Genomic DNA, 144179 nt, shown 5'->3' with positions numbered 1-144179 from the left:
TCTGAGTCTGGGGAGGCTCCTCCAACAGACAGCAGCACCTGGGTTTTAATAGAATCCCTTAACTTGACTTCCCTAATTGTTTTCCTAGGCCTAGAATTAAGTGATGGTGGGGGATGGGCTCTAAAGCCAAGTATTAGCGAGTCCATCTCTGTGGGTAGTGGAGGGTTTTAAACTACTTCCCCAACCTTGGAACACCTGTGCCCCATAAAGATGCGTGGAATCTGTTTCCCCACCTCCAGCACACACACGGAGATGTGCTCAGGTATCCTGATTGTGGGGAGGCTCCTCCAAATGACAGCAGCGCCTGGGTTCTAAAAGAATCCCTTAGCTTGTCTTCCCTGACGGCATGCCTAGGCTGGAGAGTGGGGGAAAGTGGGGGTTGGGCTCTAAACCAAATATTAGCGAGAGCCTATCCATGGGATGTGGGTTTTTAACCTACAACCCACAACCATGGAATAAATGTGCCCCCTGAAAGATGCTTTGACTGTTTCCCTACATCCAGCACACACACGAAGATGTGTTCTGGTATTCTGAGTGTGGGGAAGTTCCTCAAACTGACAGCAGCACCTGGATTCTATTAGTATCCCTTAGCTTCTGTTCCCTGAGTGTTCCTTTAGGCCAGGCCATGAGGGAAAGCTGGGGGTTGGGCTTGGAGGCCACGTAGCAGTGAGTGCCCCCTGATCCATTGAGGAAGTACTTAGAGGACTTCTCCCTAAACGGAACACCTTTTCCTCCATTCATCTGGGTGCAGTGGGGCTGCACATCTCTCCCACACCAAAGAATGTCTTCTGGAATTCTGAGTGCAGGGAAGTTCCTCCAACTGACAGCAGCGCCTGGGTTCTAATTGAATCCCTTTGCTTGTCTTCCCTGATGGAAAGCCTAGGCGGGAGTGCGGGGAATGTGTAGTTTGGGCTCTGAAACCAAGTATTTGCGATGACCTCTCTATGGTTTGTGGAGGTGTTTAAACTACATCCCTAACCTGGGAACACCTGTGCCCCCATAAAGATCCGTGGAGTCTGTTTCCACACCTCCAGCACACACACGAACACTTGCACAGTTATCCTGAGAGTGGGCAGCCTCCTCCAACTGAGAGCAGGGCCTTGGTTCTTATAAAATCGCTTAACTTGTCTACACTGTTTGGTTTCCTGATACGGAGTGCTGGAGAAAGGGTGGGTTGGGGTCTAAATCCAAGTATTAGCGAGTGCTTCTCCATGGGATTTGGAAGTTATTTACCAAAACCCCACAACTTGGGAATACCTGTGCTCCTTGAAAAAAGCATGGATTTTGTATCCCCAGCACCAGAACACACATGAAGAAGTTTTCTGCTATCCTGAGTGTGGGCTGGCAATTTCAGGTGACAGAAGCGGCTGGGTTCTAATAGAATCCCTTAGCTGTAATCCCTGAGTGTTTCCCTAGGACTGACTCTGAGAGAAACCTGGGGGTTGGGCTTTGAGGCCAAATAGTAGCGAGTGTCCCCGATGGACTGAGGAAGTATTTAGATGAATTCTCCATAAAGGGAAACACCTGAGCACCCATTCATCTGCGTGGAGTGGGGCTTCAAATCTCCCCACCACACAAGGTTGGGTTCCAGTGTCCTGAGGGTGGGGTAGTTCCTCCAACTGACATCAGCGTCTTGGTTTTAATAGAATCCCTTTGCTTGTCTTCCCTGATGGTTTGCCTAGGCCAGTGTGTGGTTGAAAGTGGGATTTGGGATCTAAAACTAAGTATTAGCGTGTGCCTCTCCATGGGTAGTGGAGATGTTTAAACTACAACCCACAACTTGGGAATTAATGTGACCCCTGGAAAATGCGTGTGATGTTTCCCCACGTCCAGCACACACAGGAAGAAGTGTTCTGGGGTTCTGAGTGTGGGGAGGTTCCTCCAACAGACAGCAGCACCTGGGTTGTAATAGAATTCCTTAGCTTGACTTCCCTAAGTGTTTTCCTAGGCCTAGAAGTAAGCGATGGTGTGGGATTGGCTCTAAAGCCAAGTATTAGCGAGTGCATCTCTGTGGGTAGTGGAGGGCTTTAAACTACTTCCCCAACCTTGGAACACCTGTGATCCATAAAGATGCGTGGAATCTGTTTCCCCACCTCCAGCACACACACGGAGACGTGCTCAGGAGTCCTGATTGTGGGGATGCTCCTCCAAATGACAGCAGCGCCTGGGTTCTAAAAGAATCCCTTAGCTTGTCTTCCCTGATGGCATGCCTAGGCTTGAGAGTGGGGGAAAGTTGGGGTTGGGCTCTAAACCAAGTAATAGCGAGAGCCTATCCATGGGATGTGGTTTTTTAGCTTACAACCCACAACCATGGAATAAATGTGCCCCCTGAAAGATGCTTTGACTGTTTCCCTACATCCAGCACACACGCGAAGATGTGTTCTGGTATTCTGAGTGTGGGGAAGTTCCTCAAACTGACAGCAGCACCTGGATTCTATTAGTATCCCTTAGCTTCTGTTCCCTGGGTGTTATTTTAGGCCAGGCCATGAGGGAAAGCTGGGGGTTGGGCTTGGAGGCCACGTAGGAGTGAGTGCCACCTGATACACTGAGGAAGTACTTAGAGGACTTCTCCCTAAACGGAACACCTTTTCCTCCATTCTTCTGGGTGCAGTGGGGCTGCACATCTCTCCCACACCTAAGAATGTGTCCTGGAATTCTGAGTGCAGGGAAGTTCCTCCAACTGACAGCAGCGCCTGGGTTCTAATTGAATCCCTTTGCTTGTCTTCCCTGATGGAAAGCCTAGGCGGGAGTGCGGGGGACAGTGTGGTTTGAGCTCCGAAACCAAGTATTTGCGATGACCTCTCTATGGTTTGTGGAGGTGTTTAAACTACATCCCTAACCTGGGAACACCTGTGCCCCCATAAAGATCCGTGGAGTCTGTTTCCACACCTCCAGCACACACACGAACACTTGCACAGTTATCCTGAGAGTGGGCAGCCTCCTCCAACTGAGAGCAGGGCCTTGGTTCTATTAAAATCGCTTAACTTGCCTACCCGGTTTGCTTGCCTGATACGGAGTGCTGGGGAAAGGGTGGGTTGGGCTCTAAATCCAAGTATTAGCGAGTGCTTCTCCATGGGATTTGGAGGTTATTAACCAAAATCCCACAACATGGGAATACCTGTGCTCCTTGAAAAAAGCGTGGACTCTGTATCCCCACCACCAGAACACACATGAAGAAGTTTTCTGCTATCCTGAGTTTGGGCTGGCAATTTCAGGTGACAGAAGCAGCTGGGTTCTAATAGAATCCCTTAGCTTGTAATCCCTGAGTGTTTCCCTAGGACTGACTCTGTGAGAACCCTGGGGGTTGGGCTTTGAGGCCAAATAGTAGCGAGTGTCCCCGATGGACTGAGGAAGTATTTAGATGAATTCTCCATAAAGGGAAACACCTGAGCACCCATTCATCTGCGTGGAGTGGGGCTTCAAATCTCCCCACCACACAAGGTTGGGTTCCAGTATCCTGACGGTGGGGTAGTTCCTCCAACTGACATCAGCGTCTTGGTTTTAATAGAATCCCTTTGCTTGTCTTCCCTGATGGTTTGCCTAGGCCAGTGTGTGGTTGAAAGTGGGATTTGGGATCTCAAACTAAGTATTAGCGTGTGCCTCTCCATGCGTAGTGGAGATGTTTATACTACAACCGACAACTTGGGAATTACTGTGACCCCTGAAAAATGCGTGTGCTATGTTTCCCCACGTCCAGCACACCAAGGAAGAAGTGTTCTGGGGTTCTGAGTCTGGGGAGGCTCCTCCAACAGACAGCAGCACCTGGGTTTTAATAGAATCCCTTAACTTGACTTCCCTAATTGTTTTCCTAGGCCTAGAATTAAGTGATGGTGGGGGATGGGCTCTAAAGCCAAGTATTAGCGAGTCCATCTCTGTGGGTAGTGGAGGGTTTTAAACTACTTCCCCAACCTTGGAACACCTGTGCCCCATAAAGATGCGTGGAATCTGTTTCCCCACCTCCAGCACACACACGGAGATGTGCTCAGGTATCCTGATTGTGGGGAGGCTCCTCCAAATGACAGCAGCGCCTGGGTTCTAAAAGAATCCCTTAGCTTGTCTTCCCTGACGGCATGCCTAGGCTGGAGAGTGGGGGAAAGTGGGGGTTGGGCTCTAAACCAAATATTAGCGAGAGCCTATCCATGGGATGTGGGTTTTTAACCTACAACCCACAACCATGGAATAAATGTGCCCCCTGAAAGATGCTTTGACTGTTTCCCTACATCCAGCACACACACGAAGATGTGTTCTGGTATTCTGAGTGTGGGGAAGTTCCTCAAACTGACAGCAGCACCTGGATTCTATTAGTATCCCTTAGCTTCTGTTCCCTGAGTGTTCCTTTAGGCCAGGCCATGAGGGAAAGCTGGGGGTTGGGCTTGGAGGCCACGTAGCAGTGAGTGCCCCCTGATCCATTGAGGAAGTACTTAGAGGACTTCTCCCTAAACGGAACACCTTTTCCTCCATTCATCTGGGTGCAGTGGGGCTGCACATCTCTCCCACACCAAAGAATGTCTTCTGGAATTCTGAGTGCAGGGAAGTTCCTCCAACTGACAGCAGCGCCTGGGTTCTAATTGAATCCCTTTGCTTGTCTTCCCTGATGGAAAGCCTAGGCGGGAGTGCGGGGAATGTGTAGTTTGGGCTCTGAAACCAAGTATTTGCGATGACCTCTCTATGGTTTGTGGAGGTGTTTAAACTACATCCCTAACCTGGGAACACCTGTGCCCCCATAAAGATCCGTGGAGTCTGTTTCCACACCTCCAGCACACACACGAACACTTGCACAGTTATCCTGAGAGTGGGCAGCCTCCTCCAACTGAGAGCAGGGCCTTGGTTCTTATAAAATCGCTTAACTTGTCTACACTGTTTGGTTTCCTGATACGGAGTGCTGGAGAAAGGGTGGGTTGGGGTCTAAATCCAAGTATTAGCGAGTGCTTCTCCATGGGATTTGGAAGTTATTTACCAAAACCCCACAACTTGGGAATACCTGTGCTCCTTGAAAAAAGCATGGATTTTGTATCCCCAGCACCAGAACACACATGAAGAAGTTTTCTGCTATCCTGAGTGTGGGCTGGCAATTTCAGGTGACAGAAGCGGCTGGGTTCTAATAGAATCCCTTAGCTGTAATCCCTGAGTGTTTCCCTAGGACTGACTCTGAGAGAAACCTGGGGGTTGGGCTTTGAGTCCAAATAGTAGCGAGTGTCCCCGATGGACTGAGGAAGTATTTAGATGAATTCTCCATAAAGGGAAACACCTGAGCACCCATTCATCTGCGTGGAGTGGGGCTTCAAATCTCCCCACCACACAAGGTTGGGTTCCAGTGTCCTGAGGGTGGGGTAGTTCCTCCAACTGACATCAGCGTCTTGGTTTTAATAGAATCCCTTTGCTTGTCTTCCCTGATGGTTTGCCTAGGCCAGTGTGTGGTTGAAAGTGGGATTTGGGATCTAAAACTAAGTATTAGCGTGTGCCTCTCCATGGGTAGTGGAGATGTTTAAACTACAACCCACAACTTGGGAATTAATGTGACCCCTGGAAAATGCGTGTGATGTTTCCCCACGTCCAGCACACACAGGAAGAAGTGTTCTGGGGTTCTGAGTGTGGGGAGGTTCCTCCAACACACAGCAGCACCTGGCTTTTAATAGAATCCCTTAGCTTGACTTCCCTAAGTGTTTCCCTAGGCCTAGCAGTAAGTGATGGGGGGGATGGGCTCTAAAGCCAAGTATTAGCGAGTGCATCTCTGTGGGTAGTGGAGGGTTTTAAACTACTTCCCCAACCTTGGAACACCTGTGCCACATAAAGATGCGTGGAATCTGTTTCCCCACCTCCAGCACACACACGGATACGTGCTCAGGTATCCTGATTGTGGGGAGGCTCTTCGAAATGACAGCAGCGCCAGGGTTCTTATAGAATCCCTTAGCTTGTCTTCCCTGATGGCATGCCTAGGCTGGAGAGTGGGGGAAAGTGGGGGTTGGGCTCTAAACCAAGTATTAGCGAGAGCCTATCCATGGGATGTGGGTTTTTAAACTACAGCCCACAACCATGGTATAAATGTGCCCCCTGAAAGATGCTTTGACTGTTTCCCTACATCCAGCACACACGCGAAGAAGTGTTCTGGTATTCTGAGTGTGGGGAGGTTCCTCAAACTGACAACAGCACCTGGGTTCTACTAGTATACCTTAGCTTCTGTTCCCTGAGTGTTCCTTTAGGCCAGGCCATGAGGGACAGCTGGTGGTCGGGCTTCGAGGCCAGGTAGCAGTGAGTGCCCCCTGATCCACTGAGGAAGTACTTAGAGGACTTCTCCCTAAACGGAACACCTTTTCCTGCATTCATCTGGGTGCAGTGGGGCTGCACAACTCTCCCACACCTAAGAATGTGTTCTGGAATTCTGAGTGCAGGAAAGTTCCTCCAACTGACAGCAGCGCCTGGGTTCTAATTGAATCCCTTTGCTTGACTTCCCTAAGTGTTTTCCTAGGCCTAGCAGTAAGCGATGGTGGGGGATGGGCTCTAAAGCCAAGTATTAGCGAGTGCATATCTGTGGGTAGTGGAGGGTTTTAAACTAATTCCCCAACCTTGGAACACCTGTGCCACATAAAGATGCATGGAATCGGTTTCCCCACCTCAAGCACACACACGGATACGAGCTCAGGTATCCTGATTGTGGGGAGGCTCTTCCAAATGACAGCAGCGCCAGGGTTCTTATAGAATCCCTTAGCTTGTCTTCCCTGATGGCATGCCTAGACTGGAGAGTGGGGGAAAGTGGGGGTTGGGCTCTAAACCAAGTATAAGCGAGAGCCTATCCATGGGATGTGGGTTTTTAACCTACAACCCACAACCATGGAATAAATGTGCCCCCTGAAAGATGCTTTGACTGTTTCCCTACATCCAGCACACACGCGAAGATGTGTTCTGGTATTCTGAGTGTGGGGAAGTTCCTCAAACTGACAGCAGCACCTGGATTCTATTAGTATCCCTTAGCTTCTGTTCCCTGGGTGTTATTTTAGGCCAGGCCATGAGGGAAAGCTGGGGGTTGGGCTTGGAGGCCACGTAGGAGTGAGTGCCACCTGATACACTGAGGAAGTACTTAGAGGACTTCTCCCTAAACGGAACACCTTTTCCTCCATTCTTCTGGGTGCAGTGGGGCTGCACATCTCTCCCACACCTAAGAATGTGTCCTGGAATTCTGAGTGCAGGGAAGTTCCTCCAACTGACAGCAGCGCCTGGGTTCTAATTGAATCCCTTTGCTTGTCTTCCCTGATGGAAAGCCTAGGCGGGAGTGCGGGGGACAGTGTGGTTTGAGCTCCGAAACCAAGTATTTGCGATGACCACTCTATGGTTTGTGGAGGTGTTTAAACTACATCCCTAACCTGGGAACACCTGTGCCCCCATAAAGATCCGTGGAGTCTGTTTCCACACCTCCAGCACACACACGAACACTTGCACAGTTATCCTGAGAGTGGGCAGCCTCCTCCAACTGAGAGCAGGGCCTTGGTTCTATTAAAATCGCTTAACTTGCCTACCCGGTTTGGTTGCCTGATACGGAGTGCTGGGGAAAGGGTGGGTTGGGCTCTAAATCCAAGTATTAGCGAGTGCTTCTCCATGGGATTTGGAGGTTATTAACCAAAACCCCACAACATGGGAATACCTGTGCTCCTTGAAAAAAGCGTGGACTCTGTATCCCCACCACCAGAACACACATGAAGAAGTTTTCTGCTATCCTGAGTTTGGGCTGGCAATTTCAGGTGACAGAAGCAGCTGGGTTCTAATAGAATCCCTTAGCTTGTAATCCCTGAGTGTTTCCCTAGGACTGACTCTGTGAGAAACCTGGGGGTTGGGCTTTGAGGCCAAATAGTAGCGAGTGTCCCCGATGGACTGAGGAAGTATTTAGATGAATTCTCCATAAAGGGAAACACCTGAGCACCCATTCATCTGCGTGGAGTGGGGCTTCAAATCTCCCCACCACACAAGGTTGGGTTCCAGTATCCTGACGGTGGGGTAGTTCCTCCAACTGACAGCAGCGTCTTGGTTTTAATAGAATCCCTTTGCTTGTCTTCCCTGATGGTTTGCCTAGGCCAGTGTGTGGTTGAAAGTGGGATTTGGGATCTCAAACTAAGTATTAGCGTGTGCCTCTCCATGCGTAGTGGAGATGTTTAAACTACAACCCACAACTTGGGAATTACTGTGACCCCTGAAAAATGCGTGTGCTATGTTTCCCCACGTCCAGCACACCAAGGAAGAAGTGTTCTGGGGTTCTGAGTCTGGGGAGGCTCCTCCAACAGACAGCAGCACCTGGGTTTTAATAGAATCCCTTAACTTGACTTCCCTAATTGTTTTCCTAGGCCTAGAATTAAGTGATGGTGGGGGATGGGCTCTAAAGCCAAGTATTAACGAGTCCATCTCTGTGGGTAGTGGAGGGTTTTAAACTACTTCCCCAACCTTGGAACACCTGTGCCCCATAAAGATGCGTGGAATCTGTTTCCCCACCTCCAGCACACACACGGAGATGTGCTCAGGTATCCTGATTGTGGGGAGGCTCCTCCAAATGACAGCAGCGCCTGGGTTCTAAAAGAATCCCTTAGCTTGTCTTCCCTGACGGCATGCCTAGGCTGGAGAGTGGGGGAAAGTGGGGGTTGGGCTCTAAACCAAATATTAGCGAGAGCCTATCCATGGGATGTGGGTTTTTAACCTACAACCCACAACCATGGAATAAATGTGCCCCCTGAAAGATGCTTTGACTGTTTCCCTACATCCAGCACACACACGAAGATGTGTTCTGGTATTCTGAGTGTGGGGAAGTTCCTCAAACTGACAGCAGCACCTGGATTCTATTAGTATCCCTTAGCTTCTGTTCCCTGAGTGTTCCTTTAGGCCAGGCCATGAGGGAAAGCTGGGGGTTGGGCTTGGAGGCCACGTAGCAGTGAGTGCCCCCTGATCCATTGAGGAAGTACTTAGAGGACTTCTCCCTAAACGGAACACCTTTTCCTCCATTCATCTGGGTGCAGTGGGGCTGCACATCTCTCCCACACCAAAGAATGTCTTCTGGAATTCTGAGTGCAGGGAAGTTCCTCCAACTGACAGCAGCGCCTGGGTTCTAATTGAATCCCTTTGCTTGTCTTCCCTGATGGAAAGCCTAGGCGGGAGTGCGGGGAATGTGTAGTTTGGGCTCTGAAACCAAGTATTTGCGATGACCTCTCTATGGTTTGTGGAGGTGTTTAAACTACATCCCTAACCTGGGAACACCTGTGCCCCCATAAAGATCCGTGGAGTCTGTTTCCACACCTCCAGCACACACACGAACACTTGCACAGTTATCCTGAGAGTGGGCAGCCTCCTCCAACTGAGAGCAGGGCCTTGGTTCTTATAAAATCGCTTAACTTGTCTACACTGTTTGGTTTCCTGATACGGAGTGCTGGAGAAAGGGTGGGTTGGGGTCTAAATCCAAGTATTAGCGAGTGCTTCTCCATGGGATTTGGAAGTTATTTACCAAAACCCCACAACTTGGGAATACCTGTGCTCCTTGAAAAAAGCATGGATTTTGTATCCCCAGCACCAGAACACACATGAAGAAGTTTTCTGCTATCCTGAGTGTGGGCTGGCAATTTCAGGTGACAGAAGCGGCTGGGTTCTAATAGAATCCCTTAGCTGTAATCCCTGAGTGTTTCCCTAGGACTGACTCTGAGAGAAACCTGGGGGTTGGGCTTTGAGGCCAAATAGTAGCGAGTGTCCCCGATGGACTGAGGAAGTATTTAGATGAATTCTCCATAAAGGGAAACACCTGAGCACCCATTCATCTGCGTGGAGTGGGGCTTCAAATCTCCCCACCACACAAGGTTGGGTTCCAGTGTCCTGAGGGTGGGGTAGTTCCTCCAACTGACATCAGCGTCTTGGTTTTAATAGAATCCCTTTGCTTGTCTTCCCTGATGGTTTGCCTAGGCCAGTGTGTGGTTGAAAGTGGGATTTGGGATCTAAAACTAAGTATTAGCGTGTGCCTCTCCATGGGTAGTGGAGATGTTTAAACTACAACCCACAACTTGGGAATTAATGTGACCCCTGGAAAATGCGTGTGATGTTTCCCCACGTCCAGCACACACAGGAAGAAGTGTTCTGGGGTTCTGAGTGTGGGGAGGTTCCTCCAACACACAGCAGCACCTGGCTTTTAATAGAATCCCTTAGCTTGACTTCCCTAAGTGTTTTCCTAGGCCTAGCAGTAAGTGATGGGGGGGATGGGCTCTAAAGCCAAGTATTAGCGAGTCCATCTCTGTGGGTAGTGGAGGGTTTTAAACTACTTCCCCAACCTTGGAACACCTGTGCCACATAAAGATGCGTGGAATCTGTTTCCCCACCTCCAGCACACACACGGATACGTGCTCAGGTATCCTGATTGTGGGGAGGCTCTTCGAAATGACAGCAGCGCCAGGGTTCTTATAGAATCCCTTAGCTTGTCTTCCCTGATGGCATGCCTAGGCTGGAGAGTGGGGGAAAGTGGGGGTTGGGCTCTAAACCAAGTATTAGCGAGAGCCTATCCATGGGATGTGGGTTTTTAAACTACAGCCCACAACCATGGTATAAATGTGCCCCCTGAAAGATGCTTTGACTGTTTCCCTACATCCAGCACACACGCGAAGAAGTGTTCTGGTATTCTGAGTGTGGGGAGGTTCCTCAAACTGACAACAGCACCTGGGTTCTACTAGTATACCTTAGCTTCTGTTCCCTGAGTGTTCCTTTAGGCCAGGCCATGAGGGACAGCTGGTGGTCGGGCTTCGAGGCCAGGTAGCAGTGAGTGCCCCCTGATCCACTGAGGAAGTACTTAGAGGACTTCTCCCTAAAGGGAACACCTTTTCCTGCATTCATCTGGGTGCAGTGGGGCTGCACAACTCTCCCACACTTAAGAATGTGTTCTGGAATTCTGAGTGCAGGAAAGTTCCTCCAACTGACAGCAGCGCCTGGGTTCTAATTGAATCCCTTTGCTTGACTTCCCTAAGTGTTTTCCTAGGCCTAGCAGTAAGCGATGGTGGGGGATGGGCTCTAAAGCCAAGTATTAGCGAGTGCATATCTGTGGGTAGTGGAGGGTTTTAAACTACTTCCCCAACCTTGGAACACCTGTGCCACATAAAGATGCATGGAATCGGTTTCCCCACCTCCAGCACACACACGGATACGAGCTCAGGTATCCTGATTGTGGGGAGGCTCTTCCAAATGACAGCAGCGCCAGGGTTCTTATAGAATCCCTTAGCTTGTCTTCCCTGATGGCATGCCTAGTCTGGAGAGTGGGGGAAAGTGGGGGTTGGGCTCTAAACCAAGTATAAGCGAGAGCCTATCTATGGGATGTGGGTTTTTAACCTACAACCCACAACCATGGAATAAATGTGCCCCCTGAAAGGTGCTTTGACTGTTTCCCTACATCCAGCACACACGCGAGAAGTGTTCTGGTATTCTGAGTGTGGGGAGATTCCTCAAACTGACAGCAGCACCTGGGTTCTACTAGTATACCTTAGCATCTGTTCCCTGAGTGTTCCTTTAGGCCAGGCCATGAGGGAAAGCTGGGGGTTGGACTTCGAGGCCAGGTAGCAGTGAGTGCCCCCTGATCCAGTCAGGAAGTACTTAGAGGACTTCTCCCTTAACGGAACAAATTTTCCTCCATTCATCTGAGTGGAGTGGGGCTGCACACCTCTCCCACACCTAAGAATGTGTCCTGGAATTCTGAGTGCAGGGAAGTTCCTCCAACTGACAGCAGCGCCTGGGTTCTAATTGAATCCCTTTGCTTGTCTTCCCTGATGGAAATCCTCGGCGGGAGTGCGGGGGACAGTGTGGTTTGGGCTCCGAAACCAAGTATTTGCGATGACCTCTCTATGGTTTGTGGAGGTGTTTAAACTACATCCCTAACCTGGGAACACCTGTGCCCCCATAAAGATCCGTGGAGTCTGTTTCCACACCTCCAGCACACACACGAACACTTGCACAGTTATCCTGAGAGTGGGCAGCCTCCTCCAACTGAGAGCAGGGCCTTGGTTCTTATAAAATCGGTTAACTTGCCTACCCGGGTTGGTTGCCTGATACGGAGTGCTGGGGAAAGGGTGGGTTGGGCTCTAAATCCAAGTATTAGCGAGTGCTTCTCCATGGGATTTGGAGGTTAGTAACCAAAAGCCCCAACATGGGAATACCTGTGCTCCTTGAAAAAAGCGTGGACTCTGTAACCCTCCACCAGAACACACATGAAGATGTTTTCTGCTATCCTGAGTGTGGGCTGGCAATTTCAGGTGACAGAAGCAGCTGGGTTCAAATAGAATCCCTTAGCTTGTAATCCCTGAGTGTTTCCCAGGAGTGACTCTGTGAGAAACCTGGGGGTTGGGCTTTGATTCCAAACAGTAGCGAGTGTCCCCGATGGACTGAGGAAGTATGTAGATGAATTCTCCATAAAGGGAAACACCTGAGCACCCATTCATCTGCGTGGAGTGGGGCTTCAAATCTCCCCACCACACAAGGTTGGGTTCCAGTATCCTGACGGTGGGGTAGTTCCTCCAACTGACATCAGCGTCTTGGTTTGAATAGAATCCCTTTGCTTGTCTTCCCTGATGGTTTGCCTAGGCCAGTGTGTGGTTGAAAGTGGGATTTGGGATCTAAAACTAAGTATTAGCGTGTGCCTCTCCATGGGTAGTGTAGATGTTCAAACTACAACCCACAACTTGGGAATTACTGTGACCCCTGAAAAATGCGTGTGCTATGTTTCCCCACGTCCAGTACACACAGGAAGAAGTGTTCTGGGGTTCTGAGTGTGGGGAGGTTCCTCCAACAGACAGCAGCACCTGTGTTTTAATAGTATCCCTTAGCTTGACTTCCCTAAGTGTTTTCCTAGGCCTAGAATTAAGTGATGGTGGGGGATGGGCTCTAAAGCCAAGTATTAGCGAGTGCATCTCTGTGGGTAGTGGAGGGTTTTAAACAACATCCCCAACCTTGGAACACCTGTGCCCCATAAAGATGCGTGGAATCTGTTTCCCCACCTCCAGCACACACACGGAGATGTGCTCAGGTATCCTGATTGTGGGGAGGCTCCTCCAAATGACAGCAGCGCCTGGGTTCTAAAAGAATCCCTTAGCTTGTCTTCCCTGACGGCATGCCTAGGCTGGAAAGTGGGGGAAAGTGGGGGTTGGGCTCTAAACCAAGTATTAGCGAGAGCCTATCCATGGGATGTGGGTTTTTAACCTACAACCCACAACCATGGAATAAATGTGCCCCCTGAATTGTGCTTTGACTGTTTCCCTACATCCAGCACACACACGATGATGTGTTCTGGTATTCTGAGTGTGGGGAAGTTCCTCAAACTGACAGCAGCACCTGGATTCTATTAGTATCCCTTAGCTTCTGTTCCCTGAGTGTTCCTTTAGGCCAGGCCATGAGGGAAAGCTGGGGGTTGGGCTTGGAGGCCACGTAGCAGTGAGTGCCCCCTGATCCATTGAGGAAGTACTTAGAGGACTTCTCCCTAAACGGAACACCTTTTCCTCCATTCATCTGGGTGCAGTGGGGCTGCACATCTCTCCCACACCTAAGAATGTGTTCTGGAATTCTGAGTGCAGGGAAGTTCCTCCAACTGACAGCAGCGCCTGGGTTCTAATTGAATCCCTTTGCTTGTCTTCCCTGATGGAAAGCCTCGGCGGGAGTGCGGGGGACAGTGTGGTTTGGGCTCCGAAACCAAGTATTTGCGATGACCTCTCTATGGTTTGTGGAGGTGTTTAAACTACATCCCTAACCTGGGAACACCTGTGCCCCCATAAAGATCCGTGGAGTCTGTTTCCACACCTCCAGCACACACACGAACACTTGTACAGTTATCCTGAGAGTGGGCAGCCTCCTCCAACTGAGAGCAGGGCCTTGGTTCTTATAAAATCGGTTAACTTGCCTACCCGGTTTGGTTGCCTGATACGGAGTGCTGGGGAAAGGGTGGGTTGGGCTCTAAATCCAAGTATTAGCGAGTGCTTCTCCATGGGATTTGGAGGTTATTAACCAAAACCCCACAACATGGGAATACCTGTGCTCCTTGAAAAAAGCGTGGACTCTGTATCCCCACCACCAGAACACACATGAAGATGTTTTCTCTTTTCCTGAGTTTGGGCTGGCAATTTCAGGTGACAGAAGCAGCTGGGTTCTAATAGAATCCCTTAGTTTGTAATCCCTGAGTGTTTCCCTAGGACTGATTCTGAGAGAAACCTGGGGGTTGGGCTTTGAGGCCAAATATTAGCGAGTGTCCTCGATGGACTGAGGAAGTATTTAGATGAATTCTCCATAAAGGGAAACACCTGAGCACCCATTCATCTGCGTGGAGTGGGGCTTCAAATCTCCCCACCACACAAGGTTGGGTTCCAGTATCCTGACGGTGGGGTAGTTCCTCCAACTGACATCAGCGTCTTGGTTTTAATAGAATCCCTTTGCTTGTCTTCCCTGATGGTTTGCCTAGGCCAGTGTGTGGTTGAAAGTGGGATTTGGGATCTAAAACTAAGTATTAGCGTGTGCCTCTCCATGGGTAGTGTAGATGTTCAAACTACAACCCACAACTTGGGAATTACTGTGACCCCTGAAAAATGCGTGTGCTATGTTTCCCCACGTCCAGCACACACAGGAAGAAGTGTTCTGGGGTTCTGAGTGTGGGGAGGTTCCTCCAACAGACAGCAGCACCTGGGTTGTAATAGAATCCCTTCGCTTGACTTCCCTAAGTTTTTTCCTAGGCCTAGCAGTAAGCGATGGTGGGGGATGGGCTCTAAAGCCAAGTATTAGCGAGTGCATCTCTGTGGGTAGTGGAGGGTTTTAAAATACTTCCCCAACCTTGGAACACCTGTGCCCCATAAAGATGCGTGGAATCTGTTTCCCCACCTCCAGCACACACACGGAGACGTGCTCAGGTATCCTGATTGTGGGGAGGCTCCTCCAAATGACAGCAGCGCCTGGGTTCTAAAAGAATCCCTTAGCTTGTCTTCCCTGATGGCATGCCTAGGCTGGAGAGTGGGGGAAAGTGGGGGTTGGGCTCTAAACCAAGTATGAGCGAGAGCCTATCCATGGGATGTGGGTTTTTAACCTACAACCCACAACCATGGTATAAATGTGCCCCCTGAAAGATGCTTTGACTGTTTCCCTACATCCAGCACACACACGAAGAAGTGTTCTGGTATTCTGAGTGTGGGGAAGTTCCTCAAACTGACAGCAGCACCTGGATTCTATTAGTATCCCTTAGCTTCTGTTCCCTGAGTGTTCTTTCAGGCCAGGCCATGAGGGAAAGCTGGGGGTTGGGCTTGGAGGCCACGTAGCAGTGAGTGCCCCCTGATCCATTGAGGAAGTACTTAGAGGACTTCTCCCTAAAGGGAACACCTTTTCCTGCATTCATCTGGGTGCAGTGGGGCTGCACATCTCTCCCACACCTAAGAATGTGTTCTGGAATTCTGAGTGCAGGGAAGTTCCTCCAGCTGACAGCAGCGCCTGGGTTCTAATTGAATCCCTTTGCTTGTCTTCCCTGATGGAAAGCCTAGGCGGGAGTGCGGGGGAAAGTGTGGTTTGGGCTCCAAAACCAAGTATTGGCGATGACCTCTCTATGGTTTGTGGAGGTGTTTAAACTACATCCCTAACCTGGGAACACCTGTGCCCCCATAAAGATCCGTGGAGTCTGTTTCCACACCTCCAGCACTTGCACAGTTATCCTGAGAGTGGGCAGCCTCCTCCAACTGAGAGCAGGGCCTTGGTTCTTATAAAATCGCTTAACTTGTCTACCCTCTTTGGTTGCCTGATACGGAGTGCTGGGGAAAGGGTGGGTTGGGCTCTAAATCCAAGAATTAGCGAGTGCTTCTCCATGGGATTTGGAGGTTATTAACCAAAAGCCCACAACATGGGAATACCTGTGCTCCTTGAAAAAAGCGTGGACTCTGTATCCCCACCACCAGAACACACATGAAGAAGTTTTCTGCTATCCTGAGTGTGGGCTGGCAATTTCAGGTGACAGAAGCGGCTGGGTTCTAATAGAATCCCTTAGCTTGTAATCCCTGAGTGTTTCCCTAGGACTGACTCTGAGAGAAACCTGGGGGTTGGGCTTTGAGGCCAAATAGTAGCGAGTGTCCCCGATGGACTGAGGAAGTATTTAGATGAATTCTCCATAAAGGGAAACACCTGAGCACCCATTCATCTGCGTGGAGTGGGGCTTCAAATCTCCCCACCACACAAGGTTGGGTTCCAGTATCCTGAGGGTGGGGTAGTTCCTCCAACTGACATCAGCGTCTTGGTTTGAATAGAATCCCTTTGCTTGTCTTCCCTGATGGTTTGCCTAGGCCAGTGTGTGGTTGAAAGTGGGATTTGGGATCTAAAACTAAGTATTAGCGTGTGCCTCTCCATGGGTAGTGGAGATGTTTAAACTACAACCCACAACTTGGGAATTACTGTGACCCCTGAAAAATGCGTGTGCTATGTTTCCCCACGTCCAGCACACACAGGAAGAAGTGTTCTGGGGTTGTGAGTGTGGGGAGGTTCCTCCAACAGACAGCAGCACCTGGGTTGTAATAGAATCCCTTCGCTTGACTTCCCTAAGTGTTTTCCTAGGCCTAGCAGTAAGCGATGGTGGGGGATGGGCTCTAAAGCCAAGTATTAGCGAGTGCATCTCTGTGGGTAGTGGAGGGTTTTAAACTACTTCCCCAACCTTGGAACACCTGTGCCCCATAAAGATGCGTGGAATCTGTTTCCCCACCTCCAGCACACACACGGAGATGTGCTCAGGTATCCTGATTGTGGGGAGGCTCCTCCAAATGACAGCAGCGCCTGGGTTCTAAAAGAATCCCTTAGCTTGTCTTCCCTGATGGCATGCCTAGGCTGGAGAGTGGGGGAAATTGGGGGTTGGGCTCTAAACCAAGGATAAGCGAGAGCCTATCAATGGGATGTGGGTTTTAAACCTACAACCCACAACCATGGAATAAATGTGGCCCTGAAAGATGCTTTGACTGTTTCCCTACATCCAGCACACACACGAAGATGTGTTCTTGTATTCTGAGTGTGGGGAAGTTCCTCAAACTGACAGCAGCACCTGGATTATATTAGTATCCCTTAGCTTCTGTTCCCTGAGTGTTCTTTTAGGCCAGGCCATGAGGGAAAGCTGGGGGTTGGTCTTGGAGGCCACGTAGCAGTGAGTGCCCCCTGATCCATTGAGGAAGTACTTAGAGGACTTCTCCCTAAAGGGAACACCTTTTCCTGCATTCATCTGGGTGCAGTGGGGCTGCACATCTCTCCCACACCTAAGAATGTGTTCTGGAATTCTGAGTGCAGGGAAGTTCCTCCAACTGACAGCAGCGCCTGGGTTCTAATTGAATCCCTTTGCTTGTCTTCCCTGATGGAAAGCCTAGGCGGGAGTGCGGGGGAAAGTGTGGTTTGGGCTCCAAAACCAAGTATTGGCGATGACATCTCTATGGTTTGTGGAGGTGTTTAAACTACATCCCTAACCTGGGAACACCTGTGCCCCCATAAAGATCCGTGGAGTCTGTTTCCACACCTCCAGCACACACACGAACACTTGCACAGTTATCCTGACACTGGGCAGCCTCCTCCAACTGAGAGCAGGGCCTTGGTTCTTATAAAATCGCTTAACTTGTCTACCCTGTTTGGTTGCCTGATACGGAGTGCTGGGGCAAGGGTGGGTTGGGCTCTAAATCCAAGTATTAGCGAGTGCTTCTCCATGGGATTTGGAGGTTATTAACCAAAAGCCCACAACATGGGAATATCTGTGCTCCTTGAAAAAAGCGTGGACTCTGTATCCCCACCACCAGAACACACATGAAGAAGTTTTCTGCTATCCTGAGTGTGGGCTGGCAATTTCAGGTGACAGAAGCGGCTGGGTTCTAATAGAATCCCTTAGCTTGTAATCCCTGAGTGTTTCCCTAGGACTGACTCTGAGAGAAACCTGGGGGTTGGGCTTTGAGGCCAAATAGTAGCGAGTGTCCCCGATGGACTGAGGAAGTATTTAGATGAATTCTCCATAAAGGGAAACACCTGAGCACCCATTCATCTGCGTGGAGTGGGGCTTCAAATCTCCCCACCACACAAGGTTGGGTTCCAGTATCCTGAGGGTTGGGTAGTTCCTCCAACTGACATCAGCGTCTTGGTTTGAATAGAATCCCTTTGCTTGTCTTCCCTGATGGTTTGCCTAGGCCAGTGTGTGGTTGAAAGTGGGATTTGGGATCTAAAACTAAGTATTAGCATGTGCATCTCCATGGGTAGTGGAGATGTTTAAACTACAACCCACAACTTGGGAATTACTGTGACCCCTGAAAAATGCGTGTGCTATGTTTCCCCACGTCCAGCACACACAGGAAGAAGTGTTCTGGGGTTCTGAGAGTGGGGAGGTTCCTCCAACAGACAGCAGCACCTGGGTTGTAATAGAATCCCTTCGCTTGACTTCCCTAAGTGTTTTCCTAGGCCTAGCAGTAAGCGATGGTGGGGGATGGGCTCTAAAGCCAAGTATTAGCTAGTGCATCTCTGTGGGTAGTGGAGGGTTTTAAACTACTTCCCCAACCTTGGAACACCTGTGCCCCATAAAGATGCGTGGAATCTGTTTCCCCACCTCCAGCACACACACGGAGACGTGCTCAGGTATCCTGATTGTGGGGAGGCTCCTCCAAATGACAGCAGCGCCTGGGTTCTAAAAGAATCCCTTAGCTTGTCTTCCCTGATTGCATGCCTAGGCTGGAGAGTGGGGGAAAGTAGGGGTTGGGCTCTAAACCAATGATAAGCGAGAGCCTATCCATGGGATGTGGGTTTTAAACCTACAACCCACAACCATGGAATAAATGTGCCCCCTGAAAGATGCTTTGACTGTTTCCCTACATCCAGCACACACACGAAGATGTGTTCTTGTATTCTGAGTGTGGGGAAGTTCCTCAAACTGACAGCAGCACCTGGATTCTATTAGTATCCCTTAGCTTCTGTTCCCTGAGTGTTCTTTTAGGCCAGGCCATGAGGGAAAGCTGGGGGTTGGGCTTGGAGGCCACGTAGCAGTGAGTGCCCCCTGATCCATTGAGGAAGTACTTAGAGGACTTCTCCATAAACGGAACACCTTTTCCTGCATTCATCTGGGTGCAGTGGGGCTGCACATCTCTCCCACACCTAAGAATGTGTTCTGGAATTCTGAGTGCAGGGAAGTTCCTCCAACTGACAGCAGCGCCTGGGTTCTAATTGAATCCCTTTGCTTGTCTTCCCTGATGGAAAGCCTAGGCGGGAGTGCGGGGGAAAGTGTGGTTTGGGCTCCAAAACCAAGTATTGGCGATGACCTCTCTATGGTTTGTGGAGGTGTTTAAACTACATCCCTAACCTGGGAACACCTGTGCCCCCATAAAGATCCGTGGAGTCTGTTTCCACACCTCCAGCACACACACGAACACTTGCACAGTTATCCTGAGAGTGGGCAGCCTCCTCCAACTGAGAGCAGGGCCTTGGTTCTTATAAAATCGCTTAACTTGTCTACCCTGTTTGGTTGCCTGATACGGAGTGCTGGGGAAAGGGTGGGTTGGGCTCTAAATCCAAGTATTAGCGAGTGCTTCTCCATGGGATTTGGAGGTTATTAACCAAAAGCCCACAACATGGGAATACCTGTGCTCCTTGAAAAAAGCGTGGACTCTGTATCCCCACCACCAGAACACACATGAAGAAGTTTTCTGCTATCCTGAGTGTGGGCTGGCAATTTCAGGTGACAGAAGCGGCTGGGTTCTAATAGAATCCCTTAGCTTGTAATCCCTGAGTGTTTCCCTAGGACTGACTCTGAGAGAAACCTGGGGGTTGGGCTTTGAGGCCAAATAGTAGCGAGTGTCCCCGATGGACTGAGGAAGTATTTAGATGAATTCTCCATAAAGGGAAACACCTGAGCACCCATTCATCTGCGTGGAGTGGGGCTTCAAATCTCCCCACCACACAAGGTTGGGTTCCAGTATCCTGAGGGTGGGGTAGTTCCTCCAACTGACATCAGCGTCTTGGTTTGAATAGAAACCCTTTGATTGTCTTCCCTGATGGTTTGCCTAGGCCAGTGTGTGGTTGAAAGTGGGATTTGGGATCTCAAACTAAGTATTAGCGTGTGCCTCTCCATGCGTAGTGGAGATGTTTAAACTACAACCCACAACTTGGGAATTACTGTGACCCCTGAAAAATGCGTGTGCTATGTTTCCCCACGTCCAGCACACCAAGGAAGAAGTGTTCTGGGGTTCTGAGTCTGGGGAGGCTCCTCCAACAGACAGCAGCACCTGGGTTTTAATAGAATCCCTTAACTTGACTTCCCTAAGTGTTTTCCTAGGCCTAGCAGTAAGCGATGGTGGGGGATGGGCTCTAAAGCCAAGTATTAGCGAGTGCATCTCTGTGGGTAGTGGAGGGTTTTAAACTACTTCCCCAACCTTGGAACACCTGTGCCCCATAAAGATGCGTGGAATCTGTTTCCCCACCTCCAGCACACACACGGAGACGTGCTCAGGTATCCTGATTGTGGGGAGGCTCCTCCAAATGACAGCAGCGCCTGGGTTCTAAAAGAATCCCTTAGCTTGTCTTCCCTGATGGCATGCCTAGGCTGGAGAGTGGGGGAAAGTGGGGGTTGGGCTCTAAACCAAGTATTAGCGAGAGCCTATCCATGGGATGTGGGTTTTTAACTTACAACCCACAGCCATGGTATAAATGTGCCCCTGAAAGATGCTTTGACTCTTTCCCTACATCCAGCACACACACGAAGATTTTTTCTGGTATTCTGAGTGTGGGGAATTTCCTCAAACTGACAGCAGCACCTGGATTATATTAGTATCCCTTAGCTTCTGTTCCCTGAGTGTTCTTTTAGGCCAGGCCATGAGGGAAAGCTGGGGGTTGGGCTTGGAGGCCACGTAGCAGTGAGTGCCCCCTGATCCATTGAGGAAGTACTTAGAGGACTTCTCCCTAAAGGGAACACCTTTTCCTGCATTCATCTGGGTGCAGTGGGGCTGCACATCTCTCCCACACCTAAGAATGTGTTCTGGAATTCTGAGTGCAGGGAAGTTCCTCCAACTGACAGCAGCGCCTGGGTTCTAATTGAATCCCTTTGCTTGTCTTCCCTGATGGAAAGCCTAGGCGGGAGTGCGGGGGAAAGTGTGGTTTGGGCTCCAAAACCAAGTATTGGCGATGACCTCTCTATGGTTTGTGGAGGTGTTTAAACTACATCCCTAACCTGGGAACACCTGTGCCCCCATAAAGATCCGTGGAGTCTGTTTCCACACCTCCAGCACACACACGAACACTTGCACAGTTATCCTGAGAGTGGGCAGCCTCCTCCAACTGAGAGCAGGGCCTTGGTTCTTACAAAATCGCTTAACTTGTCTACCCTGTTTGGTTGCCTGATACGGAGTGCTGGGGAAAGGGTGGGTTGGGCTCTAAATCCAAGTATTAGCGAGTGCTTCTCCATGGGTAGTGGAGATGTTTAAACTACAACCCACAACTTGGGAATTACTGTGAACCCTGAAAAATGCGTGTTCTTTGTTTCCCCACCTCCAGCACACACACGAAGTTTTCTGGTATCCTGAGTGTGGGAAGGCTCCTGCAACTGATAATAGCACCTGGGATCTAATTGGATCCATTAGATTGACTTCCCTGAGTATTTTACTTGGCCAGGTTTTGAGCGAAGTTATGGGTTCTGCTCTAAAACCAGGTATTAGCGAGCTCCTCTCTTTTGGTAGTGGAGGTGGTTAAAGTATATCCCCAACCTGGGAACACCTGTGCCCCCATAAAGATGTGTGGACTCAGTTTCCCTCCTCCAGCACACACACGATATCTGGTTCAGATGTTTTGTGTGTGTGGAGGTACCTCCAACTAACAGCAGCACCTGGGTTCTAATACAATACATTTACTTCTCTTCAATGATGGCTTGCCAAGGGCGGAGTGCGGGGGAAATTGGTGGTTGGGCTGTAAATCCAAGTACTAGCGAGTGCTTCTCCATGGGAAGAGGAAATTATTCACCAAAATCCCACAACCTGATAATACCTGTGCTCCTTGAAAAATGCGTGGAATCTGTTTCCCCACCTCCAGCACACACATGAAGAATTGTTCTGGTATCCTGAGTGTGGGGAGGCACCTCCCACTGACAGCAGCATCTGGGATCTAATAGGATCCCTTAGGTTATCTTCCCTGAGTGTTTTCCAAGGACGGGATGGGAGCGAAGGTGGGGGTTGGGCTCTAAAGCCAAGTTATAGCGAGTGCCTCTCTATGGGCAGTGGAGGTGTTTAAAGTACATTCCCTCCCTGGGAACACCTGTGCCCCCTAAAAGTTGCGTGGACTATGTATCTCCAACAAAAGCACACACACAAAGACTTGTTCAGGTATCCAGAGTGTGGGGAGCCTCCTCCAACTGACAGCAGCGCCTGGGTTCTAATAGAATCCCTTAGCTTGTCTTACCTGATGGCATGCCTAGGCTGGAGAGTGGGGGAAAGTGGGGGTTGGGTTTGAAGTCCAAGTATCAACGAGTGCCCCCCGATTTACTAAGGAAGTACTAAGAGGATTTCACGCTATTGTGGAACACCTGTGCCCCCATTCATCTGTGTGGACTGGGTATCCACACCTCCCCCACACAAGGCTGGGATCCGGAATCCTGAGTGTGTGGAAGTTCCTCCAACTGACAGCAGCGCCTGCGTTCTAATAGAATAACTCAGCTTGACTTCCCTAAGTTTTTTCCTAGACCTAGCAGTGAGCGATAGTGGGGAATGGGCTCTAAAGCCAAAAATAAGCGAGTGCATCTTTGTGGGCAGTGGAGGATTTGAAACTTCTTCCCCAAACTTGGAACACCTGTGCCCCCATGAAGATGCGTGGACTCTGATTCCCCACCTCCAGCACACACACGGAGACGTGCTCAGGTATCCTGATTGTGGGGAGGCTCCTCCAAATGACAGCAGCGCCTGGGTTCTAATAGATTCAATTAGTATTTATTCCTTGAGTGTGTCCCTATGCCGGGCTGGGAGCGAAATCTGGGAGTTTGGCTTGGAGGCCAAGTAGCAGCAACGGCCCCCCGATTGAATATGGAATTATTTAGAGGACTTCTCCCTAATGGGAAACAAGTGTGACCCCATTCATCTACTTGGATTGTGGCTCCACATCTCCCCGCCACATAAGGTTGGCTTCCGGAATTCTGAGAGTGGGAAAGTTCCTCCAACTGAGAGCAGTGCCAGTGTTCTAGTAGAATCCTTAAGCTTCTGTTCCCTGATGGATTGCATAAGCTGGAGTGCGGTTCAAAGTGGGATTTGGGCTCTAAATCCAAGTATTAGTGAGTGCCTCTCCATGGGAAGTTGAGGTGATTATCCAACAACCCCCAAAAAGGGAATACCTTTGCCCCCTAGAATATGCGTGGACACTGTTTCTCCACCAACAGCACACACACGAAGAAGTTTTCTGGAATCCTGAGCATGGGGAGGCTACTCCAAATGACAGCAGCACCTGGGTTCTATTAGAATCCCTTAGCTTGTGTTCCCTGAGTGTTTACATAGGCCAGGCTTTGATCTAATGTGGGGTTTGGTCTCTATAGCTAGGTTTTAGCGAGTGCCTCTCTATGGGCATGGAGGTTTTTAAAACTACAGCCCTAACCTTTAAACACCTGCCCCCCATATAAATGCGTGGTCTCTCTTTCCCCACCTCCAGCACACCCACGAAGAATAGTTCTGGTATACTGAGTGTCGGTAGGCACCTCCAGATGACATCAGCAACTGGGAACTTATAATATGATTTGGCTTGCTTTCCCTGAGTGTTTCCATTGGCAAGGCTGTGAGCGAAGTTGTGTGTTGGGCACTAAAGACTAGTAATAGCGAGTGCCTCTCTCTGGGCAGTGGAGGTGTTTAAAATACATCCCCAAACTTGGAACAACTGTGCCCCCCAAGAAATGCGTCGACTCTGTTTCCCCAACTCCAGCACACACACGAAGACGGGTTCAGGTTTCCTGAGTGTGGGGAGGCACCTACAACTGACAGCAGGGCCTGGGTTCTAATACAATCCATTAACTTGTCTTCACTGATGGCTAGCCTAGGCGGGAGTGCGGGGGAATGTGAGGGTTGGGCTCTAAAACCAAGTATTATTGAGGGCCTCTCCACGGGATTTGAAGTGATTTAACCTATAACCAAATATTTGGGAATACCTGGGCCCCCTGAAAGTTGCAAGGACACAGTTTCCCCACCTTCAGCACACACACGATGTGGTGTTCTGGTATCTTGAGTGTGGGGAGACTCCTCCAACTGACAGCAGCACCTGGGATCTAATATAATCCCTATGTTTGTCATGCTTCAGTGTTTTCTTAGGCCGGGCTCTGAGCCTAGTTGGGGGTTGGGCTTTAAAGCCAAGTATTAGCGTGTGCCTCTCTATGTTCCGTGGAGGTGTTTAAACTACATCCAAACCTGGGAACACCTGTGACCTCATGAAGATGCGTGGACACTCTTTCACCACCTCCAGCACACACACGAAAAAGTGTTCAGGTATCCTGAGAGTGGGGAAGATCTTCCAAATGACAGCAGTGCCTGGGTTCCAATAAAACCCCTTAGCTTGTATTTCCTGTGTGTTTCCCTACGCTGGACTGCGAGGGAAAGCTGGGGGTTGGGATTGGAGGCCAAGTAGCATCGAGTGCCTCCAATGGACTGAGGAAATATTTTGAGGAATTCTCCCTAACGTGGAACACCTGTGCCCCCATTCTTCTGCGTGGGTGGGTCTCCACACATCCCCCACACTAAAGGCTGGATTCCGGATCCTGAGTGTGGGGAAGATTCTCCAACTGACAACAGTGACTGGGTTCTTATACAATCCCTAAATTTGCCTTCCCTGATGACTTGTCTATGCCAGAGTGCGGGGGAATGTGGGGTTCATCCTCGACAAACAATAACAATCGAGTGCCTCTCCACGGGATGTGGAGGTCTTTAAACTGCAATCCACAACCTGTGAATACCTGTGCCCCTTGCAAGATGTGTAGATCTGTTTCCCCAACTCCAGCACACACACGAAGAACTATTCGGCTATCCTAAGTGTGGGGAGGCTCTTCAAACTGACGGCAGCACCTGGGATCTAATAGAATCTCTTGGATTGACATCCCTGATTGTTTCCTTTGGCCGTGATGTGAGTTAAGGTGGGATTGGGCACTAAACCAAAGTAATAGCGAGTGCCTCTCTATGAGCAGTGGAAGTGATTACGTACATCCCCACCCTGGGAATACCTGTGATCCAATAAATAAACGTGGACTTTGTTTCCCCACCTCCAGGACACACATGAAGAACTTTTCTGGTATTCTGAGTGTGGGGAGGCTCCTCCAACTGACAGCAGCACCTGGGATCTAATAGAATCACTTGGCTTGACTTCCCTGAGTGTTTCCATAGGCCGGGCTGTGAGCGAAGGTGTGGTTGGACACTAAACCAAAGTAATAGCGAGTGCCTCTCTATGAGATGTGGAAGTGTTTAACTACATCCCCAACCTGGGAACACCTGTGCCCCCAGAAAAATGCGTGGACTCTGTTTCCCTCCTCCAGCACACACATGGCATTGGGTTCAAATGTCTTGAGTGTGGGGAGGTTCTTCCCACTAACAGCAGCGCCTGGGTTCTAATACAATACCTTAACATGTCTTCCATGATGGATTGAAAAGGCCGGTGTGCAGGGGAAAGTTGGGATTTGGCTCTAAACCAAGTATTAGCGAGAGCCTATCCATGGGATGTGGGTGTTTGACCTACAACCCACAACCTTGGAATAACTGTGCCCCCTGAAAAATGCGTGTGCTATGTTTCCCCACCTCCAGCACACACAGGAAGAACTGTTCTGGGGTTCTGAGTGTGGGGAGGTTCCTCCAACAGACAGCAGCACCTGGCTTTTCATAGAATCCCTTATCTTGACTTCCCTAAGTGTTTTCCTAGGCCTAGCATTAAGCGATGGTGGGGGATGGGCTCTAAAGCCAAGTATTAGCGAGTGCATCTCTGTGGGCAGTGGAGGGTTTTAATCTACTTCCCCAACCTTGGAACACCTGTGCCCCATAAAGATGCGTGGAATCTGTTTCCCCACCTCCAGCACACACACGACGTTTTCTGGTATCCTGAGTGTGGGGAGGCTCCTGCAACTGACAATAGCACCTGGGATCCAATTGGATCCATTAGATTGACTTCCCTGAGTATTTTCCTTGGCCGGGTTTTGAGCGAAGTTATGGGTTGTGCTCTAAAACCAAGTAATAGCGAGTGCCTCTCTATGGGCAGTGGAGGTGTTTAAAGTAAATTCCCTCCCTGGGAACACCTGTGCCCCGATAAAGATGTGTGGACTCAGTTTCCCTCCTCCAGCACACACACGATATCAGGCTCAGTTGTTTTGAGTGTGGGGAGATTCCTCCAACTAACAGCAGCGCCTGGGTTCTAATACAATACATTTACTTGTCTTCAATGATGGCTTGCCAATGGCGGTGTGCGGGGGAAATTGCGGGTTGGGCTGTAAATCCAAGTATTAGCGAGTGCTTCTCCATGGGATGAGGAAATTATTCACCAAAATCCCACAACCTGGGAATACCTGTGCTCCTTGAAATATGTGTGGACTCTGTTTCCCCACCTCCAGCACACACATGAAGAATTGTTCTACTATCCTGAGTGTGGGGAGGCACCTCCCAATGACAGCAGCATCTGGGATCTAATAGGATCCCTTAGGTTACCTTCCCTGAGTGTTTTCCAAGGACGGGATGGGAGCGAAGGTGGGGGTTGGTCTCTAAAGCCAAGTAATAGCGAGTGCCTCTCTATGGGCAGTGGAGGTGTTTAAAGTACATTCCCTCCCTGGGAACACCTGTGCCCCCATAAAGTTGCGTGGACTATGTATCTCCAACAACAGCACACACACAAAGTCTTGTTCAGGTATCCTGAGAATGGGGAGTCTCCTCCAACTGACAGCAGCGCCTGGGTTCTAATAGAATACCTTAGCTTTTCTTACCTGATGGCATGCCTAGTCTGGAGAGTGGGGGAAAGTGTGGGTTGGGTTTGAAGTCCAAGTATCAACGAGTGCCCCCCGATTTACTGAGGAAGTACTTAGAGGATTTCACGCTAATGTGGAACACCTGTGACCACATTCATCTGTGTGGACTGGGTATCCACACCTCCCCCACACACAAGGCTGGGATCCGGAATCCTGAGTGTGTGGAAGATCCTCCAACTGACAGCAGCGCCTGCGTTCTAATAGAATAACTCAAATTGACTTCCCTAAGTTTTTTCCTAGACCTAGCAGTGAGCGATGGTGGGGAATGGGCTCTAAAGCCAAGAATAAGCGAGTGCATCTCTGTGGGCAGTGGAGGATTTGAAACTTCTTCCCCAACCTTGGAACACCTGTGCCCCCATAAACATGCGTGGACTCTGATTCCCCACCTCCAGCACACACACGGAGACGTGCTCAAGTATCCTGATTGTGGGGAGGCTCCTCCAAATGACAGCAGCGCCTGGGTTCTAATAGAATCCCTTAGCTTGTATTCCTTGAGTGTTTCCCTATGCCAGGCTAAGAGGGAAATCTGGGAGTTTGGCTTGGAGGCCAAGTAGCAGCAACTGCCCCCTGATAGAATATGGAATTATTTAGAGGACTTCTCCCTAATGGGAAACAAGTGTGACCCCATTCATCTACTTGGATTGTGGCTCCACATCTCCCCGCCACATAAGGGTTGGCTTCCGGAATTCTGAGAGTGGGAAAGTTCCTCCAACTGTGAGCAGTGCCAGTGTTCTAGTAGAATCCTTAAGCTTCTCTTCCCTGATGGATTGCATAAGCTGGAGTGCGGTTCAAAGTGGGATTTGGGCTCTAAATCCAAGTATTAGTGAGTGCCTCTCCATGGGAAGTTGAGGTGATTATCCAACAACCCCCAAAAAGGGAATACCTTTGCCCCCTAGAATATGCGTGGACACTGTTTCTCCACCAACAGCACACACACGAAGACGTTTTCTGGAATCCTGAGCATGGGGAGGCTACTCCAAATGACAGCAGCACCTGGGTTCTATTTGAATCCCTTAGCTTGTGTTCCCTGAGTGTTTACATAGGCCAGGCTTTGATCTAATGTGGGGTTTGGTCTCTATAGCTAGGTTTTAGCGAGTGCCTCTCTATGGGCATGGAGGTTTTTAAAACTACAGCCCTAACCTTTAAACACCTGCCCCCCATATAAATGTGTGGTCTCTCTTTCCCCACCTCCAGCACACCCACGAAGAATAGTTCTGGTATACTGAGTGTGGGTAGGCACCTCCAAATGACAGCAGCAACTGGGAACTTATAATATGATTTGGCTTGCTTTCCCTGAGTGTTTCCATTGGCCAGGTTGTGAGCGAAGTTGGGTGTTGGGCACTAAAGACTAGTAATAGCGAGTGCCTCTCTATGTGCAGTGGAGGTGTTTAAAATACATCCCCAAACTTGGAAAAACTGTGCCCCCCAAAATATGTGTCGACCCATTTTCCCCAACTCCAGCACACACACGAAGACGGGTTGAGGTTTCCTGAGTGTGGGGAGGCACCTACAACTGACAGCAGGGCCTGGGTTCTAATCGAATCCATTAACTTGTCTTCACTGATGGCTAGCCTAGGCGGGAGTGCGGGGAAATGTGAGGGTTGGGCTCTAAAACCAAGTATTATTGAGTGCCTCTCCACGGGATTTGAAGTGGTTTAACCTACAACCAAATATTTGGGAATACCTGTGCCCCCTGAAAGTTGCAAGGACACTGTATCCCCACCTTCAGCACACACACGATGTGGTGTTCTGGTATCCTGAGTGTGGGGAGACTCCTCCAACTGACAGCAGCACTTGGGATCTAATATAATCCCTATGTTTGACATCCTTCAGTGTTTCCCTAGGCCGGGCTCTGAGCCTAGGTGGGGGTTGGGCTCTAAAGCCAAGTATTAGCGTGTGCCTCTCTATGTTCAGTGGAGGTGTTTAAACTACATCCAAACCTGGGAACACCTGTGCCCTCATGAAGATGCGTGGACACTCTTTCACCACCTCCAGCACACACACGAAAAAGTGTTCAGGTATCCTGAGAGTGGGGAATATCTTCCCAATGACAGCAGTGCCTGGGTTCCAATAAAACCCCTTAGCTTGTATTTCCTGTGTGTTTCCCTACACCGGACTGCGAGGGAAAGCTGGGGGTTGGGACTGGAGGCCAAGTAGCATCGAGTGCTACCAAAGGACTGAGGAAATATTTTGAGGAATTCTCCCTAACGTGGAACACCTGTGCCCCCATTCTTCTGCGTGGGTGGGACTCCACACATCCCCCACACTAAAGGCTGGATTCCGGATCCTGAGTGTGGGGAAGATTCTCCAACTGACAACAGCGACTGGGTTCTTATACAATCCCTAAGTTTGCCTTCCCTGATGACTTGTCTATGCCAGAGTGCGGGGGAATATTGGGTTCAGCCTCGACAAACAAGTACAATCGAGAGCGTCTCCACGGGATGTGGAGGCCTTTAAACTGCAATCCACAACCTGTGAATACCTGTGCCCCTTGCAAGATGTGTAGATCTGTTTCCCCAACTTCAGCACACACACGAAGAACTATTCGGCTATCCTAAGTGTGGGGAGGCTCTTCAAACTGACGGCAGCACCTGGGATCTAATAGAATCTCTTGGATTGACATCCCTGATTGATTCCTTTGGCCGTGATGTGAGTTAAGGTGGGATTGGGCACTAAACCAAAGTAATAGCGAGTGCCTCTCTATGAGCAGTGGAAGTGTTTAAATACATCCCCAACCTGGGAACACCTGTGCCCCCAGAAAGATGCGTGGACTCTGTTTCCCTCCTCCAGCACACACACGGCATTTGGTTCAGATGTCTTGAGTGTGCGGAGGTTCTTCCCACTAACAGCAGCACCTGGGTTCTAATACAATACCTTTAATTGTCTTCCATGATGGATTGAAAAGGCCGGTGTGCAGGGGAAAGTTGGGATTTGGCTCTAAACCAAGTATTAGCGAGAGCCTATCCATGGGATGTGGGTGTTTGACCTACAACCCTCAAACGTGGAATAACTGTGCCCCCTGAAAAATGCGTGTGCTATGTTTCCCCACCTCCAGCACACACAGGAAGAACTGTTCTGGGGTTCTGAGTGTGGGGAGGTTCCTCCAACAGACAGCAGCACCTGGCTTTTCATAGAATCCCTTAGCTTGACTTCCCTAAGTGTTTTCCTAGGCCTAGCAGTAAGCGATGGTGGGGGATGGGCTCTAAAGCCAAGTATTAGCGAGTGCATCTCTGTGGGCAGAGGAGGATTTTAAACTACTTCCCCAACCTTGGAACACCTGTGCCCCATAAAGATGCGTGGAATCTGTTTCCCCACCTCCAGCACACACACGATGTTTTCTGGTATCCTGAGTGTGGGGAGGCTCCTGCAACTGACAATAGCACCTGGGATCTAATTGGATCCATTAGATTGACTTCCCTGAGTATTTTCCTTGGCCGGGTTTTGAGCGAAGTTATGGGTTGTGCTCTAAAACCAAGTATTAGCGAGTTCCTATCTTTTGGCAGTGGAGGTGGTTAAAGTATATCCCCGACCTGGGAACACCTGTGCCCCCATAAAGATGTGTGGACTCAGTTTCCCTCCTCCAGCACACACACGATATCAGGCTGAGATGTTTTGAGTGTGGGGAGGTTCCTCCAACTAAGAGCAGCGCCTGGGTTCTAATACAATACATTTACTTGTCTTCAATGATGGCTTGCCAAGGGCGGTGTGCGGGGGAAGTTGGGGGTTGGGCTGTAAATCCAAGTATTAGCGAGTGCTTCTCCATGGGATTTGGAGGTTATTAACCAAAACCCCACAACCTGGGAATACCTGTGCTCCTTGAAAAATGCGTGGACTCTGTTTCCCCACCTCCAGCATACACATGAAGAATTGTTCTGGTATCCTGAGTGTGGGGAGGCACCTGCACTGACAGCAGCATCTGGGATCTAATAGGATCCCTTAGGTTATCTTCCTTGAGTGTCTTCCAAGGACGGTATGGGAGCGAAGGTGGGGGTTGGGCTCTAAAGCCAAGTAATAGCGAGTGCCTCTCTATGGGCAGTGGAGGTTTTTAAAGTACATTCCCTCCCTGGGAACACCCGGGCCCCCATAAAGATGTGTGGACTCAGTTTCCCTCCTCCAGCACACACACGATATCAGGCTCAGTTGTTTTGAGTGTGGGGAGATTCCTCCAACTAAGAGCAGCGCCTGGGTTCTAATACAATACATTTACTTGTCTTCAATGATGGCTTGCCAATGGCGGTGTGCGGGGGAAATTGCGGGTTGGGCTGTAAATCCAAGTATTAGCGAGTGCTTCTCCATGGGAAGAGGAAATTATTCACCAAAATCCCACAACCTGGGAATACCTGTGCTCCTTGAAATATGTGTGGACTCTGTTTCCCCACCTCCAGCACACACATGAAAAATTGTTCTGGTATCCTGAGTGTGGGGAGGCACCTCCCACTGACAGCAGCATCTGGGATCTAATAGGATCCCTTAGGTTATCTTCCCTGAATGTTTTCCAAGGACGGGATGGGAGCGAAGGTGGGGGTTTGTCTCTAAAGCCAAGTAATAGCGAGTGACTCTCTATGGGCAGTGGAGGTATTTAAAGTACATTCCCTCCCTGGGAACACCTGTGCCCCCATAAAGTTGCGTGGACTATGTATCTCCAACAACAGCACACACACAAAGTCTTGTTCAGGTATCCTGAGAATGGGGAGTCTCCTCCAACTGACAGCAGCACCTGGGTTCTAATAGAATCCCTTTGCTTGTCTTACCTGATGGCATGCCTAGTCTGGAGAGTGGGGGAAAGTGTGGGTTGGGTTTGAAGTCCAAGTATCAACGAGTGCCCCCCGATTTACTGAGGAAGTACTTAGAGGATTTCACGCTAATGTGGAACACCTGTGACCCCATTCATCTGTGTGGACTGGGTATCCACACCTCCCCCACACACAAGGCTGGGATCCGGAATCCTGAGTGTGTGGAAGATCCTCCAACTGACAGCAGCGCCTGCGTTCTAATAGAATAACTCAGCTTGACTTCCCTAAGTTTTTTCCTAGACCTAGCAGTGAGCGATGGTGGGGAATGGGCTCTAAAGCCAAGAATAAGCGAGTGCATCTCTGTGGGCAGTGGAGTATTTGAAACTTCTTCCCCAACCTTGGAACACCTGTGCCCCCATGAATATGCGTGGACTCTGATTCCCCACCTCCAGCACACACACGGAGACGTGCTCAGGTATCCTGATTGTGGGGAGGCTCCTCCAAATGACAGCAGCGCCTGGGTTCTAATAGAATCCCTTAGCTTGTATTCCTTGAGTGTTTCCCTATGCCAGGCTGAGAGGGAAATCTGGGAGTTTGGCTTGGAGGCCAAGTAGCAGCAACTGCCCCCTGATAGAATATGGAATTATTTAGAGGACTTCTCCCTAATGGGAAACAAGTGTGACCCCATTCATCTACTTGGATTGTGGCTCCACATCTCCCCGCCACATAAGGTTGGCTTCCGGAATTCTGAGAGTGGGAAAGTTCCTCCAACTGAGAGCAGTGCCAGTGTTCTAGTAGAATCCTTAAGCTTCTCTTCCCTGATGAATTGCATAAGCTGGAGTGCTGTTCAAAGTGGGATTTGGGCTCTAAATCCAAGTATTAGTGAGTGCCTCTCCATGGGAAGTTGAGGTGTTTAACCAACAACCCCCAACAAGGGAATACCTTTGCCCCGTGGAATACGCGTGGACACTGTTTCTCCACCAACAGCACACACACGAAGACGTTTTCTGGAATCCTGAGCATGGGGAGGCTACTCCAAATGACAGCAGCACCTGGGTTCTATTAGAATCCCTTAGCTTGTGTTCCCTGAGTGTTTACATAGGCCAGGCTTTGATCTAATGTGGGGTTTGGTCTCTATAGCTAGGTTTTAGCGAGTGCCTCTCTATGGGATTGGAGGTTTTTAAAACTAAATCCCTAACCTTTAAACATCTGCCCCCCATATAAATGCGTGGTCTCTCTTTCCCCACCTCCAGCACACTCACGAAGAATAATTCTGGTATACTGAGTGTGGGTAGGCACCTCCAAATGACAGCAGCAACTGGGAACTTATAATATCATTTGGCTTGCTTTCACTGAGTGTTTCCATTGGCCAGGCTGTGAGCGAAGTTGGGTGTTGGGCACTAAAAACTAGTAATAGCGAGTGCCTCTCTCTGGGCAGTGGAGGTGTTTAAAATACATCCCCAAACTTGGAACAACTGTGCCCCCCAAAAAATGCGTCAACTCTGTTTCCCCAACTCCAGCACACACACGAAGACGGGTTGAGGTTTCCTGAGTGTGGGGAGACACCTACAACTGACAGCAGGGCCTGGGTTCTAATACAATCCATTAAATTGTCTTCACTGATGGCTAGCCTAGGCGGGAGTGCGGGGGAATGTGAGGGTTGGGCTCTAAATCCAAGTATTATTGAGTGCCTCTCCACGGGATTTGAGGTGGATTAACCTACAACCAAATATTTGGGTATACCTGTGCCACCTGAAAGTTGCAAGGACACTGTTTCCCCACCTTCAGCACACACACGATGTGGTGTTCTGGTATCCTGAGTGTGGGGAGACTCCTCCAACTGACAGCAGCACCTGGGATCTAATATAATCCCTATGTTTGACATCCTTCAGTGTTTCCCTAGGCCGGGCCCTGAACCCAGGTGGGGTTATGTCTCTAAAGCCAAGTATTAGAGTGTGCCTCTCTATGTTCAGTGGAGGTGTTTAAACTACATCCAAACCTGGGAACACCTGTGTCCTCATCAAGATGCGTGCACACACTTTCAACACTTCCAGCACACACACGAAAGTGTGTTCAGGTATCCTGAGAGTGGGGAAGATCTTCCAAATGACAGTAGTGCCTGGGTTCCAATAAAACCCCTTAGCTTGTATTTCCTGTGTGTTTCCCTACGCCGGACTGCGAGGGAAAGCTGGGGGTTGGGATTGGAGGCCAAGTAGCATCGAGTGCCTCCAATGGACTGAGGAAATATTTTGAGGAATTCTCCCTAACGTGGAACACCTGTGCCCCCATTCTTCTGCGTGGGTGGGTCTCCACACATCCCCCACACTAAAGGCTGGATTCCGGATCCTGAGTGTGGGGAAGATTCTCCAACTGACAACAGCGACTGGGTTCTTATACAATCCCTAAGTTTGCCTTCCCTGATGACTTGTCTATGCCAGAGTGCGGGGGAATGTGGGGTTCAGCCTTGACAAACAAGTACAATCGAGTGCCTCTCCAAGGGATGTGGAGGTCTTTAAACTGCAATCCACAACCTGTGAATACCTGTGCCCCTTGCAAGATGTGTAGATCTGTTTCCCCAACTCCAGCACACACACGAAGAACTATTCGGCTATCCTAAATGTGGGGAGGCTCCTCAAACTGATGGCAGCACCTGGGATCTAATAGAATCTCTTGGATTGACATCCCTGATTGTTTCCTTTGGCCGCGATGTGAATTAAGGTGGGGTTGGGCACTAAACCAAAGTAATAGCGAGTGCCTCTCTATGAGCAGTGGAAGTTTTTACCTACATCCCCAACCTGGGAACACCTGTGATCCAATAAATAAACGTGGACTTTCTTTCCCCACCTCCAGGACACACATGAAGAACTTTTCTGGTATCCTGAGTGTGGGGTGGCTCCTCCAACTGACAGCAGCACCTGGGATCTAATAGAATCACTTGACTTGACTTCCCTGAGTGTTTCCATAGGCCGGGCTGTGAGCGAAGGTGTGGTTGGACACTAAACCAAAGTAATAGCGAGTGCCTCTCTATGAGCAGTGGAAGTGTTTATCTACATCCCCAACCTGGGAACACCTGTGCCCCCAGAAAGATGCCTGGACTCTGTTTCCCTCCTCCAGCACACACACGGCATTGGGTTCAGATGTCTTGAGTGTCGGGAGGTTCTTCCCACTAACAGCAGCGCCTGGGTTCTAATACAATACCTTAACTTGTTTTCCATGATGGATTGAAAAGGCCGGTGTGCAGGGGAAAGTTGGGATTTGGCTCTAAACCAAGTATTAGCGAGAGCCTTTCCATGGGATGTGGGTGTTTGACCTACAACCCTCAACCGTGGAATAACTGTGCCCCCTGAAAAATGCGTGTGCTATGTTTCCCCACCTCCAGCACACACAGGAAGAAGTGTTCTGGGGTTCTGAGTGTGGGGAGGTTCCTCCAACAGACAGCAGCACCTGGGTTGTAATAGAATCCCTTAGCTTGACTTCCCTAAGTGTTTTCCTAGGCCTAGCAGTAAGCGATGGTGGGGGATGGGCTCTAAAGCCAAGTATTAGCGAGTGCATGTCTGTGGGTAGTGGAGGGTTTTAAACTACTTCCCCAACCTTGGAACACCTGTGCCCCATAAATATGCGTGGAATCTGTTTCCCCAACTCCAGCACACACACGGACACTTGCTCAGGTATCCTGATTGTGGGGAGGCTCCTCCATATGACAGCAGCTCCTGGGTTTTAATAGAATCCCTTAGCTTGTCTTCCCTGATGGCATGCCTAGGCTGGAGAGAGGGTGAAAGAGGGGGTTGGGCTCTAAACCAAGTATTAGCGAGAGCCTATCCATGGGATGTGGGTTTTTGACATACAACCCACAACCATGGAATAATTGTGCCCCCTGAAAAATGCTTTGACTCTTTCCCTACATCCAGCACACACACGAAGATGTGTTCTGGTATTCTGAGTGTGGGGAAGTTCCTCAAACTGACAGCAGCACCTGGGTTCTATTAGTATCCCTTAGCTTCTGTTCCCTGAGTGTTCCTTTAGGCCAGGCCATGAGGGAAAGCTGGGGGTTGGGCTTGGAGGCCACGTAGCAGTGAGTGCCCCCTGATCCATTGAGGAAGTACTTAGAGGACTTCTCCCTAAACGGAACACCTTTTCCTCCATTCATTTGGGTGGAGTAGGGCTGCACATCTCTCCCACACCTAAGAATGTGTTCTGGAATTCTGAGTGCAGGGATGTTCCTCCAACTGACAGCAGCGCCTGGGTTCTAATTGAATCCCTTTGCTTGTCTTCCCTGATGGAAAGCCTAGGCGGGAGTGCGGGGGAAAGTGTGGTTTGGGCTCCGAAACCAAGTATTTGCGATGACCTCTCTATGGTTTGTGGAGGTGTTTAAACTACATCCCTAACCTGGGAACACCTGTGCCCCCATAAAGATCCGTGGAGTCTGTTTCCACACCTCCAGCACACACACGAACACTTGCACAGTTATCCTGAGAGTGGGCAGCCTCCTCCAACTGAGAGCAGGGCCTTGGTTCTTATAAAATCGCTTAACTTGTCTACCCTGTTTGGTTGCCTGATACGGAGTGCTGGGGAAAGGGTGGGTTGGGCTCTAAATCCAAGTATTAGCGAGTGCTTCTCCATGGGATTTGGAGGTTATTTACCAAAACCCCACAACATGGGAATACCTGTGCTCCTTGAAAAGTGCGTGGACTCTGTATCCCCACCACCAGAACACACATGCAGAAGTGTTCTGGTATCCTGACTGTGGGCTGGCAATTTCAGGTGACAGAAGCGGCTGGGTTCTAATAGAATCCCTTAGCTTGTAATCCCTGAGTGTTTCCCTAGGACTGACTCTGAGAGAAACCTGGGGGTTGGGCTTTGAGGTCAAATAGTAGCGAGTGCCCCCCGATGGACTGAGGAAGTATTTAGATGAATTCTCCATAAAGGGAAACACCTGAGCACCCATTCATCTGCGTGGAGTGGGGCTTCAAACCTCCCCACCACACAAGGTTTGTTTCCAGTATCCTGAGGGTGGGGTAGTTCCTCCAACTGGCATCAGCGTCTTGGTTTTAATAGAATCCCTTTGCTTGTCTTCCCTGATGGATTGCCTAGGCCAGTGTGTGGTTGATAGTGGGATTTGGGCTCTAAAACTAAGTATCAGCGTGTGCCTCCATGGGTAGTGGAGATGTTTAAACTACAAGCCACAACTTGGAAATTACTGTGACCCCTGAAAAATGCGTGTTCTTTGTTTCCCCACCTCCAGCACACACACGAAATTGGGTTCAGATATCTTGAGTGTGGGGAGGTTCCTCCCACTAACAGCAGCGCCTGGGTTCTAATACAATACCTTAACTTGTCTTCCATGATGGCTTGCCAAAGCCGATGTGCGGGGCAAAGTTGGGATTGGGCTCTTAACCAAGTATTAGCGAGAGCCTATCCATAGGATGTGGGTGTTTAACCTACAACCGACAACCATGGTATAACTGTGCCCCCAAAAGAAGCTTTGACTCTCTTTTCCTACATGCAGCACACACACGAAGAAGTGTTCTGGTGTTCTGCGTATGGGGAGGTACCTCCAACTGACAGCAGCACCTGGGTTCTAATAGAATCCCTCAGCTTGACTTCCGTAAGTGTTTTCCTAGGCCTAGCAGTGAGCGATGGTGGGGGATGGACACTAAAGCCAAGCATTAGCGAGTGCATCTCTGTGGGCATTGGAGGGTTTTAAACTACTTCCCCGACCTTGGAACACCTGTGCCCCCATATAGATGCGTGGACTCTGTTTCCCCACCTAAAGCACACACACGGAGACGTGCTCAGATATCCTGATTGTGGGGAGGCTCCTCCAAATGACAGCAGCGCCTGGGTTCTAAAATGGTCCATTAATTTGTATCCGCTGAGCGTATCCCTTGGCTGGGATGCGAGGGAAGCTGGGTATTACACTTGTAGTTCAATTATCAGCGAGTGCTCACAAATGGACTGGGGAAGTGCTTAAAAAGCTTCTACCTAATGGGGAAGAGCTGTGCCCCCATTCATCTGTGTGGTGTGGGGACCCACACCTCCCACACACAAAGTTGGGTTCTGGAATCCTGATTGGGGGAATTCCTCCAAATGAGAGCATTCCGTGAGTTCTAAAAGAATCCCTTAGCTTGACTTCTCTGATGGTGTGCCTAGGCCTGAGTGTGGAGGAAAGTGATGTTTGGGCCTTAAAATCAAGTATTAGCGAGTTCCTCTCCATGTGCTATGCAGGTGTTTTACCTACAACCCCCAATCTGTGAGTTCCTGTGCCCAATTATTTATGCGTGGACTATGTTTTCCCACCTCCAGCACACTGATGAAGAAGTGTTCTCGGGTCTTGAGTGTGGGGAGGATCCTCCAACTTACAGCAGCACCTGGGATATTAAAGTATCCCTCAGCTTGACTTCCCTGAGTGTCTTCCTAGGCTGCGCTTTGAGCAACCGTGGGGGTTGGGCTCTAAAACCAAGTATTATCGAGTGCATCTCTATGGGCATTATAGGTGTTAAATAACATCCCTAACCTATTAACAACTCTGCCCCCATAATTATGCGTGGACTCTATTTCCCCACATCCAGTACAACACACAGACTTTTTAAGGTATCCTGATTGAGGGGAGGCTCTTCCAAATGACAGCAGCGCCTGGGTTCTAATAGTATCCCTTACCTTGTCTTCCCTGATGGCATGCCTAGGCCGGAGTGCGGGAGAAAGTGGGGTTTGGGCTCTAAATCCAAGTATTATGGAGTGCTTCTCCATGAGATGTGGAGTCGTTTACCTACAACCCCCAACCTGGGAATACCTAAGCCCCCTGAAATATGTGTGGACTCTGCTTCCCCACATCCAGCACACACATGAAGAAGAGTTCTGATATTCTCAGTGTTGGGTGGCTCTTCCAAGTGACAGCAGCACCTGGGATCTAGTAGAATCCCTTTGCTTGACTTCCTTGAGTGTTTTCCATGCCGGGCTGTGAGCGAAGGTGGGGGTTGGGCTCTAAATCCAAGTATTAGCGAGTGCCGCTCTATGGGCAATGAGGTGTTTAAACAACATCCCAAACCTGCAAAAACCTGTGACCCAAAAAAGATCTGTGGACTCTGTTTCCCCACCTCCAGCACACACACGAAGACATGTTCAGGTATCCGGAGAGAGGGGAGGCTCTTCCAACTGACAGCAGCCCCTGTGTTCTAAAAGAATCACTTAGTTTGCATTCCAGGAGTGTTAACCTATGCCTGGATGCGTGCGAAAGCTGGGGGGTGGGCTTGGAAGTCAAGTAGAAGCGAGTGCCCCCTGATGGACTGAGGAAATATTTAGAGGACTTCTCCCTATCAGGGAACACCTGTGCCCCCATTCATCCGCGTGGCTTAGCGCTCCACAACTCCCCCACACAGAAGGCAGGTTTCCAGAATCCTGAGTGTAAGGAAGATCCTCCAACTGACATCAGCGCATGGGCTGTAATACAATCCCTTATCTTATCTTCCCTGATGGTTTGCCTAGGCCGGAGTGCGAAGGAAAGTGGGTTTGGGCTCTAAAACCAAGTATTAACGAGTTCCACTCCATGGGAATAGGAGGTGTTTTTCCTGCAACCACCAACCTGAGAATATCTGTGCGCCCTGAAAGCTGCGTTGGCTCTCTTTCCCCTCCTCCAGCACACACACGAAGAACTGTTCTTGTTTTCTGAGTGTCGGTGTTTCCTCCAACTGACGGCAGCATCTGGTATCAAATTGGAGCCCAAATGTTGACATCCCTGTGTGTTATCATATGCCGGTCTTTGAGCAAAGGTGGAGGTCGTGCTCTAAAGGCAATTATTAGCGAGAGCTTCTCTATGGTCTGTGAAGATGTTTAAACTGCTTCCCCTACCTGGGAACACCTGGCCCCCATAAAGATTCATGGACACTCTTTCCCCAAATCTAGGACATACACGAAGGCCTGTTCAGTTATCCTGAGTGTGGGGAGGCTGCTGCAACTGACAGCAGTGCCTGGGTTCTAATAGAATACCTTAGCTTGTATTCACTGTGTTTCCCTAGGCCTGGCTGCGAGGGAAAGCTGGGGGCTGGGCTTGGAGGCCAAGTAGCAGCGAGCGTCCCCTGATTGACTGAAGAGGTACCAAGAGGACTTCTCCCTAATGGGGAACACCTGTGCCCACATAAATCTGCGTGGTGTGGGGCCCCACATATCCCCCCCACTCAAGGCTTAGTTCCGAAATCCTGAGTGTGGGGAAGTTCCTCCAAATGAAAACAGCGCCTGGGTTCTAGTAGAATCCTTTAGCTAGACTTCCCTGATGGTTAGCCTAAGCCAGAGTGCAGGGTGAAGTGGGATTTGAGCTCTAAAACCAAGTATTATCTAGTGCCTCTCCATGGGAACTGGTGGTGTTTAACCGGCAACCACCAAACTGGGAATACCTGTGCCCCCAGAAAGATGCGTGGACTCTGTTTCCCCACCACTAGCACACACACGAAGAAGTCTTCTGGTATCCTGAGTGTGGGAAGGCTCCTCTAACTGACAGCAGAACCTGGGAACAACTAGGATCCCTTAGCTTAAAATTTTGAGGGTTTCCCTAGGCCTGGCTGCGAGCGAAATCTTGGGGTTTGGCTTGGAGGCCAAGTAGAAACTTTTGCCAACCGATTGACTGAGGAAGTATTTAGGGAACTCCCCTACCGGGGAACACCTTTGTCACCATTCATCTGCGTGGATTGGGGCTGAACACCTCCCCCACACACAAGAGTGTCTCCGGAGTCCTTAGTGTTGGGAAGATCCTCCAAGTGACAGCAGCACCTGGGTTCAAACAATCCCTTAGCTTGTCTTCCCTGATGGCTTGCCCTGCCAGGAGTGCAGGGGAATTTGGAGGTTGGGCTCTAAAACGAAGTATTAGCGAGTGCCTATCCATGGGATGTGGAGTTGTTTAACCCACATCCTACAACCTAGGAATATCTGTGCCCCAAGTAAAATGCGTGGACTCTGTTTCCACACCTCCAGCACACGTGCGAAGAAGTTTTCTGGTTTCCTGAGGGTTGGGAAGCTCCTCCATCTAACAGCAGCACCAGGGATCTAATAGAATTCCTTCGCTTGAATTACATGAGCGTTCTTCTAGGCTGGGCTTTGAGCGAAGGTGGGGGTTGGGCTCTAAGCCAAGTAATAGCCAGTTCCTCTCTATGGGCAGTGAACGTGTTTAAACTACATCATCTACCTGGGAATAACTGTGCCCCATAAAGATGCATGGACTGTGTTTCCCCACTAACAACACACACACGAAGAAATGTTCAGGTATCCTGAGTGTGGGCCGGCACTTTCAAAGGACAGCAGCTCCTGGGTCCTAATAGAATCCGTTAGATTGTAATCCCTGAGTGTTTCCCTAGGCCTGGCTCTGAGGGAAAGCTGGGGGTTGGGCTTTGAGGTCAAATAGTAGCGAGTGCCCCAAAATGGACTCAGGAACTATTTAGATGAATTCTCCCTTAATGGGAACACATGTGCCCACATCCAACTACGTGGAGTGGGGATATACAAATCCCACCCCCACAAGACTGGCTCCCAGAATCCTGAGTGTGGGAAAGTTCCTCCAACTGACAGCAGTGCCATTGTTCTAGTAGAATCATTAAGCTTCTTTTCCCTGATGGATTGCATAAGCCGGAGTATGGTTCAAAGTTGGATTTGGGCTCTAAAACCGAGTATTAGCGAGTGCCTCTCCATGGGAACTGGTGGTGTTTAACCGGCAACCAGCAACCTGGGTATACCTGTGCCCCCAGAAAGATGCGTGGACTCTGTTTCCCCACCATTAGCACACACACGAAGAAGTCTTCTGGTATCCTGAGTGTGGAAAAGCTCCTCTAACTGACAGCAGCACCTGGGAACTACTAGGATCCGTTAGCTTGAAAATTTTGAGTGTTTTCTTAGGCCGGGTTGTGAGCAAAAGTGGGGTTTGGGCATAAAGCCAAGTAATAGCAAGTGCCTCTCTATGGGCAGTGGAGGTATTTAAACTACAGTCCCAACCCGGGAAAACTGTGCCCCCATAAAGTTGCGTGGACTCATTTTCCCCAACTCCAGCAAACACACGAAGACGTGTTCAGGTATCCTGAGTGAGGAGAAGCTCCTCCAACTGACAGCAGCCCCTGGGTCCTAATAGAATCCCTTAGCTTGTATTCCCTGAGTGTTTCCCTAACCTGGGCTGCATGGGAAAGCTTGGGGTTGGGTTTAGGGAGTCAAGTAGATGCGAGTGCCCCCGATGGACTGAGGAAGTATTTAGAGGACTTCACCCTAATGGGGAACACCTGTTCCCCCATTCATCTGCGTGGATTGGGGCTCCACAACTCCCCCACACAGAATTCTTGTTTCCGGAATCCTGAGTGTACGGAAGACCCTGCAACTAACAGCAGCACCTGGGCTGTAATAGAATTCCTTAGATTGTCTTCCCTGACTGTTTGCCTAGGCCACAGTGCAGGGGAAAGTGTGGTATGGGCTCTAAAACCAAGAAATTACGAGTGCCTCTCCATGGGATTTGGAGGTGTTTATTGTAGAACTCCCAACCTGGGAATACCTGTGCCCCCTGAAAGATGCGTGGACTCTGTTTCCCCACCTCCAACAAACACACGAAGAATTCCTCTGGTATCCTGAATGTGGGTAGGCTCCTCCAACTGACAGCAGCACCTCGGAGCTAATAGAATCCCTTAGCTTGTATTTCCTGAGTGTACACCCAGGCCAGGCTGTGAGGAAAAGGTGGGGGTTGGGCTTGATGGCCAATTAGCATGGAGTGCCCACTGACAGACTGAAGAAATACTTAGAGGAAATCTCCCAAATGGAGAACACTTTTGCCCCCATTCATCTGCGTGGATTGGGGCTCCACACTTCCTCCACACACAAGGTTTTGTTCCGGAATCCGGAGTGTGTGGAAGTTCCTCCAACTGACAGCAGCGCCTGGGTTCTAATTAAATGTTTTAACTTGTATTGAATTACTGTTTCCCTAGGCCTGGTGGCAAGGGAAAGATAGGGGTTGGGCTTTCAGGTCAAGTAGCAGCAAGTGCCCCCTGAAGGACTGACGAAGAACTTAGAGGACTTGTCCCTAACCGGGAACACCTGTGCCCCCATTCATCTGGGTGGACTGGGCTCCACTACTTTCCCACTCACAAGGCTGTGATACGGAATCCTGAGAGTGGGGAAGTTCTTCCAACTGACAGCAGCGCCTGAATTAAAATAGAATCCCTTAGCATGTCTTCCCTGATGGTTTGCCTAGGCCAGAGTGCGGGGGAAAGTAGGGGTTGGGCTCTAAACCCGAGTATTAGCGAGTGCCTCTGCATGGGAACTGGAGGTGTTTAACCAACAACCCCCAAACTGGGAATACCAGTGGCCCCTGAAATATGCCTGAACTCTGTTTCCCCACTTCCAGCAGACACACGGAAAAGTGTTCTGTTATCTTGAGTGTGGGGAGGATCCTCCAAATCACAGCAGAAACTGGGATCTAATAGGATCCCTTAGGTTGAAATCTTTGAGTGTTTTCCAAGGACGGGTTGTGAGCAAATGTGGGGTTTGGGCATAAAGCCAAGTAATAGCAAGTGCCTCTCTATGGGCAGTGGCGGTTTTTAAACTGCAACCCCAATCCGGGAAAACTGTGCCCCCATAGAAATGCGTGGACTCATTTTCCCCAAATCCAGCAAACACAAGGAAACTTGTTCAGGTATCATGAGTGGGGGAGGCTCCTCCAACTGACAGCAGCCCCTGGGTCCTAGTAGAATCCCTTAGATTGTATTCCCTGAGTGTTTCCCTAACCCGGACTGCATGGGAATGCTGGGGGTTGGGTTTAGGAAGTCAAGTAGATGCGAGTGCCCCCCGATGGACTGAGGAACTATTTAGAGGTATTCTCCCTAACGGGGAACACCTGGTCCCCCATTCATCTGCGTGGATTGGGGCTCTACAACTCCCCCACACAGAATTCTTGTTTCCAGAATTCTGAGTGCACAGAAGAACCTGCAACAAACAGCAGCGCCTGGCTGTAATAGAATTCCTAAGCTTGTCTTGCCTGATTGTTTGCCTAGGCCGCAGTGCCGGGGGAAGTGTGGTATGGGCTCTAAAACCAAGAAATGACGAGTGCCTCTCCATGGGAATTGGAGGTGTTTATCCTACAACTCCCAACCTGGGAATACCTGTGCCCACTGAAAGATGCTTGGACACTGTTTCCCCACATCCAGCAAACACACGAAGAATTCCTCTGGTATCCTGAATGTGGGTAGGCTCCTCCAACTAACAGCAGCACCTCGGAGCTAATAGAATCCCTTAGCTTGTATTCCCTGAGTGTTTACATAGGCCAGGCTTTGAGGAAAATGAGGGGGTTGGGCTTGATTTCCAATTAGCATGGAGTGCCCCTGACAGACTGAAGAAATACTTAGAGGAAATCTCCCAAATGGAGAACACCTGTGCCCCCATTCATCTGTGTGGATTGGGGCTCCACACTTCCCCCACACACAAGGTTGTGTTCCGGAAACCGGAGTGTATGCACGTTCCTCCAACTGACAGCAGCTACTGGCCTCAAATGGAATCCATTAGTTTGGTTTCACTGAAGCTTTGCCTAGAACGGAGTGCGGGACAACGAGGGGTTTGGGCTCTTAAGCCAAGTATTAGCGATTGCCTCTCCATTTGATGTGGAAATTTTAAACCTACATACCACAACCTAGGAGTATCTTTGCCCCCTGTATTATGCGAGGACAATATTTCCCCAACCTCAGCACACACACGGAGAGGTGTTCTGCTATCCTAAATGTGGGGAGGCTCCTCCAACTGACAGCAGTGCCTGGCTTCTAATAGAATTCCTTAGCTGGTTTTCCCTGATGGCTTGCCTTGGCCGGGGTCCGGGGGATAGTGGGGGTGGCCTCTAAAACCCAATATTAGCGATTGCCTCTCAATGGGATGTGGAAAAGTGTAACATACAACTCCCAACCGGGTAATACCTGTGCCCGCTGAAAGATGCGTGGACTCTATTTCCCCACCTCCAGCACAGTCACGAAGAAGTGTTATGTTATCCTGAGTGTGGGGAGGCTCCTGCAACTGACAGCAGTGCCTGGGTTCTAAAAGGATCCTTTAACTTGTATCCCCTGAGCGTATCCCTAGGCCGGGATGCGAGGGAAGCTGGGGGTTACTCTTGGAGGTCAATTAGCAGCGAGTGCTCACAAATGGACTGAGGAAGTGCTTAAAGGGCTTCTCCCTACCGGGGAAGAGCTGTGCCCCCATTCATCTTGGGTGGGTTGGGGATCCACACCTCCCACACACAAATTTGGGTTCTGGAATCCTGAATGGGGGAAGTTCCTCCAACTGAGAGCATTCCGTGCGTTCTAATAGAATCTTTTGTTTGACTTCACTGATGGTTTGCCTAGGCCTGAGGGCGGGCGAAAGTGAGGTTTGGGCTCTTAAACCAAGTATTAGCGAGTTACTCTCCATGTGCTATGCAGGTGTTTTACCTACAACCCCCAATCTGCGAATACCTGTGACCAATGAAATATGCGTGGACTCTGTTTTCCAACCTCCAGCAGACTGACGAAGAATTGTTCTCGTGTCTTGAGTGTGGGGAGGCTCCTCCAACTGAAAGAAGCTCCTGGGTTCTAATTAAATGCTTTAACTTGTATTGAGTTTCTGTTTCCCTTGGCCGGGTGGCAACGGAAAGATAGGGGTTGGGCTTTGAGGCCAATTAGCAGCGAGTGCCCCCCTGAAGGACTGACGAAGAACTTAGAGGACTTGTCCCTAACCAGGAACACCTGTGCCCCCATTCATCTGCATGGACTAAGGCTCCCTACTTCCCCACAGACAAGGCTTTGTTCCGGAATCCTGAGAGTGGGAAAGTTCCTCCAACTAACAGCAGCGCCTGGGTTCTAATAGAATTCCTTAGCTTGTCTTCCCTGATGTTTTACCAAGAACGGGGTGAGGAGGAGAGTGGGCGTTGGGCTCTTCAACCAAGTATTAGTGAGTGCCTCTCTATGGGAAATAGACGTCTTTAAACTACAACCCCCATCCTGGGAATACCTGTGCTCCCAGAAAATTGCGTGGACTCTGTTTCCTAACCTAGAGCACACACACGAAGAATAGTTCTGATATCCTGAGTGTGGGGAGGAATCTCCAACTGACAGCAGCAACTGGGATCTAATAGCATCCCTTAGGTTGACTTCCCTGACTGATTCCCTTGGGTGGGCTTTGAGCGAAAGTGGGGGTTTTGCTCTAAAACCAAATATTAGCGAGTGCCTTTGTATGGGCTGTGGAGTTGTTTATCCTACATCCCCAACCTGGGAACACCTGTGCCCCCATAAAGATGCGTGTAGTCTCTTTCCCCACCTCCAGCACACACACGAAGACGTGTTCTGGCTTCCTGAGTGTGGGGAGGATCCTCCAAATGACAGCAGCGCCTGGGTTTGAATAGAATCCCTTAGCTTGTATTCCCTGAGTGTTTCCCTAGGCCGGGCAGCGAGGGAGAGTTACAGGTTGGGCTTGGAGGGCAAGTAGCAGCGAGTGCCCCCTGATGGACTGAAGTAGAACAAAGAGGAGTTCCCCCTACGGGTAACACCTGCACCCCTATTCATCTGCGTGGAGTGGGGCTCCAAAACCCCCCCAAAAAAGGCTGCATTCAGAATTCCTGAGATTGTGGAAGATCCTCCAACTGACAGCAGCTACTGGCCTCAAATTGAACCCATTAGCTTGGTGTCCCTTTTGCTTTGCCTAGAACGGATTGCGGGGAAATTTGGGGTTTGGGCTCTTAAGCCAAGTATTAGCGAGTGCCTATCCATTTGATGAGGAGATCTTTATCCTACATGCCACAACCTGGGAAGACCTTTGCCCCCTGTATGATGCGAGGACAATTTTACCCCAACTTCAACACACACACGGAGAGGTGTTCTGCTATCCTTACTGTGGGGAGGCTCCTCCAACTGACAGCAGCGCCTGGGTTCGAATTAAATGCTTTAACTTGTATTGACTTTCTTTTTCCCTAGGCCGGATGGCAAGGGAAAGATAGGGGTTAGGCTTTGAGGCCAAGTAGCAGCGAGTGCCCCCTGAAGGACTGACGAAGAACTTAGAAGACTTGTCCCTAACCGGGAACAAATGTGCCCCCATTCATCTGCGTGGACTGGGGCTCCACTACTTCCCCACACACAAGGCTATGTTCCGGAATCCTGAGAGTGGGGAAGTTCTTCAAACTGACAGCAGCGCCTGGATTAAAATAGAATCCCTTAGCATGTCTTCCCTGATGGTTTGCCTAGGCCAGAGTGCGGGGGAAAGTAGGGGTTGGGCTCTAAAACCGAGTATTAGCGAGTGCCTCTGCATGGGAAGTGGAGGAGTTTAAACAACAACCCCCAAATTGGGAATACCAGTGGCCCCTGAAATATGCCTGAACTCTGTTTCCCAACTTCCAGCAGACACACGGAAAAGTGTTCTGTTCTCTTGAGTGTGGAGAGTTTCCCCCTAATCACAGCAGAACCTGGGGTCTAATAGGATCCCTTAGGTTGAAATCTTTGAGTGTTTTCCTAGGTTGGGTTGTGAGCAAATGTGGGCTTTTGGCATAAAGCCAAGAAATAGCAAGTGCCTCTCTATGGGCAGTGGAGGTATTTAAACTACAGCCCAAACCCGGGAAAACTGTGCCGCCATAAAGATGCGTGGACTCAGTTTCCCCAACTGCAGCAAACACACGAAGACGTGTTCAGGTATCCTGACTGAGGGGAGGCTCCTCCAACTGACAGCAACCCCTGGGTCCTAATAGAATCCCTTAGCTTGTATTCCCTGAGTGTTTCCCAAACCCGGGCTGCGTGGGAAAGCTGGGGGTTAGTTTAAGGAAGTCAAGTATATGCAAGTGCAACCCGATGGACTGAGGAAGTATTTAGAGGACTTCTTCCTAATGGGGAACACCTGTTTCCCCATTCAACTGCGTGGATTGGGGCTGCAAAACTCCCCCACACAGAATAATTTTTTCCGGAATCCTGAGTGTACGGAAGTCCCTGCGACTAACAGCAGCGACTGCACTGTAGTAGAATCCCTTAGCTTGTCTTGCCTGATTGTTTGCCTAGGCCACAGTGTGGGGGAAAGTGTGGTATGCGCTCTAAAACCAAGAATTATCGAGTGCCTCTCCATGGGAATTGGATCTTTTTATCCTACAACTCCCAACCTGGGAATAACTGTGCCCCCTGAAAGATGCTTGGACTCTGATTCCCCACCTCCAGCAAACAAACGAGGAATTCTTCTGGTATCCTGAATGTGGGTAGGCTCCTCCAACTGACAGCAGCACCTGGGATATAATAGAATCCCTTAATTTGTATTCCCTGCGTGTTTACATAGGCCAGGCTGTGAAGAAAAGGTGGAGGTTGGGCTTGATGGCCAATTAGCATGGAGTGCCCTCTGACAGACTGAAGAAATACTTAGAGGAAATCTCCCAAACGGAGAACACCTGTGCCCCTAATCATCTGCGTGGTTTGGGGCGCACACTTCCCCCACACAAAACGTTGTGTTCCGGAATCTGGAGTGTGTGGAAGTTCTTCCAACTGACAGCAGCCCCTGGGTTCTAATAGAACCCCTTAGCTTGTCTTCCCTGATGGTTTGCCAAGAACGGAGTGCGGAGGAGAGTGGGCGTTGGGCTCTTCAACCAAGTATTAGTGAGTGCCTCTCTATGGGAAATAGACGTCTTTAAACTACAACCCCCATCCTGGGAATACCTGTGCTCCCAGAAAAATGCGTGGACTCTGTTTCCTAAACTAGAGCACACACACGAAGAATTGTTCTGGTATCCTGAGTGTGGGGAGGATCCTCCAACTGACAGCAGCGCCTGGGTTCTAATTAAATGCTTTATCTTGTTTTGAATTACTGTTTCCCAAGGCCTGGTGGCAAGGGAAAGATAGGGGTTGGGCTTTGAGGCCAAGTCGCAGCGAGTGCCCCCTGAAGGACTGACGAAGAACTTAGAGGACTTGTCCCTAACCGGGAACACCTGTGCCCCCAATCATCTGCATGGACTAAGGCTCCCTACTTCCCCACACACAAGGCTTTGTTCCGGAATCCTGAGAGTGGGGAAGTTCTTCCAACTGACAGCAGCGCCTGGATTAAAATAGAATCCCTTAGCATGTCTTCAATGATGGTTTGCCTAGGCCAGAGAGCGTGGAAAAGTAGCGGTTGGGCTCTAAAACCGAGTATTAGCGAGTGCCTCTGCATGGGAAATGGAGTTGTTTAACCAACAACCACCATATTGGGAATACCAGTGGGCTCTGAAATTTGCCTGATCTCTGTTTCCCCCCTTCCAGCAGACACACGGAAAAGCGTTCTGTTATCTTGCGTGTGGGGAGGCTCCTCCAAATCACAGCAGAAACTGGGAGCTACTAAGATCCCTTAGGATGACTTACTTGAGAGTTTGCCCAAGCCGGGCAGTGAGCGAACGTGGAGATTGGGCTCTAAAGCCAAGTGTTAGCGAGGGCCACTCTATGGGATGTGGAGGTGTTTAAACTACATCCTCAACTTGGGAACACCTGTGCCCACATAAAGGTGAGTAGAATCAGTATGCCCACCTCCAACACACACAAGAAGACATGTTCATGTATCCTGAATGTGGGGAAACAACTCCAACAGCCAGCAGCGCCTGGGATCTAATACAATCCTTTAGCTTGTATTCAGTGTATTTTTCCCTAGGCCAATCTATAAGGAATAGCTGAGGGTTGGGCATGGAATCCAAGTAGAATCAAATGCCCCCCGATGTACTGTGGATGTACTTAGAGGACTTCTCCCTAACGGGGAACACCTGTGCCACTATTCAACTGCGTGAAGTGGGGCTCCACATTTCCTCCACACACAAGGATGGTTTCCGGAACCCTGAGTGTGTGGAAGTTCCTACATCTGACAGCAGCGCCTGCGTTCTAATAGAATAATTCAGCTTGTATTCCATAAGAGTTTCCCTAGGCCAGGCTGCGAGCAAAACTGGGGGTTGGGCTTGGAACCAAGTAGCAGCTTGTGCCCACCGATTGACTGAGGAAGTACTTATGGAACTCCCCTACCGGGGAACACCTCTGTCACAATTCATCTGCGTGGATTGGGGCTGCACACCTCCCCCACACACATGAGTTTCTCCGGAGTCCTCAGTGTTGGGTAGTTCCTCCAAGTGACAGCAGCACCTGGTTTCAATACAATCCCTTAGCTTGTCTTCCCTGATGGCTTGCCCTGCCAGGAGTGCAGGGGAATTTGGAGTTTGGGCTCTAAAACGAAGTATTAGTGAGTGCCTATCCATGGGATATGGAGGTGTTTAATCTACATCCTCGAACCTAGGAATACCTGTGCCCAAACAAATATGTGTGGACTCCGTTTCCACACATCCAGCCCACGTGCTAAGAAGTGTTCTTGTTTCCTGAGTGTGGGTAGGCTCCTCTAACTAACAGAAACACCAGGGATCTAATAGAATTCCTTAGCTTCTCTTCCCTGAATGTTCTTTTAGGCCGGGCTTTGAGCGAAGGTGGGGGTTGGGCTCTAAAGACAAGGATTAGCGAGTGCCCCTTTATGGGAAGTGGAGGTGTTTAAAACAAATCCCCAACTTTGGAACAACTGTGCCCGCATAAAGATGCGTGGAATGTCTTTCCCAGCTCCAGAACACACACGAAGGTTTTCAGATATCCTTAGTGTGGGGCGTCTCCTCAAAATGACAGCAGCGCCTGGGGTCTAGTAGAATGCCTTCTCTTGTAATACAAGTGTTTCCCTCGTCCAGGATGTGAGGGAAACCTGGGGGTTGGTCTTGGAGGACAAGTAGCAGTGAGTGCCCCCTGATGGATTGAGGAAGTACTTAGAGGACTTCTCCCTAAAGGGAACAATTTGCCTCCATACATGTGGGTGGAGTGGGGCTGCACAACTCCCCCACACACAAGAATGTGTTCTGGAATCCTGAGTGCAGGGAAGTTCCTCCAACTGACAGCAGCGCCTGGGTTCTAATTGAATCCCTTTGTTTGTCTTCCCTGATGGTATGCCTAGGCGGGAGTGCGGGGAAAAGTGTGGTTTGGGCTCCAAAACCAAGTATTTGCGAGTACCTCTCTATGGTTAGTGGAGGTGTTTAAACTACATCCCTAATCTGGGAACACCTGTGCCCCCATAAAAATCCGTGGAGTCTGTTTCCACCCTCCAGCACACACACGAACACTTGCACAGTTTTCCTGATAGTGGGCAGCCTCCTCCAACTGACAGGAGGGCCTGGGTTCTAATAAAATATCTTAACTTGTCTTCCCTCTTTGGTTGCCAGATACGGAGTGCGGGGGAAAGTGAGGGTTGGGCTCTAAAACCAAGTATTAGCGAGTGCATCTCTGTGGCCGGCGGAGGGTTTGAAACTACTTCCCCAACCTTGGAACACCTGTGCCCCCATAAAGATGCGTGGACTCTGTTTCCCCACCACCAGCACACACACGGAGACGTACTCAGGTATCCTGATTGTGGGGAGGCTCCTCCAAATGACAGCAGTGCCTGGGTTCTAATAGAATCCCTTAGCTTGTATTCCTTGAGTGTTTCCCTAGGCCGGGCTGAGAGGGAAAGCTGGGAGTTTGGCTTGGAGGCCAAGTAGCAGCAACTGCCCCCCGATGGAATGTGGAAGTATTTAGAGGACTTCTCCCTAATGGGGAACAAGTGTGACCCCATTCATCTACTTGGATTGAGGCTCCACATCTCTCCGCCACACAAGTTTGGGTTCCAGAATCCTGAGTGTGGGGAAGTTCCTCCAACTGTCAGCAGCGCTTGTGTTCTACTTGAATCCCTTAACTTGCCTTCCCTGATGGTTTGCCTAGGCTGGAGTGCAGGGGAATGTGGGGTTTCGGCCCTAATTCCAAGTATTAGCCAATGCATCTACATGGGAAGTTGAGGAATTTTACCTACAACCAGCAACGTGGGAATACATGTGCCACCTGAAAGTTGCCTGGACTCGGTTTCCCCACCTCCAGCACACAAATGAGGAAGTGTTCTTCTATCCTGAATGTGGGGAGTTTCCTCCAAATGACAGCAGCACCTGGGGTCTAAGAGAATCCATTAGCTTGACTTCCTTGAGTGTTTACCTAGGCCGGGCTGTGAGCGAATGTGGGAGTTGGGCTCTAAAGACAAGGATTAGCGAGTGCCCCTCTATGGGCAGTGGAGGTGTTTAAACCAAATCCCCACTTTGGAACACCTGTGCCCCCATAAACATGCGTGGAATGTCTTTCCCAGCTCCAGAACACACACGAAGACTTTCAGATATCCTTAGTGTGGGGGGGCTCCTCAAAATGACAGCAGCGCCTGAGTTCTAATAGAATCCCTTAGCTTGTAAAACGAGTGTTTCCATGATCCGGGATATGAGGGAAAGCTGGGGGTTGTGCTTGGAGGCCAAGTAGCAGTGGGTGCCCCCTGATCGATTGAGGAAATACTTAGAGGACTTCTCATTAAAGGGAACACCTGTGTCACCATTCATCTGGGTGGAGTGGGGCTGCACACCTCCCCCACACACAAGAATGTGTTCCGGAATCCTGAGTGCAGGGAAGTTCCTCCAACTGACTGCAGCGCCTGGGTTCTAATTGAATCCCTTTGCTTGTCTTACCTGACGGTATGCCTAGGCGGGAGTGCGGGGGAATGTGTGGTTTGGGCTCCAAAACCAAGTATTTTCGAGTACCTCTCTATGGTTAGTGGAGGTTTTTAAACTACATCCCTAACCTGGGAACACCTGTGGCTCCATAAAGATCCGTGGAGTCTGTTTCCAGACCTCCAGCACACACACGAACACTTGCACAGTATCCTGATTGTGGGCAACCTCCTCCAACTGACAGGAGGGCCTGGGTTCTAATAAAATCGCTTAACTTGTCTTCCCTGTTTGTTTGCCTGATACGGAGTGCGGGGGAAAGTGGGGGTTGGGCTCTAAAACCTAGTATTAGCGAGTGCTTCTCCATGGGAAGTGGAGGTTATTAACCAAAAACCCACAACCTGGGTCTACCTGTGCTCCTTGAAAAATGCGTGGACTCTGTTTCCCCACATCCAGCACACACATGAAGATGTGTTCTGGTATCCTGAGTGTGGGGAGGCACCTCCAACTGACAGCAGCATCTGAGATCTAATATGATCCCTTAGGTTGACTTCCCTGTTTTCCAAGGACGGGCTGGGAGCGAAGGTGGGGGTTTGGCTCTAAAGCCAAGTAATAGCGAGTGCCTCTCTATAGGCAGTGGAGGTGTTTAAAGTACATTCCCTCCCAGGGAACTCCTGTTCCCCCAGAAAGATGCGTGGTCTCATTTTCCCCACATCCAGCATCCACACGAAGAAATTTTCTTGTATCCTGAGTGTGAGAATGTTCCTCCAACTGACAGCAGCACCTGGGATCTAACATAATTCCTAAGATATAATTCCCTCAGTGTTTCCCTAGGCTGGGCTGCGAGGGAAAGCTGGGGTTGGGCTTGGAGGCCAAGTACCATTGAGTGCCCCCCGATGGAATGAGGAATTACTAAGAGGACTTCTCCCTAATTGGGAACACCTTGGCCCCATTCATCTGCGTGGAGTCGGACTCCAAATCTCCCCCCTACACAAGGATGGGTTTCGGAATTCTAAGTGTGGGGAAGCTCCTCCACTGACAGAAGTGGCTTGGTTCCAATAGAATCCCTTAGCTTGTCTTCCCTGATGGTTTTCCTAGGCAGGAGTGTGGGGGAAAGTGGGGTTTGGGCTCAAAAATCAAGTATTAGCTACTGCCACTCCATGGGAATTTAAGGGATTTATCATTCAACCCACATCCTGGGAATACCTGTGCCCCCTGAAAGATGCAAGGACTCTACTTCCCCACCTCCAGCACACACATGAAGTGTTCTGATATCCTTAGTGTGTGGAAGCTCCTCCAACTGACAGCAAAACCGGGGATCTAATAATACACCTTATGTTGACTTCCCGGAGTGATTTCCTTGGCAGGGCTTTGAGCGAAGGTGGGGGTTCGGCTCTTAAGTATTTGCAAGAGCCTTCCGATGGGCTGTGGACATGTTTAAACTACATCACCAACCTGGGAACACCTGTGCCCCATATAGATTCGTAGACTCTGTTTCCCCACGTCCAGCACACACACGAAGAGTATTCAGTTATCTTGAGTTTGGGGAGACTACTCAAAATGACAGCAGCGACTGGGTTCTAATAGAATCCATTAGCTTGTATTCCCTGAGTGTTTCCATAGGCCGGGCTGCGAGGGAAAGCTGGAGGTTGGGCTTGGAATGAAATTAGCAGCGAATGTCGCTCGATGGAGAGAGGAAATACTTAAAGTAGTTCTCCCTAATGGGGAACACCTGTGCCCCATATATCTGCGTGAAGTGGGGCTCCACAGTTCACCCCGCACAAGCCTCGCTTCCGGAATCCTGAGTGTGGGAAAGTTCCTCCAAATGAGAGCAGCACCTGTGTTCTAATACAATCCCTTAGCATATCTTCCCTGATGGTTTGTCTTGGCCGAAGTACGGGGAAAGTGGGGTTTGGGCTCTGAATCAAAGTAGTAGCGGGTGCCTCCACATGGGACGAGGAGGTGTTTAACTTATAGGCCCCAACTTGGCAATAACTGTGCACCTTGAAAGATACGTGGACTCAGTTTCCCCACCCACAGCACACACACGAAAATTTGTTCTGGTATCCTGAGTGTGGGGAGGCTTCTCCAACAGACAGCACCACCTGGGATAAAACAGTATCCCTTAGCTTCACATCCTTGAGTGTTTTCCTAGACCGGGATGTGAGCGAATGAGGAGGTTAGGCTCTAAAGCCAACTGTTAGCGAGAGCATCTCTATGGGCTGTGGATGGGTTTAAACTACTTCTGCAACCTGGGAACATCTGTGCCCCAATAAAGATGTGTGGATTCTGTTTCCCCACCTCCAGCAAGCACACGAAAATATGTTCAGGTATCCAGACTGTGGCAATTCTCCTCTAAATGACAGCAGCGCATGGGTTCTAAAAGAATCCTTTAACTTGTATCCACTGAGCGTAGCCCTAGGCCGGGATGCGAGGGAAGCTGGGGGTTACTGTTGGAGTTCAATTAGAAGCGAGTGCTCACTAATGGAATGAGGAAGTGCTTAGAGGACTTTTCCCTAACGGGGAACAGCTGTGCCCCATTCTTCTGCGTGGGGTTGGGATCCACACACAAAGTTGGCTTCTGGAATCCTGCGTGAGGGGAAGTTCCTCCAAATGACAGCAGTCCGTGGTTTCTAATAGAATCCCTTAGCTTGACTTCCTTGATGGTTTTCCTAGGCCTGAGGTCAGGGGAAAGTGAGGTTTGGGCTCTAAAACCAAGTATTAGAGAGTTCCTCACCATGTGCTATGCAGGTGTGTTACCTACAACCCCCAAACTGCGAATACCTGTGCCCCATTGAATATGCGTGGACCCTGTTTTCCCACCTCCAGCACACACACGAAGAAGTGTTCTCGTGTCTTGAGTGAGGGGAGGATCCTCCAACTTAGAGCAGCACCTGGGATATTACAGTATCCCTCAGCTTGACTTCCCTGCGTGTTTTCCTAGGCCGCGCTGTGAGCAAAGGTGGGGGTTGGGCTCTAAAACCAAGTATTATCGAGTGCATCTCTATGGGCATTGGAGGTGTTTAAATAACATCCCCAACCTGTGAACAACTCTGCCCCCATAAATATGCGTGGACTCTGTTTCCCCACATCCAGTAGAACACACAGACTATTTAAGGTATCCTGATTGATGGTAGGCTCCTCTAAATGAAAGCAGCGCCTGGGTTCTAATAGTGTCCCTTACCTTGTCTTCCCTGATGGCATGACAAGGCCGGATGCGGGTGAAAGTGGGGTTTGAGCTCTAAATCCAAGTATTATTGAGTGCTTCTCCATGGGATATGGAGTCGTTTACCTACAACCCCCAACCTGGGAATACCTAGGCCCCCTGAAATATGCGTGGACTCTGTTTCCCCACCTCCAGCACACACATGAAGAAGTGTTCTGGTATTCTCATTGTTGGGTGGTTCCTCCAAGTGACAGCAGCACCTGGGATCTAATCGAATCCCTTTGCTTGACTTCCTTGAGTGTTTTTCTATGCCGGGCTGTGAGCGAAGGTCGGGGTTGGGCTCTAAATCCAAGTATTAGCCAGTGCCTCTCTATGGGCAATGGAAGTGTTTAAACAACATCCCAAACCTGGAAGCACCTGTGCTCCCATAAAGTTGCGTGGAATCTTTCCCCACCTCCAGCACACACAAGAAGACGTGTTCAGGTATCCTGAGTGTGGGGAGGCTCCTCCAACTGTCAGCCGTGCCTGGCATCTAATTGTATCAATTAGCTGGTTTTCCCTGATGGCTTTCCTTGGCCGGAGTCTGGAGGATAGTAGGGGTTGGCCTCTAAAAGCAAGTACTAGCGAGTGCCTCACCATGGGATGTCGAGTTGTTTAACCTACTACCCCCAACCGGCTAATTCCTGTTCCCCCTGAAAGATACGTGGACTCTGTTTCCCCACCACCAGCACATACACGATGTTGTGTTTAGTTATCCTGAGTGTGGGGAGGCTCCTCAAACTGACAGCAGCGTTTTGGTTCTAAGTGAATGCTTTAACTTGTATTGCCTTAGTGTTTCCCTAGGCCGGGTTGAGACGGAAAGATGGGGGTTAGGCTTGGAGGCCTAGTAGTTGCGAGTGCCCCCTGACGGCCTGACGAAAGACTTAGAGGACTTCTCCCTTACCGGGAACACCTGTGCCCCCATTCATCTGCGTGGACTGGGGCTCCACTACTTCCCCACACACAAGGCTGTGTTCCAGTGTCCTGAGAGTGGGGAAGTTCTTCCAACTGACAGCAGCGCCTGGATTAAAATAGAATCCCTTAGCATGTCTTCCCTGATGGTTTGCCTAGGCCAGAGTGAGGGGGAAAGTAGGGGTTGGGCTCTAAATCCGAGTATTAGCGAGTGCCTCTGCATGGGAAGTGGAGCTGTTTAACCAACAACCCCCAACCTGGGAATACCAGTGGCCCCTGAAAAATGCCTGAACTCAGTTTCCCCACCTCCAGCAGACACACGAAAAAGTGTTCTGTTATCTTGATTGTGGGGAGGCCCTTCCAAATCACAGCAGAACCTGGGATCTAATGGGATCCCTTAGGTTGACTTCCCTGAGTGTTTCTCTAGGCTGGGCTGTGAGCGAATTTGGGGGTTGGTCTCTAAAGCCAAGTATAATCGAGTGCCTCTCTATGGGCAGTGGATATGTTTAAACTACATCTCCAAACTGGGAACACCTGTGCCCCCATTTATTTTCATGTACTCTTTTTCCCAAACTCTAGAACACACACGAAAACGTGTTCAGGTTTATTGAGTGTTGGAAGGCTCCTCCAACTTACAACATTGCCTGGGTACTATTACAATCCCTTAGCTAATATTCCCTGAGTGTTTCCCTGCCGGGCTTCGAGGGAAAGCTGTAGGTTGGGCTTGGAATGAAATTAGCATCGAGTGCCCCCCGGTTGACTGAGGAATTACGTAGAGGATTTCTCCCTAACGGATAAAACCTGTGCCCCCATTCATCTGCGTGGTTTATGGCTTCACCTCTTCCTCCAACACTAGGCTATATTCCGGAATCCTGAGTGTGGGGAAGTTCCTCGTACTGACAGCAGCACCTGTGTTCTAATTGAATCTATAAGCTTTCTTGCTGATGGTTTGCCTATGCCGGTGTTCGGGGGATAGTGTAGATTGTGCTCTGATACCAAGTATTAGCGAGTGCCTCTCATAGGACGTGGAGGTTTTTAACCTAAAACCACCAGCCTGGGAATAACTGTGCGCCCTGAAAGATGCGTGGACTCAGTTTCCCCACCTTCAGCAAACACACGAAGTGGTGTTCTGGTATCCTGAAAATGGGTAGGCTCCTCTAACTTACAGCAGCACCTGAGGTCTAATATTATCCCTTTGTTTCTATTCACTGTATGTTTCCATATGCCAGGCTGCAAGGAAAACCTGGGAGTTGGGCTTGTAGTCCATGTAGCAATGACTGGCCCCCGATGGATTGAGGAAGTACTCAGAAGACATCTCCCATACGGGGAACACCTGTGCCCCCATTCATCTGCGTGAATTGGGGCTCTTCAACTCCCCCACACACAAGTCTGGGTTCCCGAATCCTGAGTGTGGGGAAGTTCCTCCAAATGACAGCAGCGCCTGGATTCAAGTAGAATCCCTTAGCTTGTCTTTCCTGATGCTTTGCCTAGGCACTGTGTGAGGGAAAGTGTGGTTTGGGCTCTAAAACCAAGTATTAGCGAGTGCACCTCCATGGGAAATGGAGGTGATTTAATTACAACCCTCAACCTGGGAATACCTATGCCCCCTGGAAGATGAGTGGACTCTGTTTCCCCACATCCAGCACACAAACGAAGTTCAGGTATCCTAACTGAGGGGAGGCTCCTCCAACTGACAGCAGCGCCTGGGTTCGAATAGAATCCCATAGCTTCTCTTTCCTGAAGTTTTGACTTGGACGGTTTGCGGGAGATGTGTGGGTTGGGCTCTAAAACTAAGCTTTTGTGATTGCCTCTCTATGGTCAGTGGAGGAGTTTGAACTACATCCCCAAGCTGGAAACAGCTGTGCACCCATAAAGATACGTGGAATTTGTTTCCCCACCTGTAGCACACACACGAAGAAGTGTTCTGGTATTCTCAGTGTTCCGTGACTCCTTCAAGTGACACCAGTACCTGGGATCTTATAGAATCCCCTTGCTTGACTTCCTTGAGTGTCTTCCTAGGCCAGGATGTGAGCGAATGTGGGGGTTGGTTTTGGAGGCCAAGTAGAAGCGAGTGCCCCCCGATGGAATGAGGAAGTACTTAGAGGACATCTCCCTAACGGGGAACACCTGTGCCCCCATTCATGCGCGTGGTGAGGGGCTCCACAAATCCCACCCACACAAAGTTTTCTTCCAGAATCCTGAGTGTGGGGAACTTCCAAAAACTGGGAGCACGAATACGTGTTCAGTTATCCTGAGTGTTTGGAGGCTCCTCCAACAGAGAGCAGCGCCTGATTTCTAATAGAATCCCTTAGCTTGCCTTCCCTGATGGCTCTTCTAGGTCGGAGTGCGGGGTAAAGTGTGGTTTAGGCTCTATAGACAAGTATTAGGGAGCGCCTCTCCATGGGAAGTGGAGGTCTTTAAGCTACAACCCCCACCCTGGGAATACCTGTGCTGCCTGAAAAATGCGTGGACTTAGTTTCCCCACCCCCAGCACACACACGAAGAAGTGTTCTGGTATCCTGAGTGTGGGGAGTTTCCTCCAAATGATGCAGCACCTGGTATCTAATAGAATCCCTTAACTTGAGTTCCTTGAGAGTTTCCTTAGGCCGGGCTGTGAGCGAAGGTGGGGTTGGGCTCTAAAGCCAAGTATTAGCGAGTGCCCCTCTATGGGCTGTGGAGGCGTTTAAACTACATCCCCAACCTGGGAACAACTGTGCCCTCACAAAGATGCGTGGACTCTGTTTCCCCACCTCCAGCACACACACGACGAAGTGTTCTGGTTTCCTGAGTGTGGGGAAGCACCTCCAACTGACAGCAGCCCCTGGGTTCTAATAGAATCCCTTGGCTTGTATTCCCTGATGGTTTACCTAGGCCAGAGTGCGGGGGAAAGTGTGGTTAGGGCTCAAAAACCAAGTGTTTGCGAGTGCCTCTCCATGAGAGGTGTAGGTGTTTAAACTACAAACCCCAACCTGGGAATACCTTTGCCCCCTGAAAGATCCATGGACTCTGTTTCCCCACCACCATCACACACACAAAGACGTGTTCAGATATCCTGAGTGTGAGGAGGCTCCTGCAACTGCCAGCAGCACCTGGAATCTAATAGAATAACTTAGCTTGACTTCCTTAAGTGTTTTCCTAGGCCGGGCTGTCAGCGAAGGTGGGGTTTGGGGTCTAAATCCAAGTAATAGCGTGTGCCTCTCTATGGTCAGTGGAGGTGCTTAAACTACATCCCCAACCTGGGAACACCTGTGCCCCCATAATGATGCGTGGATTATTTTTCCCCACCTCCAGCACACTCATGAAGATATGTTCAGGTATCCTGAGTGTGGAGAGGCTCCTCCAACTAACAGCAGCAATTGGATCCTAACAGAATCCCTTAGCTTGTATTCCCTGAGTGTTTACCAATCCCGGGCTGCGAGGGAATGCTGGGGGTTGGGATTGGAATTCAAGAAGCAGCGAGTGCCCCCCCGATGGACTGAGGAACTATTTAGAGGACTTCTCCTTTACAGGGAACACCTGTGATCCTATTCATCTGCGTGGAGTGAGTCTCCACAGCTCCCCGCCGCACAAGGCTTGGTTCCGGTGTCCTAAGTATGGGGAAGTTCCTCCAACTGACAGCAGCGGCTGGGTTCAAATTGTATCATTTAGCTTGTCTTCCCTGATGGTTTGCCTATGCCAGAATGCGGGGGAAAGTGAGGGTATGGCTCTAAATCCAAGTATCTGTGAGTGCGTCTCCATGGGACGTGGAGGGGTTGAACCTACAATCCCGAACCTCGGAATACCTGTGCCCCCTAAATGATACGTTGTCTATGTTTCCCCACCTCCAGCACACACACGAATAAGTGTTCTGTTTTCCTGACTTTGGAGAGGCTTCTCCAACTGAGAGCAGCACCTGGGATCTAAAGAATCCCTTAGTTTCTTTTCCCTGAGTGTTTTCCTTGTCCGGGCTGTGAGCGAAGGTGGGGTTTGCGCTCTAATGCCAAGTATTAGCGAGTGCCTCTCTATGGGCAGTGGAGGAGTTTAAACTACATCTCCCACCTGGGAATACCTGTTCCCCCATAAAATGCGTGGACGCTCTTTCCCCACCTCAAGAACACACACGAAAATGTGTTCTGGTATCCTGACTGTGGAGTGGCTTCTCCAACAGAGAGCAGACCCTGGTTTCTAATAGGATCCCTTAGCTTGTCTTCCCTGAGTGTTTTCCCAGGCCGGGCTGTGAGGGAAAGTGGGGGTTGGGCTCTAAAGCCAAGTAGTAGCCTGTGCCTCTCCATGGGTAGTGGAGCTGTTTAACCTACATCCCCCATCCTGGGAAAACCTGTTTCCACTGAAAGTTGCGTGGGCTCTGTTTCCCCACATATAGCACACACATGAAGTCTTGTTCTGGTATCCTGACTGTGGAGAGGCTCCTCCAACTGACAGCAGCAACTGGGATCTAATAGTATCCCTTAACTTGACTTCCCTGAGTGTTTCCCTAGGCTGGGCTGTTAGCAACGGTGGAGGTTGTGCTCTAAACCAAGTACTAGCGAGTGCCTCTCTATGGGCAGTGGAGGTGTTTAAAAAACATCCCCAACCTGGGTACATCTGTGCCAACAGAAAGATGCGTGGACTATGTTTCCCCATCTCCAGCACACACACGAAGACTTGTTCTGGTATCCTGAGTGTGGGGAGGCTCCTGCAAATGACAGCAGCGCCTGGGTTCTAATAGAATCCCTTAGCTTGTATTCACTGAGTGTTTCCCTAAGCCGGGCTGCGAGGGAATATGGGTTTTGGTCTTGGAGTCCAAGAAACATCGAATGCCCCCTGATGGACTGAGGAATTACTTAGAGGAGTTCTCCCTAACGGGGAACAACTGTGTCCCCATTCATCTGCCAGGAATGGAGCTCCATAACTCCCCCCAACACAAGGCTTGGTTCCGGAATCCTGGATTTGAGGATATTCCTCCAACTGATAGCGGCGCCTGGCTTCTAATAGAATCCCTTAGCTTGTCTTCCCTGAGTGTTTTCCTAGGCCGGTCTTACAGGGAATGTGGGGGTTGGGCTCTAAGCCAAGTATTGGCGTGTGCCTCTCTATGGGCAGCGGAGGTTTTTAGCCAATATCCCCCAGCCTGGGAACACATGTGCCCCCAGAAAATGTGTGGAATCTGTTTCCCCACCTCCAGCACACACACGAAGTCAAATACGGTGGAATGACTGCTGTTATTTTAGGTTCTACAAACTCTTAAATGGATTGATTTCTATCTCCATTATACAAGCACTCCTGGGTAACCTTTATATTCATGTGAGGATCAAAAGAGTACTCATTAATACTATTACCATACTTCTACTGAATTAACTCTTCTGTAACAGTATAATGGCCACACTTCTTAACAACTGCCTCTTAAGTGTCTTGTAAGTCACAAATATTTATTATAAAGAAATTACATAAAAAATAATAACAATTACAACAACTATGTTGTTTATAACGATGATAGTGTTAGCATCTCCCTCTCATATTAAACAATACCCATCACTGGATTCCTTAGGAAGCAACGCCAATGCATTTTTGGACTCTTCTAAGTCTTCACCCAATGAAGCCTTTTTACTCACGCTGGTCCACCACAGCCAGAATTGCTGTTACTTTCATGGTTGACTGCCACGCTGTGATGTTCTGGGCTTTTTCTGGCACCATGCATCTATAATTTGTAGTCAAGTTTCCACGTACCGAGTCTGATTTCCAATATATTGTTCTCCAGAGCCAACAGAGGGGCCACTGGAAAGAGGCCACAAATAATCTGGTGAACCCAAACTGAATACCTGTTTAAGGAATGGACACATAACATGGAGTGGTAGACGGATGGAAGGACAACATCAATTCCTTTACTCCTGTAAAGAGAGAGGGGCAAATGGTGAACTAAATCCCAAAGAGAAAACATATTCACGGTAATAATAATGTTTAACAGTGAAAGAATCCAAACAAAAGGCAAATATAATATCTCTGGGAAGAAGACTTATTTCAAACTGTTTCTTTCACGTATATACCCTTAGTAGGAATAACATACTTAAAAATCTTCAACCAACCATAGTTATTTGCTCATAATAAACTTGGGAATCTTGAAGCATATTATTCACTCTCAGTGTTGAAATAATGCAATCTTGGAAGATGATTTGTAATTGAGGATTAAAAAAAGAATATTGTGGATTTATCTAACAATTTAAATAGAAATAAGAAATGTACCTTTGGGAAAGCTCTGCATAGAGAATGCTGGAGGAAATGCACTGAAAATAGGCAAGTGAGCAAGCTCCCTTGAGTCTGGGAAGGTGAGTACAGCACATTCAGAAAGTCTATGAAGTTATTACAAGTCACAGAAAGGTATGCAATTAAAGTGTCTTCCTAAGAAAAATATTCTTATTCAGGAATTTTTATCTTGATATTTCTATGGTCTGTGTGGTCACAGGAAGTCAAAGTTGTGGTGGTGGCTTAGAAGTTCTTTTCTCTCTGTCTGTAATTTACAGGGCATTGCTACAGATGGGGCAGCAGAGATCTGTGGTAAGCTATTCCATGGGGTGGGGGAGCAGTTAGAAATGATAAGGCCAGAAATCTAAAAGACTTTTAGACCCTCCCCTCCTAACTGGCAGACCTTTAAAGTAAACTAGCACAGGTATGTAACTAAGCCAGAAGATGAGAGGCAAATTTAAAGTCCATTTACTGTTACTGATCAGTCAAGGGGTAGGGACCACTCTGGCCAGGAACGGCAAGACCGTGGATGGGGTGGATGTGTAGGAGGAGCTGACATTTGCTTGTGACCTGAGAGGCAGGGGTGTGTTGCATAAAAGCCGACAGTGCTGGAAAGATGCAGTAGGTCCACAGCCCAAAAGGAGCTGTCATATTCAGGGAGGTCAGAGAGCAAGAACCAGAGTTAGTGATGCCACAGAGTCAGCAGTGTGGCAGCAGTGATATCAGTATCTGTGTCCATAACCCACCTAACCCTACATGAACTCATCTGCCTACAGGGGGCAGGTAAGTAGCAGAAATGTGTGGAGTGGGTGCAGCCACTGGCAAATTGGCAAGTGGACATCCTAAGGTAACACACTGCTCACAGTCACCATATTGGAAAGAGTGCCCCACACTGTCAGATCTCCTTCTCATTGCCAGAAATTAGGAGTTTATTAGCAATCAACCCAGTTAAAAACCCAGAAAAGATATCATTATAATGACAACAAAGGCACAGACTATTCAGAAATAAATTAATTAAAAATGTTAAGATGATTCTGATAAATGACTTAAAAAAAAGAAAAAAATATGATGATTGAATGAGCAGTAGAATGCACCATACTCTTCATTGGGCAGACTCAAGCTTGGGGGACATAGAACATTATTTCTCCAAAGTAAATTTAGAATCTGAATGCAAATTTAGTTAATAATCCAAAATGGATTTAAGAAAAATATCTGAAGGGTGATCGTATTGTTCTTCCAGAAATATACACAAATATACAAATAAAATAATGAGGAGGGAAGTTTGAACTTGCAGTGTTAGGGATATTCTGGAAAAAGATTAAATAGGACCAACTCTAGGAGGCATTAATCTATGGTCGTGGAAAAAGTATAGAAATAGTGCACTGAGAGTATGAATGTAATACAATGCATTTCAAGAATAGACGTGGATATATTTGAGATTTTAGTAATATTATAAAACTGACACTTCAAATCAGTGGATTCAAGTACTGGAGTAATTAGCTAAATCATTGGAAGACCTGGCACAGTGTCCTCACTTTTGTTATTAAAATAAATTCCAGATAATTTATTAATTAAAAAATAAAATACCAGAAATAACCCAACATGATTTAATCTGTTCAGATATTCAAACGAGAAGAACTTTCTAAAAAGCTTTTGGAACAAAGACCAATAACAGCAAAGGCCTAGGAACTCATCAAGGCCAGAAACGCCCACTGTAAAACAAAACTAACCCTCGCCCAACCCTCTCTCACGGCCCTGTGTTGCTCTCTGATACTTTCTACTCTTTCTTCTTCCCTTTAAAGTCCAGTCTCTTGGAGAAGTGCCTGCGCTGATGACTCCTCCAGGGCTCGGAGCCCTGCATCCCCCACGGCCCTCACCGCGGCACTGAGACAGGAGTTGCACTGCCGGTGGCTGCGTGTTTCAAACCAGTGGGCATTCTCAGCTCCTGTTTATTTGATTACCAGGTAGCTTTTGCCATGGACAAATATTTTCCTCTCAGTGGAGTGTTTTCCCCCCTTAATTTTTGTTTTACTTAAATAAATTTAAAAAGCCCAGGCAGAAAAGTGTGTGTGCACATATGCACACACACAGATACACACAGATCTGTTTTTTAAAGGCTACCTTAGTCCTCCTCCTCCCTTTCCCCAGTCTCGGCAATTAAAGGTGGGAATTAGCCCTTGCTTTTTTGCCCCACAAACCCCCCGTTTCTCACTATGCTCCCTTTAGTCAGTGTTCAAATCCCTCTTAAGCCAGGTTACAGCCTTCTCTGTGTTGCCTCAACTAGCTTTCTCCCAACTGCTCTGCTATTCTTCTCTCTCTTGGTGGATTTCTCGTCTCCCATTTGCCATGTTCATGGCCCTTTTCCCCAGGGCCTCGTCTTCAGTCCTCCGCCTGGCAGGACTGAATCGCCCCCACGGCCTCACCCACAGCTCCTCTGAGCTCCTGACTGGTGAATCCAGCTTAACAACAGACATCACCCCTCAGATGTCCCATAGACACTTTGCACTCAAACTGCCACACACAGAACCATCTTGAAATCAGCTCTTCCCCTTACACTGCCCCTGCAGATCCTCTTTCAAGATGGGTCACTGGAAAGTCACCTCAGCAGCTCTGCGGCCCGCCGCCCCAGCCCTGCAGTCCCTACTGCAGCAGTCATCACTTCTGCCTCCCATGTCCCTCTCCCTCTGCCCAGGGCCTCTCTGCAGGCGTGTGACACTTGTTGTCTGGGTTACCTGGGTTGTTCCCAAAACATCATTTCCCCCCAAAGTATGGGCCTCTCCCAAAAATAGTATCTTCCATTCTGCTGCTAGAATAACCAGATATTCTTCAACATAAATATTATGCAATTCTCTTACTTACAAATATTCCAATATATACCTGTTTCATTAAGGATACATTCAAGTCTAAGCACACAAGGCCCATCGTGACAGAGGCCATGTGCACCTGATATTCCCACCTATGGATCCTTTGTTCTAGCCCTACTTGTTGTTCTTCAGTCTAGCCAAGCCAGTTCATGCCGTGTACACTTATGTCTCTACCTCTCTGCATGAAGTGTCCACTCCCTCTACCACACATTAGAGAGCTAACTTTCACCTTTCAAAATTCAGTTCAAATATTTCTAGCTCTAGGAAGTCCAATTTGTGTTCACCTGGTTAGCAATCCATCAACTACTCGCCAAATCTCGCCTGGCCTGGGGAGTGCAGACACCAAGTCTTATCTGTCTTGGTCTCCCCAGCAGCTGATACAGTGTTTGGCATAGCAGGTGCTCAGTGTTTTTTGGATAGATAAACGAATGAATCGGTAAAGAGATGAGAGGTCTACAATCCCCCCCAGTTACTCAGCTGCCATTTTGGGAAGTTCATTCTGCAGAGTTAAGGAAATGTCAGTGCAGGTGGTGGGCAGACAGAACAGAGGTGAGGGCGTGGGGGAGACAGGCCTGGTCCTGGAGAGCGCAGGAGAGGCGTGGGTGGGATAGCACTGGAGAGAGAGGGAATGGACGGTTCGGGTGCAAGGAGATGTTGAAGAACAACTGATATTAACTGCAATAAATTAAATGGAGAACATAATATATGAAGGGAAGATCAAGTTAACACAGCAAGGGTGGAAAAGGCAGTACCAGAGACAAAGAGCTCTCACTTCATCCCTCACAGCATTTCACTTATGGCGCCCGCCCTCTGGGAAGGCAGCGTCAAATTTTTGAGAGACTGGTGTTTGTGCTGTGGGTGCTCTAAGTGCAAAACGGTATCTTATGGCTTCCAGATTTTAAGACTGATAGATAATTTCTCTTATGTCCCATATCTGAGTTCTCAGACAGCAGGATCTTTCGCTGGTGTGGGGAGAGCTATTGTGGTTAAAAACTCAGGGTTACTCTAATAATCTCAAAGGACAGTGGGGAATTCACTAAAACAAATAAAAGAGAAATTTCACTCAGAAAAAGCCATATGCCATATAGAACCTTGTGGGGGCCTTGGGGGCAATATTACCGCCAACTCATCTAACAGTTTTATGTGAGTGTGCTGAAACTCCAAGCTCAAGTCACTTAAACACATATGAGGCCCAGGGTCCAGGCTGTGGTGCTCCAGACAATGACGGGAGGATGAAAAGCCTGACTACAGCCTCCGACAGGATCAGTCCAACCACGAAGCACAATGGACACGGACACGATCATGCACCATCAAGACAAGAATCAAGTGCAATTCATGCCTAGACAGGAGAGCAGATAATCTCTAAAAAGTGGAGGGGTCCCTGCCAAGGCTTGGCAAGAGTCCTTCCAGGCAGAAAAGCAGAGAAAGATACTTCAGGCGAAGGAGACTAGGGTTGGTGGCTGGGTGCGAGGCCTAACGAAGCACAGGTGGAGGACTCCAGGGTCATCTGTCAGTAGCTGTTCCCCTTCAGCAGCTAAGAGGCATAACTAAAAAGGCAGGTGGGGTGACATTAATGATCATGGGAAAAACTGGGAGGAGGAAACTGAGGTCAGGAGATCACCACCAAAGGCAATTTATTTTAGAGGAACAAAAATAATTCAAAAAGCACTTGGAAATTCTACCTCCCATGAATGAAAAGAACACAATATAAGTTTCACTCCAGCGTTGAATACAGAAAAACAGACTGCCTACTCTCAGAAATGGATTCAATTTTCTAATTCGTCAGGGATTATTTAGATAATAGGAAAACAAATAAATCTGAACAATCTCTCTAGACTAGCTGTTACTCCATCCTGTTATGTAGGGAGAATGTAATTTAGGAAAAAGTAAACTCCCTCTATCTGTAGACTTATAAACAGGAAGCACAAAGGGGTGCCTTTGCAGACATGAACCCGCATGCATAAATGCAAAGCCTATTGACCCAAATACTTTCTTGTCTCCTAAGCTTAAAAAAAAAAAAAAACTACTTCAAGGCAGTGGTGAGCTGAAAGGGCTCAGATACAAAACGTGCACTTCATCAGCCTTCTAGTAGATAAAAGTGCGCCATGCATAATAGAAAAGATAACGTTTCCTATGGAAATCTATTTTGAGATGCAACAATTTAAAGGCAAATGAGAGCTCAAAACCAAGTTCAACCAAAGAGAAACCAAGCCCAAACAAATGTACAGAAATGGACAAAGACATTGGAGAAGGAGGGGATGTGTGCTCTACCGATACTCCAGATCAACAAATTCATCTTGAATTCAAGCCAGTGATGTGCCATGAGGTCACTCAAGGAATCAGGCAGAAACCATATCAAAGGCAGGTGTGAGATGTGGAAGGGGTGACCCTGTGAACCTTGCTGCAATGAGGCAGGATGCCCTTGCGGGCTTTCTGCACAGGCCGGCTGGCTCACATGACTCTGTTTAGAAGGATATCAGCCAGCAGCTGTGCCACACGGGCTACAGCCCGAGCTGAGTCACATCTAGTAACGGTTCTGAGTTCATCTTCAAACGACATGACCAGAAGGATCTGAGAATCAATGGTGGAGACGTATCTGAATGAGTATTCCATTTCATTCCTTGGCAGTAAACATTCAGCTTTGTACAACATAAATATTGACAAAGATACACACAGGCACCCTATTTGAAAGCCTGACTGCATAATTGCATCTAATGGAGAAAAGCGGGCTCCGTGTCGGTATGCTAGGTCATTGTTTGGCTCGGTAACCGATGCTTCTGAGACCCAAAGCATATTCTAGTATAACCGACAGCACAGAAATCTCCACTGATGACTTACTCATTTCAGGGTATTCATAAAATAACCCCAGTTTGCCCATGGGATACAGACGGTTGTCCCATTCCCATCGTGGGGTGGTCTGTTCTGCTTCTGGAACTGTGGCACCATTAGATTAATGACCCAGCTGTCAAACAGATCAAATTATAAGGCAGGATATTATCAGACCAAGGTCATAAAAGTATTACTGACATTTCAAGCTGAACACATCATCTTCCCAAGAATTTAATTTCTTGTTTTCAGGATAAATTTCTTTTTATTGCTGCCTCCCTACCCTCAAAAATTGTGAAAACTAGTCCTGACCACGTACCTTGGGTTTACCAAAATTGTAACGACTACTGCTACTTTATCTCCTACCTCCTTTTCAGGTGGGCATTTTAGGTTTTAGAAGATGCCTTCCCTCATTTGTCTTTTTTACCCCCATTTCTCTGCTATTATCCACCATGGCCTTTCCAGTCTGAAAATCTCACAGAAAATAAGTAAAAGACAGAAATACAGGGTCTGTGAGCCGGTGATAAGTGCTGCGGAGGAAAATAAAGGAGGGTGAGGAATGTGTGCTAGGGAGGAGTGGGGATGGGGCAGTGACCTTTGAATAAGGCAAAGACAGAGGCAAAGGGGTGAGCAGAGGAGGGACAGAGGGAACAGTGATCACAGGCCTGGAGGTCCCTCACGCTGGAAAGACAGCATGGAGACTGGTGTGGGCCACAGTGAATAGGAAATAAGTGGTGGTTTTGGGGGTGGAGCCTTAGAGGCTGCCATGAGGATGTGGGCATTTTTCCCTCTGAAGGAATTGCGGAGCCATGGAGGGTCACCGAGCAAAAAAGTGATACTCTAACATTGGATAGAACAGGTCCAAGACCCTAATTTAAGCTGAACAAATCAAGGGCCAGAGAAGTGGCATGCCACCTCAAATTCAGTGCAGAGCTTGAAAGAAACACAGCCTCGACTCGCAGCCCAGTGCTCTGCCCCCTTCTGGATGCTGTCCCACAGAGCTGACTATAACGTTATGTTTTTTCCTCACTCAGAGGCTTGTGGGCCAACTGAATGCTTTCCCCTTTTTCAAATGGCAATTTTTCCTGAAAGGAAATCAGAGTTGGCAGTGAAACAAGGCATGGACCTGTAGCCTACAGAGCTGTTGTCCCTGAAAGCAACAGCTGGCGCGTGGTTTACTCGTGGAGTTCAGCAGAAGAGACAGAGCAACAACAGACAACTTAGCGTCTGGCTGAGCTTCGACTGACTGCACTGCACGTTTGGATGGATTTCAAATTTGGACAGTGAGGCGGCTTCACATGAAAGGCAGGTGTATACATCATACATGCCCACACGTCTGTATGCATACACACGTAGACACACACAGAGCATATGATGTGACTTGTAAAGAGCTGCCTCTTCTTGGTTTCCCACGGCCTCTAATCTCAGCATTAAGCTTTCACTGGCCATGCTCCCAGGTTTGCTACGAGATTTCTTTGCAATGGAACATGCCCTTCGCTTCACAAACTTTCCCCACTTCTTTCAATGACATTAGGGGAAGAGCAGGGAGCACTGGGAAGTGCTGGGGATATGGACTCGAGATACTCCTGAATCTGAATCCACACTTCATGGCTTATTTTTTATTTAACTTTATTTACATTCAAAATGCAACTGTTGCAGATCTCAGAAGATGATTTACACTCACTGCTATGGCAGAATGTTGCGGTTAGTAGACCCACCACTGGATCCTCTTATTCAACACATTCTTCCAATAATTCAGATATTACTGTATCACAAATGCCCATTTCTATATTTTGATATCTGCTTTCCAGTATAATTATCTTCCTTCTTTATTCTCTAAATCTTATGATTTTAAAACATATTTCTGAGAAGTGTTCCACAGGCACTTTGCATATGGTAATTTGATAAAGAGATCCTGGAGATCAAAACCACATTTAAATCCTGAGATAAACTCAACTGTGTCATATACATGTCTAGGTTTAGTCTGCTTACTTTGTTACTTTGTTTAGTAATTTTTGTTTCAAACAACAAGATCCTTCTGTATAGCACAGGGAACTACACTCAATAACTTTTAATAGCCTATAGTGGAAAAGTATATGACAAGGAATATATATATATATATATATATATGAATCACTATGCTGTACAGCAAGAATTAACACAATATTGTAAACCAACTATACTTTCAACAAAAAAAGTTGAAATAAAATTGAGAGATGAAACTTCAACTGCCCAGGCTGCTGTCAGGATGAAATGATTCAAAGCAGGCCAGGTATTAGCAACCCCCCTGACACATCAAAACCCCATGGGGGATCTTCCTTTTGAGCAGCACTGGCTAACCGGCTGTGGTCACCTGTAAATAGGGTTAAAGTCACTTAGACCCTTGGCTTGGGATCACCGTGGCCACAGGGTTGGGGGTCACTGCAGCACCTACGAGAATGATGGGGCCAGCCTGCTGCTGAAGCCGCTCCCCAGGCCGCAACCCAGAGCACTGCAGGCAGGTCTGAGGTCCGGCCGGGGGCGCGCAGCTCCACAGCCACTCGGAGCCCTGCGGTGGGGGTGGCGCTGGGACCACGCTCGTCCATCACCCTCCCTATCACCCAGACTCGGGATTCTCCTGCGGGAATTTTTCTCTGCCTCATACTTCCTGTCTCAGCCTCTTGTGGAATCCGGTCCATGCCACAGGGAAGCAGGGCTTTAACCCTCCGGGACCTAAATCAATCACGGTATGGATCCAGGGTGAAACTTCCATGTTAAATCACCTGGCGCTCCCTTCTTGTGCTGAAATGCCCTCCCCTGTCGATGGCATTAGGTCGTATTAGAAGTCCCGACTTGCTTGTCCTTAGCTAAGACTCTGAGCTTCTTGCTCAGTCTTCCTGAGTGGAACCACTCATCTGTGGCAGAAAAGCTTGGGCTCTCGTCTACCTATCATTGTCCACGGTCTTTTGGGTTTTCTGTTGGTTTAAGGTTCTCGTGCAGGGATATCAATTTGCACATGAGAAGCACCTGTAGACATTTAAAAAAATACAGACACTGGATCCTCCCCCCTCTCCAGCCAAGGCTGGAAGCTTTCTTCCTCTAGCAGGGGTTACACAATCATTTCCTTGGGAATTGACCACACATATTGGCATAATCATAGTAAATTGTCCTTTACACTGTGCTTGCCACGTGGCATTTTCTACTTCATGTTGTCTTTTTACCTTCATTATCACATTTAATCCCTGAATTATAGATTATCACCATTTCTGTTGAGGACACTCCTACTTGCTAATCTTGAATACAAGTATCTTTGATTCTCTTAATCTATTTCATTCCTGAGTTTCCTGTTCCTGAATTTAAAGAGTGAATTATGGACACATGTATTTAAGATTCTCTTATTATATTTCTCTGACTCATCCTCTAACCAAATCATATCTGGAGAAGAGAGATTTTCTCTTTTAAACATTTGCTTTTTCTTATTATATAGTAGTGCATACACACAGTGGAAAATGTAGAAAACATATAAAGTAAGAAAATTACAGCCATACATTATCTAAACACCAAAGGACAATGCTATGTCATTTTGGGCATTTAATTATTTTTCTTAATATTTTATCATAAAATTTCCCTAGGAAAGTTGCTTAACCCTGGAATTGTACTAGCCTTTTGTCCAGTACAGAATAACATTCCCAGAAATGACCCCAACATCAAAATAGTATGTGAGGCTGGGAAGGCCACAGGGCACTCAGCTTATTCTCTGAGTCCTACAAAGAATGCTGTTAATTCACTGATGTTACGCATTCGATGCCTGTGAGTCACTCACTCACTCAGCTGGCTTGGACTGAGACCTACGTTATACCAGGTGCCAATCCAAGTGCTGGGGAGACCCCAGAGGGAGCCTGGATCACGGCATCACTCTCCTTCTTCATTTACTCCCAGATTCCTACTCAAGAAACCCACATGGGATTGGGGGGGTGGAGGCAGGTGAGATATAGTGAAATTCATTTCATTATGTTCCTTTAGACATATTTGAATAGCATGAAAATAGTCGCTAATTTTGATAAGTTTTCTTTTCCCTTCCTATGTATTTTTGAGGATGGGTATAGCTTTGGTGCAGCAAGAGTAATTGATAGATCTTTGGTATGCTAAGATTTTATATGAAAAATTAAGAATGAAACTGCACTTAAACAAAGAGAAGAGGCAGTGAGGAAAACACAAGCCACCCTCGAACTTGGCTACAATTCAGAATTCCTGGTTTTCAAAAAAGGGAATCATAATTCAAAATAAATTCCCTAAATATTTTAGCCCATAGTAGAAATACATGGAGGCAAAGTTCAGCTCACTGGAACCTAGAAAAATGTGCTTACTTAAGCGAAGGTATAAACAGACCACAGATACTATAATGCATCCTTTAATTTAAACTAGTTCATGTGAGCAAGTTTCATTTCACATGAATTGCTCAGTACCAGTTTAGGAAATATATCCTTCTTGATTGGTAAAAATAGCTCACGGATAACCAGATTCAACAAAATTTAGTGTTCAATAATTTACTTATTTCCTTCAGGAAATGCTTTTGAGTAATCTGAGTTAAGTATTTCCTCTATCTGATCTATTTCTTTTCACAGAGAAAAGTAGTATTATTTGCACATGACCTACTTTTACTCCTCTGGAAATATCTGACTGTGAGCTCAGGGTAAGTGTTGTCTACTGCACAGTAGGGAAAAAAAAGATTCATTTCACAGTGAAGATCAGAATCTTTTTTTGAGGGGCGTAGTGAGCTGGGGGACAAGGGAAATGCCTTTGGTTTCGAGACAGACCCCAGGAATCCATACTGAAGCTGAAAGATGAAGCCCTTGTGAAGAAATGTGGAAGGACACACTGACACCCAAAGGTGTTCACTCTGTAAAAACACAAAGAAAGAAAGAAAAAATAATTTAACTGCCCTATAAAGAGAATGGACAGAAACTTGGTAATAAGGGAGAGAGAAGGAAGGTTAGGGAAGGGAGGAGAAACAATGAAAGGGAACTTGGATGCGGTGGGCAGAATAGCAGGTTTCTGGAGCCTACAATGAAGGATGATAAGAAAAAAAGTAAAGTTTAAAAAAGTTACAAAGTTTAAAATAGTTTAAAAATTAAAAAACGAAGTTAAAAAATAAATTTTTTTATAGTGGCATGGAAGATTTTAAAATCATGGAGGTTTTTTATTTCAAAATTCAAGTTGTTTGAGTTTCTCCCCCATTCTCCAAACAACAGTAAGACCTGCTTGTGTAAGTGGTTTTGGGGGACACCACAGAGAGGGGCGAGCTCAGCAGTTAGGTTGGCCAGGAGCAGAATGCTGGTGTGGAAGGCAAGACAGAAGAGAGTTCAACAGTTTCATGAAAACAGAAACTCAAAGCCAGAAATTATCTTAAAAAGGTTAGTGTGGTAGGCAGAAAAATGTCCCCCCCCCCAAATATGTCTATGTCCTTATCCCCAGAACATAGGAAGAGGTCAGATTCCCTGGCAAAGGGTACCTATGGTTGCAGATGTGGTTAAGGTTGCTAACCAGTCGACCCTAAGAGAGACCAGCTGGATTATAGATGTGGGCCCAGTGTAATCACCAGAGTCGTTAAAGGAGGAAGAAGGAGGCAAAAGAGGGGAGAGAGGAGAGGAGATCTGACCACAGGATCAGAGTCAGAGGCACACAAACATGCTGACCTTGAGATTGAGAAAAGAGGTCACTGGCCAAGAGATGGAGGTGGCCTCTGGAAGCCAGAAAAGTCAAAGATACAGGTTCCCCTGAGACCTTCAGAAACAGCCGTGCCAACACTTTGACTTCAGCAGGCTTCTGCGTTCAAGAAAACTACAAGTTTAAATTTGTGTTGTTTAGTGGAGACTTTTTCTTTTTTCTTCCTACTACCATGACGTTTGGGGATACTAGTTACAACAGCAACAAAAAGCGAATACAGTAAGCTCCTTGAAATGTTTAGAAATTGCAGATAACACTGGACTGTCCACTTTGATGTGGGATTGTGCTTATGTGAAAATCAAAAGGACAGTGTGACCTTGGCTAACATCTGCTTTTCTCATTTTTAGGAAGAGAACAATAAGTCAAAATCTCTGTAGTTATTATTTTAGACAAGTGTTTCTTAAAACGTTATGTAACCCTGTGCCTTAGGAACCCAAGAGAGTCTCTGTTCTTAGACGAACATGGATTCAGAGAGATAGGGTTTTACATCTGAGTCCCACAGTGGTCTCTTATTGGCAATGAGAGCTTGGGCAAATCAGTTACCCTCTTTAAGCCACAGGATCTTCATTTGCAAAAGGAAGATAAGAATAAGGATTGTTTGGGTGATTAAATTGTACACACACACACACACGCACACATACATATATGTACAACATTTAATACAGTGACTAGCACATACTAGGCACTCAACAAATTCCTGTTATGGATTTTTAAATGCATATATAAAAGGAGGAGAAATTTGCAGGAAGTTGTGGGAAAACTTAGTTCATGGCCCCAAAAAGGGCCATCTCTCAATGGGCTCTGATCCGTCAGTCCCCAGTGGTGGGCTAATAAGCAGAGACTATAGCACTTGAGGATTTATGTTAAACATAAAAAGGAAGGCATTTAAACATAATTATTAAACAGCAGGTACGTTTATACTGTTGGCTGTATCATCCTATCTGGAGAGCTTTAATAAGCAGAGAGTCTCCCCTGTTCTAGAGATGGCCAAGCAGGAAAATGACGTGGGTCGGTGGGCCGTTCTCACCCCAAGAACACATGACTGAGTACTCACGGAAGCAACACCTCTTGTATGTTATTCCAGATGGACTGTCCTCCCATGATTATTGTCAGCTGTGTCATCAGTTCAAGGATACAGCCACTTGGGTCACACTGGAATATTAGAAAGAAAATCTCATTTAAATTTTAGATAGCTCTAATATGAAATAAAGTCATTATTTTATGCCTAAAAAAATCAAAGGAACAGAGAGTAAAGACACTCTTCATTGGGCAACTAAGAGAAAACCTGAAACAGATTAGACTGTCAGAACACAAAGCTGTATTCACACCTCTTCATTTCTGTATTTTTACAGGGAATACATCAGATCTCATGGATAAGTCACAAATCTGCCCTTAAAGAATGTGATGTAGAAACACGAGGAGTAGTAGTTGACAAAATGGAACAAGAGCACCTTCATGGCTGGGTTTTTCTCATAGTCAGTCTGGTCCTCGGGAGCTCTGCAGCTAGAATAAAGAAAAGGTAAGTCTGTAAAACTGTGAACGGCTTTGAGACCCTAATCAAAGCCATGGACACATGAGTTAACACAATAAATATGTATGTATGTATGTATGTATATATATATATATATATATATATATATTACGCAATTCACACTGTTTTCATATCAGCTGTTTTGAATTTCTTAACATATCCACTATGTTAATTCCAACTGTACACAGTGTTGTAAGAGTTTCTCCCACTAAGAACGCAATATCCCACAAGGCAAAAAAAAAAAAGTCATCCATTCCTTAAAATTTATAAGCACAACAGTATCCAATGGGCAAGAACTGTCCTCTGTCAGGTGTAATTTGAAAGAAAGCTACTTCTAAACATCCTGCTAAATAATATTCTCTTGTCTCCCTGAACGGCAGTAAGGTAGGACTATTGAAGAAGACAAACAAAACACGGGGCAACTTGCTAGAAGCATTTGGGGAACAGAAAACGGGTCATCCTCCTAGTTCAGAATTTGAATTGGTCTTAGTATTTTCAGAAGATGACCACTGAGCAGACCACTGGGAGAACCACCCAGCCACATGCAATGTGTGGGAAGCACTTAACTTAGGCCGCTAAGCCGCTGGGTGGGATACAAGCCAGAGAGAAGAAACATTTATTATAGAAGCCGCAGCTGATGAGAATGGAGCTACACTAACAGGAACAGCATGGGGGGAAGACACATAAAACTGTGATTATCTGTCCTCTCCGTAACGCACAAGCAAATCTCCCACTGGAACCACGACACTCTTCCACTTATTTGCAATACAGAGACTATTTACTTTCAACAGTAGGGTACATTATCTAATGTAATTGAAATTATTATTAAACACTGACATATTTACACAGAGCTTGGACATTCTAAAGCGTCCTTTGTCCCTTTTACTAATGCAAAAATGGAGCTAATTCACTTCTCATATAGGCTAGAGGAAATACGTTTACACTTGAAGTTAACTAAAGACTGTAATGTACTGCAATTGAAGTGCCTAAAAGATAGTCTCTGTTTTGACCTGGTTCTAAAACTTGTGTAGAAATTATCTCAGCTGCAGGAGGAGCTTACCAGAGTCAGTCATCATGACTGCCACTTTCTCATATATGGCGTTCAGGGTCATGAAGATGATAAAACTGATGAGGGAAGCAGTGATGGGCGTGGCCCACCTGCACAGTCAGGTACTTTTGGATTGGGTCTGTTCCACTCAGGTTCTTGGGAAGTTTTGCAGGAAATACAGTGAACAGTGAAAGTCCGTAGACAATGATCCCAATAACTGAAGCAATGGTCAACAGGACCTGACAACCCAAAAACCCAGCAGCATGAGACTCACTAATGATCGTATTTTTACACAGAAAACTTGCCCCCAACCCAGCTTAAACAGAAAACATGCATGTGTTGTAAACCTCACATAAACGTGAGATGTGATATAAATCACACGTAAATGCATAAGAGACGTGAATATCAGGCATGTTAAATTTTAGGGGAGGAGGAATGCAAGATGTCAAAAAGAATGAGTGCATCCACTAATGTAATACGCTGACAGCAGGAGCCTCTGTGTGCAGGGCGTAGGGAATATATGGGAACGCCAATTTCTGTGAATTTTTCTGTAAACCTAAAACTGCACTAAAGAAGGAAGCCTGTTAAGTATATTTTAATGGGTGAAAATGGGGTAACTATTGGCATGTTTTTTTGGAGGGAAGTCTGTGATAGCAGAACCAATGAAAGTATCCCTTCTACATCTGTAGAATTACTTAGGTTATGAACTAGTTGTAACCCATGAAGGGGATATTCTTCCTTTCAAGGGAGAACCTATCACCGATTCAGGGGTCAGCAGGTACTAGCTGACGTCTTCATTCTGAATAGGACCAGTGAAGCTGTGGGCATGCCCTGAGGGAAACAGTGGAAGTGACAGCAGGTCTCTGCTGATGAAAGCTTCACATGCTTTTCATACTCATTGAGATCTTAAAGTGGCAGTTATTCCTACTCCCTGCATTTGCACAAGATTCATGTCCCTGATCCACTGTAGATCTGACTGCGTGGACCCAAGGGCAGCGGGGGTGTCTGAAGCATAACTTGCACGTGGCTGATAGGGTTTCAGTTCCTCACTAGGCAGGTTTTTTTCTGGCCACTGAAGAATGCACATTAAAGATCCCATTTTTAAACTGTTTTCCTTCCATCTACCTTCTTGGTCATAGTCCAGAAGCATGTACTCAGTGCCCCTGGCTGCTCCTGATGGCAGCCCCAGAGAGAAAGCTACAAAGAATGTGAATTTCAGGACTAAGTGAACCACATCATGTTATTTATAGTAACAGTGGGCCGCTGGCTTGCACCTGCAGGGGAGAGCAGTGGGAGTGTTTACAAGCACCTCCCGGAGCCACACTCCTGCATCTGGATCCCAGCTCCGAAGCTAGCTGTGGGGCCTTGTGTAAATTTCTTAACCTCAAGGGGCTTCAATCTCCTCACCCATATAATGGGGGAATAACAATAGCACTTTATAGGACTATTGTGATGAATCAATTATTTACTAATTGTGAAAAAATTTGGAACATTAACCACAGGCATGTGAAAAACTCTACCTAAGTATTAGCTACAAATATGGTGACCAAAGTCTTAAAAAGGTGGTTTTCTTAGTTTTTAAGCCATCAGCTTGTAGAGAAAGCATTTTATTTTCTCCTCTACTCTCTTTCATCATCCTTTTCTTCACAGTTAAATCTTCATGCTTGTGAAAGGAATAACTTTTTGGTGTGTGTGTGATTAAATGTGAAAATTAGTTAAGGCTGAGAAAAATGTATTATAGAAGGTATATTAAGCCTTCCTCTCTTGTACAGCACATAAAGGCCATTTAAATAGTATGCATTTTTTAAAAGTCTGCATAATAATTTTTTAATTATGTATTAAGTAAACATAATAGTTAAGATTCCTTAAATGCTTACTATTGCTTCAGCACACATCTATTTTTCAAAATCCTCACAATCACCCTGTGGGGAAGGTAATATTATATCTCTTTTACAGATGAGGAAATAGAGCCACCTGGAGATGATGCAATTTGCCCCAAATGAAGCAACTTTAAGTGAAAGTACTGAAATACTCAGAGAACCCAAAGACACACTAACTGTATAGCACTGTCTCCTACATGGTCTGTAAAATCAATTCTAATTCATTTCAGAACTTTTACAAACTTGACACATTTCCATTATTCTTTGAAACACTTAATGGGTTCAATATTTCTTAAGAAACAGGAAAGCTTTCCATTCTCCTTCCTCAAGTTTCTTCTTATTTATCATCTTTTCTGATCATAAATTTAACATTTGCTCATTAAAGAAAATTTGAAAGTACTCAGTAGTGGACAGAATTGCTGTCCTGGATCTGTCCCCAGTCTTAGAAGAGGACCCAGAACTTGCTTTAGGATAAGTAACCTCCATTTTGTTTCTAGTCCTGTGATTTAAGCTCGATTGACCCACTCTTTCTGAAGCACCAGAAGTAGATCTCAGTTGGTTTAAGACAAATAATACCCCTCATTCTATTGGCCTCGCACATGATTGGAGAATTGGCAAATAACCCAGGAAGAGCCACTATTATGTGAGGAGATACGTGCTGGTGCCCATGTGAATCATAAGCTTCCTCTATCAAGAGAGGAAGCTGCCAAAAGAGACCTGTCTTGGTTTGGATGGATGATCTGGGATACTGAGTGCCCAGAAGCATCATGCTGAGATATCTTTAGATACAGAATGAAGACAGGACAAAAGCAGACCTTGACATCATCTGGGCTAGAGTATCTCTCCTTGACTGAAGCCAGACCTCAGACCTGAGGTTTTCATTTACAGGAACCAATAAATCCCACGCATCCCCATTTTTTGGTTGTTGTTTAAACACATTGGAGATTGATTTTGTCACCTACAATCAAAAGACTCCAACTCTGAAAATGAATAAAAAATAATAATGAATAATGCTTCTACCTATAGACATAATTCCTTCAGAACGGTGCATTGTTTGTATATTACAAATCATTTTATATATTAATTTTATTCTCAAATCTATCATAAGCATAACACTTTGACATGTCATAAAATATTTTCATCGACACACTTTTTCGTGGCTGCATACTATTCTACTTTGTGAAGTGTTGGAAGAATATTTTGGCTGAGATTTTATATATATATATATGTCTGTGACTTGCATCCATACTGAATTTTCCCTGCCATTTTGAAATAATTACTGATTAAAAGTTTTTCAAAGCTGAATTAGTGGATTAAAACATATGAATATTTTTGACTCTTGATATCAACTGCCAGACTGCTTTCTAAGAAGGCTTGAGGAGTACACCAGAAGTTAACACAGCATTGTAAATCAACCATACTTCACAAAAAATTATCCAGTAACCTAGGCATGGGATTGGTGATCACTGTCATTTCATCCTCATAAACAGAGCTGTTTCACTTGAGAGGTGGAAAACTATTTCATTTTGATGTGCACTGAGTGAATTACCATTGAAGTGTGACATCTATTTTTTCCTTTGTGAATGTGTGTTCATCTTCTCTGCCTTCTACGCTCCTGAGATATTTTGATGTTACATTTGAAGTGATCTGAACTCTCTATGTATTGAAGGAATTAGCCCCTTGTCGGATTTGTAAACAAATAACATCCTCTGGTGTTTTGTTTAAAATTAGGATGCTTCTGATGCATGGAAATCTTTGTATACTTTCCTCTGAAACTTACTGTTCATCTAGAGGTTGTATACTCATCCATATTTATTTCTAGTTTTTTTTTCTAATTGTGTTACTTTTTAAATGTTTCTGGAATTTATCATAATATATGGTTCACTGTATGATTTCAATCTTTTCTTTTCCCCCCAAGTAGATAACAAGTGCTCCATTCACTGAATAACCTTTATTTATCTCCCTGATTTGTAATGTCTTCCATCTCTTATATTAAATTATTATTGATATCAGAGCCCATATCTGGACTTCCTGCCCTATTTTCTAATCTGGCTATTCTTGAACTAGTAAAACTCTCATTATCTTATTAATTATTATATTACTAATATGATTTTATTCACAATAAACCCAAATCAATTTTATAACTTCTGATATTTTGGAGATATGATCTTTTAATCTAGAATCATGTGATTAAAGAAACTTTTATATCTTTCAGTAGTTTCTACTTTTATTTTTAGATAGTTCCTACTATCCTTTTGTTAGGCTATTCTTAGATATTTTACCTTGGTTGTTACTGTTGGAAAATTTTAGAACCCTTAATGCCTCCATCTGGTCTCTTAATCAGACCCTGGAGAATCCTAAACCACTGATCTGATTTGAACAAATGAGGTGAAAAGAATTGGGGGAAGCACTGTGTACAGAAGAGACTGTGGAACCTCCAGAGTGGCGCCCTGCGTTGGCTCAGATGTTCTCTGGAAAAAGTTTTCTCTATGAGACTACATAGTTCCCAGCTTGACTTTCATTTTTCTCAGCATTTCACATTAGATTTTAAAAGTCTGTGGCAGGTTCTTACACAGAAAAGAGCACTTGCACAAAGGTTTATATGTATACACCTTTCCCCGGGTGGTAAATGGAACACGCTCTTCTTCCTAATTAAAAAAGCATGTTCAGTCAATCAAGGGATTACACCAATGAAATGATATTTCTCCTAACTGGTCACTAAATCCTAAACATAATATAAAAAAATAATAATTTTCAGACATAGCCTCCTTATTTGTAAATGCATGGGATTTTTCCTGTTTTTTCTTTTCTTTTCTTTTCTGTTAACGATGTCAAACACACAACAAAATATATACAGTGTTCGTTTAAATACTATTTTTTGAAAATGCACATGTGAACAGTAAACTGTTTCCCTGCCATGGTCTGAGCACCTGACGAGGCCAAGATTTAAAGCTCTATTCCTTAGTTTGTCTTTGATCTCAGAAGTGACGGTAGTGGCAGCTTAGGGTCTGTGCAGGACAGAAAGTATCACAGGTGTCTGCAGCTAAATGGTCTCCACTGTGTGTTTCTTCATTGAGCTTTATGTGTTAATTAGCTACAACTATGAAGTTTAAGAGTTTCCATTTTAGAGTTTATATTTAGAATTTTTTAAGAGATGAAATCAGTAAGACTCAAGATTTACCTGGATTATAAAACCAGATATAGTATAATAATAGCTGTAACTAAGTACATGGCCCTTCCTCTGTGCCAGGAAGCCTTCCAAGTAGATTCTGTACATTACTTCGACCCGTCCTTACCACTGTCATGAAGAAGCAACTCTCTTTTTCTTATTTTATAGGAAACTATGGCACAGAGAAGATAAGTTGTCCAAAATCACTCAGGAAGCAAGCTGCTGTGTTCAAATATGAATTTAGGCAACTTCATTCGCAAGATCTCACTACCACAAAGCTGGCCTCTCTAAACAATGGAGCATGCTTTCACAAGTAAAGCAAAATACTTCAAATAAAAAACTAAAAAAAAACATAATAAGGAAATTTTTTAAATAAGGAAGAACGATAAAGTTAAATGAGTCTTCATCTTCAATTTTTCAACAAGCATGTTCCAATGAAAATTTAAACTTATTAGCTGGCAATTTTAAATTTAAACTTGGCAGTTTAAATGACCAAAAACTTTTCTTCACTATTTTTTGTATGCTGCCAATATGATAAGTTTTTGTTTTTCAGGACTCAAAAGCATTATGAAAATCTAATTTTGTCTAAGTTTCAGCTTTCATCTCTGAATGTACAGTCTTTCACCAATATATGCTTTACCCCCATCTTCAGTTGTAAACAATGGGAACAATTCATAATGGGGATTATTAGAAGCTTATTACATTGTAAAGACAAATGTCACTTTCTATTGGTAGCTGAACCTCATTTTTTTCCATTTATAAAAAGAGGAGTTTGACCTGCTCCCTCCAGACTTTTTCAGTGCCAACATTCTGTAGATCTGTGATTCAATTTATTAAATCTATATTTGGAGACATTTTCAGATGCTCCTAGTAAAGGCATTTTTTTCCCAAGTGTTATTCATGCTCACAACATACTGTCCTGCTGCTGCTGACTGCAAGCACCAGCAGCTCTGAATTATCTCAGCTGATGGAAAGAAGCAATAATACAGATGACTCAGAAATCATCTTTTCATAGCTCTGAAATGTTGATACAAAGATATATAGTTTTATTTTTTTAATTTTGCAGCAGGAGTGGCAGCAATAAATTTACATTTCCAATTATGTAAAATGCCTTGCTCAAACACTGCTCAAACACTGATGGCACCTCAACAAATGTTTCCCTGCTTCTTCTACCCTTTTTCTGACTTTAGGATGAGAGCCATGCTTCTTTGTGCACATCCCAACAGGAAGGGGGAGCAGTGACCGGGACTTAGTTCAAGACAAAAGGGCACCTAGTCTGTGATGAAAAGGAGGCCACAATAATGAAGGCGCATGTGAAAAAATGGGAGTCAACTATAAAAATTTGTAGAAGGAAAGACAAATCCCTCTGTCTCTTCTGTCCAAAGGACCTGAGGGTGGGGAAGGGGATGAAAATGCTTTAGTAGCCCCTGCATTTCTATTTTCCACCACCCCAGTCACACAAACTTAAAATAATATTCTTAAATACGGAAAACTGCCATTTTCCTCAATCATCGGTAGGGTAATTTTTAGAAATCGTCATTCTGTTTTAAGACTCGTAACTTCAAATAGTAGACAAAAACAACATGAAATGTTAATTGAAAATGTGGCTTCAGGGGAAATCCCCTAAGCCCTTCTTCCCACCAGACTGTTACCCCTAGGCCCCAACTCTAGAGAAATTGCAGAATAACCACTGTGCCCTCCACCATTGTATCTGAGTCTCTACAATGCTCTGAGAATAAAGAGGAGAAAGACACAGTCCCTGATTCCGGGAGCTCCTAGGAGCACAGGACTCATTGTAAAGTGATGGCTGAGGAGGCGTGTTAAGAGGGCTTGGAGAACAGTCAGCAGAGAGTGCTCGGGGCAGAGAGCCGGAACTGTAGCCAAGGCTCTCCCAGAGAAGGGAACCACTGTGGTGAGCTCTGAGATGCCCTAGAATTGATCAGGTGAACCTATAATGTTAAGGCCATTTCTCCCTGGGGAGCTGCGCATGCAAAGGAGGGAGGCCAAAGAGAGCCAGGTCCCTTCCAGGAACTGCAAATAGTCTACAAGCGAGCACAGGGTGTGGGAGGCAGATGAGGCAACCAGGTGGAGAGATCACAGGTGCACATCACAAAGGACTCTGTGTGCCTCCAAGGTAGAGGAGACAAGCAAAGTGATCTAGAAAGAGACAAGATAGAGGCAGGGAGGCCTATTGGCAGGTTCATGTGAAGGCCTGCTGAGGCCCTGCCAGGAGGAGAGAGAAGAAAACATTTCAGCAGGTGGACGGATTGGCCACAGGTGTGATGGAAGGGCAGGAAGAGGTCAAAGATGCCGGCCAGCTTTCTGGCTTTGGCAGTGTCTAAATTATAGTGCCATTCCATGAAATAAGAAGGGTAGGAAGAGGGGCAAGTCATGAGAGGAGACAACTGATTCAGTTCTGGCTGGGTGCCTGTGGGCTCCAGGAGAGATGTGCAGTAGGCAAATAAGAGTCTAGAATTCGGGAGAAAGTTCTAGGCTGAGCCAAGTAGTTTTCTAGTTTCAAGAGGCTAATGTGTGTGAGTGGACAAGCTCACAAGAGGTGTATAGGGATAGCTTTCACCCTCCTGCATATGGGAAGCATCTGGGAGCCTTTAAAAAATAGTGCACCCCAGCTTGGAGTGGGGCCTTTGTACTCTTTATTGTTTATTAAATACTTTTTTCCTTTTTTGGGGGGATAGTTAGCTTTATTTATTTTAATGGAGGTACTGGGAATTGAACCCAGGACCTCTTGCATGCTAAGCACGGCTCTACCACTGAGCCGAACCGTCCCCACCTTTTTTTGTTTTTAGACAATAGCTCTACCGAGCAGTCATGGTTGAGAATCAACCTGTAGAGAGCAGAGATCCTTGGGGGTAGAGAACAAGGAGAAGCTGCCCAGAGCCCTGCAGACCCCACCAGGGGCAGCCGGAGACGCAGGGGGCCTCGGACGGGCTGCGAGGAACGTGAACTCAACACTCCCCAATGGCGAAGACGTCAAACATGTTTCAAGCTCCCACTTCCCAGCAGTGTTTGTGTGACTTTACTAGATTTCCAGTAATACTGAGCGAGAATAGAAATTATCTGGACACAGGGATCAAATTCAAATCCTGAATATGACCAATCTTAGCTGCGTGATTACTGATTAAAAGGTTACTCGTCTGCCACGTGTAAAATGGGGGACCTAGCACCGTGCTCGTGGGCTGCTGTGAGCGTAATGGAATGACATCTATAAAGGCCCTCCTGCCTCTCAGAGGTAATTGCTACTATTGTCCCCATTTGGGACACCAGGAAACAGAGGCACAGAAAGCTTCAAACATTTGCCCAAGATGAGGGTTGAGGTCAGGAATCAAGCCAATGACTTCTTGGATCCAGAGCCCAGGATCTTCTTACAAACAACACGGCACTGCCCAGGCTCCCTGCTCCAAAACCCGCCTCCCTTTGGCTCAGTTCCATGGCACCTGCGTTGCACAGATGTCCTCACTGCCTGCCTGCCCTCCCGGTGTCTGACCCCGGCACTCCTCCCTCTGTCCCACACAGCGCTTCCTTGGGCACACCATCGCTCACGAGGCCATTGCTGGGGCTACTCGGATGTTTACACGGAAACGCAGGTGGTAGCCCAGCTTTTTGCTATAGATGCTGCTGTCAGTGGAGGCAAAGAGCTCACAGTTGGTGGGGGAGGCCACTTGTGGTCTCCTCTTTGGCTGGAGAGCTGGATGAAATCCAGTTTCCCATTGCAACTTAGACATCCAGCATGAGAGATATGTAAGGCCATCTGGCCTCTCAACATAGAAATTATGCCCCCGCAGTCGTTCTTAACATTGTAATCTCCTGGCTCCACCAGGGAGCAGAGGCCATGGCCTGTTGTCCACCAAGTTTTGTTTCCTTGCACAACAGCTACAATGGGGTGAGTTAACACCGGACCAGAAAATCTACAAAGCCCTCGTGTACTATTTCCTGACACTTGCAGGTCACCAAAATACCCCACATCCTCCAAGTAAACAACTAGTAAGAGGAACTGAGCTGGCTCGTCTGTCAGACCCCTGATGGCAGGACTGATTTGGCCTCTCCTGCTCTCGGGATGATCCGTTCTCCTTCTGTGTGCCCTTCCCCGAGGGAAAGGGACTGTTCCTTGTTTATGGACTAGGGAGTATTTGTGGCTGTCTGATCAGAACCTTCAAAAGTAGAGCTCTTGGTGAGAGTGGAAGCATGGCACCCACGTCTCATGAGCTCAGCTACTCAACAGCCTCATCTAGCCAAGACTGTGGCCAACACCAGGGGTCCATGCTGTTGAGTGTTGGGTCTGGAGAGCAATGCCTTTGCCACTGAGAAGCTGCCCCACCACTTGTGACCTTGTCCCCATCGAGGGGGAGGTGACACATCCATGGGATGAAAGCCGCGAGGGCACTAGGTGACTGTGGACCAAGCTGTGACTGGCTGGTCCTGCCCCCCATGTGACCCATGTTAGCCTCAAGTGCAGAAAATCCCCAAAGAGACCCCTGCTTGAATGAATGGGTCACCTATAAGCCAACTGTCCTCGGGCCGCCTAAGAAGCAACACAGTATACACAGTGAGACACCCACTCACTGAAGTCCCGAAGGCTCACAGCTCCCTAATGTGAGACCAGGTACCCCCAGCAAACAGAAGACCCTTACTTTATAATTCACTTGAGAATTCTACTACCAACACTGCCTTCCACCTTCCACTTATAAAGTTCTTTCCACTCTGTCCCCTGCTCTGCAATTGTGCAATCAGTCCAGAGCTCCTTCATGAGACAGGAGGGAAGGGGGCCGGGCACAGCCATTAAAAGATTGGCACAGTCATTAGCACCGAGACGGTGGAAATGTCAACTCCCAGTAGATCTTGAGCTTCAATACACACTCACTGAAATACAGCAGGATGCTAAATGGCACTCCCACAGGTGCCAGGACAGGTTCAAGGCTGACCATAAAAGGTTAAAGGGTGAGTGGTGGCCCAATTTCTGGGAATCCCAACACCTTCCCTAAAGCGGTTGGAATATTCCTCCCACTTATTAGCATATGAAGATACTGAGGGCATAAAAACTAACAACCACACCTCGTGGCTGCTCTCTCTGCTGAGGGAGACAGTTCACACTATGTCTGTGGAGTGTGTATCTACTTTTAATTTAAACTGGAGCACCCAACCCCCACGCCTCATGGCTTTTCTCTTGCCTTCTGAAACAGCCCACTCTGTGTGTGGAGTATATATCTATCTGAATAAATCTACATTTACTGAATTGTGGCTCTCTCTTGGATTCGTTCCTGTGCAAACCAAGGACCCACACTTCACGAGGTGCATCCCAGGGACCCAAATAAGACCTGGGATACGTCCATTCTCTCCCCCACATTTTCCTGTATCATACATTCCTTCCCAAAGGATCTCACCTTGTGCACTCCAAAGTAGAAAGCACTCATGTGTCCTGACCTGGATCTGCTTCTGCGTTTATCATTTCTTATGTCCACTAGAACGTCACCTTCATGAGGACAGGGATATGGTTCTGTTTACAAAGGAAACACCAGAACATCACTGATGCTGGAGAAGTATTAGCTGAATGAATGAGCTGTGGAAAATCCTGGGAATTCAACCTGGAACTCCTAGCCACTTGGGTCCCAGCTGACTCCAGTTGCTCCCTCCTACTCATGGCTGACCTCTTGCCACCACTCTCTGCTCTGCCATCACCTGAGCCTGGATGAGCTGAGATGAGCACACACCCCGGAGAGCACGGTGAATGGTTCATGTCATTGCAACACACTCGCCCTCTGACTGCCAGGGGTTACTTACGATGGACAAACTGAAGGCAGCACCATGAGCACTGCCCTACCCTACTACTCACTTGAAGCACCAGGACTGCACATAGGGGAAACGCTGGCCCTTTCCAACCTAAGGAGAGGGATTATAGGTGAGAAGAGGGTCTCTGTCAACTAACAGTCTCTTTACAAGCCCAGTCTTAGAAAAGCTCTTTAAAGACACTTTTGGTATCTTCCTTGTGTTTCTGTAATCCCTCTAGATTTTGTCATTTTAATCTATGCATCAGAAATACAGATGCTCTTGAAATCTCTATTGATTTTTCAATGAAGAAAATCCTCAATTTCCTTCCCTGCTAAGAAAATTACTGCACTTTATATTAAGAAAAGCAGCTTCCTTTCATGAGTTTGTATCTTCAAACACCTAATTTCACAAGAATCAGTGAAGCAGGACATGAAAATCTCGCTGTGCTTTATCTCCTACAGGTGGGCAGGAATGAAATGAATGAGTACTGATCTCATGAGACAGGAAGGCTGGGGCTGTCTTATTCCTGCTACAGATGGAAGGGTCCATATCTGTGAGGGGGAGGAAGGACCAAGGATGAGAAATCAACATTTTCTAACCCATTTCTCTTTTTTCAGAGTCCCAGACAAAACAGTGTGATTGTATCAACAAAACAAGGACATCTGCACCCTTTTGAAAGCACGCTACAACTTTACTACTACACACGGCACTCTGTCATTGACATAAAGGCTGATGGCAGCCAAGAAATTTGCAGGGATCTTATTTTGTGCTCATCCCTTTTTGTCTTTGGAACCTCAGGAAGTTTGCCTCCTCTCCTTGAGTGTCATTTTCCTCATCCTTCAAATGGGAGTGTAACAGTCATTCATTTGCTCAGTGTCTATTTGACAACAGGAGATGCCTTATGAAAACAATAATAAAAAAAGGAAAACAGCAATTCTGATCTGTGCTGTCTTCCTCCTCCTCCCTGAACTTGAACTTACAGGCTAAAATGGCATCTTTCTCTAAATCCCGAATTTATGGAGCAGTTCTGATAAGGAAGTCACAGGACTACCCTGTAACCGAGAAATGACCCGGTGAAAAAGAATGAGTTGCCAGTAAATCCTCAAAACCCGTAAGGGTGCAAACCCTGGGAGCTACAGCCATGGGTGGGAGTTCCTTAGTTCCCCATTTCACGAAGCCGAGAACTTTGCAGGGCCCATGAAAGACACAGATAGCCCAGTACAACCACACCATGTTTTGGAGTACACCGGGGCCACATCGCTGCTAACCTGCACTTCTGTGTGTCCCAGAGCAAGAGCCCTGGGCGGGGGTGACTGTGTTTGAGGCTGGACAAGAACTTCGTGTTCTGTCTCTTTTGCTCTCTCTCTTCCTGCAATAAAACAACTGGTAGGACTTTGGTGGGGAGCACTGCACCCACATTCTCTGGCAAACCACACACCAGGCAGCTCTAGCTGATGTGAGAGAGGACTCTTTAATGAACACATATATACCAAAGTCAGGCAGAAGGCTGCCTGTGACCTTGGGAATCCAAACCAGTTGTCCTGTTAATCAGGATATTACACATCTAAAGAAAGTGTGCACCAGATGAAGACGATGCCTTAGACAGCGTCGGTGGTTATGTCCAGCAGTGTCTAAGGACAAGTCATGCTCTGGTAGATGGGAGCATTTTGGTTGCTTTAAGAGTTTGCTGCTGAAGGGCTGGGACATTTCATTGGGCCTTGAAACTCCAGACCCCTTTACTCATAAAGGCAGACAAGTAAGGTGAGCCAGCTCAGCCTTTATTCCAACTTCCTAACCAAAAGGCTATGAGGTTGAAAATATATTTCTCAGACTCTTCTGCAACAAGGGTTCCAGATGTGGCTTTAAAAATGCCCATTAGAGATTGAGATTTGCAAATATTAACTACTATATATAAAAATAGCTTAAAAAACTAAATTTCTTCTATATAGCACAGGGAACAATATTTAATATCTTGTAATAAACTTAAGTAAAAAAATATGAGAAGGAATTCATACATATATATGTGAATATGGAGGACTGGAACATTGTGCTGTACATCAGAAATTGACACATTGTAACTGACTATACTTCAATTAAAATATATATATATATATAATGCCCATCAGCAGCATCTGAGTGTCACTGAAAGCAGAAACCCAGATGAATGGAGGCAGAGGTGGTTGGAGGAGCTACGTTATTTTGCTGGGGTGGATGCAGTCGGCATGGCAGATATCTAGAAGGATTGCTCACAATAGCCACTCACTTATCTGCAAGTAAGTTAGGTTAACAGCTTTCTGAAATCCTCCCCACCCCTCCTGATGAGCCAGGTGTCTGGTGTTTTTCTGGAAATCACTAGGCGCAGCCTGGAACTCAAAGGTAAAAATTAAAAACTGCAGTCAGGCAGCGAAGAGACGGGGCAGGACGCGTTGGACAAAAGTATGTCAGAATCAACAAGGAATGGGGAGGGGATAGAACGTGTGCTGAGGATCCTGACTTCAGGGGGTGGATTGTCTATGTTGAGGACTCTGAGTCAGTATGAGTAGATGGATTGGTGTGGACTAAAATGGTGGCCATTGTTCAGATAAGTGTGTGATTTGAAGTATGTTTATTTGAGGAGGGTTTTTTTTCCCCTTCAAAATTGATCATTTCTAGGGAGCAGAAGAATACTCTGCCACACAACATCTAAGTGCAAAAGAGATGCTATGGGATGATGGTGATATGAAAAATTTAAGTACTGCAGTTTCAAGCTTTCCTTAATGAGGTGCAGAGCAGTAGGTACTTAAAATAAGGTACTTATAATAAAGACATCATCATATGTACATATCCTTAAAGATACACATATGGTGCTATAAGTGGGTCTGAAATGTGTTCTGTATTCTAAAATCTGATGAAATAAAATCAGTAGCTTAATATGCCTGTCGGCTCTAAAAACATGATGTAGCTCATGATCACAGAAAGCAAGATCAGCAAGGAAATTTGAGATTTGTCTTTTCCAGTGTCAAAGTTAATATTTTTTTGCTTTACTTAAAAAGCATTTTTTTAATTAGGGCTGCCAGCATCCATTGGTATACGGTGTTCAGTAGATGTGTTCAGATGCTTTAGACAGTGAATCAGAGCAAAGACTGAGGTTTAGACAGTAGTTAAATGCCTCACCCGTGTGATCAGCATCCACAAACTGCTATACTGAAAATTCTTAAAAGTGAGAATTTCATCAAAGCAACGAAAAGTGAGGGGAAAAAATAGCCACAGACTAGTGGAAGTTTCATAACTTGTAAAAATGACAAAAGGCTATTCATGAGCATATTTTTAAATACCCCTACACTTTAATAAGAAAAACAACAATCTGACAACAGGTTGCACACTGCTCCCTGTAGGAGAAGCCATGCAGGTGGACTCTTATGTGAATGGGGCTGGAGCTATAGAATTAGTTAGTCTTGCAAGTAACTCAGTTAAACACAAATGCAAATGGGATACACTTCTAGAATATCTGAGGAAATATCTTGGAAAACTTACTCCTCTATGAAGCAATGACAATGGCAAAATTTGTCAAAATTAACCTCTGTAGAACTCTGGAAATTAAACCAAGACTTCCAGCAATCCAGGGAGTCTTTATTTGAGAAAAAAAAACAGCTAAATCTCCATAAAGATAGTGAGTTTTGTGGTATTGTAACTTGATCTACCCCATCCCTGTATCCACACCTAAATGGTGGCCTTTAAAAGCAATAGTCTCACAATCAAGGTAGGGGCAGAAGTGATTTAAAGTTACCCAAAAAATCCGCCCCCAGAGAGCTGTCACTATTTGACCTTTCACAAACTCATGCTGTGCAACAGCCTGTCCCCAGAGTGTTTGTGGAAAACAATCAGCAGTGAGTATTTAACATTACAACTGCCTGAGGCAATGGTACCAGTAGAGGCTAACTAGATGCTGACTAGGAAATTTAGAAGGCAAAATTGGGTAATGAGACGTTCTGGGGGTGAAGGTAGGGTTAAAAAGCTCCAAAAAATTCTGAGAATTGTAGAAGGCCGTACACATGTGTGGCACAGGGCAAGGAAAATCTGAGATAATCTTAAGCCTTCAACTCTGGCTGAACTTGAGGTTCTGCATAAGCAAGAACTAAAGGCTATGGAAGAGCTGCAGACTGCCTGCCGTTGCTGAGGGCATCCCTCAGCACGCAGACACACAGCCACCGGGCAACAGCTCAAATGATTGGCTCCAGGCATTGAAAGAAATCACTGTCCAATCATTATTATAGTGATGACAACTAGGCATTCTTCACACACACTGATCTCATGGCCATGCATGATAAAGGATACAGACTTTACAGAATTTGTTCAGGAAAGTAACTAAATAAATAGCTGCAGCAGCAATGACAATGGAAGCAACAATAAACCCTTGAGATGAGGAAAATCTGGCTTTCAGATCTGCCACAATGTAATATTTTAAATGTCCAGCTTTCAAAAGAAAATTACAAAATGTATGAAGAAACAGAATAGTTTGGCCATAACAGGGGAAAAAGTAGTCAATAGAAACTCCCTGAGGAAGCCCAGACACTGGACTTACTAGACAAAGACATAAATAAGCAATTACACATATGTTCAAAAAACTAACAGAAACCATGCCTAAAGAATTAAATTATGTGAACATCTCATTGTACAGAGAATATCAATAAATAAAATTTATATTTTAAAACCAACCAGAAATTCTAGAAATACAAATATAATGACTAAAATGTAAACTTCAATAAGAGGTTTCTCTGTAGATATGAACTTGTTGAAGAAAAAGTCAGTTAAATTAAAACTACTGAGATTATGCAGTCTGTGGATCAGAAAGAAAAAGGAATGAAAAAAAATGAACACTGTGTCAGAGATAGGTGGGACACCATCAACAATACCAATACACACATAATGGGAGCGCCAGAAGGTAGGAGAGAATAAAAGGGGCAGAAAGAATAAATAAAGAAATAATAGCTGAAAACTTCACAAATTTGATGAAAACATTAATTTGTACATCCCAGCAGCTCAACAAACTCCACGTGGTATAAACATAGAGACATCTAAAATAGGCACATCAGACTCAGTGTGTCAAAACAGAAGAACAAAGGATCTTGACAGCAGAAAGAGTAATGTGGCTCAACATATAGAAAGGCTCCTCAGTAAGACAGTTGATTTCTCATCAAAAACCATGGAGACTAGAAGGCAGTAGGACGGTATCGTCAAAGTGATAAAAGGAAAAGACTGTCACCAAGTATTTTATAGCCAGCAAAATGATTCTTTAAAAAAATTAAAGGAGAAATTAAGACACTGCTACAAAATCAAAATCTGAAAGAATCCATTGCTAACAGGCCTGCCCTACAAGAAATACTAAGGATAATCCAGCAGGTGTAAATGAAAGGACACTCACCTGAAAAATAAAGATCACTACTACATGAGTAAAAAAATAAAACAGTATAAATCGAGTATTACATGTAAATGCTTGGTTGTATTTGATGTAAAGGACAACTGCATAAAACAATACTTATGAAACTGTGTAGATGTGCTTATAAATGCATAAAGGTGTAATTTGTAAGACAGTGACAGCATGAGGAGGGGGAGGGAAAAGATTGATACCAAAGCAAAGTTTTGGTGCACTACTGAAATGAAGTTGGCATTCATGTGAACTAGATTGCTTTAAAACAAGATGTTAATTATAATCTTCTGGGCAATGGAGGAGAAGTAAGGAGGAGGAAGAGAAGGAGGAGGAGGAGGAAAAAAGATAAAATAAATAACAAATTAAAATGGAACACTTGAAAATGCCTACTTTAAACAAAAAAGTGTAGTAATAGAGGAATGGATAAAAAAAGACATATAGAAAGCAGATAGCAGATGTACCTTCAACCTGATAAGAAATTACATTAATGTAAATGAATTAAACATTCTAATCAAAATACTAAAGGCAGAAATAAATGGAATAGAGAATAGATGAACAACAGAGAATAATAAACAAAAAGAAAAGTTGCTTCTTTGAAAAGATCAACAAAATTGACAAATTTTTAGCTAGTATTAAAAAAAAGAGAGGATTCAAATTACTAAAATGAGAAATGAAAGGAAGGATGTCACTACTGCCCTTACAAAGATAACAAGTAATATAAGGGAATATTGTGGATAATTATATAGCCAATAAATGAGATAATTTAGATGAAATTGATAAATTCCTAGAAGGACATAAATGACTGAAGCTAATTCAAGGAGAAATAGAAAACTCAAATAATCCTACAGTAATTAGTGATGAAAATAGTAATCCAAAACATTCCTACAAGGAAATGCTAGGCCCGTATGGCTTTGCTGGTGAATTCCATCAACTACTTAAAGAAAAAACAAACAAAAAAAGAAAACAATGCTTCACAATCTCATCTAAAAATAAAGAGTTGGGAACACTTCCCAATTTATTCAATGATACTAGTACACACTGATACCAAAACCAGACAAAGGCATCACAAGAAAACTAAAGACTATCTCTTATGAATATAAATGCAAAAATCCTCAACAGAATACAAGCAAATCCAATCCAGTAACATATAAAATAGACCACAATTAAGTGGGATATATCCAGGTATGCAAAGGGAGTTCAACATACAAAAGTCAATTCATGTAATATGCCATATTAATAGAAAAAATGTATAAAAACTAGAAATAGAAGAGAACTTCCTCAATTTGACAGAGAACAACTATGAAAAACCTGGAGCAAAGATCATACATAATGTTGAAAGACTGAAATATTTCCTCACACAATCAACATTGTACTAGAGGTTCAAGTCAAAGCAAACAAAGAAAATAAAGCATCTAGATTAGAAAGAAAGAAATAAAACTGTTTTGATTCCAGATGACATGATATTATATATTAAAATCACAAGGAATTGACAAAGGAAAATAAAGAGAGTAAAGAAAAAAATTCCTATTATATTTAATAACCCAGTCTGACCAAAATTGTAAGACACAAATCAATATATAAAAAAGTAATTATATTTCTATACAACAGCAGAGAATAATGTAAAAATAAAATGAAGGAAACATTTTCATTTACAATAGCATCAAAAAAAATAAAATACTTAGGAATATTAAGAAAAATATGTGGAATACTGAGAAAAATGTCTGAAACATGTATATAGAAAACTAAAATACTACTGATAGAAGTTAAAAATGACCTAAAATAAATGGAAAGCTCTTCTGTGTTCATGGATCAGAAGCCTTATTATTGTTAGGATGGCCATTGTCCTCAAAATGACCTATAGATGCAATGCAACTCTGGCTTTTTGGCAGAAATGAACAAGCTGATCCTAAAACTAATATGGAAATGCAAGATACCCAGAATAGTCAAAACAATCTTGAAAAAGAACAAAGATTTCAAGTTTCCAAATTCAAAACTCACTAACAAAACTAACCCACACAGTGTGGTACTTGCATATAGGACAGACAAATAGATTGAGAGAAAAGAACTGAGAGTCCATAAACAATCTCTTACACGTAGCCAAATAATTTTTGACAAAGGTGCCATGACAATCCAATGGGGAAAAAATAATCTTTAGAAAAATGATGCTGGAACGCCTGCACATACACCTGGAAAGAAAGAAAACTGAACTTTTATCTTAACACCATTTATGAAAGTTAACTGAAAATAAATCACAGACCTGAAAATATAAAACTTTTAGAAAATGAACAATGAGAAAATCTTCAGGACTTTGGATTACAAATACTTGTAATATATGACACCAAAAGCACAAACAACAAAAGAAAAAAATCAAGTAAACTGGACTTCAGTAAAATTAAAAACTTCTGTGCTTCAAAGGGCTTCATCAAGAAAGTAAGAAGACAATCCACAGGATGGATGAAATTATTTCCAATATTTTCCCTGATAAGGGACTTTTATCCAGAATAGACAAAGAAGACTTAAAACGTGACAATACAAAGACAAATACAATTAAAATGGGCAAAGAATTTAAATAGATGTTTCTCCAAAAAAACATACGAATGGGAAATAAGCACATAAAAAGATGTTCAACATCAGTAGGCATTAGGGAAACAGAATCAAAAGCACAATGACATGCCACTTCATACCAACAAGGATGACAAATATATATGATATAGGATATATAAATATGTATCTATAAACCCAGTAATAAAGTGTTGATTAGGATGTGGAGAAACTGGACTCCTCATACATTACTACTGGAAATATAAAATGGTGCAGTCACTATAAAAACTACTTTAGCAATTCCTCAAAATTTTAAAAGTAGAATAAATCCCAGCAATTCCATTTTCTGATATATCCTCAAGAGAACTGAAAATATGTGCTCACACAAAAACTTGTCCATGAGCATTTACAGCAGAATTATTCATCATCAACTGATGGATGGATAAGCAATGTGGAGTATTTATAACAATGGCATATTATTTGAACACAAAAAGGAATTTGGGTACTGATATATGCTACACCATGGATGAGTCTAGACTACGTCACACTAAATGAAAGATGACAATCAAATAAGGCAGCATACTGTACGGTTCTACTTATATGAAATGCCCAGAACAGGCAAATCCATAGAGGCAGAAAGTAGAGTGGTAGCTGCTGGGGGCTAAGGGAAAAGGAAGGTTAGGGACTGACTTACTAAAGGGTACCAGTTCCTTTTGGGAGTGATGTTTACAAAGCCCTGAAATGTACTTAAAACACTAATGCACACTTTCAAATGCTGCATTTTATGGTATGTGAATTATACCTACATAAAGCTGTTATTCTTGAAGCTGAGCCCACCTATGGAGCAACTGGCACAGCACTGACTGTGGCTTCTGGAGGGGGAGTAACCCACCTGCCCACCACGAAGGAGAGCAGCACCTGACCCAGTGTTGGAGGTGCACGATATTCTTGCTGACGGACACTGTGAGTAGCACAGACGAGGGGGCCAAGAGAGCAAGCTGATTTTGTGAAACAGGGCAAAGACACAAAGACCTCTCAATAAAACCATTAAGAGTCTCTAGGAGAATGCATCTTTGTTTTTTAAATCTTTTTATACCTGTTTTATTTTCTGTTACCTTTTTAATCCTTAGTTTTTAAATAGTTCTATACATTTACAGTTCTCATTTCATTTTTAATTCTCTTGGTTTTGATCTGTTATTGATTATTCACAGGTTTTAAATATTGTGTCTTGATATTTTTCTTCATTTTATTAAGGCTTTAAAAAGACATCTCAACTCGACTGCTATTCTGCTTCTACTTGCTCTTCTATTGTTGATTATACACTGTTTTCAAACCTTCTTTTCCTCCATTTTTTTAAAATTCTCTCTCTCTCTCGTTTTTAAGTTTTATTTCCACATAGGCTTTAGATAGATAAATAAATAAACTCCTTTAAGGACCACAATAGATAACTGATACTCCTTAAGCCACAGTGCCAGAGAGATATGAGCAGTATGAAAAAGCAGAAGTATTCCCAATTAAAAGAGCAAGAGAAATCCCCTGAAAGAATGATCAATGAAATAGACATTGATGGCCTACTAGATCAAGATTTCAAAAAAGAAGTGATCAAATTACTGAAGGAACTAAAAGAGATAGTGTTTAGAGACATAAAATATGTCAAAAACAAAATAGTAGCTATAAAGAAGAGCCAATTAGAATTGGTAAATTAATTGGCTGAAATGAGATCTGACCTAAAGGCTGTAAAAATCAGGCTAGATAATGCAGAGGAACGAATAAGTGACCTAGAACACAGGACAACAGAAAGCACCCAATCAGAACAGCTGAGAGAAAAACAAATATATAACAATGAAAGCAATATAAGGAACCTATCTGATAATATAAAGCATGCCAATCTATGCATAATAGGGGTTCCAGAAGGGGAAGAAAGAACAAAGGGGATGGAAAAGGTATTTAAAGAAATCATGACTGAAAACTTCCCAAACCTAAAGAAGGATTCAGACACCCAAGCACAGGAGGCTCAGAGGTTCCCAAACAGGAAGAGCCTAAAGAGACCCACACCAAGACATATCATAATCAAGATGGCCAGACTGAAGGATAAAGAAATGATCCTAAAGGCAGCAAGAGAAAAACAAAGAGTGAGTTACAACAGAAGGCTCTCAGCTGATTTCTCTACAGAAAAACTATAGGCCAGAAGGAAGTGGCAAGATATATTCAAAGTTCTTAATGAAAAAAAGGATGCAGCCTAGGATACTTTCTCCAGCAAGGCTATCCTTTAGAATAGAAGGAGAGATAAAGAATTTCACAGAGAAGCAAAAACTAAAAGACTTTAGCAACACTAAACCCATGCAAAAAAATATTGAAAGGTCTACTCTAAATAGAAAAGAAGCAGGATGCTACAGGAATGAGAACTCATAACTGGAAAGGTGATAACTACCATGAATTACAAATAGAATAAACATGAAACTGTAAAAGAAGATATCTAAATCATTGAGTGGGAGAGGGAAGCAAGAAAATATAGAGTATTTTTTCTTCCTTCTTCTTTTTTTTTAAATATTGTATTCTCCATAGGATGGGTTTGAGATTACATTTCTATCTGTTTAGTACACACAGTTACAGTAATTGGTTAACAAACTTACAAAAAAGTGTAACCACAAGCCAAAAACTTACAAGTGAGTCACAAAAACTAAATACAATCCAAGATGATACAAAACAAAGTTACCATACCACAAAAGGAAGAAGAAAGGAACAAAGAAGAAATACCAAATCAACTGCAAAAATAAGTTCAAAATAGCAATAAACACTCATCTATCATTAATTATTGTAAATGATGGACTAAATCCTCCAGTCAAAAGACAGAGTGGCAGACTGGATAATAAAGCAAGAACCTTCAATACACTGCATACAAGAGACACACTTTAGGGAGAAGGACACATATAGATTGAGAGTGAATGGACGGAAAAGGATATTCCATGCAACTGGAAATGCCAAAAAAGCAGATGTAACAGTACTGATTTGAGACAAAATAGACTTTAAACAAGGGCCATAAAGAAAGATAAATAAAGACATTTTATAATGATTAAGGGAGCAATACAAGATGAGGATATTACAATCATTAGTATATATGCACCCAACATGAGCACCTAAGTACATAAAACAACTACTAACAAAGATAAAGGGGGAAATTGATGGGAATACAATCATTGTCAGAAATTTTAACACCACATTAACATCACTAGACAGATCTTCCAGACAGAAAATAAAGAAGGCAACAGAGAAATTAAATGATACAATAGAAAAATTAGATTTAGTGGATATTTTCAGAGCATTACAACACCCTAAAATAGGATATATATTCTTTTTAAGTGCGTGTGGAACATTTTCTAGGATTGATCATGTACTTGGTCACAAAATAAGCCTCAACAATTTTAAGAACATAGAAATTATCTCAAGCAACTTTACTGACAACAATGCCATTGAAACTAGAAATCAACTAAGGAGAAACAAAAGAGAAAAAAAGGAAAGCATAGAGATTAAACAACGTGCTATTAAAAAACCAATGGGTCAATGATGAAATCAAAGCTGAAATTAAAGAATACCTTGAGACAAATGAAAATGAAAGCACAACCACACAAAACTTTTGGGACGCAGCAAAAGCAGTGCTAAGAGGAAAGTTTAGGGCGATACAGGCCTTCCTCAAATAAGAACAATATCAAATATACAATCTAACCCACCAGTTAAAAGAACTAGAAACAGAAGAGCAAAAACACCCAAAAGTCAGCAGAAGGAAGGAAACATTAAAGATCAGGGAGGAAATAAAAAAAATAGAGATTAAAAAAATAAAAAAATATTCAAACCAAAAGCTAGTTTTTTGAAAGAGTAAATTAAATCGACAAACTTCTGGCCAAACTCACAAAGAAGAAAAAAGAGAGAACACAAATTTGCAAAATAAGAAAGGAAAATGGAGAAATTACATCAAATAACATAGAAATACTGAATATCATATGAGAATATCATGAAAAACTACATGGAAAAAAATGGATAACCTAGAGGAGATGGACAAGTTTCTGGAAACATACAGACCACCAAGTCTGAATCAAGAAGAAACTGACCACTTGAACAAACTGATCACTAGGAATGAAATCGAATAAACAATAAAAAAAAATTCCCTAAAAATAAAAGTCCAGTAGTGGACAGCTTCACCGGGGAATTTTAACACACACACAAAAAAGAACTCATACCAGTCCTTTCCAAACTCTTCCAGAAGATTGAAAAGAAGGAATATTCCCAGACACTTTCTATGCAGCCACCATCACCCTGATACAAAAACCAGGCAAAGACACCACCAAAACAGAGAATTACAGACCAATATCACTGATGAACACAGATGCAAAAGGTCCTTACCAAAATACTAGCAAATAGAATCCAACAGAACATAAAAAAGATTATACATCATGCTCAAATGGGGTTCATCTCAGGGAAACAAGGGTGGTTCAACATATGCAAATCAATCAATGTAATACTTCACATCAACAAGAGAAAGGACAAAAACCACATGATCATCTCAATAGATGCATAAAAGTTTTTGATAAAGTTCAACACCCATTTATGATAAAAATTCTCACAAAAGTGGGTATTGAGGGAGCATATCTCAACATCATAAAAGATATATATGACAAGCCTACAGCCAGCATAGCACTAAACGGTGAAAAACTCAAAGGCTTCTCACTAAAATCTGGGACAAGAAAAGGATGCCCACTATCACCACTCCTACTCAACATAGCCTTGGAAGTCCTGGCCACAGCAATCAGGCAAGTAAGAGAAGTAAAAGTGGTCTAAATTGGAAAAGAAGTGGTAAAAGTGTCACTATATGCAGATGACATGATATTATATATAGAGAACCCTAAAAGTTCCACACAAAAACTACTAGAGCTGATCGAAGAATTTAGCAAGGAAGCAGGTTACAAGATTAATGTTCAAAAATCAGTTGCATTTCTTTTCACAAATGATGAATCAACAGAAAAAGAAAGTAAAGAAACAATCCCCTTTAAAATAGCACCCAAAGTAATAAAATAAGTAGGAATAAATCTAACCACAGACGTGAGAGAATTATACACAGAAAACTATAAACCACTGGTGAAGGAAATTAAAGAAGACTTTAAAAAATGGAAAGGTATCCCATGCTCTTGGATTGCAAGAATCAATACTGTTAAAATGGTCACACACCCCAAGGCAATCTACAGATTTAATGCAATCCCTATGCAATTACCCTGGACATATTTCATAGAACTAGAACAAATCACAATAAAATTTATATGGAACCATCAAAGACATAGAATTTCCAGGGCATTACTGAAGAAAAATAAAGAGGCTGGAGGAATAACTCTCCCAGCCGTCAGACAATACTGTAGAGTTAGTCATCAAGACAGCGTGGTATTGGTACCAAAACAGACATATGGACCAATGGAACAGAATAGAGAGCCCAGAAATGAACCCACAAACTTTTGGTCAACTAATCTTCGACAAAGGAGGCAAGAATATACAATGGAATAAAGACGGTCTCTTCAGCAAGATAAACATAAGACAAGATACAATAAACATCCTAGAAGAAAATACAGGCAAAATATCTGACATACATCTCAGAAATGTTCCCTTAGGGCAGTCTACCCAAGCAATAGAAATAAAAGCAAGAATAAACAAATGGGACTTAAGAAACTTACAAGCTTCTGTACAGCAAAGGACACCATAAGTAAAAAAAAAGACAACCTACAGAATGGGAGAACATTTTTGCAAATGAAACTGACAAAGGCTTGATCTCCAGAATATATAAGCAGCTCATATGACTTCATAAGAAACAACCAAATAACCCAATCCAAACATGGGCAGAAGACCTAAACAAGCAATTATCCCATGAAGACATACAAATGATCAATGGGCACATGAAAAAATGCTCAATATCACTAATTATTAGAGATGCACAAATCAAAAGTACAATGAGGTATCACCTCAAAGCAGTCAGAATGGCCATCATTCAAAAATCCACAAATGACAAATGCTAGAGAGGTTGTGGATAAACGGGAACCTCCTACACTTCTGGTGGGAATGCAGTTTGGTGCAGCCACTGTGAAAAACAGTATTGAGTTTCCTCAAAACACTACGAATAGACTTGCCATGTGACTCAGGAATCCCACTCCTGGGCATATATCCTGAAGGAACCCTACTTCAAGATGACACCTGCACCCCAATGTTCATAGCAGCAGTATTTACAATAGCCAAGACATGGAGACAGCCTAAATGTCCATCAGCGGATGACTGGCTAAAGAAGTGGTATATTTATAAAATGGAATACTACTCGGCCATAAATACTGACAATATAGGCCATTTGTAGCAAAATGGATGCTCCTGGAGAATGTCATTCTAAGTTAAGTAAGCACGGTAACAAGGAATAAAGAGAAATTACCTCCAGGTACAGTTATGTTGATTAAAATATCCATACAGAAAGCAAGTCACCCCCACGACTGCTGCCAGGAGGAGCATCTGAGTGTAATAGCCCAGCCAAGCAAAGAAGATTCAGACCTTCTTCCCATAGAATTTCCTGCAGAAAGACAGAAGGAAGTTTCAGAAGACACATATAATCACTCTGTAGCTTCATCCTCATGTTAATTTCTTTTTTCTTTGTTTTTTGGGGGGTCATAATTAGGTTTATTTCTTTATTTTTTAAATGGACACATTGGGGATTGAACCCAGGACTTCATGCATGATAGGCATGCAGTCTACCACTGAGCTATACCCTCCCTCCATCATATTAATTTCTGATTCTAAATCAAGGTGGCTTTACGTTTAAACCTCTGACAATTCACACTTAAAACATATGCCTTTTTATAGCAGCCCCGAAATTCTACCGTGAAATAAGAAATGTTTTACATATCATAGAAGTACTGATCACTGGTTCACCTGCTGATGAGAGATAAATGAGAAAAGAGCAATGGAGGGGACGAGGCCGACTCCAGAGCAGTTGCAGGGGATCATCACCACTCACTGGACAGTCTGGCACATTCAACAAATCCCCCCAAAGATCATTCTTAACAGGCTTCACACAGTGGACACCAACAACTGGCTCAGTCATCTGCTCCTGCCTTATCTCGGGAACTTCCCTGGAGCAAATGAATCGTAAACCACAGATAATAAGGAAATGGCTGATAATAATAACAACTGGGAGTGCAATGTCTGTCTGACAAAATATTTATAAAACTCATTGTGGGAATGGGAGAGGGCAGGAGGGATGTGACTGAGGAAGGTACTGCCCTGTATTCTTTGTATCTAGCACGACTGTTGTTCCTAGGTTTTAAAAACCCTTCAATGTTTCTCAGTTAATCTGGAGTAGATGGAACAGGCCAGGGAGGCAAGATTAGAAGAAAGGAGGCAGAGCATGAAGCGGTGCCAGGCTGGTCCTGACAGGGAGACGGAGACAGACACAGACAGGCAGACACAGAGGGTTTAGGGTTGAGGCGGAACAATGAGACGGCGGCTCAGGTGTGTCTTGCTTTTGCTGATAATTCCCTCAACTGGCTCACTGCTGACTAGGCAGTGCTGGGTAAAACCTGTGGATTCCCTCAGCTCTGAGTTCTCTCTGAGGCTTCCGGCTCAGGCTGGAGCTTCCCGCTAGGGGGGACTCAGCTCAGAGGAAAGCCTGTAGTCCTGGGAAACTTCACGCAGGAACCCCCTTGGGCTGGACCAGCGCTCACAGGGCTGCTGTGAGACCAGCTCCATCATCAGAGACCTGGGCTTGGACCATCCCATGGGGAAAAGGGCTGAGCCCAATGCCAAATCAGATAGGAGTGACAAAGTGTGTTCATTCTCATGTGACTGGGCTTTGTGGCCTGGCTCACAGATGGCAGGCTCAGGATGGTATCTGGCAGAGAAAACCCTGGCAATGGGTTTGAGGTGTATTGGACTCTTTCTTGTTAAGCTTTTTGTAATAAATACTTATCAACTATCCGTCCTGAAAATGCCACATTCAAAACTGAAAGAATGTTAGAAGTTGCCTGCTCCAACTGGCCAATGGTAAACACACCCTGCTACAGTTAGAGAGCTGGTCAGGCAGCCTCTGCCTGGATATTTACAGTGACGGAGTGTTCATTACTTCCAAAGGTTACATGTCGGCAAGAAGGTCAGAAAGAATTTTTGAACCTTAAACAGATGCCTGCATCCTAGTCCTTGCTGAAATGCTAGGAATAATGAGGATCCCTTCAAATGTAGTTTTGTCTAATTGTTATCTCTCTCTGTCAAAAACACCCCAATTCTTAACATCAATTTTTCAAAATTCAGCTTTGATTTCCTTTTATCAAATTTATACCACACATTCATTAAATAGTCAAACTGTTCTCGAAAACCGATTGTAAAAAGGAGCAGTTCCCAACAAACGCCCCATTTCCTGGCCAGAAGCAACCACGTTCAGCTCCTACTGCTGACTTTTAGAATAATTACTCCCTATCTCTGACTAATATCCTTGTAACACAGCCTACAGACTTTTTCATCTTTATGTATCACCTATTTAACTTTCTATTTTGGAAAATGAGGATTCAGCTCTCTTTCAAACACCATCTCATCTACACACCCAAACCTTCATTCTTCCAAACTTTTGATACAATTACATTATAATTTTGATCAGCTCAGTATCCTTGCTTTACATTATTAGGACTCTGTACAGACTGTTCACAGGTGTAGCAAGTTGTCTGCTAGCCTTACTTTTTCCTTCCCTACTTTGTTTTCCCTGGAGTTAATAATTGTCTTGGTGGTTCATAGCTTAGATTTCTGTGCACATAACAATTCAACCCCAGACCTTCTCCTAATGAATAACTTTCTCAATACTTTCCAATACATTGTCTTCAAATTTCATCTCCTTGAATAAATCTCTTCAGATCTCCTTCAACCTGGATTAAAGACATGCTAGTCTTGTCACAGAGATCAAGGGGTCACTAGTGGGAAGCAACAAAGGGAACACATGGACCAGGAGCAGGGAACAGATCAACATATTTTCCTTAGTAAAACATACTTAAACTAGTGGGAAAATTGTTTTCTTTACAAACACAAACACACACACAAACCCCAAAAGCCCATAAAGAATGATTAAAGAGCCATCAAACCCATTGCCCTGCAGTCAAATTCTGTGTAACATAAAACAAAAATAACAGAAGGAAAATATCATATAAACATTAATCTCAAGGGGGATGGGGTACACTCAGTGCCAGAGTGTGTGCTCAGCATGCAGAAGGTCCTAGATTCAATCTTCAGTACCTCCATTAGAAAAAGAAAATTAAAAGAAAAGAAAAATGTATCAACTTTAAATATTTACATATGTACAAACATCCTCTTAAAACTGTGTTCTACACGATACACTGGTTAATGAGAAAGTGCCTCTTCATGTCTGTGATCCTGCTGATAATTGAGGGAGAAAATAAGAGTATGACCACATGAAATAAAATCCCTTATGAAATAATGATCCCGGGTGACAATCATTATTGACTGCTGTCACCAAAAAAGAGTTAACTGGACAATATGTACCTTATGACAGGAGTACAAAACTTCACAGAACAAGTATTCTTGCACAAAGTTGAACCTCAATCAGATCAAGATTTTAGGGGAGGATCAAATCACTTAGCTAAAGCCAATACATAGGATGTAGAAACAAGTCTAACACCACAGGGGAGAATGAAATCAGACAAACAGGAAATAGAGGAACCCCTCAGAAATTTCAAGGAAAATGAGAAACAGGAAAATTATAGATTAGAACCCACTTGAGAGATATGCTAGCTGCAATGTCTGAACCTATTCTGGATCCTGACTTCAACCCCAAAACTACTTAAAAGTGTATTTTTGTGACAATCAGGGAATTATTTTGTAACCCTAAAAAAAAGGAATATTCCAATTTTATTTGAAAGAGACCTTGTCATTTCACTAATGAAAGGTTAAGCTATGTAGGATTGTCTTCAAAATGATCCCATAGTGGGGGAAGGGAGGAGGTGGAGATGAAAGGTGCAACAACAGTGACTCTGAGTTTATAATTCTGGAGCTGGGTGACTGATACAGGCAGGCTGGCTGTGCTGTTCTCTCTACTTCTGTACATGTTTGAATCTTTCCAAAAAATGTGAAACAAACACAAAGACTTCCGTGTTATAAAACCTTCATTTTGAAAGTTAAGAGGTTTGCCAAAGTAGGTGCACCTGCATGGGGCACTGAGATGAGAAAGAACAGGCACCTGGCTCCAGGCCGACCTGGGGCTAACTTGACCCTCCTCTTCTCCTCACCATCCACAGCCAGCCCATAACTGCATCCTGTCAGCTCCACTCCCCAAACGCATTCCTCCCTGGCTCCCACCATCTCTCATCTGGCCCACTCCAAGTGCCTCCTACCCGGCCTCCCTGCTTCCTGGATCCCTGCAATTCATTCTCCACATTATCTTTGAAAAATTGTGAGTGAGAGAAAATTACTTTAGTGCTTAAACTATCATGACTGCTTCTCACTGCACTTAGAGTCTACACTCCTTTCCATGTTCCTGAAGCCCTTCTAAACCTTGCGTCTCAGCACTCTCACCAGCGCTGGCTCCAGTATCTCCTCAAACCTGCTGAGTACATTTGTGCCTCGGGGCCAATGGACAAGCTGCCTCTATTCCTGGGGTGAATTTTCCCAGATCCTCAAAGTCCAGCCTCCTTATCGCCATCTCAGCTCACATGTAACCTACTCAAAGATAGCTTTCTTGACTCACTTCCCCCCAAGCCTCCCATCTCAAAACTGTGTTAATTCCTTCTTTTCAATCTTACATTTTTTCCTTATTCGCCCGATTATTTTTGTTTGCTCGGTTCTCCTTGGCCTCCCTCCCCCCAGTAGCCTTGCCCAAACAGCATAATCTCCCGGGGAGCAGCCGGCACTGCTGCTCTGAGAAGACATGCTGAGCGCGACATTACAGTCACGTGGTGTAGTGAACCGGTGTCAAACATCAGATACAGCAAAGCAGTGAGAATTTCTCTCTTATTTTATAATTTAAGTGAAATCGAACATTTACTACTATTTAATGAAGAATTTGGTAGGTCTTTGATCCCAGTTCCTGAACAACCCCTAAAGGCTTTAAATTTTCCAAGTAGGAGTGCCTTTGCAATTCATGGTGGACCCTTGGATGGCTTGTGTCCATGAGACGACTCAGGATGGGGACTGGCCTGTCAGAGACACCAACCATGTGATTAGAGGAGTGGGGCTTTGAGCTTTGTGACAAGTGAGTGACCACCAGGAGATGAAGGGGCTCAGCGTTTTGGGCTAAGGAAAGTTTTGACTTACAATTAGGGTTTGGGTTAGCCATGTTGGTAGTGACCCAATAAATTATGTCTTTTTAATAAAGCCTCCAGTAAAAACTTGGGGGCAACAAAGCTCAGAGCTCCTGTGTGCTTCCTGGTTGGTAATACTCTTGGAGGACTGTCACACTCAGATGCTGTGAGGGCAACCCTGAGCTCTTCCCACTGGAGTGCTCTCCACAACAGCTCACCTGAGGAGATCTAAGGGCTGCTTCTTGTCTGTGCTTCGAGGAGGAGCCCATTCCCTGTACAGAAGGCCCTGTTCGCTGGGGCAGCTGAGGTCCTCTGACATAGGCTGAAGTTGCACTGGGAAGCAGAAGCAAACAGGTGAGCATCACTGTCACCACGTGTTCACGTGTTCTGTTGATAAAATGTGGTGCTAACACTTCGTGGTCATTTGTAAATAAGGGGCCCTCACTTGCCAGAAGGGATGGAGGTACCATATAATTTTTCATAATTCTCACCCAGGATTAATACTAACCCCCTGAGGGTCATTTGTAAACGTGGGTGGAAAGGAATGCTTGGATGTCACAGTCCTAGGACCACCGTGGGTACCTGGTGAGAGCCTTGCAGATGCTTAATGTCCTACAACCGAGCCAGTCTTCCACAGCAAAAAATTTAGGCCAACCAAGTGCCCAAACTGCTGCAGTGGAGGGACACCTGATGGTTCAGCCCCCTCCTTGGACACCCAGAGGAACCTGGACTCTGGCAGGTTGGGGGCAGGGTCAATTCTAAAACCCAGGCTTTTTGTCCCCACAATTCAGTAGTTATTCGGTGACAGCGCATGGAATATAAACAACAAAGAAACTTGACATGATGTTATATAATTAGCTTACTCAAGAACCAAAATTTAAATCCAGTCATTCTCCTTCCCACCTGACCTACTTTCCTTTCTCCTGTACTACCACCAGATTATTACCCACCCAGCCTTAACATGGGTCCTGACTCCACTTATCTCCCTCCCAAACACCACATGAGATGATTCCTCAGCCTGGATGTGGGACCAGCAATTACAAGAGGCTTTAGTGGAAAAGAACTGGTTGTGCGCAGCTTCCAACTAAACACTGTAGAATCCTGGTGTCCCACATTAGTAATCATGACAGCTGTTTGCAAGTGTCCCCAAAATTCATTTCAGACTCTCACTGCTAATATTGCTGGGACATAAATATGAATCATATGGACTGCTGGGCTGGACTGCTATGCTGGGTCTCTGATCCAGGAAACTCAGTGTTTGCTCCCTGCACCCAGCTCCCTGTTCTGTTCGTGCATGTGCATCAAGCAGCAGTTTAGTGTCTATTTTAATATCTTAAACAGTACATTTCAGTATTGTCTTCATCCACAAATATGTGTACCACACAGTAGTAATGATCAATCTCATTCTTTGCTTTCTTTGGTCTTAGAGAGTCAGATAAATGGATAGCAAAGATAGCAAAGTCATAGAACGCTATAATATAGTATTTCCTTTATTTCAATGAAAGGATTTATTTAAAGAGCTTAGATAGAACATCCTTGCATCTATGGCATCATTAAGCGTCTGAAGCTGTTACATTTTAAAAACTTCATTTCAAGCGAGATGTTATCAGTTAGAGAAAGCACTCCTGAATTTGAGGGGTCGCTGTCATCTCACACAGAGTCCCTAAAAAATGTCAGCACTCTGCAGTATTGCCGTCATGACAAGAACCCAGACAGATGAAATTTGGAAAAACTTGTGGCTTTCTAGTGCACAGACAGAAAATGGTATTTCAGAGGGAAAAGCCTGAATTACAGAAAATGATAAATGAAATGGTCTAACATGCATTTCCCTTACAAAGAACTAATACTTCTTTGGTCGATAATAACATCTGTCAGTAATTATGAAAAAAGCTGACAGATGCATAGTACTTAATATTAGCCAGGACTGTTCTAACATTGACATAGATTCATTAATCTCCATAGCAGCTCTACGAGGTGGGTGCTAAAATTATCCCCATTTTATTGGTGAGGAACTTGAGAGACACAGAGGCTAAGTGACATTTACAAGGTCGACAGCGAGAAACCAGCACATGTATTCCAGCATGAGTCTACGCTCTTGGCCTCTTCTCTTTTTTTTCTTTTTTGGTGGTGGGGAGATAATAAGGTAATTCTGGTGGGGCATGGGGAGGTAATTAGGGTTATTTGTCTATTTTAGAGGAGGTGTTGGGGGCTGAACCCAGGACCTTATGCTTGCTAAGCATGCACCCCATCACTTGAGCTGTACCCTTCCCTCTCGAGTCTATGCTCTTAGCTGCTAATCCTCACTGTCCCACATGGTAACTCTGGGGGGACTACAGTTCATTCATTCACTCGTTAAACTCAGCCTTCCCGGTGCCTTGGATTCAGCAGTGAACAAGGCAACATGGTGCCTGCCTTAAATGAGCTTGTCGCCTCCTGATATATTATCTTCATTTTACCCAGGAACAAACAAGGTCCAGAAGATTAGCCTTTTCCTGTTAACACCGGAGGAGATATGTGGTGCTTTATTTCATTTTTGCCATTTGACTTACACCATGGGGAGGGAAAGCTGCCTTGCAGATCCTGGAGCTCACAAGCCTGTTAATCCTGAATTTTTTTTAACACTGTCCCTTACTTGATACTTGATCTGAGAAAGGATGAAGTAAACCTAAAAAGATTCTAAGAGAGCGTGTGGTTTACACAGGGTAACTAACCAGACACTGTTTACTATCCTAACAGGAATCTCTAGGCATATTTCTTTTCTTTCTCTTTTTTCCTTTTTATGGGCAGCTTTTAAAAACCAAACCAAACCAACCAAACCAAATCACTGATAATTCAACAGCAGGTTCTAAATCATCCCCAAGACAGCAGCTAAACTCGGTTTAGACTTACAATGCGGCCTCTGGTGGTGGGATTGAAGAATATATCTCTATCCTGAATATAAAAGTCATTCACGCAGCTCTTCTCAAATAGGGCAATGAAAAATTCTTGCTTCGGCTTGATGATACTTTGATCCACTTGGAGGACTTTCATAAAACAGCTGAAATTACCAAAGGCTGAGGACCGGGTTTTCAGATCATTGGGCTTCAGAGGCAATATTATGTGCAGTATCTCAGCGTATGTACAGAGCACCTCCCACAGGGTGTATACTTTTGCAAATAGAAGCTTGTCACCCAAAACCTATATTGGGAGAATGAAAACACAAACCAGGAAACTATTTTCACATTTTTAGTACACAGATTTTTCTTACATTGCTGGTAGTTAAAGCACTTGTGTAAACACACACACATATGACACTGGTAAAGGTGAAGATATAATAAAAATTGATTTGCAAACTATCATATATTTTTGCCTTAAAGATAATTTCTTTGTTGAAATTACTGAAAAGTTATTTAAAATCCTTACAGTTCATTCATAAAATAACCAATGTTTTAGATGAAAAAAGCAAACTTGTTAATTTTTAGTCCAAATTAGTAACTAAAAATAGAAACACCAAAATATTCTTTGCAGTGGCATTGCAATGACAATTTTATAAATTTCTGAAACCTAGGACTATTTACATATCTGTTCAATATAGTGTTAAACAGTCATTAAAAGGGATTTAAAAGAATTATATTTATTGATATGGAATATATAATAAAAGGAGAAAGCAAAAAATGTGAAATAATAATTTTCCTTTTTGGAAGGGAAAAATATCTTCATTTGAACAAAAAAATGTTTAGAAGGATTTTAAGATTCTTAATGTATAATTAAGGTACAGATGATTTTTAATTCCACTGTTCTTTCATTTTCAATTTTGGGGGGTAAGTTTTATAATAAAAAAAATCTTTAAAACAGTTCTTACATAAATACATTAATAGATATATTTATGACTACATTCTCTGGCTATTAAAAAAGATCTCCTAGCTGTGGATCTGAAACATACATTCCATAATGCAGATTCTGACTGACTCGCCTCCCAGCCCACAGCGAAGGCACGGCTAGTGTGACATGTTTCAAATATCATTCCAGGTAATATGCAGGCTCCCAGCCAGTGGCTGCAAGGGGACTGACACTGATCTGGTTGCTCCCAGCTGTAGACCAACACAGATGAAGTTAGATTCACAGGCTCATGTTTCCTCTGTCAAAAGAAATCAGAAAATGTTAGGCTTTTACTTTCACCAAGGGAACAAGAAGTTGTTTGATTATTTTTATGGAAAAAAAAAACAACAAACCAATTTGAACCTGTTGAAAAGACATTTGCTCAAAATAGTACAGTAGCAATGATGGTGCTCTGGCTGGCAGGGACTTACTGGATTCCTGTGAGTGCTGGACTCCTCACATGGAATTCCCTTGGCACTCCAGAAGGCCTGTGGTTGTCCCCATGGGTTTGTGGCCATATGTGGCACAAAAAAGCCTCTGGCTTTGCCACAATTTCAATGCCTTTTTTGGCTTATGAAAGGTTTTGCACTCAAATGGAGTATTCTTGAGTCCAGTCACTGATGTCATTCACCAGAGTTATACTCCAGATCTGACATTCTAGACTCTTAAATTCTTGCAGACATTCAAATGGTTCAGGTTTGGATGTGTATTCACCTCTGGAGGCCTGGACCATATTCGCTAAAGCCACCCGATCAAGTTCAGCAAAATGCAAAGAAATTTTTCTCTCTGCAAGACTGAAATGTCTGTGAAGGTATAAAAACTTCTGCATCTACAAAAATAGGGAACCAACTTATCAATAACATATCTATCCATAATGAATGGACATTTAAAAAATTACTGTATTTACTTCTATCAAATTCTATCTGGCTTTTGCCAAATTGTGTCCTAAACTGTAAGGAAAGTATATAAATGTAGTGAATTTTTGAACTTTTAAGAGAAAAAGGAACCCTCCTACTCGGTTGGTGGGAATGTAAATTGTGCAGCCACTTTGGAGGACAGTATAGAGGTTCCATAAAAAACTGAAAATAGACTTCCGTGTGATCCAGCAGTCCCATTCATGGGCATATGTCTGGAGAAAAATATAATTCAAAAAGACACATACACCCCAATGTTCACAGCAGCACTATTTACAATAGCCAAAACACTGAAACAAACCAAGTGTTCACTGAAACAACACAAGTGTTCACTGACAGATGACTGGATAAAGAAATTGTGGTATATTATATATATATGTATATATACATATATATACACATACATATACACACATGAACACACACACACAATGGAATACTGATCAGCCATAAAAAATAAAATAATACCATTTGCAATAACATGGATGGACCTACAGGGTATTATGCTAAGTGAAATAAGTCAGAGAAAGAAAAACAAATATTCTATATATTAACTTATATATATATATATAAAATAGAACAAATTAATTACTATAATAAAACAGAAATAGACTCACAGGTATATAGAACAGACTGGTGGTTACAAATGGGGAGAAGGAGGAGAGGGGAGGCAGGAAGGGGGTAGGGGATTGAGAGGAAAAAATTACTATGTATAAAATGGATAGCTTACAGTGCTGTATCATACAGCACAGGGAAATATAGCCATTATTTTATGGTGACTTTAAATGGAATATAATTTATAAAAATGTTGAGCCTCTTTGTTAGACACCTGAAAATAATATGATGTAAATCAACTACTCAATTACAAAATGTTTAATAAAAGTTTTCTTTTCATATTATTTGCAATAAGTTGGAAGCCAGAACTGTCAATAGAAATATAGTGCAAGTCACAATTTTCCAGTAATACCATTTAGAAAATAAAAAGGAACAAGTGAAATTAATTCCAGTAATAATTATATTTATCCCAAAATATCCAATATACAATCATTTCAAAAGTGTGACTGACACTTTTAAAACTTATTAATAAATATTTTACATTAGTTTTGTTGTACGAAGTCTTGAAGATCTATTATGTATTTTCCACTTATAGAACATCTCAATTCAAAATAGCCACATGTGGCTAGTGGCTACCATACTAGACAGAGCAGATTACACCATTCACACTTCTGATAAATTACCTTCTGTTACTTATTTTAAAAACTTGCAGAAAAGGCTTTAGATATTCCCTACATCAAACAAAACAACCTTGACGGGTTGGAAGTATCTTCATTATAAAGTGAAAAATAAAGGTAAGAGAGCCATGTTTACATGTATGTTAATGTAACAATAACTTCTTAAATCATTCAGGACTTTACAATCTTTCTTCATATGCCAAGGATTCACTGTCACTGCACAATATTTTTCACTGTTATTATCTTTGGAATTGACAGGCTTCTGATGATCCTGCTTTGTGCATCTGTACATAAAAGAAAACAACAAAACAGAGAAAAAGACCTTGTTAAAGATAGTTTGGGGGGAGGGTATAGCTTAAGTGAAAGATCATATTCTTAGCATGCACAAGGGCCTGGGTACAATCCCCAGTACTTCTTCTAAAAATAAAATAAATAAAAACCTAATTACCACCCCCCTGCAAAAAATTAATTAATTACTTTAATTAAAAGTTAAAAAAAGATAATTTAGTGCAGGCTTATCAGGCTACAAGAGCTACAGTGAATGCCCCCCCATTAATTTAGAAGAAGTCTCACAGTATTTCCCAACATAAAGGCTAAAATATAATTGAGAACAGTTTCTGATGGTCAGCATGATTTTAACAAAAAAGTAGATAGTTACTTCCCTGGTGTCAAAGCTCTGTCAGAGATGGGCACAGAAAATTTAGTAGAAATGATTTTGCATATACCTTTGAAAGAAATGCTAAGAAATGATCTTTTCTGTTGGAAATTAGCCTGCTTTTACATTCTGCAGTAGGCATACATGTTTACAAACCAGGCAGGAACTGGATCATATTTTACACATAATTTAGAAACTGATTTGAATTTTGCTCTCTGTCTGCAAGGCTATTTCTTAGGTAATTACATAAGCTGGCAACTATACTAAATTTTGTTTCCCTGTTTGCTTAATCCTCACAACAACTCTGTAAGCTGCTATTATTACCCCCATATAACAGATAAAGAGCTTGAGGCAGAAAATAATCTGGGTAACTTGGTAAATGGTGGAGCTGAGTATGACTGCAGCCAGTCTGACACTCAAGTCCATTCTTCCCACCGATGTCTGATACTGCTACCTACATTCAGCAATGACCGCTGATTTCATATTTAAGTATGTCATTTCTAAAAGTGCAAAGATATATTAGTACTGCTGTGTAAATTATTCTTTTGAGATGTGATTGCCAAAAAAAAACATAAAATCACGGTTCCACTGAGGGAAGGGCAAACTGCATATAGACGGACACAAGGGGACTTTGTGAGGACACAGTTGCACAACTCTAGAAATAGCTAAAATGGCTGACTTATACAATTATAATGTGTGAATTTTATGGCCTGTAAATTACACCCTAATACAGCTATTAAATTAAGAAACTTGATACCAAATTAAGACTAAAACACATATATATATATATCACACAAAGAACAACAGGCAAATATCATTATTTACTGCACCATTCTTTCATGCAGCTTCCTTTCCTCACTCGTTCCTGAAAGGATGACTCATTTTTAAAATAGTCTTTTAATTTATTTAGCAAATAATTTTTGACAGCCTACTATGTACCCAGGACTAATCTAGGCACTTGGAATAGATCAATAAACAAAACAAAATTCCTGTCCTCACGGAGCTTGGTTGGAGTCTAGCTGGAGTGGGGGGTGGAGATGACAATTCACTCAACAGAGCAGCAGAGGAGGTGGCATGATAGGAAAGAGGAACCATGGAAAAATCAAAAAAGGGCAAGGTAAAGAGAGTTTAGGGTATGGGATGATGGTGATGTTGTATTAAATACCAGAGCAGGCCACACTGAGGACTGAGGTTAGAAATAAGACTAGGAGGTGACAAGTCCCAGGTGGATGGAATAACCATCACCAAGGGCAGCGTGCACCTCGCATGTTCCAGAATGGGGGCACGGCTGGAGCTGTGGAGAAGGGTCAGTGCAGATCCTGTACGGCCTTGGAGGACGTTGTAAGGACTGTGGCTTTTACCCGTAGTGAAATGGGGAGGCACTGCAGAAGGAGGACACAATCTAACTTAGGTTTTCAAGGCTCACTTGACTGCCGGGTGAGAATAGGCAAAACGGGTCAGAGATGAAAGGAGGGAAGCCTCTGAGAAGGGCTGTGCAGGAGGAGAGGACAGTGGCTCAGGGCAGGGAAGCAGCATTGGAGGCAGGAGCCATGGTGAGAAGTGGCTGTGCTCCGGATAAGTTTTAAAGTCAGTGTTAAACCAGGTCTATTGACAGAATTCATGTGGTATGTCAGTGAAAGTCAGAATAACTCCAAGTTTTTTGACCCAAGCAGCTGGAAGGATTAAGTTTCCACTAACTGAATGGGGGAGGTTGCAGAAAGGACCAGTTTGGGGGGTAGGAGGACCAAGAGCTCAGTTTTTACACATGTTGGTTTTAAGATATCAGAGTTCCAAATGAAGATGGCAAATTAGCAGAAGATTGTAAGAGTTCAGAGTTGGAGAGAAAAAGTCTAGCGGGAGACAGAAATGTGGGAATCATGGGTCACACAGGTGGTAGAGGAAGACATGAAACCCAGGTACTCAAACATTAAGATAACCTGGCATTAACCATAGAAGTTTTCCTTGAGGGCCTGCCTACTAGGTGTGGATATCAGTCCTATTTCCCGACCACTCGAGTTTTAAAAAGGAACTTACAAATGAATTCGTGCAAGACACTTCCTCCAGGGGTTGGGTCCAGAGCAGGTGTGGGAGAATGGGATGGTGCACGCTACTCCCTAAGGCAGAATGTGTGTGTGTGTGTGTGTGTACGCATGTGAGTGTGCACAGGGGGATGAGACACACCTGGCTTAAGAAAAAGAGCTAGAAAGTCTAGAAGCCGAAAGATGAAAGAACATCCAGATCTGGTAGAGGGAACAGGGGAAACACTGTGTACTGTAAGACATATCCCCATACTGCCATTTCCCACCATCCTTTCATCAGGAACACAGTTGGAAAGGGGGAATTATGTAGATACGTGTGATGTACACAATCTTTCTGACTATGTAACACTGACTATCTACATATGTAGCAAGTTAATGATATTTATATCTGCTTCAAGTTTAATAACATGTTCACAACAGAGAGAAAATAAAATATTGATGACTGGTAGAAGCATCATAGAAGGCCTTTCAATGCTCAGAATGGAAGCAAAAGCAGCTTCAACCCACAAAGAATGTCATTAAGGGTCAAGAATGTTTACATTTTCTTAAGAAATTGAGAGTTACAAATTCCTGCTTTAAAGAATTAACTTTAATACAGATACCATACTATAAGCAACGTCTATACTGGAGCTTTCATAAAGCTATTTTTAGTTCCTGTTTGTTCTGATGTACTCCAGACACTCTGCAATGAAATCCTTCTTTTCAAAGGCTTAAAGGAATAAAAAAAGAAATAACACTGCATTCTTTTAAGTGTTCCCTGTACTGAAAGTCACTTGCAAATGCAACACCCTGCCACAGGTCAACATTTTTAACAATAAAGTACTTTGCGCAGTTTTTCAATTTCTATGTGTCTTTGTGTCAGTCTCTCACTCAGAAGCAGAATGGAGTATCAGAAAATGATACATTATGTCTAAAACTACAGATGTAGGAGATGAACGTCCACCAGGAAACAGCTAAGTGTGAGGGCAAGGTTTACCTTTTAAGTTACCGTAAGTGCAGTTACACCTGCTCCCTGCTTCCCCTGTGAAGAGCTAGTCTTTTCCAGAAAAGCTCTCATTCTGAGAACTGTCTTCTTTAAAATATTCGGAGATTCTCTTTTAAGGCTCTTTCACTTTTAAGTCTTTCCCCAACTCTACATTCTATAACAAGTGTTAAAATTATCCAATAGCCTATTGTTACAGAACATGCTCTACAAAAGCTGAGGTTTCCCAGGGTTTGGATCCCAGAACTCTGCTACCAGATAATCCTAAAGCCTTCCTTCCATAATTGACTCTTCTGCCAATTCCCAGCTGCGGGCAAATTCGGCTTCTCAGACCAGGTAACTTAATAATTCTGCCTTCAAACACTCTACTGTCAGTAAAGGAACTCTCAGACAGGAAGCACACAATGCCCCTAGTGAGGGTTGCCTCCTTCAAACAATCAAGATGCCATCACCAAGCAAATAATTAAACCTACTGCAAAACTTCTGAAGACAATTACAAACAATATAGTTTGTATAGTTGCATACTATTTGCTCTGGAATAGTCATTTCCAATGGAGGGAACAAAGGACCTCATGACCCAAGCAATTTTTTTAAACTGCACGAAACCATCCCTCATCACGTGAGGATTCAGGCAAGCCCATCTTACAGGCCTAGGAGTAACAGAATGACAGCACCTCTAGGAGTAGGATGAAAAGCAGCGAGGTAGACTTCTAGTGAAAGAGGGTGATGTAATAGGCCCCATTGCCCACTTACCTCCCACCACAGGACAATCATCTTATATCGAGAACAAACACTTTGGGAAACAGAGGTTGTTTATGTTTTTATGGTTTTCTGGTGGAAATAATGCCCTGAGTCATGTGAAGTTGTGGCTGCAAAATTGAACAGGGGACCAGATATTTTCACATTCAGGACACAAATAGCCCCCGGGTAGCCATCATATCTGCTCTCCCCTTTGCCTGTTCATTCCAAAAGCTGCAGGACTCTCCTGCTTGCAATGGCACCCACCACTTCTCACAAATTCTTGACAAGTTCACGTCAGCAGCTGGTGGTGTCAAAGTCACCATTTGTACTGCTCTGAAGTACCTCCATTACTTTATATCCCTTCTATTTTCTCTGTTGTCTTCCTAGCTACACTTGCATTCACAAGTTGGTTACCGCACTAACATTGCCTCTGTAATCAGTCCAGGACATAGGAAGTAGAGATTCAAGTGTAACCAGTAACAGAACACTTGTCATGCCACTCTAGTTTCCCAACAAAATACTCTGGCATCCCTCATCTCACCCAAAGAACCACCGCATGACTTAGAGGTTGTAAATGTAGAGGGCTTTCTCTACTGGGAAACACTGTGGCTTGTGGTAGAGTTGCGATTTCAGTTTTTGCAATTAGTTACAGGCAAAAAGACATGGTCCGCAAATTTTCTTCAAGCGTTTGGAATTTAAACTTTTATTAGATACAGAGCCGGCGGACTAACCGTAATCCATGAACATATGGTCATATTATCAAATAATGTTCATGTCTGCCTTACAGATATGTAAGAACTTGAATTACACTTGCATCCTGTAGGCCTTTGGAATTGGATGTGAAGCATCCTGTGAGTCAAAAACCTCCTATCCAGTTACAGAACACCTTAAAGACAACATCACATTAATGCCACTGAATACATTAGTATAGCCCATGTATGGTTAAGTTACATCTCCGACTTCTCAGAGTTGGAAACGAGATGTCTAGAAAAGCTGGAAAAGGCCAATTACCAAAACAGCTCAAAAGTTAAAGCAGACTCTTGCACCTCCCAGAGCGGAGGGCGGAGGGGGCATTGCCCACCACTCTGTCCTCCCCCAGGACGTGGCATGTGGGGAAGCAGGCAAGAGTGGGTGGCTGGGACTCGGAGGTGGAGAGGTGATGAAAACAAGAGTGGAACTGCTCTGATCCTAGAACAACAGAGCTGTAAAAAACTCGGCTTCAGTTCAACACGCTCCCTCTCCCACATTCCCTCCCACCTACATGACAAAAAGAACAAGTCAGGCACTTTCTGCCCATGACGGTGACTACTAGCAGGAAAGGGACCAGGATAAAAACATGTCATATAAAAGATCTGTCTGATTTTAAAGACAGTGTTATAAACAGTGAACATCACTGTCAGAGTGGGGCACGTGAGACGCTCAAATAGGGAGGAGGAGGTTGAGGATCCCTTTCCAGCACTTCCATGTCTTTTATCACTCCTATTTCTGACCTTTCCTTTGCCACTTTTTGTAGCACTTCTATCAATGGCAGGTAAAGGTGCAGCAATGTGACTTGGCCGTTTGGCCGATGGGGCTACATTTCCCAGCACTGGAATGAAAAGGCACTGGAAAAGGATCAGCTGGAAGATGTGAACTGCGGTCCTGGCCTGTGCCAAACACTAACCAGGTGACCCTGGGTTAGGCTCTTAGTCTCTCTGGGCTTCCGCTGTTTACTTATAATCGAAGGTTTTGTCCTTGCACAAATATATCCAATATGAAATGTAACGTAAAAGTCAAACATAATGACATCTCACCTGCTTGCCTCAGGGAACTGTACAAGCATTGAACACTATGTGAATGTAAACACAGAGTTAAGAAAACTGTTGTGGTAAAGCGCTAAACTAAACATGGAGATAAAATTTAATGGATATTCTTGGCTTTTTTTTTTTTAATTGCAACACTGAATTAATAGCTATTAGCTATAATCCACATCACCACCCCTGCGAATAAATAAAGTAGGTAAGCACTGCCTGGATGCCTGCTATTGCCCAATGCTAAGCAGGGTGAGGGGTATAAAGGAGGCTGAACAAGGGAGTCTTCTCCAGTTACCAGCTAAGTGAGGAGACACATTGGAAATCACCCGGGAATGTTACCAAGTCAGTACTCAAAGTCAAGAATACAGGCTACCGATCATAAACAGTGCAGGAATACAAAGAGCAGCTAGAAGTATTTAGAGTAAATAGGGAAGACTCTGTGAAGGAAATGGGACTCCAACTAGTTCTCAGGGTAATTCTAAGCTGTTTTAACTGAGGACTGGATAGGAAAAGGCTGGTGACTCCTGGTTTTTAATAGGACACAGGTTATCCTAGGAGGCTAAGTTACAAAATGATTGGAAAACATAAGGTAAGTCCAAAATGATGAAGGGTCAAGACTACCTGGCTCAGATCTGGTTGTGGTAAGTCTTTGACTTGACTCTAGATGTTGGAGCGTCAAAACTGTAGGTTGACTGAAAGGGGGGGAAGAGAATATCCAAGAACTCAGCAGAAGGAATAATTCATGTATCAGGGATGAAAGCTATTCATCAGAGTATCAGGAATCAGAATAGACACTTGAAACCAAAAACATACAGTTCCAGAAGCCGACAATATGTGGAGGGTGGTGAGAGGAAGATAAATCAAAGACCATTCCAAGCCTTTGGGTATTTAAGACCAGAAGAATGATTATCCCACTGAATAAGTGAAGACGCTGCAAGAAAAAAGATTATGAAATCAGCTTTAGACATGATGAATCTGACATATGAGCTAAGAGTAGGAATTATCTAAGAAGCTCAAAATTCAAATCTGAAGCACAGATCTAGAGTACAGGCTTAAGATACAGATGGACAAGACATGATAAAATTCATAAAAGAAAACATAGGCAAAACATTTTCTGAGATAAATCTTAGCAACGTTCTCCTAGGGCAATCTACCCAGGCAATGGAAATAAGAGAAAAAAATAAACAATAGGGACGTAATTAAACTCATAAATTTCTTCACAGCAAAGGCAACCATAAATAAAACAAAAGGAAACAATAACCTACGAATGGGAGAAAATATTTGCAAATGATACGAGTAACAAAGCCTTAATTTTCAGAATATATAAACAGCTCATACAACTTAATAACAAAAAAACAAACAACTGAATCCAAAAATAGGCAGAAGACATAAACAAGCATTTCTCCAATGAAGACAGAAATGGCCAATAGGCACATGAAAAAATGCTCGGTATCACTAATAAACAGAGAAATTGAAATCAAAACTACAATGAAGTATCAGCTCACATCATTCAGAATGGCCATCACTCAGAAATTCATGAATGATAAATACTAGAGAGGCTGCAGAAGGAAGGGTACCCTCTTACACTGCTGGTGGGAATCCAGTTTGGTGTAGTCATTATGGAAAGCATGGAAATCCCTCAAAAAACAAAAAGTAGGCTTGCCCTATGACCCAGCAATCCCACATCTTTGTATATAACTGGAAAGAACTCCAATGTGAAAAGATACCTGCACACCAGTATTCATAGCACCAATGTATACAATAGCCAAGAAATGGAGGCAAGCTAAATGTAGCAACAGATGACTGGATAAAGAAGTTGTGGCAAATTTATACACTGGAATACTACTCCACCATGAATAGGACAAAATAAAACCATTTGCAGCAACATGGATGGAGCTAGAAATCGTCATTCTTAGTGAAAGCAGCCAGAAACAGAAAACTACCAAATGATACCACTCATATGTGCAATGTAAAAAAAGAGAGAAAAAGACACTGTGAATCCATCTACAAAACAGAAACAGACTTGCAGACTTAGTAAACAATCTTAAGGTTACAGGGGAAAGGGGATAGGAAGGGATAAATTTGGGAGTTTGAGATTTACAAATGCTAGCCACTACATATAGAAAGAGATTTTAAATAAAGTTTCTTCTGTATAGCAAAGAAATCTATGTTCATTATCCAGCAATAACCTATAATGAGAAAGCCGATACAGCCTCCAACTGAGGAAGCAAGAGAAGAAAGGAGAGTTAGTTATGCTGGGCTAGAGCCCACTTCTAAAATCCTTGTCAGCCACTGAGGCTGCCCCAAGTACACTGAGCCCTCCTCCCACGGACAGGCTGACATGACATGCGTCCTGCAAACCTGGGGCAGCAGAGGCCGTCCCCAGGTCTGGCCCTGGGGGAGATGGGAGCAAGTCCACTTGCTCCCCTTGGGGCAGCACCCCTCCCCGCAGCCCCCGCCACCTGACTGCACCGCGCCTGCCTCTCAGGAACCCACTGACTTGAAAACAAGTGATCCACGAACCTGGGGCAGCGGCAGGGAGATGGGCAGCGAACTTGCAAGCTGGTGGACTTGCCCCCATCTCCCCCACGGCCTGTCCAGGGCTCGGCCTCTGCTGCTCCAGGCACGGTCCGCAGGTCAGCCTGCTCCCGGGAGGAGGGCGCGGTGTGGTCGAAGGCAGTGGCGGGTTATGGAGTGTGCCCATGGGAGCCCATGGATTTGCTTCAAACTCCCCAGCGCATGGCCTGAGCTTGGCTTCTGCTGCTCCAGATTCGTGGAACTCAGGTTACAGGTAGCCTGCTCCTGGAAGGCGGGTGCTGTGCTGTCAGGGAAAGGCGGCAGCTGCGATGGCGGGATTGGGGCTGCCCTGTGAGAGCGCGGGGGTTGCGACCATTTCCCGCTGCTGCTGCAGCCATCCCAGCACACTGACCTCACCGCCCCCACCTCCCAGGAGCAGACTGACCTGTAACCTGACTCCCACGAACCTTGGGCTTTAGAGGCCGCCCCCTAGGTCAGGCCGCGGGGAAGATGGGAGCAAATCCAGGGGCTCTCATGGGGCAGCCCCCATTCCATCCGTGGCCCCGCGACCGCACCGCACCCGCCTCCCAGGAGCAGGCCATGATCTGGGGGCCAATCGGAGATGCTCCTGGGCCTTCCGGCGCCCTCCCACCTCCCGGGGCTGTACCTGATCTCCTAAACCCGGGTTTAAGCTGCGGCACAAACGCGAGGTCCAGGAACTACTAATAGCGGGGTTACCACGAACCACAGCGGCGGCTGGGACCCGCCTCAGGGTCCTAACGTGCTGCACGGCCGGGACCTCATCTCCGCACCCCTCCCTGTGCGCTTCCTCAGCTGCACAGCCCAGGCGTCACCCGCCGGCTCCCCGAGCAGAGCGCCCCCACCAGCGCACCCTTATCTGACCGGCAGCGGCAGCCAAGCCTACGGAAAGCGGCGGCCCAGACCCCAAGCTGTGTTCCTCTTCCAGGAGATGGTCCAGGAGCAACCGGCTGCCGCCAGCTTCCACGCATTCTGGGCGGGTTCCGGCGTCCGCGCGTCTGTCCTTCTGCGCGTGCGCGCCCCTCCTCCTCCCGCCTGCAGCGCAAACTGCTCGGGTGGGTCTCCTGCTTTAATGGACCTGGCCACTGGGGCCGGGAGGAGCCAGGTGGGGCCCCTCCCTCTTGTCCCTCCGGTCTCCATCCCCAGAGCCTTCACCCCGCCACCAACTGGGTCATGGCACTGTACTAGAACCACGACTGTCCTGGGCCAGGCCACATCCCGCCAGCCCCACTTCCCCTTCTCACCTTCCCCTCCCTGTTACTACCCTCCCACCCCTGGCCAGGCCCAGTCTCCCACCAGACCTTGAAGACAGGGCTTCTTCTCCTCACACCGAGGTCCATGCCCTGACACTCCGTCCTGCTAGATCTTAACCTATGGCCCCTACACCCTCGTGCCTCACCACAGGACACCAAACTTCCTGAAACTGTCCCCCTCACTTCTCAGCCAGGTTAGTTCTACTCTGAGTGGGCCCCACACTCCTCAACATATGACCCCTCACCATGGGATCTCCTTCACTCTGAGTGCACCCATACCCTGAGCTCACTCCCTCACCCCTCACCCTATGGTTGGGGGTGGGGAAATCCGGGCTCCAGTAATGATGACTACTGCCACCAGTGGGGGACACAGCCTAGTGTGCACTTTCATAGTTAATGTCTGAGGCTACAAGGCGAGGCAGGCTGGGCTGAAGGCGGTTCCAATTCCCGCCCTGGCACCCTGATCCCTGCACCCAGTGTCTCATCTGACCCGATGGGTCAGGGTGATCCCAGGCTGCCAGCTACTGGCCTGTGGGCCTTGGGTGGTTGATGGTCCTGATGGTGATCTGGACCCCTAGGGCGAAGGCACTGGGCACGCAGACCTTTGGGGTGGGGGAGTTCAGAGTGTCCACTTGAGCCCAGGGGTAGACAGCAGATGGTGGGCTGTGTGCATGGGGCTGTGTGTGGCCTGGTCTCAGCCCTGGTGGGTGCAGGAATCTTGTTCATTCACACCAGGCCAGAGGGAAGAGGGACGGGAGCTTTCAAAGCATCAAAGTTAGGAAGCCAAGACTGGAGAGCAAAATAGGAAGGTGCACTGTCCAGGCCACCATGGATCCCGCTGCGACACTGGTCCGATGCATCAGGGGAGACTGACAGTTGACTGGTGAATGAGACATCCTCTACTGTGGTATAGTTTACAGGCAATTGAAGGGGTTTTGACAGGTAATTTTAATCCAATAATTGTCACTTTCACTGTGGGAGATCAGGTCCAAAGTCATGGGGAATCTGGCAGTGATCCTGCCTGAACTTCAGCCTGGGACAGTGGAGGACCCTCCCAGGAATCATCATCTTAGCTCTCACCAAAAATCACTGTAATAGAGAAGAACAAATCTGACTCCATTTTGGATCTGTTCATTTTCCTTTAACCTTCTGCCATGTTTTCTAGGCTTAGTCTTGCTAGCTCTGCTCCTTTTGAAAAACAATGTTGCCTTTAGCCTGAAATAAACAGGAGAGCCTATTCTCAGGGCTCTGAACGTTAAGAATATTAACACTTTTGCACTCCTATAAAGATAACAAGTTGCAGAATAGAAAAAGTTTGTTTTGTTGCACGTTTACAGGAACACCATGATCTGAACCACGTGGATAGCTGCAAAGAATTCCATGAACAAAGAAATCCTACAATGAGAAGTTTGCAACAACCAACCACAGCCCCTCCCCTTTTTAGTAGAAAAGGAGCCTGAAGTCTGATGGGCAATATGGTTCTCCAAGTCTGCCATTATCTTGGTCTGCAGCTGTCTACGAAGACCAGGTCATAGTGCCTCTGTAAAATCTCTAACAAAAGCAAAAGTTATTTTCTATTCTGCAACTTGTTGTCTTTATATGAGTGCTAAAGTGTTAATATCCTTAATGATCAGAGCCTTGAAAATAGGCTCTCCTGTATATTTCAGGCTAAAGGCAACATTGTTTTACAAAAGGTGCAGAGCTAGTAAGACTAAGCCTAGAAAAGAGGGCACAGGGTTAAAGCCAAAAGGACAGATCTTCTATGGAGTCAGATTTTTTTCTTTTCTATTATAGTATATTCAATTTTTCTTTTAAGATAGTAAGAATAAAGTTTAGCCTTTTCCCATTTTAAATTGTGCAATTTTCAGGAACATTAAGTTCATTCACAGTGCTGTGAGACCAGCACCACTTGTTTCAGACTATTTCCTTCCTCAAAGTAAAAGCTTGTATACAAAGAGCACCCCACGTCCTACCTCCCCCAGCCCATGACAAGCCCTAATCCCCTTTCTCTCTCTATGTCTTTACGTATCCTGGAGGTTCCCTATCAGTGAAATCGTATAAAAGGTGGCTTTTTTTTTTGTTTGTCTGCCCACATATCTTAAGTAGGAACGGGTGAAATTTTGTTTGTTTCCACGTGAATTAGCATTTTTGTATTTTGAGAGGAAAACCAGCTGGATTAAAGATGAGACGTACCAAATGAAGCCCTTTTAGTAACTCAAGCATAATCTTGGAGTAGGCACTGCTGTTCTAAGTGTGAAACCAGAGCCAGAAGGGAGATGCTTAGCTCTTCTTATAGCAAAATAAAAGCAAACAAAAACAGAAAACAAAGGCCAAGAAAGACAGCTGGAAAGACAAACCACAGCCTGGAAAAACCATTCCTCATTACCCAAGGTCAGAGAAAAGCTTCACATCCCTGTGGTCCAAAAACCTCTTGAAGCCCAGTGTTCTGAAAAGAAACAAAACACACACAGAAAGTTCCAACGAGAGGCAGTGCAGGTGGCCAGTGTCTGCTAGAGATGTTCGACCTCTCAGGTGAGGACACAGGCAGACGGACAGACTGCAGAGACAGCATTGGCCACCATCACACTGGTAGTTCTTTAGCCCGGTGACAACCAGCCCTGGTGACAACGTGAGCAGGCAGAGGCCCCAGGAGTTCCCCTGGAGGGAAGAGCAAATGGACGCTCCTCTCCGGCAGAACAAGGTGCAGCATACATCAAAGTGCCACAGGTGCATCCCTTCCCTAGCAGTGCTGATCCTTAGAGGAGATCCCACCAACGTTCTTGCACAATTTTCAAAGATAATTTTTCTTCAGTAACATGAATTCAAAATAATCAATATGTCATCAAGGGATTTTCAGAAGTGACCTGCCGTGGGCCCGAAAAATACACACACATAAATACACACATATGCACATAAATATATATATATATATATATATACACATACATACAGGAAAAGAGACAGACAGACTGAAACACAGAAAAGCAGGGGGAGCAGAGAAACAGAGAGAGAGACAAGACAGAGAGAGAGGCACTGAGAGACAGAGACAGAGACAGAGAGAAGGAACACTGGAGCTGGTAATGAGTGGAACTCACGCACATTTTCACAAGTCAGTCTACATGTCAGAATCTGGTCCCAAAGTCCATCTACCTTCCAGGGGAGGGTGTGGGGTTCACACAATGGCGTGGGAACAGAAGGCAAAAAATAGGAAGCCATTGTGGGGCAGCCCACCACAGAGGCCGAGATGAGACACTGCGCCTGTATTTCAACATGACAGAATGACCTAGGAGGTTGTATGCCAGAGCGGACGATGTCAGAGTTGTATTTAATTTCAGTCTCACGACTGGGAGCTGGGAAGCAAGTAGCAAGGAAAGTGACTTTATCCAGACCACAGGGCAGACCCCGGCCGGTGTGGCATGTGCTCTGCGCTCCACCAGCCCTCTGTGGGGTCCTTCCTTTGCTGAGTCTGTACACGATCTCCCTGTGATGCCAGCCCGTGGTGGTGACAGATGCAGTAGGCGTTTCTAGGTCTAGAGACAGGATGGCTTCTCTAGGAAACAGGGGCCAGAATGACCCCCACTGTGCCGATGGGGGATTGGGGAGACCATGAGAGGCACGTGGCTTGTCCAGGATGATAGCACTTCTGAGTGGGGAGAGCCAGGTCTGAACCCAGGTGTGTCCTCAGAGCTGCGGCACTGGCTGCATCCAGGCCTCCCCAGGGCTATGGGGGGGGGCCTGAGTTGGTGTCACTGTGTGTGAACATGGCAAGAACTGAGAAATGAGAGATTGGCAGCCCAGAAAGGCCCTTGGGGAGCTTTGTGTCAGGAGGAAGCTTGGGTAAGTGGACCCCAGGAAGTGACCTCACTTCCCTGGCAATAGAGACCAACAGAACTTGGAACCGAAGTCACCAGGCACCCACTCTGTAGAGAAGTCCCTACTCAGCTCACCTGGTTGGAGACAGAGGCATGTTCTGCTGCATCCCATTATCCTGAGGCCGCAACCCCCAAAAAGCCCGCAGTGAGGGGCTGTACCAACGCTGCCGGCGCTGGATCAGGTCTCACTCAAGGCGCCTCTGGCCCTTTGGCCAGAGAGACCCAAAGGTAACACAGGGAGGCCCAGGGCAGGCCCGCCCAGGCCGGGCCACCTCTCAGATCCCACCCAGGTAGAACCACAGCCCCTTCCCGGCTGGTGGAGGTGGATCAGTCATGTTGGGGGTGGGTTTCTGCCTCAAGCAAAAGCAGGTCAGTGGCCTGGGGGCCTGGTCACATCCACAGCCCAGGTCAAAGCTGGCTGGCTGGGATGTGGAGAGCCGGGGAATGGTCCTGCTGCCCGAGGTGCAGCCCATGCTCTCTGGGTATGTCTTTTCCCTCCCGGGTGTCTGAGCTGAACAAGGTCCCAGTCTGATCTGGCAGAAGAGGGTCGAGTGGACAGAATCAGCAGTGTTCCTGGCCGAGCAGGGCTCTGAGATTTCCAGTCCTGGTCAGCTGCTGGTCACTGTCATTGCAGAGTCAGATACCACATACTGAACAGAAGCTGATGAATAAGAACACCAACGCCACCTCCCCAACTGAAGGGCTGGTGTGCCACTCTTCTGAGGGCCAGCACAGGCTCCAGGTGGGTCTGGATATGGAGGGGTCCCCATCACCATGGCCCACAAATCAGTGAGGCAGGCCTCCGACCCAGACATCACCCAGGGCTCTCCCAGGGACCTGCCCGGGGCTGACGGGTAGCTCAGCACACCCGGCTCTGACCTGGAGCACATTGCCCACCTCGCTGTATGTCAGGTGGAGGACCAGGAGCCCCCGAAGTAGATCCCAAAGGTCAGAAATGCAGGACTGGTGCCTATGTGTAGGCGAGGGAGGGGTGAGGGCTGGGCCACACAGGGAGGTGTCCCCAGAGGCTACTGTTGGGACCAGAGCAAAGAATGGTCTCAGACCACCTCTCTGGAATAATTCAGTCACAGAACACATCCTGTGGGCACTTTCTGGGTGGGAGCTGTCTGGAAATGTCTGTGAAGGTTTCTGTCTTTCAAGAGGCACATGGAAAAGGAGGCAGGTGGATAAATTTTTCCTCTCTCACAGCATAAGCTCTTCCACAAGACTTAAAACTCTCTCCACATCCAATAGTTACAGAGGAGGCAAGGGCAGGGGAAGATGTCAGAGACCAAAAAAGGACGATCTGGATTCAGCAGGAGACCACGAGCTCCCTCCTGCCGCTCCTGCAGCTCCTCCTGAACCTGCTTCTGCACCTGGACTGCTGGGCAACCGAGATCCAGTTCAGGCATCACCACCACCACGGGCAGAGCCCCTCTGCACCCACCCACACCTTCTTCTCCAAAATGTTCTCCAAAATCCCACCCTCAGTTCCCCCCAAAACTTGACGTCCCTTCCGCTGGAGATGTATTTGTTTGGTTTTCTTTAGTTTCCTTTGTTTGTTTCACATCATTTATGGCATCCTTTATTTTTCTTTTTAGACCTTCATGTAATAAAATATAGACTTTTCCCCTTTTAAATTGTGCAATTCAGGAGAATTAGGGGCATTCACAATGTTGTGCGACCATCACTACCATCCAGTTTCACACTATTTCTTTCCTCAAAGTGAAACCATGGATCCAGAGAGCGCTCTCCCCTCCCTCCTCACCCAGTCCCTGACAACCCCAAGTCCTCTTTCTCTCTGCGTGTCTTTACCTCTCCTGGGTGTTCCCTTTCAATGAAACTTTATGAAAGTTGGCTTTTTGTGCCTTCCCACATGTATTCACCTGGGGCTGGTGATTTTTTTGTTTTCACTTGAAACAGCATTTTTATTATTTTAAGGGGATATCCAGGGGGATTAAAGATGTGATGTACAAAATGAAGCCCTTTTAGTAACTCTGTGCATAATCTCAGTGTAGACACTGCTGTTCCCCCTGTGACACCACAGCCAGAAGACAGAAGGGAGATGCTTAGCTCTTCCTGTGGTGAAAACAAAACCAAACAAATCAAAAAAATTACAAAAAGCCCAGAAAAAATGCTTGAAAGACAAACCACATTCTGGAAAAAGCATTATTCATAACCCAAGGTTGAGGAAAAGTTTCCCATCCCTGTAGTCCAAAAATCTTTCAAAACCCAGTGTTATAAACAGAAACAGAACAGGCATGGGCAGTTCCAATGAGGGGCAATACAGGTTGCCAGTGTGTGTTAGAGATGCTTGACCTCTCAGGGGAAAACACAGGCAGACGGAAACACTGCAGAGACAGCACCAGTCACCATAACACTGGCGGGTCTTTAGTCAGGTGACAACCAGCCCTGGTGACAATGTAAGCAGGCAGAGGCTCCAGCAGATCCCCTGGAGGGAAGAGTGAAGGGACGCTCCTCTTCAGTAAAACAGGGTGCAGGAAATATCAAAGGGCCACAGATGAATCTCTTGCCCAGAAGTTCTGATCCTTATAGTTCATCCCACTAAAATCCTTACACACCTATTCAAAGATGCCTTTTCAAGGGTGTTCATCACAGCACTGGTTGAAACAGTCGGAATTAAAGCAACACTAATGTTGATGGAGAGGGGATGGGGTCCACTTGTTCTGGTTCATGTGGATGAATGAATGCTGTGCAGTTGGAAAAGTCGGTGCCTGGTCTCAACCCAACGTCAAGGGAGGCCTCAGGGTGGAAGTATGCAGACCCGTCTGCACCCAGGGTCCCATCTGCATGACCACATATGTGTGAAATCAGCATAGATGGAAACTGATCTAATTGTGAGTGTGTGAGAGAAAGAGATGGAGAGAGACATACTGAGAGACACAGAGACTGAGACATAAGCACCAAATCATTCATGACAGTCACTTCTGAGGGTGGAAATTACAAATCTCTTCTCTTTTAGGCAATATTTCCATTTTTTGTACTGTGTCTGTATTACTCTACTAATTCTAAAAGGATTAAAATCCTATGTTAATGTGACCCATTCATTACTCATCTATGGAGTAATTAAAGTACATTAATCCTATTTTTAAAAGAATTTGAAGCCTTCTTAGGACTCAGTTCCATGTCAGCTCCATGGCAGCAGAGGTTCTCCAGGAGGTCGTGTCTCTTCTGAATCAGCATCCAAAAGGGGTGATGAAGAAGTACCAGACTTGGACACTGAAGACTACAATAGATTAGAGATTCTGTTGAGGGAAATTAAGACCTACATTTACAGAGAATAATCCCATATTCATGGAGCAGAAGGCTTCATTCTATTAAGATGACAATAGTCCACGAATAGATCTAAGGACTCAAAGAATGCCTACCCAGATCCCAGGTGGTCTTTTGCAGGAATTGACAATCACTCTAAAATTCACGTGGAAAATCCAGGGGCTCAGAATACATGAGTGAATCTTGAAAAAGAACAAATTTCGAGGAATGGAAAGTCAGATGGAACACATGGTTAATACAAAAGCACTTTAGCTGAAGATAGCTGAGATTCAATAGATGTAGAAGAAAACCTGTCATGGAATCCAATTCTCTCCTCTCCCTTTGCCTTATTATGTTAGTTTGATAACAAAGCCTTTAACTTTCACATTTAACATGGTAGTTACTTTTCTGGTTGGCTCCTGTGTGTGTATAAATAAACCGTTTCTTTCGTTTATCTCCTCTTTATTTCTGTGGGCTCTGTGGGAGGGACTCTGGATGATGGGGACCTGCTCTTTTCTCACCTCCTTTAGTGATATCTTTTGTCCACGGTGAAGTGATTAAAAAAAAGAAAAGACGCATTGGTTTTGGGTCAGGATTGGAAAATGTATACCTTTGGGGACCCCCTGGAGGAACAAGGGGGTTTAATACTGCTGGGAGAATTTACTGGTTGTCTTGTCCAAATGCCTAGCAAGTCGCTATTTGCAAGTTTTTTCTTAAAGATACTTACCCAAAAACAAATACCCTATCTAAACCACTTGGATGACAAAATAGAAAGAAAAAAGGAGAATCATGTCTGGCCTAAGAACACTTTCTTAACAAAACGGAAGGACACAATCAGATTCAGAGCAAAAATTAAAATCCATTTATACAATCTACCCTCCCACTCTTTTGTACACTGTCCTTAGGTTACCTGCCAGATGGCGCCCTGGAGAAGGCCTTTTGCCCGGAACTCGTGCTCATTTTCAGAGCTCGGCCAAGTGGGAGGTTGGCCCCAGGGTCTGAGAGGGGCTATGTGTGAAACCTTCTCTGCTGAGACCCAGTGGACTGAAGGGAACTGTGTGCTCTGAGGGAGAGAGAGCACACAGATCCTCTGTGGAGGCATCTCTGAGACCACCCCAAAGGCACACAGCTCTGACTCTGGACACGGGAATTTTTGATTGGCATCTTAAGTGGAAATCTCCTGGACAGAAAGAAGCAGATTCAAGATGTTGCAATTGGACGGGCAGGTCGGCCTCTCGAATATGTCGATGAGGAGGACACGCAATTCTCTGCAGAAATAGGAACAACCATCCCTCCTCTGCTGACTTCATCTACAGAGAAACAGAGACGCGGCTCTAGGGGGAATTCAACACCCACCAACACTTCTTACCGACGTCAACGTCCCCACATTATTCTCCTGTCAGGTCTCTGCACAAAAACTGTGGCTCAGCCCCAAATATCACATACCCATTACCCTGAACCACTCTGTGTCTGTGTCCAACTCGAGCATTAAGACCTGTGACACCTGGCCAGTCTGCAACATCTGACTGCGGCATCCGGAGGGGCAGTGACCCACCCACCCGCAGCAGAGGAGAGCTGCATCTGACCCCGTGTTAGGAGGAGGCGAGATCTGCTTGCCGACAGGTGCTGGGAGCAGTAAAGGAGAGGGCACCAACGGAGGGCATATGAAAACAAGCTGAGCTTCCAAAACAGGACGAAGACAGAAGGACATCGCATTAAAAGCACACAGAATCCAGGAGAACACCGACAACCCCCTTTTTTTGTTGTTGTTGTTGTTTATTTTTTGTTTGTTTCTTTTTCTTTAAATCTGTTTTTACCTGTTCTATTTTCAATTACTCTCTTAATTTTTACTTCTTAATTCATTTCTATTTCTCTTGGGTTTTAATGTCCTGTTATTGATTAGACACAGGCTTCAAATACATCTATTCATCTCCCCACCCCCTTTTTTTTTAAAGGTTTTAAAAGGACGTCTCAACCCGATTAATTCTCTGCTTCAACTCGCTCTTCTATTATTCATTATACACTGTTTTCAAACCTTCTTTCTCTCTTCTTTAAAAATCTTTCTCTCTCTCGCTTATTATTTTTTCTTTTTTCCCTAAGTTCTATTCCTAAATAGGCATTAGATAGATAAAATTCTTAAGATCCAAAATAGACAACTGATACTCTATAAACCACAGTGCCAGAGAGGTATGAGCAACATGAAGAAGCAGAGAAACCTTTCCCAATTAAAAGAACAAGAGGAATCCCCTGAAAGAAAGATCAATGAAATAGACATCGATAGCCTACTAGATCAAGATTTCAAAAAAGGAGTGAGCAAATTGCTGAAGGAATTAAAAGAGATAGTGCTTAGAGATATAAAATATGTCAAAAATGAAATTGAAGCTATAAAGAAGAGCCAAGCAGAATGGATAAACTCATTGACAGAGATGAGGAATTATCTAATAGCTGTGCAAAGCCGACTAGTTAATGCAGAGGGACAAATTAGTGATCTACAAGACAGGGCAATAGAAAGCACCCATTCAGAAAAACTACAAGATAAGCAAATAAAAAATAATCATAATAGCATAAGGAACATATGGGATAATATAAAGCGTCCCAATATTCACATAATAGGGGTCCCAGAAGGGGAAGAAGGATCAAAGGGGATTGAAAAGGTTTTTGAAGAAATCATGACTGAAAACTTCCCAAACTTAAAGAAGGAATCAGATATCCAAGTACAGGAAGCTCAGAGGGTCCCAAACAGGAAGAATCCAAATAGACCCACACAAAGACATATCATAATCAAGATGGCCAGAGTCAAGGATAAAGAAATGATTCTAAAGGCAGCAAAAGAATAGCAAAGAGTGAATTTCAAGGGAACCCCCATAAGGCTCTCAGCTGATTTCTCTACACAAACACTACTGGCCAGAAGGGAGTAGCAAGATATATACAAAGCCCTGAGAGAAAAAAAGATGCAGCCTAGGATACTTTATCCAGCAAGGCTATCTTTTAGGATAAAAGGAGAAATAAAGAGTTTCATAGACAAAAAAAAAAACTGCAGTAGTTTAGCAACACTAAACCCATGCTAAAAGTAATATTGAAAGGGCTATTCAAAATAGAAAACCAACAATGCTACAGAAATGAGAAACTCACAACTGGAAAGGTGATAACTCATGAATTACAAATAAAGAAAACACGAAATTATAAAAGAAAACATACAAATCACTGAGAGTGGGAGAGGGAGGCAGGGAAATATGGAATTTTTTTTGTTTTTTAAACTTTTTTTAAAATTAGGATGGGTTTGAGATCATGTTACTACCAGTTTAATGAAAACAGTTATAGTAATGGGTGAATAGATTTACAAAAAATGGTAACCACAAGTCAAAAATTTACAAGGGAGTCACAAAAATTAAATAAAATCCATGATAATACAAAGGAAAATTACCAAACCACAAAAGGAAGAAGAAAGGAACAAAGAGGATATACCAATTCAACAGCAAAGATAAGTTCAAAATGGCAATAAACACACATCTATCATTAATTACTGTAAATGTTAATGGACTAAATGCTCCAGTCAAAAGACATAGAGTGGCAGACTGGATAATAATGCAAGAACTTTCAATATGCTGCATACAAGAGACCCACTTTAGGGGGAAGGACAGATATAGATTTAGAGTGAAAGGATGGAAAAGGATATTCCATGCAAATGGAAAAGCCAAAAAAGCAGGTGTTGCAGTACTGATTTCAGACAAAATAGACTTTAAAACAAAGGCCATAAAGAAAGATAAAGAGGGACATTTTATAATGACTAAAGGAGTGATACAAGATGAAGATACTACACTCGTTAATATATATGCACCCAATATAGGAGCACCTAAGTACATACAAGAATTACTAACAGAGATAAAGGGGGATATTGATGGGAATACAATCATAGTTGGAGATTTTAACACTGCATTAACATCACTAGACAGATCTTCCAGACAGAAAATAAACAAGGCAACAGAGAAATTAAATACTACAATAGAAAAACTAGATTTGGTGGATAATTTCAGAGCATTTCACCACCCAAAAATAGAATATACATTCTTTTCAAGTGCACATGGAACATTTTCCAGGATCGATCATGTCCATGGACACAAAAGAAACCTCAACAAACTTAAGAAGATAGAAATTATCTCAAGCATCTTTACTGACCACAATGCCATGAAACTGGAAATCAACAACAGAGAAACAAAGGAGAAAAAAGAAAAGCATGGAGATTAAACAATATGTTATTGAAAAAAGAATGGATCAATGAGGAAATCAAAGCTGAAATTAAAAAATACCTTGAGACAAATGATAATGAAAACACAACCACTCAAAACCTATGGGACACAGCAAAGGCAGTGCTAAGAGGGAAGTTTATAGCGATACAGGCCTTCCTCAAAAAAGAAGAAAAATCTCAAATAAGCAAGTTAACCCACCAACTGAATCAATTAGAAAAGAAGAACAAAAAGCCCCAAAAAGCAGCAGAAGGCAGGAAATAATAAAGATCAGAGAGGAATTAAATACAATAGAGATTAACAAGACCATAGAAAAAATCAACCAAACCAAAAGCTGGTTTTTTTGAAAAAGTAAATAAAATCGACAAACCTCTGGCCAAACTCACAAAGAAGAAAAAAGAGAGAGCACAAATTAGCAAAATAAGAAAGGAAAATGAAGAAATTACAACAAACAAAATAGAAATACAGTATATCATACGAGAATATTATGAAAAACTATATGGAAACAAACTGGATAACCTAGAGGACATGGACAAGTTTCTGGAAACATACTGTCCACCAAAACTGAATCAAGAAGAAATTGAACAGTTGAACAATCCGATCACTAGAAAGGAAATAGAAATAGCAATTAAAAACCTCCCTACAAATAAAAGTCCAGGACTGGACGGCTTCACCGTGGAATTCTAACAAACATACAAAGAAGAACTCATACCAGTCTTTCTCAAACTCTTCCAGACAATTGAAAAGGAGGGAATACTCCCAAACTCATTCTATGAAGCCACCATCACCCTGATACCAAAACCAGGCAAAGGCACTACAAAAAAAGGGAATTATCGGCCAATACCACTGATGAACATAGACGCCAAAATCCTCACCAAAATTTTAGCAAATAGAATCTAACAACACATAAAAAAGATTATACATCATGACAAAGAGGGGTTCATCCCAGGGACACAAGGCCGGTTCAGCATACGCAAATCAATCAATGTAATACATCACATCAACAAGAGAAAGGACAAAAACCACATGATCATCTCAATTGATGCAGAAAAAGCATTTGATAAAATTCAACATTCATTTATGATAAAAACTCTCGCCAAAGTGGGTATAGAGGGAACTTATATCAACATAATAAAAGCTATATATGACAAACCTACAGCCAGCATAGTTCTGAAGAGTGAAAAACTAAAAAGATTCCCACTAAAATCTGGGACAAGACAAGGATGTCCACTATCACCACTCCTATTCAACATAGTCCTGGAAGTCCTTGCCACAGCAGTCAGGCAAAAGAAAGAAATAAAAGGGATCCAAATTGGAAAAGAAGAGGTAAAAGTGTCATTATATGCTGATGAAATGTTACTACATATACAAAACCCTAAAAGGTCCACACAAAAGCTACTAGAGCTGATTGAAGAATTCAGCAATGTAGCAGGTTAGAAAATTAACGTTCAAAAATCAGTTGCATTTCTTTACACTAATGATAAATCAAAAGAAAAAGAAAGTAAAGAAACAATCCCCTTTAAAATAGCACACAAAGTAATAAAATATCAGGGAATAAATCTAACCAAGGAGGTGAAAAATTTATACAGAAAAAACTATGAAACATTGATGAAGGAAATTAATGAAGACTTTAAAAAATGGAAAGATATTCCATGCTCTTGGATTGGAAGAATCAATATTGTTAAAATGGTCACACTGCCCAAAGCAATCTATGGATTTAATGCAATCCCTATGCAATTACCCTGGACATATTTCACAGAAGTAGAAAAAATCATAATAAAATTTATATGGAACCATCAAAGACCTAGAATTGCTAAAGTATTACTGAAGAGAAAGAAAGAGGCTGGAGGAAAAACTCTCCCAGACTTCAGACAATACTATAGAGCTACCGTCATCAAGGCAGCATGGTATTGGTACCAAAACAGACCTATAGATCAATGGAACAGAATAGAGAGCCCAGAAATGAACCCACAAACCTTTGGTCAACTAATCTTCGACAAAGGAGGTAAGAATATACAATGGACTAAAGACAGTCTCTTCAGCAAATGTTGCTGGGAAAACTGGACAGCAGCATATAGAACAATGAAGCTAGAACACACCCTTACACTATATACAAAAATCAACTCAAAATGGATTAAAGACTTAAACATAAGACAAGATACAATAAACCTCCTAGAGGAAAACATATGCAAAACATTATCTGATATACATTTGAAAAATTTTCTCCTAGAAGAAATAAAAGCAAGAATAAACAAATGGGACCTAATGAAACTTACAAGCTTCTGCAGAGCAAAGGAAACCAGAAATAAAACAGGAAGAAAATCTAAGGAATGGAAGAAAATTTTTGCAAGTGAAACCAACAAAGGCTTGATCTCCAAAATATATAAGCAGCTCATAAGACTCAATAAGGAAAAAAATAAACAACCCTATCCAAAATGGGCAGAAGACCTAAACAAGCAATTCTCCAAGGAAGTCATACAAATGATCAAAAAGCACATGAAAAAATGTTCAATATCACTAATTATGAGAGAAATGCAAATCAAAACTACAATGAGGTATCACCTCACACTAGTCAGAATGGCCGTCATTCAAAAATCCAAAAATGACAAATGCTGGAGAGGATGCGGAGAAAGGGGAACCCTCCTACACTGCTGGTGGGAATGCAGTTTGGTGCAGTCACTATGGAAAACAGTGTGGAGATTCCTCAAAAGACTAGGAATAGACTTACCATATGACCCAGGAATCCCACTTCTGGGCTTGAATCCAGAAGGAAATCTACTTCAGGATGACACCTGCACTCCAATGTTCATAGCAGCACTATTTACAATAGCCAAAACATGGAAACAGCCTAAATGTCCACCAACAGGTGACTGGATAAAGAAGATGTGGTATATTTATACAGTGGAATACTACTCAGCCATTAAAACCGACAACATAATGCCATTTGCAGCAACATGGATGATCCTAGAGAATGTCATTCTAAGTGAAGTAAGCCAGAAAGAGAAAGAAAAATACCATATGAGATCGCTCATATGTGGAATCTAAAAAACAAAAACAAAAACAAACAAACAAACAGAAACAAAGCATAAATACAGGACAGATATAGACTCATGGAAAGAGAATATAGACTTGTGGTTACCAGGAGGTAGAGGGTGGGAAGGAATAGACTGGGATTTCAAAATTGTAGAATAGATAAACAAGATTACACTGTATAGCACAGGGAAATATACACAAAATGTTATGATAAATCACAGAGAAAAAAAGTGACAATGATTGTGTATATGTCCATGAATGACTGAAAAATTGTGCTGAACACTGGAATTTGACACAAAATTGTAAAATGATTATAAATCTATAAAAAATGTTAAAAAAAAGACCTGTGACCGTTACTGTGAAATCGTGTCCCCCTTTCAGCCCATCTCCCACCATCATCCCAGCCCAACCTCGGTGTCTCTCTCCAGGTCAGCAGCACTCTTCCCACTGGCTTTCCATCAGCTTACCTTGCCCTGCTTCCATTGCTTATTCCCCATATGTTACCCAAAGCGGTCTTATTAAATTATGAATCAGATCAAGTCGTTCCGCTTTGCAAAATACTCTCGTGATTTTCCATTGTATTCAGAAGGATATCCAGAGTCCCTACCAAGGCCCCGTGTGATCCGGCCCCTCACCCATCTCTGCAGCCTCAGGTCTCACCGTTCTGCTCCAGCCCATCTTCACCGCCCAACGGTCCCCACCAGGACAACTGTGTTTGTAATTCCAAGTCTCGTACTTACACTTCTCCCGGCCTGGGAGGCTTTTCTTGTCTGTTACCTACGTGGCTTATTCTTTTGCTTCACTCAGGACTTTGTTCAAATTATTTTACCCTCAGAGAGGACTTATCTGACCACATTATTTAAAATAGCACACACATATTTCCTATTCAATCATTTTCTCTCCTATTATATTTTATGTTTCTTTGTGGCAATTATTAGTACTTGGTAGTACATAATATATTTATTTGCTTACTGATTTATTGTCTATCTTTCTTACTAGACCTATATTCACGGAATCACAAATAAATGTTTTAACCAGTAACTTTCAAACCACCTTTAAATGAATTCTTTTATAAGTTGAGAATTTCAGAGTTTTTCACGGGTTGCTTAGGGGAAAAAAGAGAAAGGATTCAGGTGAACTATGTTATTAAGGACCTGGGAGTTTATTATTTATTTTATTCATAGTAGTGTGTATCTGTTAATCCCAAACTCCTAATCTAGCAAAAGACAGAGCTTATTACTATGTATAAAATGTTTCTTTTTGCTTTTAAAGTTGGATTGTTTGAGATCGCTTTTCTTCTTTGTTCATTTTCTTTTTTTGAAAAAGAATTTTTCTTATTTTTTTTTACGTTGAGTTACTGGAAATTGAACCCAGCACATATACTACCCCTTGAACTATACCCTCCCTTCCAAAGACAATTATTTTTATACTTTGACAATACCATACTGAATTAAGAATTTTTTACTCCATTTTCCCTTCAGAGTGTTTATAACTGAGGGAGAGAGTCAGAGGAAGCCCTGGGCCATCCCTTCCTTCTCAGCGGTATACTACACAGCAGAGGAGCTTGGCTGTCTCCAGGCCCAGCTCACCTTTCTGCTCTGAGGGCCAGGCCACTTCTCTAAACAGAGGCGTGTTGGAAGCAGCAGAAAGCCAACTAGAGGGCAACAATGACAAAACTAACCCACCTGCAGTTGGACATAATCTGCTCTGAAACGAACCTCTTAAATCTCTTCTTCCTTTAGTGGATGGTTTTCAAAAATATTCCCAAGGAGATGACTCTCACTCTATTTTTCTGGATTTCTTGGGCCTTCTATGACTTTAACTACAGGCTTGATTTTCTGCACAACGTCTGCAGGGAAGCCAGGCAGAAAACTTGAACAGACCCTGCAGGCCATGGCTGAGGCCTCCGGTCAAAGCATCCTTGTTGTGCAGAGCCTACGTTCATGGGGTCATTTTCATGACTGCTGTAATTAGTTCTCATCCAAGTGTCCAACAGGAAATGTTTCTAGATGGAAGGTGGTCTGACGCAGATGAGCAGTGGGGATATGGGATGCAGATGGCAGACAGACTGGAAGGAGAGAAGGGAAATGTTTCCTCAGGCCTCAGTTTGGAAGATTTCTGATTTTCATATGGACATTAAACTGGGTCTGGCTGAAGCGCCATTTGCTCTAAGATGGCGTGATGTACACGTATCCTTACAACTTCTAAAAAATATGTTGAAGTTGGACGTGACAGCCTAGGGGAGAGACAGCTTAGAGTGACACGTTCCAGGATGCCTATGATCTCGGGCTCAAAAAGAGGAAAAGAATACACATATTTTGCCTCTGTAGTTCTATGTGAAATTATTTTGACCCCTGCCGGATGGTGTAAGATCAGAGTTCATGTAGTCTTTCTTACGTCGCAAAGACGACAATTCTTTTTGATGAATCAGCAGACTTTTTCCGATGGCCTGGGGTCTGTGCCAGACATTAGCTGTCTAGACAAATACCACACAGCCCCCCATCCCTCAAGGAGGTCATAGTGTGTCGTGGAAGAGACAAATTTAAATAGGTTTTCAAAACAATGTGGTAAGACTCACTTGGCTTCATATATATTGCATGTTCAGAGGGGCTTTTGCACTGCCTGGGGCAGGGTTCTCTAGAAGGTAAGGAAGGTGTCAGAGAGGAAACGCTTTCTGCACTGACATCTGAAGGATTCCAGCAAATCTCTAGACCAGGAAAGTGTGTGGTGGGGACGGGATACTCCGTAGCTTCTGTGTCTCGTGCAGAGGTCTGGTCGTGTCTAAGAGCACTTTGCACTTAGGGAAGGAAGGTCAGTGAGGCTAGAGGCTGTGGGGAACTAACGGAAGCTGAGGCTGAAAAAAAGCAGCAACTAGATGATTAGAAGGTGTGACATTAAATCAGGGAGCGTGGACTTCCTCACATACACCGCGGGGAATTCTTTGGGGTTTTAAGGAGGAGAGTGACACAGATTAGTCATTAAAAGTGAGCAAAGTGGATTGTTCACTCTAAAGAACAGCACTGGGGAGACTAGCAAGGGGTGTAAATTAATGCAGTGGGAATCAAGAAGCAGGGACTTAGTTGGGGGATATTGAAGAATAGAATTGTAGTACTGGCAGGGGTAAGGGAGTAGAAAACTCCCAGATGTATGTCACGGAAAACAGATGGGATAGTGATGCCATTGTTTGAAGAAGTAAACCTAGTTCTGAGCGAGTGTAAATTCAAACACACAGAGCTTCAGATTTTTATGGGCTAATGAAGTGGGAATGTCTACTTGTCAATTATAAGTATATTTCTGGGACTGAAATGAAATGTCCTTGCTGGAAAAGATTTGACAGTTAATCAGTGGACAGAGAGAAGTTGAAGCCACGGGAATAAATGCCACCCACTGACAGTTTATCAGAGAAAAGGGAAGGAGGGCACTTCTGGTTCAGAAAATATGGCAGACCAGAAACTTGAAGGCCCACTCACTAAAGACACATAAAATCATAGGACACAATGCCGCCAATCTTTTGTTTTTTTTTTTATACAGTCACCTTTATTGTGGTATGATTCCTGTATAGTAAATTACACATATTTTACATGTATATTTGATAAATTTGATAGATGTCTACACCCAGAAAACCATCACCACAATCAAGATAGCTAACATTTCCATAACTTCCCAAGAGGGAAACTTTTCCAATTCCCATATTTATCCCTTCTCATCCCCTTCTCTCCCTGGTAACCGTAAGTTTCTTTCTCTATGTCTGTGGGTCTGTTTCTCTTTTGTATTTAAGTTCATTTGTGTCCTTTTCTAGATTCCACATATAAGTGATATCATATGGCATTTTTCTCTTTTTCTGGCTTACTTTACTTAGAATGACTATCTCTACATCCATTCATGCTGCTGCAAATGGCATTATTTTGTTCTTTTTAATGGCTGAGTAGTATTCCTTTGTATAAATATACTACTACATTTTTATCCAGTCAACTGTCGATGGACACTTGGGTTGTTGCCATGTCCTGGCTATTATAAATAGTGCTGCTGTGAGAATTGAGGTGCATGTGGCTTTTTAAATTAGAGTTTTCTTCTGACATATGCCCAGGAGTGGGAAGTCTGGATCATGAGTTAAGTCTATTTTCAGTTTTTAAAGGAAATTCCACACTGTCTTCACTAGTGACAATGCAACCCGTTTTGTGAAAGCAGAGCCATGCTCAGAAAGTAACGGGTATTTCTAGGGGCCAGACATGAATCGCAGTGAGTGTGGCTTGTTCAAGAATCAGAGGGCAGTCTGTCAGGGCTGGAGGAGAGTGACAAGGGAAGTGTGGTACAGGTAGGAGTCAGACCACGTGGGGACATGGCAGGCTGGGATAAGGAGCCTGGACTTCCAGTCATCCCTTGGTAACCATGGGGCACTGGTTCCAGGACTCCCCCCTGATATCAACATCCATGGATGCTGATGCTTCTTGTAGAAAATGGCATAGGACTTGCATGGAACTTATGTGTACCCTCCCATGTACTTTATATATATATATATATATATATATATATATATATATATATATATATATAAACATTTTTTATTGAGTTATAGTCATTTTACAATGTTGCATCAAATTCAAGCTTAGAGCACAATTTTTCAGTTATACATGAATACACACGTACATTCATTGTCACATTCTCTTTTGCTGTGTTCTCCTGTGCACTTTAAATCATCTCTAGATTACTCACTGTATCTAATACAACATGAATGCTATGTAAGTAGTTGTCAGTGCATGGCAAATTCAAGTGTTGCTTTTTGAAACTTTCTGTTTTTTCAAGAATATTTTCAAATAACAGTTAGTTGAATCTGCTGGATAGGGAGCCCCTAGATACAGAGAAACCCCAAGCTCTTCCTTTCCACCTCCTAAATTTCCACTGCAAGCACAGAAGGAGTCCAAACATAGAACAGCGCCATCTACCCGCTGGAAATGCTGAGGAATTCCTTTAGCTTATGTAGCGCAGGAGAGAAGGTATAGGGACAACTAGTGGGAAAGGAGGGCCTGCCTGGAGAGGAAGGAGGAAGGACCGCAGTGGAAGCCAGCTATTACCCTTACTGGAGCTAGCTGATAGCAGTGAGGGATGCCGAGGAACTGGAGACACGTCACGTGGGGGGCAACCCTGGCCACCATGTGCAGGGTTCGCATAGCTGGGACCCAGTTTGCAAGATCAAAATAACAAGGGTGGAGAGGGGCTGCCTCAGCCCCGGGATCCTGACAACGGCCACAGCGCCGTGACCCCAGCTAATGCAGCTCCCTTAGGAAGCCAGAAAAAGGAAACTCTGAGCCAAAATATTGCAGATTCCACCGCAGCCACACGGATAACTAGATCTCTAAGCTGACAAAATGTAACCACCAGAAACAGGAATCTTTCCTTTTCTCTTCATTTGGACCTTTGGACAGGGAGCCACACATCTCTGAAGGGAACCATCTTTAATCCAATAGAGAGCTCACTTTTTCAGGAATAAGCATGGAGAAAAAGAGTGGGGTGATGGTTTAAAGCGGAAGTCAAAGCGGAAGCCCATCTGAGAAATTGTAAAAACATGCATCTCAATGAATCCGAGTTATGGCGAAAAGAAGGAGGAAGGTTAAGGAAATCTCTATCCACCAGACAAGACTAGCCAGTCACACAAAGACAGCACTTTAAATGAAGAAATCTTTTTTGTTTTTTTGGTGATAAAAAAAATGCCATATTTTAAAACAAGGCTTGGGCCACAACAACACGCTGAGAGTTGTTGAGGAGGAGAACATAAAGCTGCATATGGACATGAAAGTGTTCCAAGTCCACTGCTCGAAAAAACTTAGTGAATCATACGTCCAGTTGATTTGAAACTCCCGATAAGGAAATAACTCAAAAGTGGGAAAGACATATTATTAAATAGTGGTAGTGAGCAATGAAATCCAAGAAGGTTATACCTATATTTTCATTGTTAATATAACAAACTGAAAGCAACTGTCTAAAAAGTAGCAACTGGAGGACACATACACACACACACACACACACACACACAAACGCACACACACACAATCTGGAACAGCAGAGAGTTAAAATATGCTAAATTTATCATTATTGAGGAACAGGATCTAATAGATTATTTCATTTTTGATAGTGTTATAGGAATACTGGTCCAATTACATATAAAGTTATGAACTTAGAGATGATTTATAAAAATTTAGAGAGAATTTTCATTAAAAGGCAATATAGCTCCAAATCATTTAGGAGAAAATTAACAATAAAAAAATTATTCAATCCAGCTAATATGGAATAACAGAGACCATATTTACCATCCTAAAATAAACCACTAAATGGATACAATATATGAAGCAATGATTTTTAAGAGAGGTGAAAACGATCATCCACTAGGACCTTGTCCTGCCACCCCCATACCAAGGCTGCTAGGCCTCCTACTGCCATCACCAAGAATGTCCACCAAGAGGCGACATTTCCTTCCTCTGTTCCTACTGCAGAGCAGTCCTTTTTCAGGTTTTGGCAGGCAGCTCCCAGAAGTGCTCTCGTGGGCCTTGGTCCCTTTTGGCCATCAGCAAAGGGATCAAGGATGAGCAGTAAGCCTCCTTACTCATCCAAGACCTAGGAACCTATCTGAATTCTGAGCAGGACTTCACTCTTGTCTGCTGTCTGGTACTCTCTGCCCGGCTTCCCGAGCCCCAGGCTTGGGCAGCCTGCACGCTGGCCACAGCCCATCAGAATCTGTTCCCCCGCCAAGAGGCCACGCGTGATCATGAGCAGGGCTCCAGGCCTCTGGAGCAGCATGGCTTGGACTGCGTCCTGGCCCTGGGCGCGCGAGCTCCATGCCCTTGGTTGAGTCAGTTAGCATCTCTAAGCTAAGTTTCCTTATCAGTAAAATGAAGACATATCAATATGGAAAAAAAATCAGACTCGGGGGGGAATAAATTTCTGGTGACTGAAGATTTTTTAAAATTTTAATTATACAGCAAAAGACATCATACAAATTTTACTACTTCAGAAATCTAAAGGACAGCTTCTACTGTTAAAACTAATGCATGTACGTACACAAACACACGTGCAGACACACTGACTCTGCTCCACATACTTCCCTACACACAAACGTACATGGACTCATGTATCACACACACACCTACCATAC

At 45.0% G+C, this 144179-nt stretch overlaps 1 protein-coding gene across 1 annotated transcript; it reads right to left on the bottom strand.

Annotated features, from left to right (window-relative positions):
- Positions 1 to 61743: 61743 nt before the first annotated feature.
- LOC140692971 (uncharacterized) lies at positions 61744 to 121486 on the bottom strand. Its single transcript, XM_072957160.1, has 7 exons — positions 121325 to 121486; positions 112728 to 112875; positions 110510 to 110704; positions 109477 to 109764; positions 74970 to 75067; positions 72987 to 73088; positions 61744 to 62167 (listed from the first exon to the last, which is right to left on the bottom strand). The coding sequence occupies exons 2-7, from the start codon at positions 112785 to 112787 to the stop codon at positions 61978 to 61980; spliced, it is 933 nt and encodes a 310-aa protein (XP_072813261.1). The 5' UTR covers positions 112788 to 112875; positions 121325 to 121486; the 3' UTR covers positions 61744 to 61977.
- Between the last annotated feature and the right edge of the window lie 22693 nt (positions 121487 to 144179).

The sequence above is a fragment of the Vicugna pacos genome, unplaced genomic scaffold (genome assembly GCF_048564905.1).
Source record: "Vicugna pacos unplaced genomic scaffold, VicPac4 scaffold_19, whole genome shotgun sequence".
NCBI classification, from domain to species: domain Eukaryota; kingdom Metazoa; phylum Chordata; class Mammalia; order Artiodactyla; family Camelidae; genus Vicugna; species Vicugna pacos.
Note: the sequence above shows the minus strand (reverse complement) of the source record. Positions and strands in the feature narration are given on the sequence as shown.

Bases quoted from the DNA above. Each gene is read 5' to 3' on its own strand.
- LOC140692971 (XM_072957160.1), bottom strand. From the start codon at position 112,787: ATGAAGAAAGATTGTAAAGTCCTGAATGATTTAAGAAGTTATTGTTAC. The intron at 75,068-109,476 runs GTAAGTCTAAAC...CTAATATTCCAG, and splicing joins CCACCACCAGAGGCCGCATT to TGTGACCCAAGTGGCTGTAT. The intron at 73,089-74,969 runs GTGAGTACTCAG...GTGTTTTTACAG, and splicing joins ATACAAGAGGTGTTGCTTCC to AGTGAACACCTTTGGGTGTC.